This window comes from Panthera pardus, unplaced genomic scaffold (assembly GCF_024362965.1).
Source record: "Panthera pardus isolate Hobbes unplaced genomic scaffold, ASM2436296v1 HiC_scaffold_8, whole genome shotgun sequence".
Taxonomy (NCBI): domain Eukaryota; kingdom Metazoa; phylum Chordata; class Mammalia; order Carnivora; family Felidae; genus Panthera; species Panthera pardus.
Window position 1 is genome coordinate 40015158 of NW_026527013.1, and position 144179 is coordinate 40159336.

Below are 144179 nucleotides of genomic sequence, written 5' to 3' on the forward strand. Positions count from 1 at the left end.
AAAGAGTTCCCCCACAGCCCTCTACCTTTAACAAGTTCTATTCTTGGCTTGGTGTTTTTAGCCTTAGCTTGCCTCTCCATAGGATTTAGAGACACCTGAGAAGAGCCTTTAACAGGACATAAAACAAGGAACTTAACAACAGCAGACTAGTCTGAGAAAAGAAAGCTTTAAATCATCATTAATTTTCTCCAATGAGAAAATATATTGCAGGCATGAAATAAGAGGCTGAAATGACAAAACAGAAGTGTACAGAACAACAAAAGAATGGCCCGTGGAAATGGGAAACATGATATAAGAAATGAAGAACTTAATAGAAGAAATGGAAGGCAAAGATGAGGTGTATTCGTTTCCTAGGGCGACTCTAACCAAGTACCACAGACTGGGGTAGTTAAAGCAATAGAAATTTACCATCTTACAGTTCTGGAGGCCAGAAGTCAAAAATCAAGGTACTGACAGAGATTAGTTCTCTCCGAGGACTCTACAAGGAGAATCTGTTCCTTACCTCTCTGCTCCATTCTGGGGGTTTGCTGGCAATTTTTGGTGTCCCACAGCTTGTAGAAATGTTACTCCAATCTCTGTCTTCATTTTGACTGGCGTTCTCTCTGTGTCTGTGTCCAGATTGCCCCTGCAGTAATGATGCCAGTCATATTGGATTAAGACCTACCCTATTGATTTCACTTTAACTTGATTAGCTCTGCAAAGACCCTATTTCCAAATAAGGCCACACTCACAGACACTGGGGGTTAGGAGTTCAGCATATTTTGGGGGACACAATTCAGCCCATAGCATGAGGTTGTTTTTTTCTAAAAAAAAAAAACGAAAGCATGAAAAGAACACAAACAGAAATCACAAGAAAATCAGAGGAGGTACAATATCTGGATAACAGAAGTTCCAGAAAGAAAAAGTAGAGAAAATGAAGTCATCAGTGAAATAGTTTAAGGAAATTTCCCAACACTGAATGATTTGAATTTGGGGATTGAAAGCACCCAGTGGGCATTCAGCACAGTTGTGCAAATAGATCCACCCCAAAGAGCATAGTCATGAGGTATCAGTGTACTGGGGACACAAAAGAGCTTCTTACTTTATGTTATGTTATTTTATGCTATTTTATTATTTTATTTTATTTTAGATTTTATGTTGGCTGTTGCATCCAACATGGGGCTCAAACTCACAACCTTGGGATCAAGAGTCGTATGCTCTACCCACTGAGCCAGCCAGGAGCCCCCAGAAAAGCTTCTTTAAATGTCCAGAGAGAAAAAAATAGGTCCCATGTGCAGGATCAGAAACCAGAAGGCTTGAGGCTTCTCATCAGTGTCACCAGATGTGAGGAAGGAAAATGACTTCCAGGGGAGTGTACAAGGTGGGTATGAAGGAAGAATGCAGACATCGTTGGTCTTGAAAGGTCTCAAAGAATAGAGCCCCCCCCCACCCCCCCACATCCTTTCTCAGGAAGCTACTGGAGGATGAGCTCCACCAAAACGAGGAAGTAAAACAACAAAGAGGAAAACCGGGATGACAGGAAACAGGAGATACAACAGAGAAGAGAGGGACATACCAGGGTGGTAGTCAAGGGAGGTCCCACTGTGAGAGCCGTGCTGGGCCTGGATGGGGACAGGTCAGGAGACACTAGAAGAGAGGTCTTCAAGAAGCTGAAACGAGGGCACCTAAAGCCAATGAATCTGTTGGCAAGCATCGAGCCCACAGGCCAGCTAGCCTCGTCTTCCCCCTCTACCCTGCATTTCCTCCCTTTTCTGACTGGCAGTTTCAGGAGGCTATCCCCGTGGATTGCCAGTTTTGAGCTCCCTCGCCCTCGGCTTCCTGTCAGGCTGGCTATTGAGTAGCACTGGCAGGAGATGAGAGGGGATGAAGCAAGGGGGGGTCAAGTGTATTTCATGCTCCTCCCGGCCTGCTCTGATGCCACCTTTTTGGCAGTGGCTACTTTATCCCTCCCCAACCACAAATCCTGCAAAGCTGCCTCTCTTGCAGAGCTGTAAATGCTCTAGGCTCCGGTAAGCCTCTTTCCCCTCTTTGCCCTTCAGGCCTGGCACTGGTAATGGCTTCCCACTGTTGCTAACGTCTGTGGGTACCTCTCCACCCAAGTCCACACCTCTCTCAAAAGCCCTTTCATGTAGAGCCCTCGGGTGGAAACCTCTCAGTGATATGCTCTGTATGACCAGGGCCCTGACTAAGCCTATGCATGTTTGGTTTTGAACTGGTGATAAATGCAGAGAGAAATAAGCAGACAAAAAATACTAACTCCAGAAAAAAAAAAATTGTGCAGGGAAGACAAAGTAATCACAATTTTACCATAAAACTCCACTGTGATATACACTTACGTATATAGTCAAAATAATATAAATGCTGATGTTGATCTAATCAAATATGCTATACAGACAGTGGGTCCGGGGTCAGGGAGAAGTCTACGTTTGTAGATTGAAAATGGGCAGAAGGAAAGAGCTAAAATCTCATCTCCCATAGTAGAAATTAAGAGGTAACACGCAAGATGGAAAACAGGAAAGAACCCACTGGGCATGATTGTGACGTATGAAAAGAAATACCAAATAGTGATAAGGAATAAAAAAGAGTTTCCTCTGAGAAAAAGGAAATGGAAGAGAACGGAAGCAGGACTGGAAGTTTAGACTGCTGTTACTCTTAATGGACTAATCCTCTAGGGATGCATAACTAAATACCACCGATTGGGTGGCTTAAAAAACAGATATTTATTTGTTCACAGTTCCAGAGGCCAGAAGTCTAAGATCTAGACACCTGTAGCAGGGATGGTCTCTGCAGACAGCTGCCTTCTTGTGGCCTCGCATGGCCTTTGCTCTGTGCGCGGTGAGAGAGTGAGGTCTCCGGTGTCTCTACCTCTTCTTATAAGGACATTAGTCCCCTTAAGGGACCCACCCTTACCACCTCACTTAACCTTACATATGTCTTTAAATTTTTTTTTTAATGTTTATTTATTTTTGAGAGAGAGAGTGAGACAGAGTGTGAGCGGGGGAGGGCCAGAGAGAGGGAGACACAGAATCAGAAGCAGGCCCCAGGCTCCGAGCTGTCAGCACAGAGCCTGACGCAGGGCTCGAACTCACGGACCGCGAGATCATGACCTGAGCTGAAGTTGGAGGCCCAACCGACTGAGCCACCCATGGGGCGCCCCCCCCCCCTTATGTATGTCTTTAAAGACTCCATCTCCAAACAGTTCACTCTGGGAGTTGGAGCTTCAACATATGAATTTGGGAGGAACACAATTCAAACCATAACACCTAACATGACTTGATCCGGGAGATTCTTTAGACTATGACTATGTGCGTTATGGTGTATCTAGGGAGCATCCAACTGTGCGTTAAATTGTCCTGATGTAAAGGGCAGAATTAAGGGCATAAAGACACAGACTAATGGTGGACTTTGGTGACACACATGCTTCTTATGGATCCGGGCTTTGGATCACACAGGAGACTTGCCATCAAGGGCTCCAGATATGGACCAGACTCACACAAAGACCTTCCAGAGCAGATGCAATTAAATGTGTAACTGAAACCTCATCCCTTCCCCAACCCAAAACCTCAGACCACGGAATTCCCCAACTTGAGGACCATTTCCCAGGTTTCACTTTGGAGGAGGTGGACTGGAACAAGAGGTGACTGGGAACGTGAAGCGGGATTAATTGTCAGCCTGGCTCGCCCAAAGTTCCAGGTGCCTCCACCTGGGTTCAGTTTGCTCCCACTTTTAACAATACAGCCAGAATAGGAAACCAGGTTTTTCTGCTCGGAGTCTCTCCTTGGATACGGGAGGTGAAGGGACTGGAATGGAGGAAGTGAAGTTGGGAGTTAGTTCTTTCTAATTCCTGGTCAATCTCTGTTTATGTTCTTATAGTCTGGTAAAATGGTATGGTAGACTAGTTAATGCTCAAAATATCTGCTGCCCCTCCCTGTGGCACCCAGCCTAGAGGAGATGATACATCGCTATCCTGTGTTGGGGAAGGGATGCTTTTTTCTTCAGGGAGAAAGTCATTTATAGGAAGAGAAGTCAGAGTCATGCCCAAGTTGTTTGGATCCTTCTTGGCCTGCAGTGGAGATATATACACGTCTCCTTCTTTTTCTCTGGAGAGCCCTAACTAATACATAGTGGTTTAAATAAAAGAGAAGTTTATGTCTCACCAATAGGGTTCAGGGGCTAGGCAGGGCGCCTGGGGATGACAGCTCCAAGGTGTCTCAGGGACCCAGGCTCTATCTTTCAGCTCTTCCTGTCCTCAATAGGTAATTTCCATCCTTAAGATGACCTCATGGTCCATGATGACTGACAGTTCCAGCCATCACCTTAAAGTTCCAAGCCAGCAGCCTGAAGAATCAGGCAAAATTAAAGCATACTGGCCTCCCTCCCATCATTCAAGGACATTAAGAGTCTCTACTGCATAAGGGCACCTGGCTGGCTCAGTCGGTTAAGGGTCTGACTTCAGCTCAGGTCATGATCTCACGGTTCGTGGGTTCGAGCCCCGTGTCGGGCTCCGTGCTGACAGCTGGGACCCTGGAGTCTGCATCAGGTTCTGTGTCTCCTTCACTCTCTAGCCCTCCCCCACTCGCAGTCTGTCTCTCTCTCAAAAATGAATAAACATTAAAAAAAAAAAAAAGAGTGTCTACTGCATAACTGGAAGATACCCTTGTTCTTATATTCAAATACGGCCCTGGCCCTTCTAATCAGACTCATTTCAGGCCATGCACTTTGCAACACTGGGCAACGGTTGTCAAGGTGTAAGGACTGTCGTGTTTGTCTTCGGTCTGTGACGGTTGTTTAACGGGAGGTCAGGTCAGACTCCTTTTCAGGGTGGGCTCCTTGCAGGCAAAGTCAGGGTGGGCAGAGTGAAAGTAAATAAATATGCTGACATCTGACAAACAAGAGAAAACAGCCAAGCAGAGACATACAAAACTCAGGAAACAAGAGGTTAAGCCCTCAGACGCAGAGGGTGGAGAGAGGGCTGGCCCCCAACTGGGCTCCCCACAAAGGGCCTGCTGCCTCTTGGGATGCCCGCCCCAGCTGAAATGGGAGAGGCTGTTCTCTCCAAGCCTTAGAAGCCAGAATCTTCCCTGTGGGGAGGACTCCGGGAAGGGGGTGAGGCTTGCAGCTAGATTGCTGTCTTGGAACTAGGTCCTTTGGTCAGTGCTGGTGTCCACGGAGCAGTTCACACGGTTGGTTCCATGCTTTTAGGGGCGCTCAGGAGCGCGCGTGGGAGGGCCTCGGGCCCTATCTGCCAACTAACTGCTGGGCCCGGGCACCCGCGCTCTGCCCGCTGTGCCTCCACCCTTCCCCCTCCCCTCCCGAACGAGGCTGCAGGCCCGGGCGGCGACGGGAAGTGGCGGGCCCTCGGGGCAGAAAGAGGGATGCGCCGACCCGGCAGCGAGTCCGCCAGTTCTTGTGCTTCATTCTTAAACACGCGCCCGGAGGACTTCGCCGCTCCACGCTTCGGGCGAGGACACTGCGGTCCGGCCGCTCCTGCGAGCCCATTGGCCTCTCCGGCTCCACCCTTTCCCTGCCCCCTTCCCCTTCTCCGTCCCCAGTCCTGTCCCGGCCCCTTTCCCGTCCCCCCACCTTCCCCATCCCCGGATCAATCCCCACCCCGTTCTCCCGACCCCTTCCGCCACCCCGGCCCCCCTCCCTGGTCCCATTCTCGGCCTGTCCGCTTGCCCCCGGGGCCCCGGGCGCGGAAGCCTCCCGCAGGCCGGGAGCCCCGACAGCCCTCCTTCGCGGCAGCGGACTCTATTAAGCCGCATCTTCAGATGTCTGGGATGCGGGCGGAGGGGACTTTCTCAGACACCGAAGTGGACGGTCATGTCAAGAGGCCGCGGAAGCCTCACCTGCTGCCGGGAACAAAGGCTTCCGGCGTCTGGGGAGTCAAGAACAACTCACTCAAGCAGGAGTGTGACTGAGATGAGACTGGAATCCAGAGTCCAGCTGACAGCCAGGGCGCACCGTTAGATCTGCTCAGAACGGGTCGGAGGAGAAACCTCCGAGGCGGAGCGCACGGGCTGGCCGGAGCCTGGGCCACGCTGCTGGCTCGCACTGGCTGGAGCCCACTCTCCCGTCGGCTTCTCTCTCCTGCGGTGGGGGCTCCCTGTTATGGCCCTGAATGGTCCTATCCTTGTAACTCATGGGCACCGGGAGGTGACTCGAGCCATCCCTTTGCAAAGCTACTGTGGTCCGCACGTGGCCTCAAAGGTAGGAAATGGCGGGTGTGCAGGATACGGAGTCACCCTGTGGAGCAGGGAACTGAGATTTTGTAGGTATCTAGGAGGAGCCGGGAACTCCAGCTCACGAGACCTTTGTGTTACCGTTCTCCAGAGAAAGAAGCCAAGGTTCAGAGAGGCTCAATCATTTTCTAACGGCCACAGAGAGGCCCAGTAGGTCTTAACTACAGTCTTTTCACAAACGCTCCCCCCAGAGTTACGTTAGTTGGTGGAATACATTTTTAAAACACCATATTAAAGAAAGTGAAATGGGTTTCTTTCCAGCAGGACTTCTCAGAGCCTTTGATATACTAATGATCACTGTGAAACTCCAAGAGGGCTTCTGTATTAAACAGGATTTCAACCAAATGTATTTGGCCACAGCCAGGCATCTGGCCTAACTCGAGTTCAAGGAACATACTTTGGAGGAAGCTGCCCATTCAGCCTCTCGAAGACTAAACTCTGAATTAGACAGCCTTGATTCAAATCCCAATTCCTCCACTTACTAGCTGGGTGGCCTTGGGCAAGTTCCTTAAGATCTCCGTGCTCCAGTTGCCTCATTTGTAAAACAGGCAGGCAGCAATTTCTTCATTCCACAACCATTTATCCAGCACAGACTGCCAGTAACCCTTCTAGACACTGAGGGCTATGTCAGTGCTTACCTCATAGAATGTGACAGATGGCAGTGTATTCCAGGGAGCAGTACATTTTTTCTCTGAGGGGCCAGATAATAAATATTTTAGGCTCTGTGGCCCACACGGTCTCCACTGCAACAATTCCACTCTGCCTTTGTAGCAGGAAAGCAGCCACAGACAGCACGTGAACAAACGGGTGTGGCTGTGTGCCAATAAAACTTTATTTATAGACGCTGAAATCTGAATTTCAGATATTTTTCATCACAAATATTATTCTTTAAAAATTTCTTTCAACCACTTAAAAATGTAAAATCCATTCTGAACTCACGGGCTGTACAAACACAGGCAGTGGGAAAGGATTTGGCCCACGGGGTGTCGTGTGCCCGTCCTGACTATATTCCATAATGTTTCTGTGCGGATTAAGTGAGTTAATACTAGGCGCTAAACACAGTACCAAGAAAGCGTGTTCTTGCTACGTAAATGAATTTTGCTACGGTGATGTCGCTCCATGTTGCGCAGAAGGGATTTACAGAGTCAGGATGAAGTGAGGGTTTGTCACAGAGCTGGGAACATAAAAAAGGGTCCCACGCAACTGTGGTTCCCAGGACCCGCCACTCACACCCGCCGTTCCTGGTGTACACAGTGCTCTTCGAGGGTAAATCCCCACTAGGGATTCACGGGGCTTCTACGGAAGAGTAGCAAGCCCAGGCGTTGTCGGCCCTCGGCCTCTGCTCAGCAGCCACCAAAGTGGTCCCCACGTCTCGCCGGCCACACAGGCAAGCTGGCCCCTCCGTCCACCAGTGGCTGCTGATGGCTTCGGGATGAATGGAGGTGTTGGCAATTCTCCCTCTTATGAGTCTATTTGTTTGCATTGTCAGGATGATCTCTGCACATAGGAGTCAATTGGAACATTACAGTATCATTTATTAGAGGGTCTTGCCTCTTGGGAATGCCTCACCTTCACACATTTTCCACTCTGGCAGATTGTTATAATTCCAGCCAATGAGATAACTCTACTGTAGACTTCTCCAAACGGGTACAAATTTCTTTAAACGTGAAGAGGCAATGAATACAATTTATATATCTGCCTTGCTCCCCTGCACGGAGCTCTCCTCCTTCTGGGGCTGCTGTGATGGCTGAATTACTCAGGCTGAAAAAATGGTTCTCATCTACAATTCACTCTCCATGAGCGTATTTGGGGCCGATCTAATGGATTGTAGCTCAAACTTCTCTGTGCCAGGAGCTCGTGACATTTATGCACGAATGAAAAGTCCCACTCCCCATCAGTACACATGTGCGTATACACTTATGACACACACACGTATAGACACATATGCACGCAGGTACAATATATGTGTGTGTAATCCACAACCGATGCTTAGTAGTCTCCTACTGTGTGGTGATGCCAGGCACCCTGTGGCTCTCTAATTCTCCCACTGACTCTAAACTTCTTTTTTGGTAATAACAGGACAGTGAACATCATTTAAAAAAATCAAACTTTTAATGAAGAGAAGCCATATTCATTGTAACACTGTGTGTAGATACAGAAACACCAAGCAGCTGTCAAAAATACCACCGGACTTGATTTACATGTGGCCTTCGCCCAATTGCTCTGGGCCAGGGCCGGGGGGTGGGGGTGGGGGGGGTGGGGGGGCAGGTATATAACATAAAATATAAAAACAAGATAAAACAATCACAAACCAAGCCTTTCTCATTCCCAGTGTTGCCATCAGTGAAGCATTATAGCGAACGTCCAGGAAATAAAGTTGTCCCTCTTATTAAAACCACGACAAAATAGAAGCAACCCTGGGGGGGGGCGGGAGCGGAGACCTGGGCAGAGTAGGGTTTGTTTCTGAGATGAGGAAAATGAGCCTAGGGAGGCTGACTTGCCCACAGTCACCCACAAAGTCAGGTAGAGGTGGGAGCCTTCCACAGCTCTGACTCCCAGCATGAGCCTTGCTGTTTCCAGGAATCACATCCGTTTGGTGTTTTGCCCTGTTATTTGAGAGTCCCTGGGGTTGGCAGAACCGGTGCGACAGCCTGGGCAGGTCCTGGTCTGGCCTATATGGCTACACCCATCACTGCCAGCAGGCCTTTGGGTCTGGCATTTAAAGCTACAATGCTTGGCACTGGCCGCCTCCTCTGGTCCCATTTTAAACAGGAAAGCGGAGGTTTTCGAAAAGTTGGTGTTGGATATTTAGTTTCCTTCTTTCAGGACTCCTTCAAGTCTCTCAGCCAGCCTTCCACTGAGAATCCCTATGGCCCCAGGGAGGGCTCCACAACGGAAGAGTTGACTAAGTCAGCCTTGTAGGGTCCCCCAGTTGCTTTGGATGGGTTTGGTCCAGGGAAGGAATGGTAAATGAGTTTTACCACACAGGAACACGGGGTCACGAAGACTGTAGAGCTGTGTTGAGGCTTTGGAGTCTGAATTCAGCTGAGAAGAGAGTACTGTGACTGATTAGTGAGGTCTGGCACAGCTCCAGATGGGGGAACAGGTGGGGGTGTGGTCACTTGAATGCCAGGTCTAGGTCAAAAGCACCGGCAGGAGGGGGCCAATTTCAGTCTGCATCCACGCGCTTATCCCCCTTAGCTGTGTTCTGGCAAAGCACTGGATCTGTCATTGGGACTAGAAACACCCAGTCACCAGGTGCCCTACAGTGAGCCCCCCAGTCGCAGCCTTGTGATGAATGCCTGGAGAGAAGGCAGGTTTCCCAGGCAGAACATGACACCTGGATATCTACTTTCGCTTCAGGGTCTGCCCTGACCTGAGCGCCTTCCTCTATCTTTCCAGACATGTCCTATGACCTTTTCTAGAAAAATCAGAGCCTCCCCTGCAGTATTCAGTGGTCCGTGTCTATTGCACTTCACAGAACTCCGACTGCTAGGGAAAAGACTGCACCTTCCTGACAAACACTATTAGGAGCGGCCAGAACAGACCTTGGCTTCTTTGACAATTAACAAGCAGGACCTTGATCAAGAGGATGGTTCTGAACCTTTCCTTCCCGGGATGTTAAGGTTTCGGAGTAGCTCTTCAGAACCGCTCGGAGGTCAGGGACGAGACAGACCAAAGGCCTCCCTGACACCCCTCATCTCCTTGCTGCCCCAGGCAGAGGCTGGCCGGTTGCCACGTCACAGGATTATGAAAGCAGAGCATAAGCCTGGGTGCCTTCCGGCTTCAGGGATCATCCTATCCTTGACCAGGATGAATTCGGCCAGCGTCTATACCATGTCGGTGTCACGCCCCAGCCACGGTGTTCCTCAGTGGGGGTCTGGACGCGTCGACACGGCGTTTAGCCGAGGACAAGAGGGAAGGAGCCATTGTCTCCCTTCCCTCTTGTCCTTACGGCCAGAAAGGATCCAACTTCTTGCTGTACGCCTCTATCTATGCGAGGCAGCTGCCATCCTTCTCAAAGGGTGGAGCCAGGGCCACCAGCAGCGGGGACCCTCACGCAGGACTCCTCAGACACCAAAGAAAGCAGAGAGGTAGGGGGTACAACCAATCGCCTGTCTATAGCCACAAGAGCCGCTGGGAAACAGGAGACGCCATCTGATCCCTGCCCTTACACCCTTCCAGATCCTTTCCGAGACTTCTGAGGAGCCAGACTTGGGTGACGACTCCGTACCGGCAATTAAGGACCAAGGAGAACGCAGCTTTCTTAGTTTCCTTTCGTCAGGACGAACCCATTTTCCAGTTGGGGGTCCTGCACCATTTTACACCGTGTTCCTTTCAGTGCTAGTCCGAGTGCAAACTCAGGACAAAGAAGAGTAATCAGGGGTGCATCCTGAAGCGTTTCAAGTGGTTTTCGTATCCTGTGGAAGGGTACAGCAATCGCTGCGGCCACTCAGCAGTGGTCTCCCTAGCACGCGGCAAGCTTTGTGTGTGTGGCTTTCAGGTCTGACACTGCACTTCGTTTACATCGGAGTCACAATTTACCTAACTGCAGTTGGCCAGAAACGGATTGTCTTCTGAAAGTTTGCGGCGAGCCACCGAACTGACCGTCGTCAGCCGCCGTCTCTTTTTAAATCGCTATAACCGATCTCAAAGGATGAGCTTAGATACGTGAAGATGGTTTTCTTCCCAAATCTGGACGTTCTTTTTGTTCAGTTAGGTTTGCTGTTGCAGCTTTGAGATATGCACACCTAAACCAACTTGCGCTCTTGGCCTCCTGTTCCCAATGGAAATAACCCGCGAGCTAAAAATCCGAGTACAGAATGGAACCATTTTCCTAAGGCTAAAATCTATACACAAGGAAATAAAGATTTCAGTGTAAATTTTACTATTTTATTTGTGAAAAAACTACAAGCAGAATTCATAAATAGACATTTCTATTTAAAGCAGGAAAATGATAAAGTGGCTTCTAATAACATAGTCGTGCACATGCCAGTAACAGGAATATATTAACATCTTTTATTTGCTAGACAAAGAGCAGTGTCCAATATAAATTTCCCCAAAACATTTAAGACCTGTGAATTTCTGACCAGTTCACAAAACCACCAACTGACACTTTAGCATGAAGAAAAAAACAAACCTAACAGACTGTCAGCTCTAAAGACGTTACAGAGCAGAAACTTCCAAAAGCGTTATACAAGCTGTCTTTCTGGGCAAATGAAAAATATAGCTCGTATAATACATTAACAAAAATTCACAAGATAAGATTATGTTTTGACATACTTAACAAGCATTCTCTATTTGTCTCCAACAAACAAAGCTAAGGAAATAATGTAACCATCTTTACACAGTAAATTAAGGTTACAAGTCATACACAAGAACAGAACTGCTTGCGCATTAAAAACTGTTCAGCTCCATTGTCATACTCTAAATGTTGGCTCTTAAACCATTTTCGGTTACATACAAGCAAAGGTTATTATATATTCAGCAATTAATAAATTTTCAATAATTTAAGATACGGTAGCTTAAAAAAGTAGACTGAGAATGGTCTTGATAAGGCAGGTGAGACATCTTAGTGGAACTAAACTCACAGAAGCTTCTGCCAATGTTTTTAAAGATCCAGATTGAAACTGAAAGGTTTGATCAGAATATTTTGTGGGTGTCAAGATGTCTTTCCCTTTTTTTTTTTATAAACTGCATGACTCAAGCAGAGCACGCTGGGGAAGCTCTGTTGTGTGTGCGCACGCACGAGTGTGATAGAGCGTGTGGTATGAAAACAAATGGAAACTTGCAAGCGTAACACTGTGCTTTTGTTTGTTTTGTTTTTATAACCTGCTTACTGTGCCACTGAATACCAAGTATTTCTGGTCCTCTTTTAATATATATCTTTATAAACTACACTAGTGTTTTTATGCGCTGCCTACTAGTTGTAGGGCAAACTGCAAATGCAGAAGTTATAGGAATTCCATTTCCAGAATACATGCCTGAGGGATGTCTTCAATTTCGGAAATTAAAAGTGTAGAGTCCCCACCACTTCACTACCTCAACAGGATACACCACAGCAGCCGGAGGACTGGCCCAACGGCATGTGACTGTCGAGAAGTCCCAGTGTTAGCTGCAGTTTCTAGCAAAATGCCAATTTCACCTCACCTGTTTGAAAGCAACCCTCCCTGCCTTCACCCCTCCCAATCCTTTCCTCTATTCTTTATCACGGAGGCAAAACTGAAAAACCAAGACACTGGCGATGAATTAATTAGCAGCCTATGAGTAGCTGGTTCATCAGCTCTTTCCACTAATCTAGGGGTCCAATCACTTTACATGAAACGAATTTTGAGAAAGTACACAGTGTTTCTGAACAAAGTGCATACCAACACTTATTGGTTCAAAAAGCAGTGCAACCCACGAGTTTGGTGGCATTTAAATTTTCTTAAAAAGGTAATTAGAAAACGTAGCAATTCCTTACATCTCTGGAAAATAAATATGGCTGACTAATTTACCCTCCCTGAGACCCTTAATAAAAGGAATATTAAAACTTTAGAAGGAATGTCTTTGCAATATCCCACTAATATTAAAACGTGGATTTAAAATTCATAGTCAAATCACTATGGATTATATATTCTGATGCTTACAGAAAGCATCTGATTTCCTTTGGTTCATTAATAAATACTTTAAAAATGTATTTAAAAAGAGAGCATAGCTTGCATCCCAGATACAAGCATCATTTTAAAAAGAGGGGAACAATTGTCCATGCATTTGAGAATAGGAGCACAGCAACAAATAGCACTGCTTTACAGCCTACACCTTTGAGGACAGAATTTAAATTACGGCACACCAGTGACTACCGAATAGTTTTAATGTAAACGTGAAAGGAACCTTTCCTCTTGGCTACTCAAATCAAGCTGTTAATTGTTTCTTTTTACTCGTTGCCTCCATAGACAGGTACTTCCGTTCTTAAGCAAACCAGGTTTTTCACCCCACAATGTGGCACTTCATCACAAATCGCTGCCCTCCCGTGAGTCCTTCAGTATGATCAAAGAAAGGAAGGTGACACCAAGTTCCCATGTTTGAAATGACTCTGAAGCCTACAGACCGCGTGGATATGAACGTTAAGAGTCAAACGCAAGAGACCCGAAATCCAAACAAAGCAAAACAACACATTTGAAAAACAAGGAGGGGGTGGAATCATGTTAGTGGTCTTTTTGTTTTGTTTTTGCAAGACAGTGAAAAATGAGGGAACAGAAATGTTGAAAAAGACAAAGATCACACGCTCGCAGGAAGTCTGAACTTTCCCTGCAATTCTGGCTGCTAATGCTTAAACCATTCACCACGTTCCCACAGCAGGGAATCGAGAAATGTCTCTAAACACTGTAAATACTCCATGTCGGGACTGGATGTGCGTTTGATAACCTTGGTTCAGTCAAAAACAAACAAGAGTAGGTTTTAAGAAGGAAGAAGAAGTCTCATAAACTAAATTGGCAGGGTAAGGAAAAGGAGAGGACACAAGGCAAACCAACTTCAATTACAAAAACCACGACTGCAATGTCACGTGCAAAGTGGTAAGAGGGAGTTGCTTCTTGTATGGACCAAAAATATAGGTTAGACAGTTTCAGTCCTGAAACTTAAGAGATTTACCTCAGACATGAGTGGAGGTCTGGAAAATGGATGGAATTCGAGTTACAGAATACCATATTTTCATGAGTGCTTATGTAAGAACAGCAATGCTAACATGTAACCGGAACTTACACGAATACTTGGCATTCTGGAGCTAGTTTAGTTACTTTTGAATCGTCTTCAAAGCCCTCCCAACTAAACCATTTGTGATTTGTCAATTATTCCATTGCAAATGCAGGCTATCTGGAGCAGTCTTGAAATCTGAGATCACATTGTGTAAAAAATATATATTTTTATATCGTCCAGTACTCTTTAGACAGATGAGAGTCAAGTTCCCACGTGGGTTGGAACATACTTCATGTAGGACTGATTTTAATTTAATTTCAGCACTTTCCTAGAAGGGACTGTCCCAGATCTGTAACTGTTCAATGTTGTATTCACTTCACAGTGTATCAAGCACCAGCGTTGCCATGGATTGGTTTCAAATAACCCTTTATATATAATTTTATATTTATATATATATAGTTATATCAAAACTGATAGTACATAGTATAACTGGAAGAAAGAACTAAACTTAAAAGGATATGCTGAAAGGATGGAGTCTGTGAACACAATAAATAAAAGTTCCCTCCCCCACCCAGCCCCCCCCCCGCCCCCCCCCAACAAAACAAAAACAAAAAACCAGTTGTCATGTACATGGAAAATTGTGCACAGCAGATTTTTTTTTTTTTTTTATAAAAAGTAGATTCAGGAGCACATCCAATTATAAATGATTGTTAGGAAAATCATATAAAACAATGGAATACATAAAAGTGTCAAGAGTAATCGTCAGGGTGCGAAATTCCTTGGTGGCCAGATGCCCATGGCAAGCAGAAATCATCCTGGCAGCTTCACTAAGAGGCCGATGTCCACAGAAGATTCTCCAGGGGGTGCAAGCAGCATGGGCAGGTGGAGGATTTGAATTTCATACCCTGATTCATAGTTTTCACAATTCCATGTGCAATTTCAGAAAGATTCATCATTTACTGCTGACATGTCGCCCTTTGGCGTGGAGGAACGGGAGGAGCCCTTGTCTGTGCTCTCTGACCCCGAGCTGCTCTGGTTCTGCTGTTCTGACCCTGCACTGGAGGTCACTGTGGATGAGGAGGTCGAGGAGGAGCGAGTCTTTTCCTTAAAGTCTGTGATAATGACGGTGACGTTGCCCACAGTCACTGCCAACTGCTGTGCGGTGCTCCTGTCCACGTTTTTCAGCCGGGGCCTGAAAGCAACACCCCGGGGAACAGCCAATTAAATATAAGCTATGGATTCAAAGCAACTTCTCCATCAATATACACACAGACCTCACGCCACCGTGGGTGGGAAGGGGTCTAAATTGCCACCACACACACCAAGAGCTTCCAGCAAAGTCTGCTGATTAACTTTTAGCGACAGAAACCACCACCGGTTAAACAAAGCTTTTGGACCAATGCAAAATTATCATCGGTTGATCTTTCTCCTGTTGTGGGCACAGTGATACAGAAGAAACCCACATATTTACACGTGTGTTTTCCAAGCGAACAGGCCCACACCTAGCTCCTGCCCCCACCCCTTCTTAGCTTGCAAGCTCACAGGCACAAAACCTGCCCCGGGTTCGGGACTAGGACAAAGTAAATCAGAGCAGCAATGCTGTATTTCAATCTAGCTTCAAATACCTTGAGGTGTGATTCGTTTCACTGGTCTTTGTTGTAGCATTTGCAGACTGTATGCTGTTTGCTTCACTAGGAGGATCTTTCAGAATATCGGACTTTGGTCTGGGGGGGCGGGGCGGAAACAAAAAGAGGCATTTAAAACAGGGCTGGAGTTCACCGGCAAAATAACAGAACTGTGCAGAGTGGGCTGGGAACTTACTTTGTTTTCTTGTTGGTATTTTTCTTTGTAACACTAGGACTGATTTCCTTATCTTTCTCAGGTTTCTCTTTGTCTTGCTTCTCCACCTTCTCCTTCTTTTCCTTCTTCGGGGGCGGCGGGGTGGCGTACTGCTGTGCCACTTGCTGCGCCACCAGCTGAGAATTGATCCGAGGTTTTCTAAAACGTTTAAGGAAAGACACGTCACTATTTGCTTTATATTATTTCTCTCACTTTTTTTTTGCTTTGGTCTTACAATCTCTCGAAGTATTTTATGACTGGTGTCTGGCAAGTGCAAACTAAACTACTTGTTATTTCTCCGTTATTGCTCCTATGCAATAGGTAGAACCCTCTTCCTCTTTCAGATCCACCTCCTGCATGTCTGCCTTTAACGACACACACACATGTGCTCACACAGACACATCCCTTTGCAGAAAAAGTCTTTCAGCCCATAAAACATGACACTGTTTCTAAGAGTGCAGAGAGCACTTCTTCTTTTGAGCTGTCAAGATTATACTGACTGACAGCTTTCAAATACTCCTGCTGCAGAGGGTTAATCTCATTTTATTAAATGGACACTGGTAATCCCTTGAAAGGAGAATGAAATTAGAAGTGTGACATTCACTCCTCAATCTAATTATTCCAACTCGGTCTGCTCCCCTGCAGCTCTGTGATTGGCATGGACAACACATATAGAGCAATAAAAGGTAACTGTGGTTCATACTAGCTCCCAAGGGGAGTGAAAGACTGAAAGTCACTATAAAAAAACCTCAGACAAGTGATACATTCATTGTGCCATCAACCATTATGTCCGCGCCAATCTCCAACTGACACCGGCTCTTAACACTATTGTTTACAAAATCTAAGTGCTGCCAAACACTTTGCACAATGCAGGAGCATTCAGACCCAAATGGGAAAAGGAGACAGAAGAGCCTATGCGTTATTTCTATACAATATTAATTTTCAAACATTTCCCATCTAGATCTCCATTTATAATATAATAGATCGCCATTTGCAATATAGTAACTTCTCCAAGAACAAGGTAGGAAACAAACACCTCCAGGTGGGTGGGTCGTTAATAAGGTGAAATGACCGGCTGCCACAATGTAACCATCACCTTCAGCCCCTACATCTCCCTCTCGGTCCCCAGGATGGAGAAGAGGGCTGGGGAAAAATAACCAGCCACACTAGGTCTAGCTCATCATTGGGAAGCCTGGGGGCAGGGAGTGAAACAAATGTGGGGGCGGAGGGGAAGCTTCCTTCTTAAGTAATTCTGCCATTTTGGGGCAGGAAAACAGTTGCTAGATACCTGACATGCTGAACCCCTAATTCCTGGAGCTTCTGAGGGCTGGTGTGGCGTGGATGAGGAGGAGACAGTCAGCTCACTCCTGCGAGTTCCCCAAGGTGAGCCTGAGCGTGGAAGGCACTGGGTTTGCTCTGAGCATTTCAGTACTTGTTCGGTGGTAGGGTGGCTTTACCAGAAAACGTACCAACAAAGGTATAATCTCAAAGCAAACTTCTTATCAGTCTCTAGCAACATAGGCCTTGGTCATGGGTGGTCACCACAAAACCCAGTCACAGGTACACCTCAGCCTGGACCACAATATTGTCAGTGGTAAGAGATGCAAACGCAGACGTGAAGTACCTCTAGAGAAAGGGAGGAAGGTACTTAACTCTAAGCCCCCAGAGGATTCCGTATGAAAGTAACTTTCTTTTTCCACAGGTTCTGAGAAAGGCAGCAGCAGCCATGCTAACACATTCTACTCCTTCAAAGAGCAAGCACGAATGTGTTCATACTTACAAAGAAGATCATCACCACCACAAACATTTCCCAAGCACTCACTGGGGATCCAAACAGATCAGCTGTCTAAAGGGATTACCAGTTTAATTCAGGTGAAACAAAATGCCACACACTAAACAATACTCTGGTATCAAAATAAGTCAGCCAGAGTTAATACTGTGAATAAACCATAAAAACTATGAAAAAACTACACCTTGAGAGAGAATTTCAATTAAGCCAGCACATTCATTTTATTCCAGAGAAGTCTGACGTGCAAGAACATGAAAGGACACCCGGACATCAGTCTAAGAGAACCTTCCACAGGGAAGGAATAAAAGGTTAACTGCCAGCCAAATCACCAGGCCCACCCAATCCGAGTTAGAGGTGCCTGTCTCATTCTAGAACACTCTACAAAGTTCTGTCACTTACAACGCTGTACTGTGATTGCCAGTCAACTGGACACCCCTCAGTGGCAACCTCACATCTTAATCATTCTTGTCACCATGTCATTCAGCACAGTGACAGGTGCTCAATAAAGTTATCTACTGGATGAATAAAGAATAAACGAACATAGCAAAGACAAAGTAAAATGAGGATGAACAAGAGGGCCCAAGCTTCGATAACCAGAAGGAGGTCAATGCCGACCACCAGGAGAGCAAGCCACATGGGATCAAGGGCTGCGAAGACGGACGGACGGTCAGCGCACTAGTACAGAGATGGCCAACAGGAACCCTTCTGAGAACTGTGGTGCGAAAGTGAGCACGGCCCTGGCCATTGTGGAAAGGTTAGCAGGGTTTGAGACTGCTATAGGAAAAGAAGACTTAAATCATGCTGTATGCTGAAACAGACCGGAAGCAGGCAAGAGAGGTTAATTCATGGGGTAAAGGAGAGACCGTACAATCAAGACAAGTCCTGGGAAAGGAACGGGGACACGTTCTTCTAAAGCATGAAAGGGATGCTAAGTAAATGGGGGTTATGGGCAAAATTTGGGAATGAGAAGTCAGAGAAGAGATTCCGAAACCAGGGACCTTAGAAGCAGTGCCCGGTTCAGTGAGTAGCAGGCACTAACATTAGCAGAAACGAGAGCTAATGATGAGCGGAGAGAAAGGGAAATTGCTTCTTTTGAGTACAGCTGACAGACCAGGTTAGTTTCAGGTGATTCAACAACTCTATATGCTGTACTCACCCCAAGTGTAGCTACCATCAAAAAGAAAGCTACTTGTATCTCACGAATGGCCCTTAAGGGCATGAGTGGGGGGACCATAAGAAGCTGTGAGGCAGCCAGACATCACACGTGTCCAGGACGGAGTACCCCGAAACGAGGCCGGCTTGCCAAGGCTCCAGGCAGACTGTGGACAACAGGTGAGGTGCCTGCGGTGTGTTTCTGTGCCGGATAAGCATTCCCTCAGACTTCAGCAAAATGCATGGTCTAAATTCTTCAGCACATGCAAACCATGATTCACTACCTACAGGAAAAAATCTATATATACCGAAGGTAAAAATCAGCTGTGATTCCTAATACACAGCACACATGCACAGCCATGTGATGGCTTGTACCTGCTCCTAAGAAAATGAATGTCTGACTAGAAGAGTGAATGCCACTCTCTGCCAATGGTTAACCAAGCCACAAGCTCAGAAAACGACAAGGACCCAAGGCTATTTGTGATCTGATAATAAGCAAATAAGCAAGGAATAGGGGATGTCTGCTAAAGACATTTGTGTTGTTTCAAAGGTATTACTGTGTTTTATGTCATCCATTTCCAAAGTCACAACCTAACTCCTCAGTCGTTACCTGACCCCCTCCTCACAAAAAACCCTCCAAAACTGAGGAATATTATTGAAATTGCTATTGCCAAAAAAAAAAAAAAAAAAAATTACTATCGCAGCTTTTTCAAACTCTCTCCCTCCAACAAGTCCCATAGAATTTCTAAGAAAGATTAGGGTACAGAGGATGTAGGAAATAAACCTAGCCAATTTTTAAAAGATTTGATTTTTAAGTACTCTCTACACCCAACATGGGGCTCAAACTCACAACCCCAAGACCAAGAGTCACATGTTCTCCCGAGACAGCCAGGTGCCCCAAACCTATCCAATTTTTACCAGCTGCACAGTACTTTTCTCAATCAAGTGCATACCAATACTTACTGGTTCAAAAAGCAAAGCCAACTTTTTTGCAAGGGGAAGTTTAAGAAGACCAGAAGGCCCACCCGTGTGCACCTGCCAAATAAAAGTGCCACCCCGTCAGCACTACTCGGGCAGCTCCTGCCATCTGTCCCCTCTGGTTCCTAGGCTTATGCTCTGACTGCATGTGGGACAATGGGGACGCCCCATCTCCATGAGAGCTGCACCCACCTCACTCCAGTGAGGCCACCCCAGCCTCTCTAGACTAGACACGGCGAAGCGCCTGGAGTAGCAGAGGCAGATCCATTTCCCAGCCATCACAAGACAGGCACAACGTGAAGCTAGATTTAGCACAACTCTAAGAAGAACTGTCTCCAAATTACAAATTAAGAAGATTGAGGACCAGAAAGATAAACTTGTCTAAGGCTAACAATTAAGTGGCTGAGCTGGGATTTTTAACCCAAATCCATCTGGACTCTTCGTGGATTCCTATTTTGAAGGTAACCTCAAAAGAGTCTCTCTGCCTTAAATAGCCCAGACTTGTCTACTTGTGTGTGTGTGCGACTTGGGCCTGAGGTACTAGGGATGAAAACCTCAGGTCAATCCGCTGAGCTACACAACTCACTGACAATGCCAGGAGCCTCATTAGCCTCGTCATCCTCATTGTGGCAAGAGGACTACTTGGTTGTCCCTAAGGGAAGAGAAAAGGGCAGTGGAAGCTACCAAGAATGCTTTCCACTGCCTGCGGAACATTCCCAGTAACAAGGGAACACCTATCATGATTATGTGATACTGCTGATCAGTGAGAAATCATTACTTCCCGCAGATTTACATAGCTCACTGCATCTTCTAAGTGTCCTACAACGCACAGTGTAGACAGCACATTTAGTGGGCAGAACTTTCAACATGTTGCAGAAAGTCAATCCTTCAGTATGCAGCTGCAGAGTCTGGGTTCTTCAAAATTATGTTTTCCAACTATCAAACCTAAAATAAACTATTAATAGCCTTCAAAATACAGTGGGAAACATAGATCAAAACATATGGCTTAAGCTTTTGATGTCTAAGCCTTGAACTAAAGCCAATAAACTAACAACAACATAAAACAAAAACACTACTGGAGAAGTGTTATATAGTAAACAGGGGTTCTAGTTTCTTTAAAAAGAGTAAAGCTGACACTGAACAAGTTTTCTGTATCTTCCTCAAGACTTTTTTATAACCAAAAAAAAAAATTACTCTATGGGTTTATGGTTGCTGTCTCAGTAACATTTACAAATGAAAATCTGCTGTGAAATTTCAGTAAAAGACATCATCAGGAAAACGTGTCTATTTATTTGCTTTTAAAACAGCTTAATATTTCAGGGGTGTCTGGGTGGCTCAGTGAGTTAAGCATCTGACTCTTTATTTCATTATCTGGCTGAGTGTGGTGCCTGCTTAAGATTCTCTCTCCCTCTTTCTGGGGCTCGCACTCTCTTAAAAACAAAAAAACAAGAACCCAGCTAGTATTTCAGAAAAGTCCATTCCATGAAAAGTGAAGCAAATCTTCATCTAGGGACAGCCTTAACTTTAGACAAGGAAAATTTTCAGAGTTTGAACATACATGAGTGAATGAACACAGGAAGAGCACAAAACAATCTTTTGGAATTGTTTCTGGTATGTGTACTCATGTCACTGGGGTAAGCACAGACAGACCTTTTTTTCTTTCTTTTTTTTAAAGGCAAACCATATTTTTAAGAGGTGTTTCTACCATATACCCTTTTCCTTGTTTGCCTGTATACTCAGGGAAACCTGAGATTTTACCGCTCATTTCTCATAAACTTCTCTATATCTAAGCTACCTAACAAGCAACATCACAAACCACCGTCTTGTGGTTCAGGCAACAAAGAGCAAGAAGAAACTCTAACAAATTGTATCTTTCCCTTGATTATGTTCAGCTTTTCCTAAATTATCATTTGTGCATTTTGCCAACTTAGAGAATTCCATCTGGTGTTTCACTTTTCAATTAAAATACCCTAAAGGCTCTGGAATCAGACAATCAACTCATCCATTAAAAAAAAACAAAAAAACAAAACAAAAAACAAAACAAAAAAAAATGGTGCTTTACAAACTTGCCAAATCGTCTTCACTGAGCTTATACAGTCCTTGAGTTCTCTGGCCATTTACATCTCCCCAACCTTTTCCTTGCTTTGGTGATCTGCTAGGTGAAGAACTATTAACTTCTAGGATTTAACAGCTGTTAGAATGCTTTTCCATTTAGCTCACTTCTATCAGGACCCAAGATTCTTCATGAGAGACCACATGGCAATACAATTTTTTTTTTTTTTTTTAACGTTTATTATTGAGACAGAGAGAGAGAGAGCATGAGCAGGGGAGAGGCAGAGAGAGGAGGAGACACAGAATCTGAAGCAGGCTCCAGGCTCCAAGCTGTCAGCACAGAGCCCGACGCGGGGCTCGAACTCACAAACCGCAAGATCATGACCTGAGCCGAAGTTGGACACTCAACCAACTGAGCCACCCAGGCACCCCGACCACATGGCAATATAAAAGGAAACTTGACATGACCAATTTTCCTGTCCTTACATGCAAAAGGTCATCCTACACATATTGTTACACCAGCTAGGACAGATTCTACGCCACCCACAGTGATTGAATTTTTGTATTGATGATGCCCCCCCCCAAAAAAAAAAAAAAACACAGCAGCTGGGAACACAGCACAGTCTGTATTTATGGCAAAGGCAATACACATGTTGGGTCAACAACACTGGCCACTACACACTAATGGCCCCTGGCTTTGATGACTAGTACAGAAAAGAGGCCCTACAAAAACAACCTGTTTTCTATTCATTTTACCTACCAGCTCTTGAGCCATTGTATTTTTTTTTTTTTTTTTTTTTTTAATACCAAAGATAACCCAAAGTAGAAATGCTGCAAACAGAACACAAGTTAGAATTCCAGCTTTGACACCAAGGATCACAAGCCTAATGAGTCGAAATCATTTGTTTTAGTTTAAACTAATTATCATATTCAGTTCATTCTAGCCCTTTCTGGATTCATTCATAGGCTAGACTTGCGGCTCAGAAATGAATAGTAGTGTCACGGTGAGTATGGTTGATAAGTTGTCTCTTTGAGAGGCTCAGGGTAAGGGTAGCAGGAGTGCGATTTCTAGGTCAGTAGAAATGTAACAGCTACTAGGAAAAACTTTATGGAGAAGGGCAGGCCGGCAGACAGACCCTAGTGTGGGTCAAATCCGCATTCATATGGGCTTGCTTTTCCTGCGCAGATGTTTAGTTGGGGCAGGCAGAATGCAGTTAGTAGGAGTAGTGTAGATAATAACGTGTTGGTGAGTAAAGTTAATATTCCATTTATTATTCCTTTTTGGATTACACCGAATGTATAGAACAGATTTCAAGTTAACAGGCTACCTTTAGGGCTCTTCCCCCTCTGCGTGTACTTATATATATATATTTTTTAACAACTGTTGCCTCACTTTGTATCTTTAACAGTTCTAAAAGGTAACTTAGAGACTAAGATTCTCAGTTTTTAAAAATGAGAGGATTAACAACTAGACCAGAGAAATGGAATCTCCAGACTATTCATGTGGTGATCTTTCAGCTACACCATGTGAGGCTAAGACTTTTTTTAAATAAAGGGTTTTAATATCTTAAAAACCTCTGTACTTTTTCATATTTGTTCAAGTGTTATAGGACAGTATTACTAAGAATCACCAATGTGATCAATTGGCCCAATGAAGAATAACGGATGAAGAAACACAGCAGATAATCTGGTTTAAAAGTAAAACCCCAGGGAATTCCTAGGTACGTGCTTTGTTTGCCACTATTTTATTTTATTTTAATTTTTTTAATGTTTATTCATTTTTTGAAAGACAGAGACAGAGCACAGGCAGGGATGGGGCAGAGGCGGGGGGGAGGGGGGGGGGAAGGGGAGGGGCGTGGAGACAGAATGTGAAGCAGGCTCCAGGCTCTGAGCTGTCAGCACAGAGCCCGACACGGGGCTCAAACTCACGAACTGTGAGATCATGGCCTCAGCCGAAGTCGGATGTTCAACCGACTGAGCCACCCAGGTGCCCCAATGTTTGCCACTATTTTAAAGGGCGGGTTATCTTAATAGACCACTGTGCAAATATTCGTTATGTTCAGCCATGGGAAGATGAAACCAGCTCCAACCTAATTCGTCTCTGATGCAGGACATACAAGACTTTGTTGTACCAGGTGTTAGTCCCAATGACCAAGGTACCCTTTCCGCTGGCTTGTTCAGGCCCATGTGAACACTCCTTAGACCTAGCTGGCTCTCCTCTGAAAGATGAGTACCCCTAGCTGTCCCCTGAGCCGCTCCTGACGCAACCTCCAGCCATGCTGCACCAGGGTGAAAAGAAACCTATGTGACCTTGTGACCTACACTGAAGCCAACCATCATAATAAGGATAATTTTAAAGTATCTTTTTCTAAAAAAATGTTTATTTATTTTTGAGGGGCAGGGGGGCGGTGCCAGAGGATCCCAGGCAGGCTCTGTGTGACAGCAGAGAGCCCGATGCAGGGCTCCAACACACAAACCGTGTGATCATGACCTGAGCTGAAGTCAGACACTCATCCAACTGAGCCCCCAGGTAATCCCTAATATGGATACTTTTAAAAGTCAACTATCACTTTACTTTGCTAGGATCATATACATGGTATGGCATTATTAACTTCTCCCCGCCTTGCAAACAGTATCTCTTCTTGCTGTTCTTTTTCTCCCACACCATTCTTTCCTCTCTCATGTAAATATGTGACTTCATGAAATCTCTCAAATCCTCTGGCTCATCCTTTAGAATGAGCCACTAAGTGACCCAGGGGGTCTCAGTTACTACCATTTTAGGTTACTCCTTCCCAACAGTACACATCCTTGAAACAGGGTAACCACTCTACTCTGTACCAGAAAACTCAAACTTTCTCTCAATTCTGACTCCAACTATCAAATTTTTTTTTGAAAACAAACCATCCCCTTTGTCTGTCTTTCCTTCTGCCGTCTTCACAGCTGAGAAGGAGAGCATGGACTCTGGAGTTAGGATAACTTTATATAATAGGCTCTGCTACTGGAGAGCTCAGCAGTAGTAGTAACTCAAAAGGGAATGGGCCCTATCTCATTTAATAGAGCTGAAGCGAAGATTAAACGAGGTGAAGTTCACTTAGCTTGTCACAGGACATGTACACAGAATGTATAAATACTTAACAAAATAATTCCCCTTAGAAGTAATATATATACACTACTTTTCCAGCTGCAGATGTATCTACCACCCTTCCTCAGGTACTGGGAGGCAAATATAAAGGTTTACAAGTGAGACAAGTTGGTAAGCCCTGCCCTAGGAAAAGGCACATTCTAGAGACACATATCTTTCACAAAAGTTGGTGTCCCAAAGCTAATTATGCTGTCTAGCTTCAACACAGCAGCACTAAGCATCCTCATCAACATGGCTACCAATATTTCTACATACTTCAGAGAGCACTTTGGCTGTAGATATTCCTTTTAAAAGAGAACGCCTTCAGGGGAAGCTACCAGGCTTCGACTGTACAATATCTACGGTATTACCCAACTCTCACCAGACACAACTTGGTTAGGAACAGCTGACTCCAACAGAACGAACACAAGCATCATTCATAAGCAGCAGAATCGACAATGTTCTATTCCAGATTAAAAACTGCCATTTTGAAAATTCAAATGTCTCTTATGCCCTGAAACACATGACTTTACAAATAACCACCACTAAGTACAGGCACCAGAACTTTTTTCCTAGAACTCAGAAACATATTCAAGTAGGTAAAAGAGCAACAAATGGTTTAGAGTCTTGGAAGCAAGACCTGTATTTCATAAGCAAACCTGTGAGCAGTGAGTATCTTAGCCCCACAGTTCTCAAAGCATGGTCCAGAGATTCCTGGGGGTCCTCTAGAACTTTTTAAGGAGGGTCTACCTATGAAGGCCAAAACTATTCCCATAATAATTTTCCGTAACTTTTACTTCCACAATAATTCTAAGATATCACTTGCCTTTTCACTTTCCAAAGATTACATGACGTGTAACATCACTGCTCTGACACCTAATGAAATGTATGTCTGTACAACTGACCCTTGAACAATACAAGTTTAAACCACATGGGTCCACCTATACAGAGATCTCCTGATACAGTACTGTAAATGTATTTTCTCTTCCTTATGATTTTAATAATGTTTTTTCTCTAGCTTACTTTATTGTAGGAATACAGTATGTAATATAAAATGTGTTAACTGTTTATGTTACAGAAAGAGAAGGTAATAGCAGGCTATTAGTAGGTCATTGCTTTCTGGGGGGAGTCAAAAGTTATATGCAGATTTGACTTCAGGGGTAGGGGTGGGGGTGGGGGGGACTGGCGCCTCTGACCTGCGTGTTATTCAAGGATCAACTGTATAGTTTTGTGTTCTAAACATTTCTCAGTTTTCATTTCTGATATGGAAAACATCTATAGACACAACCAACATGATGCGAAAGCTCCTCGGGATCCATAATAATTTTATCAACAATGCAAGAGATTCTCTGGCCAAAAAGCTTGAGAACTGCTATCCTAGGACCATGCCAAATTATTTTTTTCTGTGCAAGCCTGCTTCATTATAGGCAAAGAAAGAAGAGACTTTCTTTAGATGGCAACTTCTAAAATAACTCAAGCTTAAAATCTTCCTTAGCAAAACTTCAAAAAAGAAACATGAAAAGCAACATTACCTCCAACTGCAGGTTAAAAAAACAGTTTGAAAATAAAGAAAAATTTTAAACTTACTAAATATCAGAACAACTTTCAAGAAGTGGGCTTAAAAGTATTTCAACCATAGACTATAAATCTGGCTTCCTTCCATTTCCTCTCCCCTGTGGTGCCTAAAATAACAATTTTATTGTGGTCATCCAAATATTTTAAGTAAATGTCCCATAATAAATATGCCCTTTAGATCTCCCACAGCTATCTTTCCAAAAGCAAGCCCACTGACAAAGAATGTACTAGTTGACTTTATATAAGGAAAAATGTTTCCTAAACTGTTTTTAAACTGGACCTTCTTTGAAGGTAGCTAATTGAATCTCTTTTTTTGATGTTTATTTATTTTGGGAGGGGGAGGGGGAGGGGGAGGGGGAGGGGGAGGGGGAGGGGGAGGGAGAGGGAGAGGGAGAGGGAGAGGGAGAGGGAGAGGGAGAGGGAGAGGGAGAATTGCAAGCAGGCTCTGCACTGTCAGCACAGATCCTGATGGGGCTCAATCTCAAGAACTGAGATTGTAACCTGAGCCAAAATCAAGAGTCAGATGCTCAAGTCACTAAGCCCAGCAAGGGTTCCTAAGTGAATTTCTTTTTGATACCTCCATTCATTATTTTCAACATGAATTTTATTCTACAGCAAAAGGCTTCAGTGTTCAGACTGAAAAGGTCTTTTGCTTGCTGAGGATTTGGTCTGAGTAAGTGTTTTAGGGAATACTACTCATACTGGAGGCAGCCTATCACCGGAGCCATTGGTCATGTGACTACAGGTGTGGTAGCAACACTCTTCTCTTCACCAGCCCCCTTTAGAGGAAAGCCCAAACAGGCATCTAATCCCTAATTTCTGGGCCAGCATCCCCTACCTCTCAAACTTCATTTGAATAAAGGGGCAGAGACATGGCATGCCTTGTGCTGTCTCCTTTCCCAGTTTCACGTCTGGCATTCTGGCTTTTGTTTTGAAATTCACTAAACATGTTTTTCCTGGTGCCTACCATATGCCGAGGCAGGGTGCTGTGCACTTGGGATATGCATGCATATATGCTCATTATCCAAGGAGTTGGTAAGACATGACATAACAGATACCAATGGCCGAGATCACTGGTGAGGGTCCTCTGTGTTTTATGGGGTGCTCCCTGACACACAAAGCGGATCCTAAGACTTAACAGGTGAGATGCCTAAGCTTTCCCCCTTCTTGCTTTCTGTACTTATTTTGGGACCTAACTCGGTGACTATGAGTACTACCTTCTTTAAACTTCAGTTTCCTCACTGGCAAAGGAGATTAGAGGTAAGTGATCTCTAAGGTTCCTTTAGCTGAGACACCTGTATTCAATATTTAATAAAGACAACTACATAGAGTATTTGTTCTCAAGGTAGAGGCAGGTTTTCAGTTTATGCTGTTAGTAACTCATTTAGCCTCTTATTTTAAAAAGGATTAAATATCATGGGGTACATTCTACAAACTATACTGTTGGTTTAGTGACTATGATATGACCTCTCTCTCCTCCTGCGAAAGACATACGAAATTACCTTATAAATCATGTCATTAATTTAGAAGGAATCACAGAAACTACAAATCTCTAAGCAAACCACATTTTCAGATGCAAATAAATCCAATGATGAACCAAGGTTTTCTCTCTCCAAGAAACACTTTACAACAGCAATCCAATCTACTCTGCAAATTACTTTATAGTTGTCAAAGATCCCACTTAAAATTCATTTAAACACTTCAAAATTACAGTTCATGTCACAAAACTGGGCACCTGCAAAGCACACAAAAGAATTAGTAAATCTTCAAAGGGGGAAAAAAAAAAAGGCAATTAGATAACTCAAAGGAATCTGAGGTCTAACAAGTCCATTGCCTTCTTCAGCTCTTGGGTTTCCTCACCCACAAAATTAAAGCATTGGGCTTCATTAAGGTCATCGTTTAAGATTCCTTCAAATCTAATCCTTGAAAAAACCAAACCAAAACGTACATACTAGACAGTAACCGTTCTAACAAACATGGCTAGAGCTAGTTCATGGTCAAATTATCATGTCATAATGGGTTTCCTACATCACTGGGAATCAAAACTTAAAGCCCGCCATCACTTGGCAAAGAGGTTCACTGCAGGGTTTTTCAGCCTCAGCACTGTTGATCTTTTGGACCTCCTAACTCTTTGCTATAGGGGCTGTACTTAAGCACGGAGGAATATTTAGCAGCATGCCGCCCCCCACCTACCAGATGCCAGGGGCACCCCGATCCCCAAGTCATGACATGCAGAAATTTCTCTAGACACTGCCAAATGTTCTCTAGGAGGCAAAATCACTCCCAGGTGAAAACCACTGTTATGTACAAGATTATCATACAGAGAAGCAAAATATCTACAAAGATGGGAAAGCGGCCCAGAATACAACAGTGCTTCTGTTAAAATGTTATCGAAAGATATCCACCAGAAACATCTGTAATGTGTTCATCATCCTAACTATTGGAGGTTACCAGAGAGTGAGATTTAGGAAGAACAATCTGAAGAACTTTGAATATATTAACAGTGGTTTTTCAAAGGAAGTCGTATGATCACTCTTCTCAAACATTTTGCGATACTTTTACTAAAATAAAGTTCTATACCTCACAGCAACACAAGGATTTACCTGTCAGATATATCATTTACACTGACATTAAACAGAAGTCTTTGGTAATTTCATATAGAGCCAAGCATCACACATTTGGTCGGGAACATACCAGTCGCTGAGATCTAAGTAACAGTGTTTTTTAATGTGTAGCACGTATTCTAAGGGGGAAAACCCAAGGTAAAATGTAAAGCAACTTCAGTATATTAATAACCACGAGACCGGTCTGACCAATCACCAAAGAGAAGGCAGAGGAAAGACTATTTGACGGTCTCTACACAATTTCAACTCTATTAAGATCATCTAGATTTCAGGCATTTCAGGTGAATCAGTTTTTATTTCCAGTAAGGGAAGGGAAATTTTAGGGTTATCTCATTTCAAATGGTTGACAAGCTCGATGCGAATGAAGGCGAGAACTCTGAAACCACCAGTAGCTCTCAGCAAGAGAAACTAGCACTGGAGTTTGAGAACTCCTTCAACTCCATGAACAGGATTTTGTTTTGCTGGGACAGTGTGGCACAGGCCGGAGATCGGGATTCAGAGAGCAACTTAAACAGTACGGTAAATCTTTGAGTTAAGTATTGGTCCTATTTGTTACACAGGGATGAAACATTTCTCAGAATCAGAAAATAATGAGAATTATTTGAATAAGAATAGAAGTTTCAATAAAGACGAGAATATTTTGAGATACACTGTCAGCAGTCACGTATCACACCCCCAACAGGTCCGAGCATGCACCTTATCTTAGTGCCTAAGAAATCAGTGATGCAAGTATCAAAATCTGTGTCAGATAAGGAAAACACATTTGTTGGAAAATGCTGATAGCCACGCCTCCTAGAATGAATACTTTTAATTCTGAGGGACCGAAGGAAGTGTTTAGGACACTACATTAACCAACATCTCTATGTAAAAAGTGAATTCTGTGCACAGCCTCTACCCACCCTTGAGTACTTTTCTTCCCTTGAGCAAAATTCTCAGAACAACTTTCCTAGCAATTAAGTGTGGTGAGCTGAATGGGCACTGCCTAATGCTTTCAGTGTCAAATAATGTGTTACTAGTATGGTCAGAACACCTTCCCAGGAAGATATACTCTCTCCCCTTCCTCATTCTTAACATGCTACTGTGACCTCAGAACAGGGGCTGCTTACCTCCACTACTTATCCCTACAACCCCACTTCTAGATCTTCACTGTCTTCCTCCATTCTAGCTCAGGGCCGAAACACCTTCCTCCTCAATGTCCTACCTGCAACGTCCAGTCTTGCCCCTAGTTAATCCCACATGACCCTACTGAGACCAAGGGTCTGAAAAAGAAAGTGTAATTGGCGATTTCTCTGTTTAACATCTACCCCCGACCATGGTTTACAGAAGTAAATCTGAACTCCCGAACTTGATGCAAGGGGCTCCTCACAACTCGGTTCTGACGATCCTCTCCAGCTCACCCCGCCTCCACCACAGCCTGCTCCTGAGCTCTAGCTTAAGCCACACGGACTTGAGCCCATCTTTTTCAGAAGATACCTTTTATCTCTTGCTGTATTTGCTCACCATACTGATCCCTTAGCTTCTGAAATGTCCTTGCCCATAACTGATGTGCAAAACCCATACGTACCTAAGACCCAGCTCAAATGCTGCTTTTCCAAATTCTACTGGCTAATACCGGTTTGTGGCCAGATTTTCAGGGTTCCCTAACACCCCTGGACCTACCTCTACCACTTAATACTCCGTATTATAATCACCCTGTCTCTTCTTACTAGATTATGAACATCTGAGGCCATACTGACACTTTACATTTTGTTTTACTTCCCAAACTTGCTTCAAAATAACTGACAAGAGCTCAGTTAATGCTGCCTGCAAGAACCCAGGTCCTCTGTACAATGTGGTGCAGACAGCAAGTGCTGTATCAGCATGTGACACAAGATTGTATTATTATCATACTGTACATAACAGTCTCTCTGGGACTCAGAACTGAGGGACTTGGTACAACTCCTCTTTCACACTGCCATTCCCCAGCAAAACACTAGGACACAGGAGGTTCTCAAAGAATATCAATACCTACTCCAGAGGCAGAACAGCTCCCAGTTTAAAAGAGGGGAAGAAAGGAGCAAGAAAATGAATGGGGAATGCACTGCACCCTCTGAAGAGGCACTGTGTCACGTGTCCTGCACGCATCACCTCACAATCCTCACAACTTTCCCAAGTCGCTGAAGGGACCAAAGCCTGAAGGTCCAATGGTAAACAGAAGGCTAGAGCCGGTAGAGTCTAATCCAAGTTTATGCTCTTTCCACTAACCCATACTGCCTGCCCAGTGAACCTCGAGAAGGAAGAAAAGAAGTGAACTGAAGCCAGTCAAAGTGAGGAAAACACAAGAGAAGACTATACGACAAGAGACACAGAGGCAGAGACAAAGAGACAGAGAGAGAGGGAGGGAGACGGAGATCGACTCCAAGAAAGAACAGCCAATATTGAAAGCTGCAGCAAATGAGGACACAAAAAACAAGATCTCTGAATCTGCTAATCAACGAAGTGCATTTGCAAAAGAAATGTTTTTCTATTCCTTCACTACATAACCTTTGTGCCCCTTCACCTTTCCTCTGACCTCAAATATCCCAACTATTTCAACATATCCAACCTACACTCCACAACTATATAGGTATGGAAAAAGCAGACTCTGACATTCTGTTGTACGATGCCTGTGTTTTTAAATATCTAGAGCCCAGGAATTGGTACAAAATTCTTAGGAAGTCAAGTCTAAGGAATGCTCTTCATCTTTTCCGTTTCTTTAGCAAAGTAAAAAGATCTATGGGTACTAACAAATGACTTCTCAAAGCATTGCACAATTAGTAAGTCCGCTTACTTAACCTTACAGGAACCACACTATTTTCAAGAGTAAGCACTGTGGCATCAAGTGGGATCCTCATACTACCAGCAAGCTCTCCAATTACACAGCTTTATCTAAATCCCTGGCTTGTAAGAAGGGACATGCGGATACACAGAGACGGTGGTGTGGTGCATACCTGCAAGTACCCGCACCACTCTGGAACAACTTCTCAAGCTGGCACTCCACTCCACATCAAGTATCTGCCTTTGGCATGAAAGTAAGCCAATCTGCATGCCTTGTAATAAGTTTCCAACAGGGTAAGGATCCTACAGGTTCCAAAAATGACTCTTACATGTCTTTGTTTGAAATGGGCTTTTTCTGTTCTTAAACCAAACTGCTACAACTGCACTTTGTTTGAAGGTTTGCTGAAAATTTGATTCGTTAACTGGCAAAGATAAAATAGAGATTTTTCAAATTCTTTGTTTTAGAAGTCTGAAAACACAAATGTTTTGTTTTTAACTAATTTTAGAGTTGCAAAAATGGTACTCAGTTAGCATATACCCCTCACGCGGCCTCTCCTGATGTTAACTTCTCATATAAACATAATTATCAAAACCTGAAAATTAACACTGGGGTACAATACTGTTAACTAAAATGGACACTTTCTTTTATTCTCACCACTCATCCCACCAATGTTCTTTTTCTCTTTCAGGATCCTGTCTAGGCTCGTGCATTGCCTTCTATTGTCAGTTCTCATTAGCTCCTCAGTCTCCAGGTCTCTGATGACCCTGAAACCTTTGAAGAGTACTGGTCATTATTGTGTAACAACATCCTTCAATTGGGGTTTGTCTGATGAGTTCTCGTGAAAAAAAGAAGTCACCCATTTTCACAACACCAGAGCCAAGATGTGTATCCTCCTGTGTGTCTGTTTTCACACCTTATTAGTAATGTTAACCATAACCACTTGGCTAAGGAGGTGTCTGTCAGGTTTCTCTAAAGTTACTGTCTTTTAAATAAACATCTTGAGAGGTATCTTGAGACTGTATATAAAAATATGTTGTTTCTCCTCAAACTTTCACCTATTAACGTCAGCATCCAAATGTGGACTGTGCAAAAATTACTATTTTGTTTTGGCTTTGCCCAATGGTGGCTTTCTGGGTGCCTCTTTCTTTCTGTATTTACTAACTGGGATTCTCCTGGAGGTAAGAACTGTCTTTTCTCTGCCAGTATGGATTCATGGATATTTACTTTATCCTACAGGTTAATATCCAATATTGCCATTATTTATTTTGTGTCTCCAATCACTTCAGCTTTGGCCACCAGGAGCTCTTTCTTCAGGTTCAGTTCTTGTGACAATCCCTCATCCTTTTCTGAGGCCTTAAAACTCTACAAAGTTTTAGGATCAGCTGTTCCTAGGACTATTTCACATTCCTAAGCACTGTACCCAAAACCAGTTACAGCCCAGCTAGCAAGGAATAAAACACCCTAACTTACCAGTCATGTAAAGTGATAGATAAATCACTACATCCTGTCCCAATCAGCATTATATTCCACACAGCACAACTATTAACAAAAACGGGTGATGCCTAAGCAAATGGGAGCTCTAGGTATCATTATGAGTACATTTCCTCCAAAGGTACTATTTTAATGCCTCTTCTAACAGAAAACTGCTGTGTTCTAAAGACATCCTTGATCACCAAACAATTTGCGGCCAGAGGTAAAAATGCCAGAAAGAACAATGATGGATTCCAGTTAGGTAGAAAGTGTTCTCTAAAACACATTCAGGGAGGGGGACTGTGGGGGGGGGGGCAGACTTCAAACTCTGAAAGAACCTGGAAATATTTTGACCAGGAAAAGAAAAGAGCGCAAAAGCCAAAGCTGAGTGCATGCTCCAAACAGCAAATAGCCTCTGGTGGGGGAAACAGAAGCCGCCCCTGCCCACTTTGTGAGGCTCTGTCCATGGCCTTGGAAGAAATAACTAGCGGCACCTCCAAAAGGACTTCCCTTTGCTTTATAGGTGCATGCTTATCTGCCATCCAAGGAAAACCAATGGAGGCAGGTAGTAAGAGTAATTGGTGCTGTGGCCTGCTAACTAGAACAACTTTTGCCTAGGATACATTTTAAGAAGGCACAATTTACATAAAATGCACACAGTTTTAGCATTACAGTTTAAGTTTTGACAAATGTATACAGCAGTAGTCATCACCCCCAACCGAGATTCCTTTGTGTCCACCTTCCCAGACAACCCCTACTGCCAGCTCCATGAGGCTACCAATTTGTTTTTTGTCACTATGGTTTAAATCTTTGAGTTTCACATAAATGAAATTATATAGCATCTTTGTTTGTATGTAGTTATTTTTGCTGAACATAGTATTTCTGAGATTCACCTATGGTGCTGTATTTTGCTTACCCAGTCTCCTAATGATGGACAGTTGGGCCACTGCCAATTTTTAGCTATCATGAATAAGGCTGCTATTAACATTCATGCACAAGTCTTTGTGTGAACATGTTTTCATTTCTCTTGGCTAAAATTCCTATGGCAAATATATACTTCACTTTATGGTAAGTGTATATTTAACTTTTTAAGAAATCGCCCAACTATTCTTCAACGGGATTGTGCCGTGTTACATTTCCTCCAGCAAAGTATGGGTATTCCAACTGTTTCACATGTTCAACAACCCTTGGTACTATCAGTCTTTTTAATTTGAGTAATTCTAGTGGCCGTACAGTAGTATCTCAATGTGGTTTTAACATGTAATTCCCCAAAGAATAATGATGTTCAGCCAATATGTTGCCTAGGATGTACTCTTATACAAGTGCAGTTGATGCCTTACCAGAAACAGTAAGATTTTACAGTATTTGTAAAGATCAAGAGGCTTTCCAATATGGTAACTGTTGAAGCTGGGTGACGGGTAGAGAGACTGTGGTCTCTACTTTTGTGTCTAAATTATGTTTATTAAGAATAAATAAACCAGAAGCCTGCTGGGTTGCATGCCCAGAGAATGTCTTAATGTTTTAACTGAGGTAAAGAACTCAGAAAAGAATGAGGTAAAGACAATTACTTGTCTGATTCTGGTACAGAGTAATGAAATAAAGCATTTCTGATTCTGACTTAAACAGCCTAAAGAAACTATGAACAAACTCCTAAAAAATCAGCCAACTGACCCAGATGATTAAGCATTTATGTACTATATAGAAAAGTTTGTGTAAATCAGTGAATTAGACGCAGACACACAGGAGACATGGGACCAGACCAGTAAGGATAGCTACCACTTTAGATGACAGAATGAAATTCTGAAGAGGTTCAGCAAACTGGAATAATGGACTTGAGATCAGACAATAAGATTTCACAGGACAGCGGTATTAACGGACATAATCTGCTTCTTGTACTTCTTAATCTGAATGTGACTGGTCCAGTCAAGAGTCACAGATGTTAAGAAAATGGAATTTTAGCTCTGGTTCTTTATCAATTTGCAGAATAATAACCAAGAAACACAGCCTTCAGCCTCAGTTTCCCCAGTTGTTAAAGAGAAAAGACCTGTCCTATGTTCCTCCCATAAGGTTAAGGAGAAAATGTTGGACAAGGAAAACAAACACTTGGGGAGACAAGTAGAGAAGACCTATTTTGGTTTTCATGTTCACATACACTTTTGCACACATGTTCAAATTTTAAAAACTTTGATTTTAGTAAAAATGGAAGACTATCTCCCCATATGTCATAACAACATATGCCTCAGAGGACTGATGCTACATAAATACCCCAGCAAGAAAAACAGACAAGCCTTCATTGCCACACCACATTTACTGAGTACCAGTGGGGGTAGGTACGCCCAGTGCCAACCAGGGTTAAAGAAAAAAAGCTTTTAAAAATTATACTCTATATTCCTATTATTAAATATTTCATGGAAAATAATTTAACCCTGATTATTTTAAGCTATTACAGCGAGAGTCCCTGGAAAAGTATGAAAGGTGGCCCCAGTCCCCCACAGTCCACACTACTGTTTTCATCAGTATGTCCATGACAGTGCCATCTCTGCTACCCCAGCAGCTGTCTAGTTCCCGCTGTTAATAAGGAGCCATCCACACACACACTCAGGAAGCCGAGAATGCACTTGTAAAAGAACATGCTAGAATTGAGAATACAATGTTTTCAGAAGCAGATTACAATGCTCTCAACTTCTGACCGCTAATCTGGCATCTTCCCCAAGTAACTTTTCAAGAAACTTGTTCTCTGTAAAAAAAAAAAATTTTTTTTTAATGTGTATTTATCTTTGAAGGAAAGAGAGACAGCGTGTGAGCAGGGGAGGGGCAGAGAGAGAGGGAGACACAGAATCCGAAACGGGATCCAGGCTCTGAGGTGTCAGCACAGCTCGAGGGCTCGAACTTACAAACCCCGAGATCATGACCTGAGCTGAAATCGGTCGCTTAACCGACTGAGCCACCCAGGTGCCCCGAAACTTGTTCTCGAGTTATTACTACGTTAAATCCATCAAACAAAAATACACTTAAAACTTTCTCTTATACTTAACTGTTCTTAGTAATAAGTCACAGCCAAGTTATCTCACTATGCACACACATCCAACCTATAATCTAGTAAGAAAAACTTGAAAAAACAAACCAACCAGTAGTCATCTTCATTCTACAAGTAGAAAGTACTATCTCACAAGAATGACATCTACAGTTAATATCAAAGCTGTTCCCTTCAAACAGCAACATACACACACACACACACACACACACACACACACACACACACACATATATATGTACATATATATTTTGACAGCAGGGTGGGGGTGGTATTCTGTTTTCCTAAAGAAAGTTGTGATTCGTTTCTTTTTTTTCTAGTAATAAAAGTTAATTCTAAAAAGGGCTAAGTGTCTGTGATAAAAGTATGAGTTAGAAGCCAAAGCGGTAATGAGTGTAAACATTTCACACATTACAGTTCCCAGGGTAATCTTATTGTAGTTACAGGATTATTAATGCCTTCCAAAAATGTTAATAGGTAAGAGAATACCTACAGAGGTTGCTGGAGTATGCTCAATACCCTCTCTTGTGCTTAGTTTCAAAGAATGGTATGACTTGATCGTGTGAAAGCAATGCACAATCAGAAGAGGCCATCCTTCAAATTTGGAGTGTGGATCTTTTCCCAGGCTGGTGCTAGATGGTATGAGCCTCTCCTGTGAGGCTGGGCATCTGCACGTGCAGCTCCCAGCCAGCCCAGCGATCACAAGGGTCAATAACTGATACACTGACAACTATTCTATTATTCACTTTCAGTACAGTATTCAACAGATTACATGAGATGTTATTATAAAATATGCACATCCCCACAAAAAAAGGCCTTGTATTACAAAATAGGCTCTTATTTTAAAACAGGCTTTGTGTTAGATGATTGTGCCCAACTAAAGGCTAACGTAAATGCTCTGAGCACGTTTAACATAGGCTAGGCCAAACTGTGATGTCCTGCAGGTTAGGTGGTATTACATGCACTGTAGACTTATATTTTCAACTCACAATGAGTTCATTAGGAACATAACTCCATCCTAAATCAAGGAAGACCTATTAATTACTTTTTCATAATAGTAATTTCCTTTATTTTTACAGATGAGTAAAGAGGCTTAGAGATAACTAGTAATTTTCTCAAGAATCCGAGTGTCATTTACCACACAGTAACAACCAACGACCTAACCAAGACTCCTAATCATTTTTCCCAGTTTATAATAGAAGGGTCATTGCCTAACTAAAACTCTTACTCATCTATTCCAAGCCCTAAACCCAAGCGATGTCATGTTTCTTAATCTAACCAGGTGTCAAAGGGAAATTTTTACACTCCCACTTTCTAACACCAACTGAGATGTCAACAATTTTAATGTGTGTTACTATTTCAAAAGATTAAAATGTGGAAGGTGATGTATCAGAACGGGCAAAACAGGGTATGATTTGATTTACTCCTATGAATCACTTAACTGGAAGTTACCACTGCAATAGGTATGGTGCTTAAAAATTAAACTGCATGAACTTAAAAATACTCTAATATTCTAGTTTTGAAGTCAGATTGGACCCCTCCCTTTCTATTCCAAAATAGTTAGCTCTCATTAATACATAACTTAAAGCTCCACTTCAAGGAAATGTCTGTTACCATGTGTCTATCAATTGCTATTTAAAAAAAAAAAAAAAACCTTAAAAAAATAAAAATTTTCACAATGATCCAGGACAAGTATTCTCCTTAAAACTGCATTTTATTCTGCTGTTCTGGGGCCCAAAGAAAAAAGCAAGAGCATGGGTTAGTGGAGGATATTATGGGTTATCTACAGTAATAAATTTTCCCAGAAAAATACCAGACTTCTGTCCCGGAGATAAATTTATTCACTGTCCTAAGTGCTAAGGAAACAAATTAAGAACACTACCTATATATCTCAAATTCTTCAGTACTTAACATGGGTCTTTGGGTGGGGTGTTCTATGGAAGCTTTTGTGAATATGATAAAAAGTATTAATCTACTCAGAAAAAAGTGCACAAACAAGTAAATATCTGTGTGCAATTTCAAATTTATAGATCCCCCAGTTATAGCTGGTCCAACAAATATAAAAACAAACAAGAATAATAGGGATGACTGGCCAAGATTCCATCTGGAAGCCACAAAATCTCCAAATGTTACTGTTCAAGCCGACTGACTCTTATCAACTAGGAGAACTGCAAATTCAGCATTTAAGGTAGATCATGCCTTTAACAGTATCCAAAAACTTAGCTAAATTAAAATGACTGAAAATGGCCACACAAATGCCATCCTACCTTTTTTTTTTTTTTTGCCATCCTATCTTTTTTTGGTAAGATAGAGTTACCTGTATTGTTTCTGTTAGCGTGCAATTTAATCCTTCCATCTTTCCCTCTCCCTTTTCCCAACCCTGTCACCGCCATTTATTACAGAGAAATTAACACAGAGTTTATATTTAAAAAAAAAAATTTTTTTAATGTTTATTTATTTTTGAGAGAGAGGAAGAGAGCGAGTGGGGGAGAACCAGACAGAGAGGGAGATACAGAATCCAAACCAGGCTCCAGGCTCTGAGCTGTCAGCACAGGGCCTCATGCAGGACTTGAACTCATGAACCACAAGATCATGACCTGAGTTGGATGCTTAACACAGAGTTTATATTTTTAAACTTGCTGGGGAGCCTGGGTGGCTCAGCCAGTTAAGTGTCTGACGTCGGCTCAGGTCATGATCTCATGGCTTGTGGGTTCAAGCCCTGCGTCAGGCTCTGTGCTGACAGCTCAGAGTCTGGAGCCTGCTTCAGATTCTGTCTCCCTCTCTCTCTGCCCCTCCCGCCTTGTGCTCTGTCTCTCTCTCTCAAAAATAAACACACATAAAAAAAAATTTTTTAACTTGCTTATTTTTCTCTTAAGTTGAGTTTTTGCTGTGTGTTTAACTTCCTTAACGAAGTATTTTGTAATCAACAGTTTGCTTATTCTTTTTTCAAATCTGAGCCTCTGTAAAATATGATCTTGAAGATGAAGACGATTACCAACATCTAGCATTACAGGACTAAGATCTGTTTCTTTTCTCCTATGACACCTTGAACATTAGCCCTGAATTCAAAAATCTGCACTTTAAAGTTCTCTCAGAATAGAGATTATTTTGAAATATGTTCCAACACGAGGGAATAAGTCTTTATATAAAGGTTTATTCAGTCTCCTTCACAGCTGAATCCACTGGGCCCACTGTGAAAATATGAATATGAAGAGAATTTGGCCTTAACTCAGTCAGATGGTTGAGTGATGTGATGAGGGCAGACTAAAATGGGGTGGGGTTGGGTAAGATGAGTTCCACAGGCCTATGTAGCAAAGCCATCCATATGGAGTGTGTGTGTGTGTGTGTGATGAGATAATCCCAGTTGAGGGCAAAGGCAACTTCCAAAAGCAGAAATGTGGCCTCTCTTGGAGGTCTCCAAATGAAATCTCAACCTGCCAGATAAGAACCTACTCTTTCCCACCAAACAGCCTTCCTTCCAGGTAAAACAGTACTCTACTGTTAACTGCCTCTTGTTCTTCACCATGGACTATAGCTAACAAACAGAATTAGACTTAACTGACTTCTGAGTTTAGAATATAAAAAAATCATGGCTTTCTCCCTTGCTCTCTCTTGGACCATTGTGAAAAGCCGGCAGTCATGGTCATGAAGAATCTTACAAAGACTCAGGGAGAGGTTCATATGGTGAGCAACCAAGACCTCCCCTGCCATGCCTGCCAACAGCCAGCAAGGAACTGAGGTCTTCCACAAAGTCATGTAAATAAGTCATTCTGAGAAGCAGGACCCGCACCCCCCCCCCCCCCCCATACAACCCCAGTCAAGCCTCCAGATGACTGCAGCCCCACCAAACATCTTGCTACATACATTCTTATTAGGGACCCTGCCTGAACCAGAACCATCCAGATAAGCCATTCCTACATCCCTAACTCTTAAGAAAAGATATGACAATTGATAAAGGTGGTCAAAAGCTACGAACTTCCACCTGTAAGATTAAATAAGTACTGGGGATGTAAGGTACAACATAAAGAATACAGTAGCACTGCTCTCTTGTATACCTAAAAGTTACTAAGAGAGTACATCCTACAAGTTCCCACCACAATGGAAAAACCTTCCTCCTCACTTTTTAAAAAAAATGTATGTGGTTAAAGATGTTAACTAAACTTTGGTAATCATTTCGCAATGTATGTAAGTCAAATCATTATGCTGTACATCTTAAACTTATGCAGTGCTGTATGTCAATTATATCTCAAAAAAAAACTTGAAAAAAGGTGTGAAATAATAGGTTTAAGTTGCTATTTGGGGAATCATTTGTTACACAGCCATAGATAATGCATACACACACACACACACTTCTCAAATATACAGTAATTTTTTTATAAAGTAAAAAAAAAATGCCTAGAAAAAAAAAAGATTCATGTTCCAGGTTATAAAACATCTACTACTTCCTACAAAACCTTTAAAGGTTATACATCCTAATGAGATCCACTCTAGGGAGAATAAAGGTTAATTTGAGAAGCCAGAAGTGAATCTTAATTAATATAAGTAACCCAGCTGACCTCACAGTCCAGTCGTCAGATATTCAATCAAATACTGTCGATAGTTACTGTATTCCTTTAGAACAGGGATCAGTGAACTTTTGCTGTAAAAGGCCAGATAGTGACTATTTTGGGTTTTGTAAGCTAAGAGGCAAAAACTAAAGAGTATGGACACACTTACGTAACAACCATTTAAAGCTGTAAAGAGCATTCTGAGCTCCCAGACCCTACAAATATAGGTGGTCAGCTTCCGAGTCTAGGCTACAGAAAGTATATGGTCTCTCATATTAAAGCAATCCAAAACTTTCAGGGTCTGTATTTCAAAGGACTTCCCCCAAAGGTTGCACATTATGCAAGTACTGGTAAAGCAACAAGAAACCTTATAACTAGTTCCTAAGATGATAAGGTCTGCCATTCCAAAGTTAACAAAATCTCAATACCAGAGTCAGAAGAACAAGGATACATTCCTGTCAAACTGGAAGATGCAAATGTGTTTCAGTAAGAATATTAAGGGCAAGAGAACGATAATGGTAATATTGCCAGCAAATAAATTTATCATTAAACAAGGGGTCTGAGTAGCAAAAATGGCATAGTGGCTAGCCAATACAACAAAGAAACACAACTCACCTTCAACAATTCCCATTCTCTGGCTTCCAACAATTCCCATTCTCTGGCTTTAAAACTCATCAAGTTACAGATATACACACGCACACACACACAGCTTTGTAAACTCAACTTATGTGGATCAATGGGTGCCTGAAATAAGGTTAATCACATTAAATTAGCCCTCATCACACTGTAAGAGTCAAGAGACCTCCAACATCTAGTCCTTATACTTTGTGACTAACTGCTCAATCTTTGCCCATTTATCTTCACTGGGATTCATATTCTACGTGATGGAACTAGAATTTATTATATCTCTGAATCTTGTGAATGGCAAAAATCCATGACCATAGGTGTATCTATTTATAATAAAAAGAAATCTAAAATAAGTTAATTCTGTCTCCTTAATGGATTTAAGGCAGTACACAGGTGTTCTTATACTAAAAAGAGGCAAGAAAACCAAGAGGCAAGAAAATACTCCATTTGCTCAAGTTCTCACATAGAATTCTCTAGCCAATGAAATGTTTTCTTAAGGGAAAATATCACTAAAGAACTTGAAATCAGTCTGGCAGGCCAATCAATGACCCTGAAAACCCCTACAGGAAAATAACAGGATCAAGCTACATCTGCCACAAAAGAATAGCCAGGTAGTTACTGGGAAATTAGAGAGAGGCTTGCACTCAACTTGTCTACATGGTATCCTACTTGATGGATGAAAGCATTGAGGGAAGACATTATCCTATCTTTGGCACATAGTGATAGCAAGGATCCAGTCTGAATCCAAGCAGAAACTGCTCAAAATCTTCAATATTTTAGATATATTTAGCATAAAATTGTGAATGTACTTTAGAGTCCATACTGAAGTAAAAAAATTTTTTAAATTTGAAAAATAACTTTGATCTTTAGGAAAACTGGATGTTTTAAGAAAACTTGTATTTCCTTAAATTTATTTCTTCATAAATTTGGTGCTGCACCATGGCTAATCATTTTCTGGCTAATAAAATCTATTTTATATATTACTTTAATGAGGGTCAAACAGAGGGAACAGAAAAGACCTAAATGTTTCAAAATAAAGAGTGCAAATGAAACGAGTATTTATTAAAAAATTTTTTTCTAATGTTTATTTTTGAGAGGGGGAAGGGAGGGACAGAAATAGAGACACAGAATCTGAAGCAGGCTCCAGGGCTGACAGGCTCTGAGCTGTCAGCACAGAGTGACGCGGGGCTCTAACTCACAGACTGCAAGATCAGGACCTGAGCCAAAGTCGGATGCTTACCTGACTGAGCCACGCAGGCACCCCAAAACTAGTATTTAAATGAGCAGATTTGGGACTTGAGAACAAAACAAAACTTAACCATTATTCTCCTTCTTCTGTGTTCTACAAAGGATGAGATGGCTTACAATATTTAAGTTGCAATATTTATATATACAAATCAATATATTTATTTATATATACAAAATCAATACTAAATGAAAAACAAAAGCAGAAAATGAGGACAAGGAAAAAGAATATAGAACACTGTTGGTATATAGTTAATCAAACTTCAAATTCTGGCTCTGTGTTTTCCAGGACTCTTAGGCACATGTGAAAACCACTGAGTAACAAGCCTGTGTGGCCACTTGATCCTCAAGGGAGAGTTTAGGAGCAAATGGACCAAGGAGTCTCTCTAACCTTCCTTTAGTATCAGTAATTTTTTGTTTTTGTCAATTTTTGAGAGAAGCTAAACAGAATCAACTGGAGGAGAAATTTTTTGGCAAGAGCCCAGATACTAACCAGCTAGAAGTTAAGTGCTGAGGCAGGACAACAATTAAAACACTTAGCACCAGGCCATCTACCCACTTGGGGAGTGAACAGCAGAGAAAGCTATAGGCAAAGTGTCATTTTTTTGTTATTTGGATACCCCATTTATGCACATGTACAAGTTCTTAAGCTGACCTCCCTGAAGTTCTGCATCATAGGCCATGTAAGGTGATCCTCACTTGGAAAATTTTCAGAAAAGGCGCCCCCACCAAGATCACAGAAAGGTCTTTCGGATCCTGCCATGGATATTCTGGCTTTGCTAATGCTTTCCCGTGTGTTTAACCACTAAATAAGCATAAACTTCTGGCAAGGCCAGTTATTAGCAAAGAACACTGATAAATCTGTGATTTTATTCCCTGGATAATTAAAAAAGGGGATAACTAAGGTGGGAGGGAAGCCAACTACAGTTATAATTTTTCCCTTAGCTTATGTATTAGAATGTCTTATTTTAAGCTGTGAGATAAATCCAGACAAAATATAGTAGGCAACTATGTTCTATTGGTTCTTCACAATTAAAAAATATTTACACCAAAGTCTTTTGTTTTATAGATAACAACAACAACAACAAAAGCAGATACTTGTGTTTTGCCAAATGTTTTACTGTTATTTTGTCTCTCCTACCTCCTGGGAGAGAGGAGAATCTTATAAAATTCACATATATATCCTGAGTATTTACAGATGGATGAAAATACATTATCAGAAATTTGCCCTAAAGAATCATCTGCTATCAAAAAGCATCAAAAATTAATGAACTGGTTTGCCTGTGAATTTTGGACAAAGGAATGGATCATCTCCATCTCTCTAAAAACAGTAACAACAACAAACCAAAAAAACCCCCAACCATCCACCGAAGTCACAAATACCTTATTTAAGTCAGTAAGTTTTGCTAACCATTTGACAGTGGTTCCACTACAAAATAACTGCTCTTTATTATTTCTCCTCTACAAGTGTTCTTACCATCCATCCCACAAAGTCCAAGAATGACAAACAGCCGGCACCAATTCTCGTCCTTCCAAACCCAGAGCAAACATGGCCAAGCCCAAATGAGGCTCCAGATTCCTCAAAACTACATTCCAGGAAGCTGTTAAGATCAAACCCATAACCTACTCTTTTCTCTCACCTAGTACTTCCAGTTCCTCCTTTCTCTTCCACTTTAGCCTCTATACTATTGCCAAAATCATCTTAAAATACAACTTTGATCCTGCCTCTAAGATCTTAACAGTCCTTCAACCACTTAGAAAGTAAGTCCTAAAGCCCACAATGTAACATGACATACATCTAAAGCCTGCCTTTCTCCAGCCCAACTGCTATGTCCTTAAAAATTGGTTTGGCCACTGACACTGTTCACCGGTCCAAACTGACAACTACTCCCTTTCCTACCTCCTCCTACCTCTGTTTAAACCTTTCCTGACTGCTCCTGTCCACGACAGGATCTCCAGCCTCAGTAGTCTTTGACCTCCTGTTCGCTCTTCTATTCTTTATTTGGTTCTACGGACACATGGCTAATGGAATTTCTGTCCAGTTACTCTGCACTTTCATTTATTCTTTCATTCAACATATGCTGTAACTCAAGCACTGTGCTAGAAACTAGAAATAAAATGGTGGATAAAAACAGGCTAATCCCTGCTCTTTAAGAGCTTCATCTAAACAGATAAGTCAAACCAGCATATAATCACACACAAACAGAAAATTACAGAGGAAAGAGTTCAAAAGAAACATCAAGGGCATATTAAAAAAACAGTAGTTTGGGGGTGAGGGAGTTAATGAGGGATATGGGGACGTAAGACTCAAGGACGGCAGGCTCAGGTAGGGGAAAGATGGAAAATAGCACTGTGGTAGGAAAGAAAGTCTTATGGTATTAAGTAATACTAAAAAAAGACCAAGGTGGCCAATTTGCAAAGACCAGGCAGTAAATGATGAGGCAGGAAGAGTAGGCAGGGAGCCAGACTGTCACTATTATTTAGGGATCATGTATTCTGTTTACTATAAATTCCCTGTACTGTCTACTATAGTATCATATAGTGAAAAACTTAACATTTACTTGCTGAATGGAGGTAAATGCATCAACAGAACTGTGCTGAAACAGTAAACAAAATATGCAACTTGCTAAAGAAATGAGCAGTCTGGTAGCCAATCCTATCAAATTCATATCATTGATTCCCACCCATGGTAACCCTTACAGAGCCTCAATTCTCAAATCTAACTGCACATTAGCATCAACTGGGGAGCCTTTAAAGAACCGTAATGCTCTGGCCACAACAACAGGGATACTGATTTAATCGGTCAGAGATCGGGCCCACCTAGGCAAATAAATTTTATTTTTTTTATTTATTACTGAAGTATAGCTGGCTTACAATACCATACTAATTTCAGGTGCACAACATATTGACTTGACAATTCTATACATAACTTAATGCTCACAATAAGTATAGTCACCGTACAATGTTACTACTATATTATTGACCATATTCCCCAAACTGTACTCCTCTCCTCCATGACTTATTATTTTATAACTACAAGTATGCACCTCTCAATCCCCTTCATCATTTTGCCCATGTTCCCACGTACCTCCCCTCTGGCAACCACCAATTTGTTCTATTTAAGTGTCTGTTTTTTGGGGGATTCCACATATAACCATATCTTCTTTATCTAGTCATCTATTAATGGACACCTGGCTTGCTTCCAGATCTTGGCTACTGCAATAATGCAATAAACACAAAGGTGCACATATCCTTTTAAATTAATGTTTTTATACGGAAACCCTCTTGTACTATTGGTAGGAATGCAAACTGGCGCAGGTGCTCTGGAAAACAGTACAGAAGTTCCTCAAAAAATTAAAAATAGAACTATCCTATGACCCAGCAATAGTGCTACTAGTAATTTATCCAAAGGATACAGAGTGTTGATTCATAGGGGCACATGTACCCCAATGTTTATAGCAGAGCTTTCAACAATAGCCAAATTACGGAAAGAGCCCAAGTGTCCACCAACTGATGAATGGATAAAGAAGATGTGGTTTATATATACAATGGAATACTACCTGGCAATGAGAAAAAATGAAATCTTGCTGTTTGCAGCAACATGGATGGAACTGGAGGGTATTATGCTAAGTAAAGTAAGTCAGTCAGAGAAAGACAGATATCCTATGTTTTCATGCATGTGGAATTTGAGAAACTTAACAGAGGACCATGGGGGAAGGGAAGGGGAAAAAAAGAGTTTTAAACACAGAGGGAGGTAAACCATAAGAGACTCTTAAATACAGAGAACAAACTGAAGGTTGATGGGGGAGAGGGGGAGGGTGCCACAGGGAAAATGGGTGATGGGCACCGAGTAGGACACCTGTTGGGACAAGCACTGGGTGCTATATATAAGTGATGAATCATGGGAATCTACTCTTGGACCCAAGAGCACACTGTATACACCTTATGTTAGCTAACTTGGCAATATACTGTATTAAAAAAAAAAAAAAAAGATACAAACCATAATCGAAAACAATGTAAAAAAAAAATATGAATTAGTGTTTTTGTTTCTTTGGGTAAATACCTAGTAGCAGAATTACTGGATCCTATGGTATTTGTAATTGTTGAGGAACCTCCATACCGTTTTCCACACTGGTTGCACCAATTTACATTCCCAACAACAATGCATGAGGGTTCGTTCCCTTTTCTCCACATCCAACACTTGTTATTTCTTATCTTTGATTTTAGTCAACCAAACAGGCATACAGTGGTATCTCATTGTGGTTATGATTTGCATTTCTCTGATTAGTGATGTTGAACATGTTTTCATGTGCTTGTTGGCCATCTGTATGTCTTCTGTGATCTTATTCAGGTTCTCTGTTCATTTTTAAAATCGGATTGTTCTTTGGTCATGAGTCTATGTATTTTGATTATTACCTCCTATCAGATACATCATTTGCAAATATTTTCTATTTACGAGGTTGCCTTTTTACTTTGTTGATCATTTCCTTTGTTGCACAAAAGCTTTTTATTTTGGTGTAGTCCCAATAGTTTATTTTTGCCTATATTGCCAATGTTTCCTTTTAGTTTTAAGAATTCAGGTCTCACATTTAGGTCTTTAATCCATTTTGAATTTACTTTGTGTAAGGTATAAGTCATCTAGTTTCATTCTAAGAAATTGTCTTTCCCCAACTGTATATTCTAGCCTCCTGTGTCATAGGTTAATTGACCAGAGAGGTGTGGGTTTATTTCTGAGTTCTCTATCCTATTCCATTGATCTGTATTTTTGTGACAGTACCACACTGTTCTGATTACTGTGTGGCCTTTTTTTTTTAAGTTTATTTATTTATTTTCGAAAGGTGGGGACAGGCAGAGAGAGAGGGAGAGAGAAAATCCCAAGAAGGGTTGCACTGTGAGCAGAGAGCCTGATGTGGGGCTCCAACTCATGAACTGTGAGATCATGACCTGAGCTGAAATCAATAGTTGGACACTATGATTATTAGTGTCCACTCTGATTATTGTACTATTTCTTCATATCTGGGATTGTGATACCTCCAGTTTTGTTCTTACTCAAGATTACTTTGGCTAGTCGAGGTCTTTTGTACTTCTACATCTATTTTGCAATTGTTTTAGGTCTAACACACTACTGCCATTTTGATAGGGATTGCACAGAATCTATAGACTGCTTTGGGTAGTATGGACATTTTAAGAATATTAATTCTTCTGGGGCGCCTGGGTGGCGCAGTCGGTTAAGCGTCCGACTTCAGCCAGGTCATGATCTCACGGTCCGTGAGTTCGAGCCCCGCGTCAGGCTCTGGGCTGATGGCTCAGAGCCTGGAGCCTGTTTCCGATTCTGTGTCTCCCTCTCTCTCTGTCCCTCCCCCGTTCATGCTCTGTCTCTCTCTGTCCCAAAAGTAAATAAACGTTGAAAAAAAAAAAAAAAATTAAAAAAAAAAAAAAAGAATATTAATTCTTCTAATCTGTGAGCATGGTATACCCTCCTCTGTCGGAATAGTCTTTAGTTTCTTTCATCAGTCTTAAACAGTTTTTGGGAGTATGAGGTTTTTTACCCCCCTGGTTAATTAAAATTTATTCCTATGTATTTTATTGGGCAAAAGTATTTTAAATAGCTTCCCAGGAAACTCTAATGTGATCTCTAGGTAGAGAACGATTTGCCTTAGGGACAAGTCCTCTTAACAAATTGTTCAGAAATAGCTTTATGTTTCTCCTAGCTTTTCCTTAAACACCAGACATAGGCCCGCCCCCATTCCTCCTAAGTTTAAGGCAACCGCTGGTGTTCCCTAACACCAAACGCATCTCTGTAGGTACATCCCAGGAACCACCTTTATTCATTTCACACACTTTCAAACAAGCAAGATGGCATAAAAAAATGAAGAGGGGCTGTAGGTGTTGATTTGGAATAAAAAAAAAAAAAATCCTGAAACTAACCGAGTTCAGTTTTGAATACCCTAGTCAAAACTCTAATTTGCGCAAGAGTAAAATCTCTAAGGTGGCAAACAAAATGAGAAGATGAGTGAATTCTGTCCTAAAGAGAACAATCTGCCTCCATCATCAGTAAAAAAGGAGAAAGAGCTGGGAAAGGGAAACCACTTAATTCATGTTTGCTTGTGTCCCAGGCAAAAGGCTTTGAGAGACTGAAAGAACATTACACAGCGGGATCCCAAGACACTGGGAGGAGAGGAGTGCATTCCAAATTGCTCCTGAAGTTGCAGGCCTGTAACAGTTATAAGAGCTCAAATACAAGTCAAATGTAGGTCGACTCTTAAGCTATTAAAATTGCTTGCCTTTAAGGAGAGAGATTTTGGCTATTGCTTTTGTTTTGTAGTATAAGAAAATTGCTAATTGAGGTCACCTGTAATACTAGGATTCTATCCTAATACTGGTTTTATATATATATATATATATATATATATATATATAAAATAATACATAACCTAATGCTGGTTATAAACAAAGGTAATATTTAAAATAATTCAGGGCGCCTGGGTGGCTCAGTCGGTTAAGCGTCTGACTTCGGCTCAGGTCCTGATCTCAGAGCTCGTCGGCTTGAGCCCCGTGTCGGGCTCTGTGCTAACAGCTCAGAGCCTGAAGCCTGCTTTGGATTCTCTGTCTCTGTCTCTCTCTGTCCCTTCCCAACTCATGCTCACTCTCTCAAAAATAAATAAACATAATTCAAAATTAAATGCATCTTATGAACAAGTTTAGATTTCACTGGCTACTTTGGATTACCTGTGCATGTCATATTCTTCATCATCAGGCTGATGTACAAGCACAAGGTAAGATTTTAATCCTTATGTATGTAGTTTTACACATGAAAAAAAAAACAGGATGTTTGCTGAAATTTATCTCAAAAGATGCAAGCCAATTTCACCTTCTCTATTTTAAAACTAAACCCATTCTAAGAACAATTACAAGTGACACAATGAGAAAAATTAGCTCTCTCCAAGAACTTTCCGTTCTAAGACGAACCTGGGCCAATTGTAAATCACACCGTCCTGGCACCATTATTTGAAGCCTTTTTCCATTTAAAGAGTCACATCAATGGCAGAAGTGCCTTTCATTACCCTTCCCATTTAATGGCCACAATCTCTCCCAGGTTCCACCAACTGGACTATATAGAGCTGATGTGAGAATGCATTATTGGGCTTCTTAATGCCTTTACTTCCCGTTAGCTAAAGGTTGAACACTTGGCAAAGCATCTCAACTATGTAATGTGTGGAAACGTCAGCCTAACACAGTGTTTTAAGCAGAGTCTTGAATGAATAAATGAAATAAACAATGTCGGCTCAGCAAATGCCTCCCACCTCCAAACTTCTAAATTTCAAACATACATAAAATGTTTTTTTCTTTAAATCCAGGAACAAGAACATTCTGCTTCACCTTTTGAGGACACAATTTAAAAGACATTTCCACCAGATTTTTATTTCCTTCCCCAAACGTAATTACACTTTGGAAAAAAGGATAACTGAAAAATGCCATCCAGTGTTAAGTCTTTCTTTTAAGAATGGCTGTATTCTTGGAAATGTGTTCTATTCTATCATCACCATTAAAGACAGTGGTATGTGTTTGTGTTTAAAATATTAACGTTACATAAATCTTAGAACTGGCAGAAACAATGCCAAATTACTTTATCATGCAGCAGGCAGCATTCTCAAATATATTCTCTTCATGTGGTACTTAAAAGTTTTGTCTATCATCTCAGCAATTTAATACTCCCCAAACCGTTTCCTCTACCTTTAGTATTTCATCCAATTGTAGATGAAACATATGAAACATTAAACTAAACTACCACTTCTTACTAAAACTATTTTTAAAGTAATAAGCCTGTTCACAGTGGACTAAGCTCAATACCAAACAAAGAAAAGATAGTGATTCCCTTTTGGAGATTATGATCTAAACCTATAGAACACAAAATATTCAGGGCACCCAAAAAATATTTGATGCAAGCTAAAAGGTTCATCCAGTGGACTGGTGAAAATATACATGGGCAAAGGAGTAAGTAACAGCAGTATGTTGCAATAAATCCTTAAGACTTCCTAGAGACTAGATGAACACTTCTTGATAGTACAGGAATCTACATGACTCAAATCTCTGGGGTTACTGAAGGGAGGAAGAAGACAAGCTGATAAAAGACAGATCCAAAATAAATGCAATTAGAAGGACTGAATAGAAAATAAATGAAGTGGACTGCTGTGCATAAATCTGTATGGTCTCTAGAAGGCAAAGAAGTGTGAAGATATGAAAGGAAAAAAATGTAATGCGTTCAAGAAAGGGTGCTTTGGAACATAAAACAACTGATACAGTGCGCTCAGCCAAGTAAGTTAACTGGTAAAAATCATATTTTCATTTTTTCTTTGGGTACTTAGCATAGATAGCTAAGTTACTCAAAGTGGGAAGTTAATTACTGGACAGAGATCTTAGTTTTACTTTCAAAGGTCTGTATTTATTTTTCTCCCCAAATTCTTAATTTGTAATAAACTACCCATCATATCAGATGATCTTTTAGAAATGGGTATTATGCATTTTCAAAGTGGTTAAAGATCCTCACAGTAAGACTGATGTCCAATGTTACAGTAAAAACTTAAAAGTCTTATTCAAAAAATAATTACTAAATCCCTTGAACAGAAACAAATTATGTTTCTCAAGAAATCAAAACCAACTTCACCTTAGTTCTCCACCAAATTTGGAAAGGTAAAGCCTGAAGAGGTGGGTCCACAAGTTAAAGGTGATCCTTCACAACAACACAACTACCACTCCACTACTCCTCACTTTCTTTCTCAATGTAACTCCTTCCTCTGCAACTCAAGTTAGTGTATTATACTGACTACATGTATCCTCTGGGTGGGTTATGGCTATCTTCACCTATAAGTTTATGTATTTATTTGTTTTAAGAGAGAGAGAGCATGAGTCAAGGAGGGACCCAGAGAGGGGGAGACAGAGAATCCCAAGCAGGCTCTGGGCTGCCAGTGCAGAGCCGGATACAGGGTTCGAACTCACAGAACTATGAGATCATGACCTGAGCCAAAACCAAGAGTCAGATGCTTAGCCGACCCAGCCACCCAGGTGCCCCAACTATCCTCATCTTTAAAATGAGTGAGGGGCACCTGGGTGGCTCAGGTGGTTGAGCGTCCAACTTCGGCTCAGGTCATGATCTCACGGCTCATGAGTTCGAGCCCTGTGTCGGGCTCTGTGCTGACAGCTCGGAGCCTGGAGCCTGCTTCGGATTCTGTGTCTCCCTCTCTCTCTGCCCCTCCCCTGTTCATGCTCTGTCTCTCCCTCTCTGTCAAAAATAAATAAAACATTCAAAAAAATTTTTTTAAATGAGTGATACTGAGGGCCTTAAAGGCTGCTGTAAAGAGTCACCTAAAAATGTACCAGACCTGGGAAACTTACTGGAGATTTACTGGTCACTTGGTAAATCGTTATCATCTCACCTCCTGCTGTAGATCAAAGTACAGCTCACCTGAGCTACTTGTACTAAGTACAAACCTCCTCGCCTCTAGTACTGCCCTTTCTTGTTTATCACAGAGTCTCAAAGTTCATTCTTCCACTGTCACAGATTATATACCACTCCTTTCCTCCAAAACATCAGCCTGAGTTCCCATATGCATTATGGGGCTAGACCCAAGTTGTTCACTTCATGACCCATTCCTCAGGAGCAATGGCGTTTCTAGACGTTCTCCAGAGGTACCTTCTCCCAGACTACTCTTTCTGCTGCATAGTTTAACCTATGGTGCCATTCTTGTTCATTATACCTCGAGATCACTTCTTTCACTGACTCAACAAATAAGTATTTACTGAATATCTACTATATACAAGGCCCAATGTATTAATCTCTGATCTACAGAATAGCCAATAGCTAGAAACCTCGCCACAATTCAAACCCAGAATTCTCAGTTTCGCTACACTTCACACTTGTACTTTGTTGCTTCCTCACTTGCAACACAGTTGTTCATACATTCATTTCTCACAAAACAACACTTTCACAAATAAGAAAACTATGAGAAATCAGTAATGGTGTTGACCTTTTAAGACCTAACTAGGGACAATGTAAGCAATCTCATTTAAGTCTTCTCGTACACCCCTCCTGTGAAGCTCTATTTATTTTTTTGTGTTTATTTTGACCCGGCGTGGGGGAGGGGGGGGGGGATGGGGGGGGAGCAAGCGAGCAGGGGAGGGACAGAGAGAGAAGAGACAAAGAATCCCAAACAGACTCCACACTGTCAGGGCAGAGCTCGACACAGGGCTCTAACTCATGACCTGAGCCAAAATCAAAGAGCTGGATGCTTAACCAACTGAGCCACCTGGGCACCCCTAGTTATTTCTTTAAAGACCCTGCTGGCTTATTCTCTGCCACGAATTACGTACCTGTGTTTGATGCACTGTAGTTTTTACATCACTCAGGACAGTGTTTTAATGTTCTCATGCTCCTGTCAGGCAGCAGCAAGTACTATGGGTTCAAAGGGTTTGAGTGTGGTGTTTACAGAAGCCAAGGCTGAATGTCTATCTCCGTGTAGACCAAGGTGTTCTGTCTGGTGCCCAGATACGCTGCTGCTGTTATTGCTGCAAAACCTTCCGATAAATGCCTACCATTATGCAGAGCCGGAGAGTATAATGTTTCCTTCAACAGTCAACCAACACACATTGGCTGTTGACAGGTCAAACGGTCCCTGACTTCCGGGGATGGGTAGGGAACAGAGGTGGGGAGACAATTCTGTGAAACATTACTGTTAAATGTGAAAGATGGTGAGGGTGCTAGGTATGGTGGCACAAAAAAGAGGGAAGACCAACTTTGCCTTGGGAGATGAATGAAGGAGTCTTCATTCACAGAACTAGGTGAACAAAGGGAGGACCCCCAGGAGGGACAAGGTCTAAGCGAGGGGAGAGAGCCAAAGAAGGATGGGAAACTCCCAAATCATTTGGGCAGCCAAGCATGGTATCACTGCTGATTAGAAACGACTTCAGGTGCTAAGTATTCGCGTACCCGGAAAACTAAAAGCATTTGTCTGGTGGTGATGTCTTAAGTACAAAGAACATCTCTGCTGCCAGTTTTGTTTTGCATTTGTAAATTCACATGAGAAATGATTCTATCACAGTATATTCTTCTAGCTCCACAGCCTTTCTCAGCCTCAACCGCACATCTCAAAAAATGACTTATTTTCTCGATTCTCCCAAGGATATACGTAACCAGTATGATTTCAAACACAGAGAGGGTAACTCACTATCCAGTGGAAGCCTTAGAGCAGTGGGGCCAATTCTCTCCAGAACCGAGTAAGAGAGGCTGTTGGGCTTCACAACGCTGCGCTTGCACTTGTCTTAGAACTGAACACTGAATGGATACATAACTCAACCTGAGGTTTGTGCTCTTATCTGAAAGCTAGTAAATGGCAAGGAATTTCCACTGCTGTTTTGTTGTTCTCAGAGGTGAGGGGGGAAAAAAGCAGTAGGAGACACTATTTTCCATAGTCCGTGAGATATCTGCAAATAATGCAACTGTTAAGCCTTTCAGATGAAGTATTTACTTAAAACAAAGCTTTGTAACACACACACACACACACACACACACACACACACACACACACACAAACCACAGCCTGCAAACTGGAGGATTTAGAACTGGAAAGCACTGCTGAAGTCTAATAAGCCTTTCATTTTAGAGATCAGAAAACAAAGGCCAGAGAAGGCGTGTGACTTGCCCAGAGTCGCACACAGTGCTCAGGCAGAGGCTGCACACTGAATTCCAGACTTTCCAGGCATGCCCCCCCTTCACTACTTACCCTCCTTTCAAGCAACATACCCCACTTCAAAACTTTATAATAGAGTAATAACGAGCAACAGCAATGATGGGGGGGAAAGGTTGACTTATATTGCTTCCCAAACTCAGTATTTATATTCACTTGAACATATACTATAATAACTAAGCTCATCTGGTTGTATTTCAGTGACAACCTCTTAAGTCTAAAAATACTTTTAAATGTGTTTATTACTGACACTGTTGTTCTACTCAGTGAGAAACTGATTACAATCAGAAGTATTTTCTAATGTGCTAAGAACATCTAACATAGATACCAATTTTGTAGTAATTTTTTAAAAGCTACTACATCGCTAAGGTTTCTATAAGGAGATATTTTACAAATTCAACTATAACAACATCTTGTGTCTCATTTAACTCTTGCTTTACCAGAATAAATAATCAAAGCATGAATTTATTTGACCCACACCAAAGTAATTTATTTTCAGTTTCATTTCATTGTGGTGATTACCTACTTTTTTTCTGTGATGTATTTAGAAACTTTAAAGTACAATGTAAACTACGTCGATACCTCAGAATACAAACCTAAGTACATCTTACATATAAAGAGAATGAGTCATCAACCAACTTTAGCCCAGATGACAAATTCCAGAACAAGTAGCAAAAATCAAGGATAATTCAGCAAATTTGTAAATACGTTGAGAAGCCCTCTGAATATTTATCACAGATAAATGTGATTAACTAATGTGAAAAGAGGATTCCCTCATGTGCCTTGACCGTTTCATATGTGGCCTGCATGACATATACAGCTTGGCAAATAAAATTTTTTTAATGTTTTTTTGGGGGGGGGGGCAGCGTGAATGGGGGAGAGGCAGAAAGAGAGGGCGACATAGAATAGGAAGCAGGTGCCAGGCTGCACAGAGCCTGATGGGGGGGGCTCAAACTCACAAACTGTGAGATAGATCATGACCTGAGCCAAAGTCGGATGCTTAACCAACTGAGTCACCCAGGTGCCCTCACAGCCTGGCAATTTTAAAGGCCAAGATCTGTAGGAAGGTAAAATGAGGTTGGTTTCACTCTTCTCCTTGTCAAAAGATTCAGGATTCCAATCAATCCTTATGCAGCTATACTAATGATGTAAGAAACAATACACAATTTTTTTCTATACTGCACCAAAAGGGGTTCCATTATTTGTTAGCAGATTTACCTTTATAACACATTCATCCTTAATTACTGGAGAGCTGTCTAGAGATCAGGGCAAGTGTATTGGTCAAAGCAAATTCCTTCCTCAAACACCCTCCTCTCCCTCCTCCTCAAGACACTGACAAACAAGTGTTATTAGAGAATATTCTTCAACAACAGAAAAATAAAATCCATCACCAGCTCTTAAGCAAATGCTGAGAAGAAAAACCTAATTAACTCATACAGTGAAAATGTAGCCAGGGAGCAAAACCATAATGCTTGGGAAGAGAATTAAAGCAAGGAGGTTAAGTCTAGTCACCTGCTTGTTAACTACCCATCTTTCTTCAATGGTCCGCACATATGCTTCCTGGTTTGTAACTGAGGGAAAGCATCCACATCAGCTGGGGGCGGGGTGCCGGGAGCAGGGCCTGCCCACTCAGTTTCCCAGACTATGTGTGGCAAGAGGGCAGGATCAGAATGCCTACCCAGCTAGGTGCAGCTTTGCTAACTGCAGCCTAACCAAAAGCTTGGGGTTAACAACATGACCCATCACCACAGAAGGCTTGAAACTGTGTTACCTGATATCAGTTTCTGGCAAATTCCAAGAAAGGAGAGGTTTAAAAGATTACAGCATGCTTAGTAAAATAACACTTTCCCCTATTTTCTGTGCATCAATTATGTGGAAAAAAAACTGTTACATGTCTGCAGAAGCAGACACTCCATATCTACAAGATGAACCTCCACACAACTGTGTTCCACCTAAAACAGAGGAGACACCCGCCAAAAAGGCACAGCTAAGTCTCTGGTGGGAACAATCTTGTACATGAGCTTCACATGTTATTTCACCAACACTCCAAATGCCATACTTTCTCCCTCGCAGAATTCCCTCGTTTAAGAAGCTTTCCAGTGAAGCAGCAATTAAATTCCTACTGACTTTCCCATCTTCTCATCAACTTTAGAGATGCTGTTTTACTCCTTTGCAACAAGAAAAATCCACACTTTTCCAAGCAAAAATCTGCCTGTGAACCAAGAAGCATACACTCCTCAGTTCGTACTATCCTGTCCTGAGACGCTGTCCCAGGCCCCTCTGGTTTCTCACTTTCATTGTCGGAGTCACTGATACAGCTTGAGCCCGCACGTGTTTATACAATGCCCAAAGCAGAACTGTTCTGTACAGAATAGATGCATACAAGACAGCTGATAGAAGGCAGTGCTAAGTATACGGAAAAAGTACTCAGAGAGCTCTTGAACTGGTCCCCATCTTGAAACGCACCTAAGCAGTTCACTTGTAATTATCAATATGCTGACTTCTGCGTATAAAGGTGCTGAGTGGGTAAGAAGTCCGACTCTAATGCCATAATTAGGGATATAGTTTGCATTCCTTCCCTTATCAGATTTTCCTTTTTAACAAAATTTACTCACAGTCTGCCTCTGCGTTTCGATAATTTTACTAGTAAGCTGATAATGGCAAACTAAGATGAAACTGAGACATATAGGTATGAATGGAGGAAAAAAGAGGACAAAAATTTAATATTTCTCAAGCCAGAATTACATTGCTGCAATTTACTTCTAGAGGGCAATTTTTAAAATGCTTGTTGTAACAATGAAGTTATATTAAAAAGTTGCAGAAGGAGAAACTGAAGACACTTTCTACTTCTGCTACGAGTTCGAAAACGGTGAGGGATAGATGATAGAGCTGGAATAGAGACTGGTTCCCCACTAGCCTGCACTTCTAATAATATTCGGATGGCATCTGGCATTCATTTTAACGTGTGTGTATGTATGTATGTATGTATGTATATATATCTATATCTATCTATAGATCTATCTATATAGATATAGATATATATAGTGCATCTCAATCAAGCTCAATTACTATTATTCAAGAAAATGTCCTGAACAGGTCTAGGGTGAAAAGTATTCATTGCTTTTTCACAGTAAACAAATAATGAAAACCAAACTGTTCACATAAGATTTGTAATATATTCAGAAGGTTCTGGGGCAAAAATACAGATACTATAAGCTGTTTTTTCATTATTGGGTAATAAAACTAAAAACAAGAAAAGAATCAAGGCAGTAACCCAACATCATTTTAGAAACAATAATAAAAGCTCATAATGTACATAATTCTTTCACTGGCTAAAACTGACTTCTCAAAATATGTACTTCTGTTAAGATAAAAAAAAATGTGCTAACTGGGCTTCCATCAAAATTAAAAACTTTTGCTCTTCAAAAGATATAGGTAAGAAAATTAAAAGGCATATTTACTTGATAAAAGACATATATCCAGGATGTAGAAAGAACTCTTACAAACTTTAAGCAGACAACCCAATTTAAAAAATGGGCAAAATATCTGAATAGACATTTGGCCAAAGAAGATATACAAATGGCTAATAAGCATAAGAAAAGATGCTCAATATCATTAGTCATTTGAAAAATGCAAATGAAAACCACAGTGAACTTGGCACAATACGTCTACTGAAAAGGTTATAATCCGAAGTGTTGGTGAGGACATGGAGAAACGAGAACCCTCATATGTTGTTGGCGTAATATAAAATATTGCAACCGCTTTGAAAAACAGTTCAACAGTTTCTTCAAAGATTTAAACATGAAATTACCATACAAGCCAGCAATCCACCTAGGTTATCTACTCAAGACAAACACTTGTGCATGCAAATGTTTATAGTAGCACAATTCATAACAGCCACAAATTGGAAACGATCCTAATCCATTAACTGGTAAATACAGAAAATGTGGTTTATCCATGCAGTGAAATACTACCCAGCGATGAGATGGACAAACCTCACAGAGATTATGAAAGAAGCCAGAAAGAAGCCAGATGTAAAAACGACTACAGACAGTTATTCCACTGACACAGTATTTCTATAGAGACTAAAAGCGTTATCAGTGGTTGCCTGGAGAGTAAGGACTAACTGCAAACAGGCACAACGCGACGTTGTGAGGTGATTAAGTGTCCCAAAACTGGGGTAGGGTGATGGCTGTACAACTAAATTCACTAAAATTCACTCAACTGTTTGATAACTCAACTGTATAGTCAATTACAATGCAATCAAAGTTGTAAAAGTAAAAAGTTTTAACAACCCAATCCCCCAAAAATTTTAATATAGAAGCTACTTTAATTTTCAAAATATTCTCACATTTATTTACCAAAGACAAGAGATTATGTTTTCAAACACAAAGTGTATTAGGCTTAAAAGGAACTCAAGACGATAGCAGTTTCTCATTTAAGGCGTATTGTTTAGAAATATCTAACATGGCAGACACTTCATTCTCCTCTATAGGGTCAAATAAAACAGTGCATTGCTCAGTAATTGTACTCTTGGACATTTACTCTAAGGACAGGAAAACTTACATTCACATAACAAACTGTACATAAATGTTCACAGTAGCTCTATGTGTTCATAGCCCCAAACTGAAAACAACCCAAATGTCCTTCAGTGGGTGAATGCTACAGCTGTGGTACATCCATACCACACAGAACCACTTAACAAAAAGGGATGAACTACTGATACACACTATCTTAATGGACATTAAAGGAATCAGAATAAGTGGGAAAAAAATCCAATCTTAAAGGGTAACATATGTAGGATTCCATTTACAAAACATTCCTGAAATGATGAAATTATGGAGATGGAGAAGAGATTAGTAGTTGCCAGAGAGGCTGGGAGCAGAGGAGAGGACAGTGGCTGCAAGAGAGTAGCATGTGGGACTCTTGTGATGGGCCTATTCTGTATCTATCTTTACTGTGACAGTGGCCAAATACACTACACATATGGTAACATTACCTTTAAGTCAATATGCGGGTACACACACACTCTCTAACAACATCACATATAGGTCCAAGTGAAACTAGAGGAATTTGAATAAAGTTTTGATTGTGTCAGTGTCAACTTTCCTGATGTGGTATCGTACTACAGTCATTCAAGATGTTATCACTGGGAAAAAGAGGATGAAGAGTATATGAGATTTCTCTAGTATTTCTTACAACTGCACATAAATCTACAATTATTTCAAGATAATTTTTTTTATCTTTTAACTATTTTTTAATAGTTAAAAAAATCAACACAGTGTATTTTCACTGCTACTTTCATGGAATACCAATATACCACATATTCTGAGGCTATACTACATTTAAGTCTTACAATATACTACTCTTTTTTATGGGGTACCCGCATTCTCATAAACAGAAGGTTTACCAAGAAAAATGATTAGAATCAATCATTAACTACTGAGTTTTAAACACTGGAGAACAAAAGGTAGGAAAGACATCTAGCACTTACAACTTCTACACCAAGGCTGCAAACAACAATCTCTAGAGGTGGATTTAAGTTTTTCTCTCTCTCTCCCTCACACACACACACACACACACACACACACACACACACACACACACAAAATAGGGAGTTTCTTCAATTAGAAAGGTATTTTCTAGGGGCGTCTGGGTAGCTCAACCAGCTCTTGATTTCAGCTCAGGTCGGCTGAGGTCATGATCTCACAGACTGTGGGATCGAGCCCCACAAGGGGCTCATGCTGATGGCAGAGAGCCTGCTTGGGATTCTCTCCCTCCTTCTCTCTCTCTCTCTCTCTCTGCCCCTCCCTCGTGTATGCACACAAGAGCTGGAGTGCATGCTCTTTCTCTCTCAAACTTTAAAAAGAAAGAAAGGGTATATTGTACAGAAGGACATATTGTACAGTGTGCTACAGATGAAACCATGCCTTCAAGAATACAAGACACACAAAAAGGACACATCTTTCATTGTGAATTCCAAGTTTACCAAGTAAGTTCAAATCACTAACCTGGGTTCTTAGCACATTTTGACACCTTAAACTGCATCTGACAGGATCCTTGGTTACTGGAAAGAAGGATCACAATCAACTGCCATTCTGCAAATACTTCAGTCTTTTGGGATCCCAATTTCATCTCCATCTCTCCACTCCACATAAAGCATGAAAAGCCAAACCCCTTCAACCTGGTGACCTCCTGATGGCACCCAGAAAATCTTCCAATGCTGGACAGCAGTCAGGAAAGGGAGAGCTGGGAGTGAAGAAGGTGGGGAAGCCTTCCTCTCCATTTCAAAGTAAAGAGAGACAGTAAAGGAGCCATTCGAAAACTGTAACATTACCTGATAGAACAATAGAAAGAAAAGCAAGATGGGCACATACTGTAGTCCTTTTTGCACCCTGAAATAAACAGTTAACTAAAGACAAAAGACAGATGACATGAGAAGAGACTATAAAGAAACCAAAAGAAAGGGAACACCAAAGTTCAAATTCAAAAATCAAAACTAAGGGACCTTAACATTCCAATACAGTTAACAAAAAGAGCAAGACTTCAAAGAGCTAACAAACATATGAAAAGAAGTTTACACTTCTGGATAAGGGAAATGTAAATTAAAACAATGAAACATCATTTTTAACCCTATGCTTTCCACTCTTTTCTGAATTTGAAATCTAATAATCCCAACTATTGGTATTATACAGGAAAACTGGAATTCTGCCCTTAGCAAAAACACTTTGAACACCCAATTTAAAAATTCTTAAACACTGAAGAAGCCCCATCCTATGATTCGGCAATTCCACTTAAAGATCTCCAACCTAAAGAAATCTATACTTGTCACAAGACGTGTACAAAGAGGCTCACAACAGTGTTATTTGTAATAAAGGCAAGGAGAAGCTATCTAAGAATAGATAACTGTATTTTACCCAATGAAATAGAACCTAACAGTTAAAATGTGCAAGCCAGATCCACCATCAACGTGGTAAGGTTGATCCAGCATCACCAGGGCATCTAAGACAATGCTAAGCTGTGTGTGTGTGTGTGTGGCGGGGCAGGGGGTGGTGGTGAGACAAGGTGCAAAAGGATATGTACAGTACACCATTTAGGTCGATTTGTAGAACGAAACACATCTTCAACAAAGTGTTTGGGGAAAGGCACCAAGGGAGAAAAAGTCAGAGAAAAGAGGTGCTCACTGTTTACATTCCTGCTAAATAAATGTTTACCGTTTGAACATTTCATCAAAACTATCCAAATCAAATGCAGAAAAACTGTTAACACTAATAAGCAGTAGGTGAGGAGTATGTAATACTTTTGTGTGTTCTATTAAAGGATTATGTGTTTTCTGAAGTTTTAAAAGGCGGTAGTATATTAAGTCAAAGTGAAAAAAGAAGATGCAAATTCTTTGTATCAGGAATCAAAGAAGAGACATCATTACAAGTCTTACAGACATTAAAAGGATAAAGGAACTTATAAACAATTTCTAAGTTTGACAGCTTAGATGAGATGTCTCAAAGAATTTTTCCAAATTAACAAAGCTTACATAAGAACAGGTAACATAAATAGACCTATACATATTTTTTTTTAATGTTTGATTTATTTTTGAAGGGGGGGCGGGAGGGAGAGGGAGAAGGGGAGGGAGGGAGAGAGATAGAGAGAGAGAGAGAGAGAAAGAGAGAGAGAGAGAGAGAGAGAGAGAGAGAGAGAGGCAGAGCACAAGCTGGGGAGGGGCAGAGAGGGAGACACTGCATCTGAAGCAGGATCCAGGCTCCGAGCCGTGAGCACAGAGCCTGACATGGGGCTGGAACCCATGAACTGGGAGACCATGACCTGAGCCGAACTCAGACGCTCAACCCACTGAGCCACCCACGCGCACCAGACCTCTACATATTAAATAAACTGGTCTGTACTTGACACAACAAACCCAAAAGAATCCTTCCCCAACCTCTAATCAAGAGGACTTCATTGGTGAATTTCTACCAAAAATGTAACAACGAACTCTACACACACTCTGGCAAAAGAAAAAGAACACTTTTCAATATTATAAAGCCAGCATTACTGAAACACCAAAATTAAAGACAACACAAGAAAACTATAGATCCATCTCTCAAGAATATGGAACCAAAACTCCTTAGCTAATTATTAGCATACTGAATCCAGCAATACCTAAAAAGGATAAATAACATGTGATGACCAAGTGAGTTTATACCATGAATGCAAAATTGTTTCAATATCTGAAAAATGAAGATAATTCACCATGTCAACATATTAAAGAAAAACTATATGATCATAATAATAAATGAGGTAAAAATGTATTGACAAAATTCAGCATCTATTCATAATAATTTTTAAAAAGCCAGCAAACGCAGTCTTCTGGTCAACATCTGGTGGGCCAGGAGTATGGAATAAGTGGGGAAAACAAATACAATTAGAAATTAAAAATAAAGAAAAGTACCACTTACAGTAGCATAAAAAATGAACTATTCAGGGATAAATCCAACAAAAGATGTACAAGATCTATATGCCACATTCTACAAAAAACAATGATGAGAGAATCAAAAATTTAACTGAACAGGAGAAATACTATGCTTGTGGATTAGAAAACTCATTATTGTTAAGTCAACTTTCCTGCAAATGATCTATAGTTATGATTTTCAATACAGTAGACACTTGTAACAGGACTATTTACATTTGAGTTAAATAAAATCCGGTAAAATTTAGAATCCATTTCCTCAGTCTAACTACTTTTCAAGTAGCTAAGTCACATGCTGTTAGTAACTACCACATACTGGACAGCAGACAGAAAACATTACCATCGTCACACAAAGTTCTGGTGTTATTGGACAGTGCTGAGCTACAAATTCAGTGCAATCCAGTAAAAATCTCAGCAAATTTCACAGAAATGAGGATGGAAAAAGAGGACCTATTATACTCAAAAAAATTTTTTTCTGAAAAAGAAGTACCAAGTTTAAGGATAGATTTCATGATTTATGTTGACTTACAGTATTCAACAGTGTTGCTGGATTTTATGATTTATGTTGGCCTTACAGTATTTAAAAACACAGTGTGGTATTGGCAAAAGGAGAGTCCAGAAATATATACACACATTGATGATCATCCGATTTTAAACAAAGACACCAACATAATTTGATAAAGAAAGGAGAGTCTTTCAACAAATGGTATAGAAAAAACTGGGATGTCCACAGGTAAAAATTAAGGACCTTAATCTATACTTTATCCATATATAAGAATTAAAAACGCAAACACATTACTGAAAAATCTCAAAGTTACTATAAAACTTTTGAGAAAACATAAAGGAAAATCTTTAAGACCCCGTCTATGCAAAGATTCCTTGGATAAAACATAAAAAAAAAGAAACTGCAAAAGAAAAAAAATATTGAATTACAAAAAGTTAAAAATAAAAATCCTCTGAAACATAGCATCTCTCCAGTTTTATTGAGAACAAAAAGTTTAAGGTATGTAGCATGTGGCTTGATTTACACTTATTATAAAATGATAACCCCAAGTTTAGCTTAACACCCATCATCTCACAGAGATACAATAAAAAGGAAAAAACTCAAAGGGCGCGTGCGGCTCAGTTGGTTAAGCGTCCAACTTCGGTTCAGGTCATGATATTGCAGTTTGTGAGTTCGATCTCTGCGCCCAGCTCTGTGCTGTCAGCTTGGAGCCTAGAGCCCGCTTCCAATTCTGTGTCTGTCTGCCCCTTCCCTGCTCGTTCTCTGTCTCTCGCTCTCAAAAATAAATAAACATTAAAAAATTAAAAAAAAGAAAAAGAAAAAACTTGCTCCTCGTGGTGAGAACTCTTAGAATCCACTCTTTTAACAACTTTGCTATATGCTATACAGCAGTATTCATTATGGTCATAATGCTGTACATACATCCTTAGTATTTATCTATAAGTGGGCATTTCTACCTTTTGACCACCTTCCTCTTATTCTCTGCCCCCACTCCACCCTGAAAGACACCATCAAGAAAATGAAAAGCCACAGACTAGGAGGAAAAAATATGCAAAATACGTATCTAATTTAAAAAAACTGTTATTTAGATTATACAAAAACCTCTAAAAGCTGAATAATAAACTACACACTTTAAAAATGGGCAAAAAAAAATCTGAAGTCATTTCCCCAGAGATATATGGGTGACTTACATAAACACATGACAAGAGATTTATCACTAGTCATTAAGGCAATGCAAACTAAAACTACGGTGAGATAACCACTAAGATGTATATTGGCTATTAAGGAAAAAAAAAAAAAAAACAAGTGGCAATGCTGAGTACTGAGGATGTACAGCGACAGGAATTTCTATAGTGTTGACGATGAAAAGCAAAATGGTATTTTTGGGGGGATGATGGGAATTTGTTCTTCTTAATCGTAATTACAAGTCTAAGTGCATAAAAATTCACAGACCTATACACCCAAAAGGGTTACGCTTAATATGAATTACCTCAGTAAACCTGACCTGAAAAAAATTCTCCCTTTTCCAGTATTTTCTTTGAAATATTTTAAACACTTCAGTTTTCCAAATTCAATTCAAACTTTTCTAACACCTCTCCTCAATTACTTCTAAATGGCCTTCTGAAAGCCTCCTATAACCAGTTTGATCAAACCTTAACTCCACAAGGCAAGCAAATGTTCCGTATGACTAGACAATCTGGTTCCAATGCATATGATGTACAATTAATCAGAGAAGCTTCAAGAAGGAAAGACACGTAAAGCATTCCACCTGCACCCAAGTCCTACAGGTGCTCCAGTTATCTAAAAGAAAATCGTCAAGAGGAATAATCAAAGGAAAGGATTCTAAAAACAAAAGAAATCTTACAAAGGGAAAGGAAGTGCTCTGGATGCGATGGTCACAACAACAAAAAATCACCAACCCACACTCAGACATACCCCCTCACTGGGAGAAATCAGGTGGGCAGAAGAACAGAAACTATCAAAAGAAACCTAATGCTCACCCTGAATCACGTCATATCAAATTTCCCTGTCGTGGAAACCAAATCATAGGACTTCCAAGACAATATACAAGCATTGGAAGTGTAAGATAGTTAGAACAGTTAATGGACTATGCTACACGGAGAACTTCACAGAAATGATTATGCAGAGGAAAGTAAGAGCTGGTAATTGAGAAAAAACAGTTGCTGAATTCATTATGAAATGCACATGTGCCTGCCATAGTTCCAAATCTTAAGTGTAAAGAAACCCTGAAATACAAAGCACTTAATACTGCATAGAATCCAGAGGAATACCTCTAATCATCTTCTTAACTCTTGCTTTGTCACAAAGACGGTACCATTTGTTGGGAAGAGGACAAATCTAGTCCAGAAGTCTAGGCCAGGTTCTATTATTACTAACCTGTTTCACAACTTAGGGTCAGTTCCTGAATCTCACTGGATTCTAGTTTTCCTGGATATAATGACTGGATAAAATTACCTCTATGAGGCCCATTCTAAAGACATTTTTCCATGGAGGAAGAACAGGAGCCTAGGGCAATCCAAAGAATTGTAGCTCTTCTTGGCCAGATATGGCTACAGCCATATGAATGTGGATTTAACACTATCTCATTTTGTAAAACTACATTATATATTTACCAGTAGCATATGGGCTTCAGCAAAAAGCAAAACGCTGCCCTACAAACTCTAAGCACAATAAACATCTTCTACGTAGAGAGCAACACCAAGGCTCATCACAATCAAACTGCCAAAAGCCAGTGATAAAGGGAATCTTAAAAGCAACTAAAAACGCATTTTGTAGAGAAAGAAAGAAAAAAGAATGGCAGATTATTCATCAGAAGTGATGCAACCCAGAAGACAACGGAACAACATATATTTAAGGTACTTAAGGTACTTTAAGGTATTAAGGTACTTAGATAAAGAGGTCTGGGCGGCTCAGATGGTGAGCTTAGGTTCTGATCTCTGGGCTTGTGAGTTGGAGCGCCACTTCCGGCTCACTGCTGTCAGCATGGAGCCCGCTTAAGATCCTCTGTTCCCTTCTCTCTCTGCCCCTGCTGCTGCTGCTGCTCTCTCTCTCAAAAATAAATTTAAAACAACATTAAAAAAGATAATAAACTGAACCTAGAATTCTATATCCACCAAAAACATCTTTCAAAACAAGCACAAGAAATTGGAAGGCTCGTAGACCATCAGTGGTAATATAAAATGGTGCAGCCACTTTGGAAAACAGTGTGGTAAACTTCAAAATATTAAAGACTTATCAACTGTCCCAGCAATTCTAGGTATATACCCAAGAGAAATTAAGACATATCTATTGGGGCACCTGGGTGGCTCAAGCGTTGAGCGTCTGACTTCGGCTCAGGTCATGGTCTCACAGTTTGTGGGTTCGAGCCCCGCATCAGGCTCTGTGCTGACAGCTCAGAGCCTGGAGCCTGCTTCGGATTCTGGGTCTCCCTCTCTCTCTGCCCCTCCCCACTCACACTCTGTCTCCATCTCTCAAAGATGAATAAACATTAAAAAAAAAAAAAAAAAAGATGTTATCTATTAAAAATTGTATATGCTAATGTTTATAGCAGCATTCATAATGGCCAAAAAGGGGAAAATTCAAAATAACCAACTGGATAAACACAATGTGGTATATTATACAATATTATTTGGCTATAAATAGGAACGGGTACTGAGACATGCTACAACATACATGCTGTTTCCAAGGTGAGCCTTGGAAACATGGCAGTGAAAGAACCCTGTCACAAAAGACCACATATATTATTTCATTTACACAAAATACCCCAAACCAGAAAGAGTGTATCAATGGTTCCCTAGAACTGGGGATGCCTGTGTGCAGTGGAGTGGGGATACCCTGGAGGGTGACAGCTTAAAAAGCACAGGATTCCTTTGGGGAGTAAGGAAATGAGGCCACAGTTCGTTATTCTGTGAATGTACTAAACACCAATGAACTGCACACTTTAAATAGATGAACTGTAGGATACAGGAGTTGTATCTTTAAAAAAGCTGTTATAAGAAAAGCAAAAATTAAAACTTCTGAGAAATAAAACACAAATCAATCAATCACCCGCAGACCTCAGCTACAAGGAATGTTACACTAAGTCTTTCAGGCAGAAGGAAAATATTACCGCATGGAAATCTGGACCTAAACAAAGGAATGAAGAGCACCAGAAATGGTAAATATGTGGGAAAATACAAAAGACTTCTTCTGTTATACTTTGCAACCTCTTTAAAATATAATCGACTACATAAAAATGTTAATATATAATGGGAGATTACAACAGCAGTAACAGCAGAAAGGCAAGGTATAAGAGTGGTAGCATACTACTCTAAGATTCTTACATTACAGATGAACTTGAACACCACCAGTCTGAACTGCATGGGTTCAGTTACAAGTGGGTTTTTTTTTTCTCGAAAAACACAGTATCGTAAATGTATTTTCTCTGTTCTCTGATTGTGTTAGTATTTTTTTCCTTAGCTTACTTTATTGTAAGAATACGCTATATAATACATATACAAAATGTGTTGAGTGTTCATGTTATTTGTATGGCTCCATATAAATAGTAAACCATCAGTAGTTAAGTTTTAGGGGAGTCAGAAGTTATATGTGGATTTCAATTCCATATGGAGTCAGCACCTCTAACCCCCGTGTTGTTCGAAGGTCAACAGTATAGGTAAAAAAACGTCTGTCAGGGGGCGCCTGGGTGGCGCAGTCGGTTAAGCGTCCGACTTCAGCCAGGTCACGATCTCGCGGTCCGTGAGTTCGAGCCCCGCGTCGGGCTCTGGGCTGATGGCTCGGAGCCTGGAGCCTGTTTCCGATTCTGTGTCTCCCTCTCTCTCTGCCCCTCCCCCGTTCATGCTCTGTCTCTCTCTGTCCCAAAAATAAATAAAAAAAAAACGTTGAAAAAAAAAAAAAAAAACCAAGAAAACATCTTTAAAAAAAAAAAAAAAAAAAAAAAAAAAAGTCTGTCAGGGACGCCGGGGTGACCTCAGTTAAGTGTCCTATCAGGATCTAGCCCCAGGTCATGATCTCAGGGTTCCTGAGTTCCGAATGCCACATCAGGCTCTGCGCTGACAGTGGAGAACCTGCTTGGGGTTCTTTCTCTCTCTGTCCCTCTTCCGCTTGGGCACAGGCATGCTTTCTCTCTCTTTCTCTAAATAAATAAGTAAGTAAGTAAGTATACTAAGGCAACAAATTAAACCAAAGACTTACAGGTAAGAATAAAGAATATAAACAGAAATTAAGAAAAAAACAAAAACAAAAAAACACTCAACCAAGCCAAAGATGGCAGAAGAAAAGGGGAAGAAGATAGGTGGGAAAAATAGAAAACAAAAAGTAAGACAGTAGATTTAAAACCAATCATATCAATAATCACATTAAATGTAAATGATCTTTATTTAACTACAAAAATTTAATTATATCTGCCTGTAAGAAATCCATTTCAAAGATAAAGACAAAAGGGCATTTGGGTGGCTCAGTCGGTTAACCATCTGAGCCTTGATTTTGGCTCAGGTGATTATCTCATGGTGTGCAAGTTTAGCCCCACACTGGGATTCATGCTGACAGTGAGGAGCCTGCTTGAGATTCTATCTTCCTCTTTCTCTACCCCTTCCCCACCTGCACACTTACACACACATGCACGTGCTCTCTCTCAAAATAAAGTAAAAAAAAAAAAAAAAAAGACACAATTATGGAAAAAGATAAGTCACGATAACCCTACTCATTTATTAAACCTCCTTGATATATGACAAAGGAGTATCAGAACAAAAAAACTTATCAGTGATAACGGTGATCCCATAATGACAAGGGCTCAATTCCTCAAGAAGACACAATTCTAATTATTTATGTATCTAATAAGAAAGTGGACATAATTAAATCAGAAGTCAAAAACAGAAGGGTAACTGGAAAAACCTCACGTTTGGAAACAAGGTGACAACTTGAAATCATGCATCAGCCAAAAGAGGGAGGGAAAATTATAAATCACTTTTAACGGAATGAAAACGAAATACAATAATATCAAATTGTATGGACTGTAACTAAAGAAACACTCAAAAGGGAAATTTATAGCATTAAAGGTCTATCTGAAAAACAAAGTTCTCAAATCAATCACATCAAACTGACACCTTAAGAAACTAGGAATAGAAGAGTAAATGAAACTCAAAATACACAAAATAAAGACCAGATCAGGAATCAATGGAAAACATAAGAAAAACAATGGAACCAAAATCTTGTTGAGCTCAATAAAATTCTGATAAGCCAGACTCATCAGAAAAAGAAGACACAGGTCAACAATAAGGAATAAGGTGACATCTCGATAGCTGCTACACATCTTAAAAGGATAATATGGGAATATTACCAACAGTTTTATTTCGGTAAAATGGACAAATTCCTACATTCCTTGAAAGGCACAAACTGCCAAAGCTCACTCAAGAAGAAACAAGTAATATCTCTATAAATTTTAAAGAAATTCAATTTGCATTTCAAACCTCCATAGACAAAACTCTAGGCTCAGACGGCTCCACTGGTGAATTCTACCAAACATTTAAAAAGACTTAATACTAATTCTACAGAAACCCCTCCCGAAAAATGAAAACGAAGAAGGAATTCCCAACTCATTCTATGAGACCCACATTAGTATGAATACAAAACCAACTACATGACAAGGTTAAGTAAACCACATACCAATGGCCTTCATGAGTAAGTGCAAATATTCTTAAAGAAAAAAAAAAATCTAGGGGCACCTGGGTGGCTCAGATGGTTGAGTATCTGACTTTGGCTCAGGTCATGATCTCATGATTTGTGGGTTCGAGCCCTGCGTAGGACTCTGTGCTGACAGCTCAGAGTCTGGAGCCTGCTTTAGATTCTGTGTCTCCTTCTCTCTGCCCCTCCCCTGGCTCATGCTCTGTTTCTGTCTCTCTCTCGCAAAAATAAACCAACATTTAAAAAACTTTTTTAAAAATCGAACACGGATTATTGCCAAGAACATAAATGTATCATGACAAAGTGGGCTTTTCCCCCAGGAATGCAAGGTTGGTTTAAAATTCCAAAAACCAACCAACGTAATTCGGCATTAAACATGAACAACTGTATGATCTTAACAAATGCAGGAGATGCAGAGCAGGGAAATGTACTTGACAAATCCAACGTTCATTCCTTAATTAAAAACTCTTGGCAAAGTAGAAAAGAACTTCCTCAATCTACAAAAAAGTACAGCTAATACCATACTTAACGATAAAAGACTGAATTAAAACTCAAGAACAATGTAAGGATGTCCACTCTTTACAGTTTCTATTCAACACTATTCTGAAGAGGTAGTGTAGTAGGCAAGTAAAGAAAAATAAAAGACATCAAAACTGGAAAAGTAAAACTGTCTTAATTCACTGATAGGGTCATCTATAGAAAAAACTGCAAAATCCACACAAAAGCTACAGAGGCAGTAAGTTTAGCAAAGATGCAGGAAACAAGACACACAAAAATAACTATTTGTATAAACCAGCTAAAAACAACCAGAAATTAAAATCTTTAAAGTAGAAACAGTTACATAGATAGCATCAAAAATGTGAAACACTTTGTGATGAATTTGACAAAAGATACCCAAGAATGAAACCCACAGAACGCCACTAAGAGAAGACCTAAATGGGAAACCCACACAGTTTTCAGAGATTGACTACTAAATCTAATGTGGTTAAGATGTCTGTTTTCTACAAATTCAATGCATCCCAATAAAAATCCCAGCAGGCTTGGGGCGCCTGGGTAGCTTTGTCAGTTAAGCGTCTGACTTCGGCTCAGGTCATGATCTCACAGTCCATGAGTTCGAGCCCCGCATCGGGCTCTGTGCTGACAGCCTGGAGCCTGCTTCAGATTCTGTGTCTCCCTCTCTCTCTGCCCCTCCCCCGCTCTCACTCTGTCTCTCTCAAAAATAAAAGTTAAAAAAAAATCTTTTAAAAATCCCAGCTTTTTTTGCAGAAACTGACAAGGTGATGCTAAAATTTATATGCAAATACAAAGGACCTAGAATAGCCAAAATAACTTTGAAATGAACAAAAGTGTATCTTAATACTCCCCAATTTCAAGAGCCTAACAAAAAAAATGTTAAGACAGCACAGTACCAGTGTAAAGACAGAGATTGAGGGAACAAAACAGAGTCCAGAAAGTGACATGTATACAGTCCATTGATTTTCACCAAGATACCAAGCCAATTCAAATGAAGATATAATCTTTTCAATACAAGATCCTAGAGTAACAGGATGGGCATATGTAAAAAACAAAACCAAAAGAAACCACCTAATTCACCCTTACAAATACGTATACAAGTATCAGCTCAAAACAGACTGAAGATCCAAATTTAAGAGTTAAAACTATAAAACTCCTAGAAGTAAAGACCTGAGAAAAGCTTGGTGACGTTGCGTTTGGCAGAGATTTCTTAGGTATGACACAAAAAGTAAAAGTTGTAAGAGAAAAAAATCACAAATTGGACTTCATCTAAAACCAGTGTTCTTCAGAAGACTTTTAAAACATACACCTGAATCTAGAATAAAGAACTATCACAATTCAGTAAATCACACAACCCAATTTAAACATGGGTAGAAGATCTGGGGGAAAAAACCCACAAAAAACCTTAAAATATACAGATGGCAAATAAGCACATGAAAACAACGATCAATGTTATTAGTTATCAGGAAAATACAAAACCACAATAAGAGACCTTCAAGCATCCTCTATCTGCCTAAACTTAAAAACACACACATCAAGGTTGACAGAAATGGGGAGCAACACAAACTCACACACCGCTTTGGGAATTTAAAATACAAAGCCACCATGAAAAAACAGTTTGGCAGTTTGTTAAAACATTAAAAATACCCAGTGACTCCAGCGCTTAACCCAAGAGAAATGAAAGCATATAGGTGTACACCAAGACTTGTTTGGAAATGTACAGAGCAGCTTTATTTGTACTGGCTAGAAACTGGAAACGCAAATGTCCATCAACAGGTGGATAAACAAGTAGAACAGGTGTACAATGGAATATTATTCAGCAATAAAAAGGAAAAAATATGGACAAATCTCAAAATAAGTACGCTGATTCAAAGAAACCAAAGGAAAACCAAAAAGTATATGTTGTAGGATCACATGTATACAAAATTCAAGAAAACGCATACTAATGTGTAGTTGCAGAAAGCAGATTAGTGGTTGACTGGGAACAGAAAAGGGTAGGAGGAATTACCAAAGGGCAAGAGGAAATTTTTAGAGATGACAGATAATTATTTCACTTGTGGTGGTTTCTCCAGGTTCTTCTTTAAACACGAAGTTTCTTACAGGCCAATTATATTTTAATAAAGTTAAAAAATTAAGCCCAGATGACAAGATGTTGTGCTTTTTCTCCTGATTACAATACTTTTTAGTTTTTCCTAAATAATAGACGATTTAGTAATACAGAGTAATAGAGAAATTATACATTAGTGTATAAATTAATGTTTTCTTGTTCATCACTTCTTTAAAATCAGGACATCAAATCTAGTTGTTCGGTACTATTTGATAATGTATTACAGAAATGCTACAAATACATCTGTTTTTTGTAAAGTAAAGTATTTCTCACTAGCTTGTAAGTATTTTCAAAATGCTCTATCTTCCTTCCCAGTAATTTTAATTGGCAAATAAGCCTAACATTTTAGCTGTAAATTTAGTATCAATACCATCATTACCATTACACAAACTCACCCCATAAATTATAACATGCATCTCTTCAGAAACAATCTGTACCACCACAGTTTTCACCAAGGCATAAAGTGGTTTTCCTGATGGCTGGAAGAGTTCATAAATCCAGCTTGTTTACAACTTCATGTAATTTTGGGGTCACTATGTTATTTCTTATATTGCCTATATAGTAGAGTAAAATCCTATTCTTCTTCCCGATCTCTACACCAGTATCTAGTCCGAAAGTTTTTAGGCCCAGCACAAGAAAAGATATGAAAGGCAAAAATCACAGCCAGGCTAAGTTTACTTAAAGGTCAATTACCTAGCTGGTTCTTTCTTGCTTATGGCATGTAAGTTTTCATGGGGCTAGACACAGGGAGAGATGGGACTTCTTTCACTACTTTTGAATCCCTGAGTCTTGAAAAGCCAGAGGTAAGGAAAGAAAGTAAGCCAACTCTCATTTACCAGAAGTCTTGCTTTTTTCAATTCCAGGGCTAGGGTTTGTTTGTTTGTTTGTTTGGGGGGGATGGGGTAGGGTGGTGGTAAAAAGGTTTAAACTACTAATTAAAATGAATTTTCAGGTTAGATGAGGAAAATCCAAATCACGTAAGACAAGTGGAAACTGGCACTAATTGCTCCGCATTCATCATTCTTAGGCTGTTTTTTGCTGCAAAGCAGATGCAAAGGAAGCCAACAAGATCACTTTCTTGAGTCTAAATACAGCCAGTCGCAAGAATTAAAAATATGTTCATTCATATACAATAAATGGTATTCCATAACTTACAACAAATACTTGCTTAACTGAAGATCCAATTAGAATCCTCAAGAACGGACCTGTAGAAAAAGTCTGATTTATCTGCAGACTACAAATATTCTAACTCAAAAGGGCAATCCATCAGTCCAAAAGTCTGTTCTTGAAAGAAAAAAATATATATATACATATATATATCACACAAGAAAACCACATTCTGTATCTTACTTTGTGCAACCCTGATGGATTTACTCAATTACATCAAGGTAAGAGTTTCACAATGAAAGATTAAGGAGCAGACACCACCAGGAAGTCAAAGTTACAAGTTTAGCTCACACCTCTTTCCTCAAAAATCTGACTCATTAGCACTAGACTTAGCAAAGTTAAAATGACACAGAAATATCCAAGATATGTTTGTCATTATGTAGAATTTGAAAGATTTTTACACTTCACCACACTGCCTATTATTAAGACTTTGGAAACACTACTATAAATTTAAGTTCCACTATATAAATAAGACACTTGAAAAAGTAAAGAGTTACCAAAATAAATAAATAAATAAGTAAACAAAAGTAAAGAGTTACAATAAAACTCTCATTTCTAAAGCCCTATTTCATATAAAACTAGACAGCCTGGATAAAGGAAAGAGGACTAGGAAAAGATAATTAGGACCTATTTACTTGACAAGATCAATGAACTGGAAACAAAACAAAATTCTGGTGATTACAAAACATAACTGAAAGAGTGAAGACTATACTGGTCACTGAGAAAAACAAGGAAATATCCTTATACAATTTTCTGTGCATGTTATGAATAAAATTACATCTGAAAATATACCTTTCAAAACAAAAGGATCACAAAGATTCATCGAGTTACCATTAGCTGGTTTAACTAATAGGATTAAGCCAAACACTAAATTTAGCAAAAGTTCCCGAGCTAGGGATCAACATGGTTGCTGTGTACTAAATTTATTCATGCTTATATAGAACATTTCCTGTTTGTAAATGCTTTTAAAACTAGGTATGGACTTTCTAAGTTTGCATGTAACCTCTTTTTAGAAGCCAACTCTGCAGTTCGGCATTAGTCTCTATTTTCACTGGGTATTTGTTTATTCCCAAAGTCGTGTTCCAGTAATTAAATGCATATTAATAGCTAACAGGTTAACTGAAAATGTAAAATTCTCTTTTTACAAAAACATTCCAATTCATCAGAAGTATCTTCTTTCATGAAATTCATTAGGTCAATGAGTTTTAAAAATACTGATAAACAATTAAGAGGCTTCATTTATAAAATAGAACCGACTGAAAGGGAAAGCTCATATAGGACTTCCACTCTGAAAATAATAGGTAAAATACCAATATCTGTATTATATTAACGAGTTCAAAAAATTCTCCAACCCATCTCTTGAAAACCCCTTGCTAAGAGAATTCCACCCATTCTGAGTCCTACTGAGCTTCAAAATTTCTAAGAAAAACAGACTTCATGACTTGGTCAATTTTAATCCTATCCTCCTTTAAACCATATTGCATCTAGACCAGGCTAGCCACTGTTTTACAAACCTTTCAAGATAGCTGTTGCTAAAACCTTAAGCCAGCAAGCAGAGAACAGAACGGAATTTAAGAGAAAGGTATTTTTTAGTTCTCCTGAGAAGGAGAACCTTTTTAAAAAAGACACTGGTTCACAAGAATTCTATTTTGGGGTGCCTGGGTGGCTCAGTCAGTTAAGCATCCAAATCTTGCTTTCAGTCCGGGTCATGATCTCCAGGTCCATGAGTTGGAGCCTCACATCCTGCTCTTTGCTGACAGTGCAGACAGAGCCTTCTCTCTTTCTTCCTCTGTCCCTCCCATGTCTCTCTCTTTCAAAATAAATAAATAAACTTTTAAAAAATTCTATTTTGCAATAAATTGTAGTCTCAGCTGTGAGCAGAAAAGCAAGTATGAGTTTGAAAGGGAGATAATGAAGGAACCTATCTTAAGAATAATACTATGCAAAGAGTAAAAATTCTATAAAAACTAGAGAGAAAGTAAACAAATGTGGGTAGTATTTCCAAGTCATTTACCGAGTGATTTTTTTTTTGAAAGGACATAACCTATGTGCACAAAGGGTTAACCAATATGACATTATTTTAAAAAGGAAACATTTTACACTAGAGATTGGAGAATGGATTACACTTGAAAAGGAACACCTAAGAGTACAAAGCTGCAGCAAAGTAAGATCCTGCCTCTGAAGACTGAATAACAGTCACTGTCCCTGCCCATGAGGGCTTCAAATTTATATTTGGGGCAACAAATGTTAACAAGAAATTCTGGTGCAAAATGACGATGTGCTGCTAGAGAAATACACACAGTTCTTCTATGATCACAGAAAAAAAGAATCAAGACAGGTTTCCCAAAAGAGTTGACATGAGCTGGGTCTTACCATGCAAAGGTGGTGTTTACTGTTTACTTTACCAAGTAACAGTAATAAGGTAAGAGTCTTCAGGCACTGTCACAAAGAACATGCTGAAGGAACACTTAAGTTTGACCAAAAGGTGCATGGTAAGAACAGGCAAACATGAGCGGGTGGGTAGGACAGTGCCAACCCAGGCTGGGCCTTGCACATGACGTTTAAGGAGACAAGGCAATACCTCCCTGGGCAATCAGGCAGCAACCAAGTATTCTAAGCAGACAAGCTACATGATCTAGGTGTTTTCTAGAGAGATCACTGACTACCTAGCCGACCAAGGCTACTGCAATAGTCCAGGTGCAAGTCTGGACTAGAGAGGCTTGCAATTAATGAAGTTCACAATGAAATAATGAGGACCTGAAGTGAGGTGGTAGCAACAGGAATACAGGAGAAATAGAGTAACAGAATTTGATACCTGGCTGCTACAGGTGGGTGTCTTAAAATGATGTCTACAGAGGCGCCTGGGGGGCTCGGTTGGGCGTCCGACTCTTGGTTTCGGCTCAGGTCATGATCTCACGGTCCATGAGTTCAAGCCCCACATTGGGCTCTGCGCTGACAGCGTGGAGCCTGCTTGGCATTCTATCTCTCCCTCTCTCTCTGCCCCTTCCCCCCCAAAAGTAAATAAACTTAAAAAAAAAATGATGTCTACAGATTGGTGGCTATATAGGTGGCAATGCCATCTTCAGAGGAAAACTAAATAGAAACAATATAAATGTGGAGTTGGAAAAGATCTGAGTCACGTGCAACTGTGCTATGTAAACTCAGGTTGGGAATGTAAACTCTAAGCCTCATTTCATTATCTGAAATGGAGATATATATCATAAATTTAAAGCGATGAAATGAGACAATGCATGAAATGGGCTTAATATAGTGCCTACTATACATTAAATGCCCATTAAATGTTGGCCTTTATCAGCATAATTATTAGGTAGGTTGGGGCCAGGTTACTGATGAAACCTTCGATGAGCTGTGTCCCACACGTCTTCCTGTTACCTAATGAAGCTCGTTCTAGGTCTTACAGTTACAGTACCTAACTCACTCAATTACGGTTTGTTCAATAAATGCTAAGCATAAAAAAGTGTAGGGGCACCTGGGTGGCTCGGTCGGTTAAGTGTCGGACTTTGGCTCAGGTCATGATCTTGTGATGGTTCGCGAATTCGGTTAAGCGTCCGACTTTGGCTCAGGTCATGATCTTGTGATGGTTCGCGATTTCGAGTCCCGCATTGGGCTCTGTGCTGACAACTCAGAGTCTGGAGCCTGCTTCCGATTCTGTGTCTCCCTCTCTCTGCTCCTCCCCCACTCATGCTCTCTCTCGCTCTCTCCCTCTCTCAAAAATAAATAAAGCTTAAAAAAAATCTTTTTAAAAAGTGCAAATTACTCCTGCTGTATTAGAACCAAGCTTTGCCTTGAGGCAGGACCCAGGATTAACTATTGCAGAAATACAAACTTTGTAAAAATAAGAAACAGAGAGAAGCATCAGAGTCATTCTTTTAATTAAAAGATATAACAAAGACTACCACTAGGACTGCAGCACACCTGTCTGTAGTTAAAACGCCTTCCACACCAATGTTTTGACAGAAAGCCTGTATCTTAAGGATCCTTAATAGGAGATTAACTGAATCTAGTTTTGGTCAGTCTGAAAGTTTAATTTTTTAGACCGGGAAAAACAGAACAAAGATTTTTAAGTCCACAAATGAAGGATTTCAAAATAAAAACACTAACTATATCTTAAATAAGGAAACTTCAGCTATACATACTCTTGCCAAAAAATTTTAACACATAAAGCCTTCCTATTCCTATTCAAATTCTGAAATATACAAATATCTACGGACATTATCTTGGAATAGAGGAGTGAGACATTACAAATAAATTATTTTCCATATACTTTTAAACAAGTAATTTGGCATCATGGTATTTAAGTCATTTCATTATTATAAACTGCCAAAACTGACACAAATCACAGAATTTTACAACTGGAGGAGACACAGAAATCATCTAGTTCTGCAAATTTCAGGGAACTTCAACTTAGTGCAACTCAGTTTAAAATCCCAATCTGTTATCTGTACATACATAATGTCTTACAATGTGATATTTTTAAAGCTTTCATTCACAACTGCAGTAAGCAGAAAACTGTGTATAGTGAAACTTTTAAGACATCCTAAGACTCTTTGAAACATAATTCCATCAAATTTCAGTCTGTCTGGACAGCCAAATTCCACAATCCTCATAACCTTCCAATAAAGAAAAAAACAAAACCAAACACTAATTGCAGAATTTCATGTTGCTAAGATTCACCTAGATCAGAAGTAAGTTCTCCGTATAGAATTCTGATGGGTTTTTTGTACATGATTTATAGGTTGGGTAGACCAGAGACGAGGCATTGTCAGGCACATCCTGCGGGGCCAAAAACAAAAACAAAGGGCAGAGAAAAAATCAGGGGGCAAAGAACACTACCTACCCACCTCCCCGTATTATTTATCACTCCGGTCCTGAGCACCAAAATGTAATTCCCCTTCTTATAAATTCACTTCAATGATGCACACCAAAAGTACATGTCAGGATAAGCTGACAGTTTACGGTCATACATTTTGTCCCAGAGTACACAACAAATTACATGTCCTGTGAGTGACTTCTTTAATTTTCTTAACTGGAGGAAAAAACCACAAATAAAGACAGCAGTACATACCAGGATAGCAGAATGTACATAACAGAACACAGATGCTGAACGTCTAATGATACGTGTGCTCCATCAGACCCTGCTCAGGAGACAGATACCTTCCACTGCACCACTGCCTTGGGAGAGTCAATAATTCACAAACTCACTGCTGCTTCTGACCACTGATTTTAATGGTGGCATGGCATGTTCTTTCAAAGAATTGTGTAATTTTCTGAATGAGTCAAGCGATGAACAGTACTTCAAAGGTGATTTTATGGCAGTCAGCACATACTGCATATTCTCGGCCCATTTTTATGGGCCTATTTGATCAAGAGACAGACTGAAAAACATCACAACAAGCAAAATAAATCACCCAATCTATACAGGCTTATGGTAACTTTTTACATCATAGGTGATATGATTAACCTAATAATCTCAGGATAATTCTAAGCAAAGTAGCTATTCAGCAAACATTATATTATGGCCCTTTTCTAATTTTAACGGCCCTGGAAAAGGGTGACATGTTCTCCCGTGAGATGGCAAAGGTGAAGGGAAAGAATTAAAAGAATGCAGTTAAAATACTTTGGTACTATATTAATTTGTCCATTTAATTATGTCACATTTCTATTTCTTCCATTCTACTAACTGGGTAGGAAATCAAGTAAGTTACTTCACTTGTCTGAGCCCCAACTTCCTTAACTGTGGAAGCTGGAATAACAACTTTATCTCAGGATTGCTTTGAGGATTACATTGGGAAAACGGACATAAAAAAGGTATGGAAAATGTAAAGTGCTATGCAAATATAAAGTATTTGAATATATCATCTTAAGATTTACAGTCTAAATGTTCAAGTGCCTGGTGCAATACACTCTACATGAGTGCTCAAATATTTGTCCATTTATTCAATCATCATTTAAAACTTAGGTCCCAAAAATTCAATTCTGGAACACAAAGACCACCTCATGTACTACTTATGTATTTTTCAGTAGTAACATTAAGAAATCAGTTTTGCCTAGGGGCACCTGGGTGGCTCAGGTGGTTAAACGTCCAACTTCAGCTCAGGTCATGATCTCACGGCTTCTGAGTTCAAGCCCCATGTTGGGGTCTGTGCTGACAGCTCAGAGCCTGGAACCTCTTTTGGATTCTGTGTCCCTCTATCGCGCTGCTTCTCCCCCACTCATACTCTGTCTCTCTCTCTCAAGAATAAATGAAACATTAAAAAAAAAATTTAAAAAAAAAGAAATCAGTTGTGCCTTTAGAATGAGTCATTCGATCCAATCCAATCCAATCCAATAGGTTTTTGGGTTTTTTTGTTTTGTTGTTGTTTTTCTTTTTTAACAATATGTATTCTGTGCTAGGTCCTGCGCCAAGTTGCTACATACAGTAACTCACTCATTTAGTACTTATAATACCCCTGTGGAGAAGTTACCATCCACAAATGAAAAACAAAAGCACAAGTTTAAGTAACATGGCCAAGGACATAAGGTTAGCAAATGACAGAGCTGGTGTTAGTTGAACTTAGGTAGGACACCAAAACCTTGGCTCTCAACTACTACTACTAACTCTCCAATATGGTAGCCACATGTGGCTACTGGGCACTTGAAAGCTGGCCAGTCTGAACTCAACTGTGCTGTAATTACAAAATGCACACCAGATTGCAAAGACCTAGTATGATAAAAAGAACACAGAAAGTCTTACTGCAATTTTATGTTGATTACATGCTGAAGCGGTAGTATTTTAGATAAAACAGATTAAACAAAATAAATTCTTAAAATTATTTTCACCTGCTTTTCACTCTCCCACTGTGGCTAGCAAAGTTTAAAATTTCATGTGGCTTGCAATGCATATACTTACATTGGACAGCACTGATTCAGAACATCATACAAAACATTTCTAATACAAAAAGCACAAAAGAGCTTTAAATTTACAAACACAACATGTTTTAGAGTACAAATATACTCTTCAATCTCAGCTAATAGCTGTTTTAATACTAAATCAGTGTAACCAATATAAAAAAAACCTTTATATAATCTCTTAATGTGAATTATTTAAATTTTATTCCAGAATTAGATTTTTTAAATTTCCCATTATGAAAATTGCTTTTTCCAACTGCAAAAGTGGTATCAACTCATCTATACTATAGAAATTATAGAAAAGCACACACACAAAAGAATCCATCATCTTACCAGTCAGAATATTTTAATCATTACTTCCAGGTATATATATCAAATGATATGAAATACTGAAGTGCGATCATATGGTTTTATCATTTTGAAACTCGCTTTTTTTCTAATATATTACGAACATTTCCTTTTAGTACATATTCTTTCTAAAACTTAACTTTTTATTTTGAAATAGTTAGATACACAGGATGTTGCAAAAATAGTATGAGGTCCCATATAACTTTCATCCAGTTTCCATACAGGGTCGCATCTTCTGGATTATATATAGTACAACATCAAAACCAAGAAACTGGGCACTGGCATGCGTGCGTGTGTGTGTGCATGCGCAGTTCCATGCCACCTTTTCACAAGTGTAGATTCATGTAACCACCAACACAGTCAAGATTAGATTTCATCAACACACAACTTTCTGTCTTGCTACCTCTTTACCCATCTTCCTCCTTTCCCACCAGCCCTAACCCTTGGCAACAACTAATCTAATTTTGTTATTACAAAAATGTTAATGGGCTCCTAGGGTATATGATCTTCAGAGATTGGCTTTTTTCACTCAGCATCAGATAACTGAAATTGGTGCCAGTTGTTCTATTTATCAAGAATTTGTTCCTCCTTAATTGCTAAATAGTATTCCACATGGTATGGATGTACCATTCGTCTACTGAAGGACATTTATATTATTTCCAGTTTTAGGCTATTACAAATAAAGCTGCCGTGAACATTTGTGAGCAGGTTTTGTATGAACTTAAGTTTACATTTCTCTGGGACAAATGCCCAGGAATGCAACTAGTAAGTCATACAAGTAAGTATATGGTTGATTTTGCAATAAACTGCCAAACTATTTTTCAGAGCGGTTTTACCATTTTACATTCCCACCACAAATGTATAAAAGACCTCCAAACATTTTTTGAGCTACAAAATATTTACTGATATTCCATAGTTTTTTTTTTTAATAATTCGCTGCTGATTCCCATGTAGGTAATTTTCTTCTTTTTTTTTTTTTTTAAACTTGTAGCAAGAATTACTACTATCAAACTCCACTTACTGGGCCAGAGACCCTTGTGGTATTAGGGAAAGACTTGCCCCTCAGGTAGCACACTACCTACATTTGTGAGTTTATCATCCAGTCATTTTGTTACAATACTGATGTAATTAATATGTTTACACAAATATTTTTACATGCAGATCACACAAATTCCTAGAAGGTGAATTGTTTGGTCTCAGGGTACAAATATTATTATTTTTAAAATGCAACACCCAGTGCTCGTCCCAACTAGTGCCTTCCTCAGTGCCCATCACCCACTTTCCCCTCTCCCCCACCCCCAATCCACCCTCAGTTTGTTCTCTGTATTTAAGAGTCTCTTATGGTTTGCCTCCCTCCGTCTCTGTAACTATTTTTTCCCTTTCTCTTCCCCCATGGTCTTCTTTTAAGTTTCTCAAGATCCATATATAAGTGAAAAGATAGGATATCTGTCTTTCTCTGACTTATTTCACTTAGCATGACACCCTCCAGTTCCATCCATGTTGCTACAAATGGCATGATTTCATTCTTTCTCATTGCCAAGTAGTATTCCATTATATATATAAACAACATCTTCTTTATCCATTCATCAGCGGATGGACATTTAGGCTCTTTCCGTAATTTGGCTATTGTTGAAAGCACTGCTACAAACACTGGGGTACATGTGCCCGTATGCATCAGCACTCCTGTTATCTCACGGTACAAATATTAAAGGCATGATACCAACTGCCATAATGGCCTTCAGAAAATTTAAATCAACTTACTCAGCCACCAAGTATCTGTGAGAACACCCAATTCTTCCTAGACTCACCAAAAAATTTTTAATCTTTAAAATGAGATTTCCCAAAAATGCTTTTTTGTATTTATTTAACTAATGGGAAGGTGATACATTTCTGTTTCCTGACTTAATTTGTGGTTCTTTTATAAACTACCTATTTGTGTTCTTTGCCAACATTTTACTGAAATGCGGGTTTACTATAAAACTTAGTTCTATCGTATGTTGCAAAGAAATAGCTTAAAATACGTGTATCTGAAATTCAACGCACGTGTTAATAGTGCAAGACAATATCTGATTTTACAATGAAAAAAATATGCAAGTTTAGTTGATATGACTCCCCAATTTATTTGTAAGTATTCCTATATTACATACAATGTACTGGTTAAAAAAAAAATCATCTCCAATGCCAATTCTAGATTAAAAACATGACTCGGCTGGTTAAGCGTCCAACTCTTGGTTTCAGCCCAGGTCATGACCTCAAGTTTGTCAGTTCAAGCCCTGCAAAGGGCTCTGCATGGACAGTGCAGAGCCTGCTTGGAATTCTCTCTCTCTCTCTGCCCCTCCCTTGCGTGTGCATTCTCTCTCTCCTGCTCTCTCTCTCAAAATAAGTAAATAAAACAGTATAGAGCTGTGGTCTTCTAATAAAAGTTAAAATAAATAAATAAAAACATGAATGTTGATCAATTCTCTTAAATTCACTCTGAAATGCCAAGACATAAATTTTCTACAGCAAACGTCAAGAACTATCTCCAGCTTCATTAAAAAACATGGCTGGCTTCTCTTTAGGAGAATTTAAGGTCATCCAACCAGTGCTTCTCAAAAGTGCTTCCCAGACCAGCACAGCAGTATCAACATCACCTAGGACCTTCTAAGAAATGCAAATTCACAGGCCCTACCCCAGACCTACTCAATATAAATCCAGGGCGTGAGGGAAGGAACAGGGAATCTAGCAATGTGTTTCAACAAGCTTTCAGGTGATTCTGATACATAGTGAAGTTTGAGAATCACCACTGTCAACAAATTTAATATAAAAACATGGAATCTCGATTGCCTTGTATCCATATTCTTTTAAATGGAGGACTTGGGCAAAGTTAATCAGGCCACAGATATTACAAATTCACTGAGAGATTTTCATTCTTCCCCAAATTAAAACAATCCAGAAAGAAAACTGTAAACTGAATGTTAGCTTTATTTCCTGCAAAAAGGAATCCTAAAAACCATGAAGTGTTCACAAAAAATTTCTCTTAGAAGAAACATCCAAAATGAACCATATAAACTAACAGGTCGCAATATGTGTCTTTCAAACCAGAAACTCAACTAGTTTTGTACCATACACTGCCTGACTTTCCCACTCCTACGTCAACTATTCCCTACCACACTTTGACAATTCAGTGAACTAGCATATTAGATCACACCTGGAAAACTAGTTACTCAAATATTTGTGGTCCAGTAAACAAATAAATTGGTCAATAAATAAAAATAATTCTGCAAGGCAGTATATAGGTGACCCTTGTTTTTCTGTTTTGTCCCCAAAGTTTCTGTAGTAACTATGTATTACCACCTTCACGACGAAAATAAAGGAAAATCGTGACTGTAACTAATGATACAGGAGATGAACCTATTAAACACCCATATTATTAATTTTACCAATGTACTGATAATCTTTCCTTCCTTTATCTGTATGATTAAAAAATTTACATGATGCTGGTAAACAGAATTCCAGCCTTCAAGTTCATTACAGTTCGCAATTAGAACTGAATATATATCCTAAGTATTAACCCAGTTACAAAGTTGTGTTACTATGGTAATTATTTTCTATCCACCTGGTTAAGTGTCCATCTCTCTTCAAGTAAGACTTCAGATGTGTTTGTTAGGCTTGGACAATCCAAGTATCCCAACCTCCAGGCAACAAAGAACGGTCCAAGAGCTGGGCAAGTGACAGGGGTCCTGATTCCTGCAGCTGACTCCGAGTTCAAATTATGTAAACCAGCAAAACTGTTTTGTTTTGACTTAAGGTTAGTTTGAGCTGAATTCTTCGTTCTTGAAACCTCGAATATTCCAGCAGCACTTAGGACATGAACAACTTTTAAAGGAATGTTTTGTAAAAGAATGAAGAGTGCATAAACCTTATAACCTACATATGAAATGATATCTTCTTAGAAAGCAGTAACCAAGTTTGTTTTCTCCTTAACTAACCAGCATGTACTAAGTTTTAAGATCCAATATGTGGTGATGAAACTGGCTACATCACCTTTCATTTCTTCTCCCTCCCAAAGGCTACTTCATCTTAAATTGTACTGCTAATGCTCTTAAATGATAAAGTTTTGAGCAAGGTTTTTCTTTTTACATATCCCTTCCACCAGTTTATTTCCTAACCAAAGGATAATTTAAATGGTTTTCAAAGTAGACAGGAGAGGGAAAGGAGAACAGTAATATCTAATCCTATTTAAAAATTAAAATTGCACCTGTTTACCTTGTGATTTCAACTATCCATGATTTCTGAGTAACACTGCAGTTTATTTGCATTGCATTCACTGAGAATTCATCTGTGGCACAACAGGCTGTGTCAATCACTGTTTCAGCATGCAACTGAAATTGAAGCTAAATAAATGAAGTGAATGAGTCAAGACTTCAACGGAAGTAATTAACCCAAATTACTCAACAGAACAGTAATACACACTATGTAGAAGGTACAACTACCAACTTATAGGTATGTTAACACAACAGAACTTATACAAGGGACAGTGTAACATCAACAACACCCAACATGTTTTGAGTCTATTTTTAGACTGCCTTTAGGTGCCAGCTCTCACGCACACCCATCTAGTTCCTTAAAATTGGTTTTGCACAACATGACTGATCCTCGGCCCCAGTGTCAGACTTTCATGACTCTGGGCTGCTTAAGTAACCAAATGGGCAACCAAAAAGAAGATTAAGAATCGCCACGGTTATTTTTTAGGTAAATGTGCTAATGCTCTGAAGCTCCAAACCACTCCAGGAAGTACTTTAAATGAACTGCCTACAGCCTCCAAGGCTGAAGTTCTGTGTTTAATTTCTAGTACACGTTTAGAAAAACAAACCCAGAAAAACAGGAATACTACTTTTAAGGACACACTTTATCAAGAAAACTTTCCGCTAAATCAATGAATTACCCACACAAGATGCAAGACTAATGTGAAAGCATATCTATTACTCAGAACCCTTAGCTGGGACAGTTTTAAAGGGAACTCCTCTTGAAACTCCTAGACTTCATTTATTCTATATACACTTACTGAACCCCTGGCAACTGCCAGGCACTGGACTAGATTTTCAAAGAAAATAAAGCTGTGAAAAGAAATGATCCTGCCCTCAAAAAAGGTGAAAACCTAACAGAGGTGATCAAATAAAAATTCTGTTCAAGTGTTACAATGAAGTATACATGATTTGAAGGGTGAGGCAATCAAATAAAAACACTTCAAGCGTTACAATGAGGGGTACCTGACCGGAGAGTGATGGAAAAGTTTCCTGAGACGTCTAGAAGGACAGACAGAAGACAGGCAGGACACAGAAGGAAGGAAAAGCATTTCAGAAGAAAATCCAGAGGAAAGGAATGTGTGAAGGTATGGAAATGAGAGATCACCGTCCGTGCGTAGAAAATAAGCAGTTTGGCATGAAACACACACATGCTGTATGTGGAGGGCAGACGGGTGTGAGGTAGCAGGCAGTCGGCTTCCAGAAATCCTAAAGGAACATGAAAAGATTAACCCAGAAGCCCCTCGTGATGATCAGCATTTAGACTTATCTTAAAGGCAATAAATACTAGGAGAGAATTGAAGTTGACCAGGTGGAACGGCCTCAAAACAACTTGGATTTGATCGTCATGGGTATGCACGCATGAGAGCAGGGATATGTATGGTTACTACATAGTATCTGCGAATTACCAGCCAGCCGGGAGAAGTTGAAAGGTATGGATGACATCTCGAGTGAGAGAAAAGCTTAAAAGGAGGTAGAGGGAACAAAGAACTTCTTTAAGCCTGTACAACAAACTCTGCATCAATCACAGAATCATACAGTCCTCATTCAAATCCCAGATTCAGTGAAGCCTTCCCCAATGTACCCACACAGACTACCTCTACCACGGACTCATTCATTCCACGCATACCGTCACTGGGTGCTTTACACCACTGAAGATGTTACCTAACCTTTTCAACATGGTTGTTGGGGGTCCCTCAAAGGACGAATTTTCTGTTTACTTAACCAATGACTTGAAATATTATAAATGACTTATGAACACAACTGGATGTGAGGCAGTTTACTCCCTTTACAATCTGCAGGAAGTTCCACACACCAGGTTTTATCCTCTCACCTAATGTGTCAATTTACACCAGCTGAAAGAAGACAGCTGGGTTCAAGTATGTAGGTAATAGAAATCAAGAAGAGACCCTATCGCCAGAACGTCTCTAAGGGTCTACATGTAAAAAGCGGAGTTCCAGGGGCGCCTGGGCGGCTCAGTAGATTAAGCGTCCGACTTCAGCTCAGGCCATGATCTCACCGGCTCTGAGTTCCAGCTTGGAGACTGCCTTGGATTCTGTGTGTCCCTCTCTTTCCACACCTCCCCCACTCACGCTCTTTCTCTCTCAAAAATAAAATTAATAAAAAAAAACCTGAGTTCCAATATACTCTTAGGATAAAACAGCACTGATAAAATAAACAAGAACCACACAATAATATGGATGAATCTCAAAAACCCAGACCCAAGGGCACCTGGGTGGCTCAGTCAGTTTAGCATCTGACTCTTCGTTTCGGCTCAGGCCATGATCTCATGGTTTCATGGGTTCGAGCCCCGCATCCGGCTCTGTGCTGGTAGTGCAGAAGTGCACACAACCATAGGACTCCACTCATAAAGATCAGAGACATGCAGAACTCCTCTGCAGCATTACAAATCAGGACAGTGGCTAAAGTGACTGTCAAGAGTGTAAGATGGGCTCTGGGGTCCTGGCAATCTTCTGTTTCTGGGTGCAAGTTACACGGATGTGTTCACCTTGGGAAAGCTCGTCAAGTCTTATTATTATGATTTGTGCACTTCTCTCTATATATACTATCGTTCAAAAAGCGTACTTAAAAATAAACAGGTAAATGGCTCCCAGCTGACTCAGTCAGTGGGGCATGCAACTTGATCTTGGGGTTGTGAGTTTGAGCCCCAAGATGGGTGTGACTACTTAATTTATTTTTAAGATTTCATTTTTTAACAGGTAAAAAAAAAAAAAAAGAGCAACACTCATGATGGGGAGGATAAAGAGGTCACAAAGGAAAAAAGCCCTAGTGATGGAGCCAAAGAGAAAATGAGAGCCAGAAAGACTAGAATGTTTTAGTTCAAGCCGTAAAGGAGACATTTAGAGATCCACTATTACCTAAAGTACTAATGAACTGAATTAGTGCCAGCAACTTCCTCAAGTAGCTGTAGTTTACCAAAATAGTTTTTATTAGTCTTGGAATTTCTTCGGTATTTACAGAAGCACAGGACAAATGTATGCCACATGAATAATACATAACTGAATCCATTCAAACCTCCTATCCCAGTAACTAACAGGATATACTAACAAGTTTGCTGGCCTGGCTTCAATACGTGACATGCAACTAAGGAAAAGTTGAGTAGCCTGTGCACAAAGGTTCCAACTCTAAACTGTCCCCAACCCAATGAGCTAAATGGCACAGACTACAGAAATAACTATCTCCTTACTCCAAAAGAAAGCAGCATGCATGCTGCCTAAAAAGACCAATGTGTTATCTCTACGTGGTCTAGAAAGTAGTCACCTGCCCCAGCTCTCATCACTCTATAGTTCCATACCCTGATCTAATTTCTCCCAAACACTTGCCACGGGTCGAAATTGTATTTTATTTTCCGGTTTACTTATTTTCTCTTCCTCTCCATAGTATCTTAAACTCCACGAAAACAAGGACCTTGTCTGTCTTTCCACCACTGTACGCCCAGAGCCCATGTGGCTGTGTGCTCAATAAAAACTTGTCAAATAACCACAACTACCCAGGTAATTTACTTTAAGGTCACCAAGTAGACATAAGATCAAGTCGATACCAATAAATCAGTAAGTCCAACGTAATAGCAAATAACAAAATAAATTATCACTGTTTCTGGGTAAGAGTGATCATTAAAACTCCACCAGCTTTGAGGCTGAAAGGTTTCCTAAGGTTTGATGGTTTGGAAGACAGGTAATTTTTCCATATATTTTATGGAGAAATTTTATGAAAGACAAATACTACGGCAAAACCAATGTGACCTAAGGAGCAAAACCACTGTGGTGGGTGAAAGCATAGGGAAGAGTTAGGTACACCCCACCCCTGCTTTCTGGGAGCTTTCCTATCTGAACATTACCTCAGGGTGATGTAGTTTTGAAGATCAGAACTTTCACTTATCGCTAATTATGTGTGTTTTCCTCTAAAACTTCACAATAGTGAAGTACTTCACAACTATTCAAGGGATGTTGAGTTGTTAGGCTATCTGAAGTTAAGGAGAGAAAATGTCCACATTTATAACTGCAAAGAATGAGGGAGCTCCTATACAAGGAGAACATTTTACAAATAACACAGCTGAGTACCAACCTCTAATTCAATATCCTGAGTACCGACTTTTTTTTTAAGTGACATAATCTTATTACACATCTAAAGTAAATTCCTCACTTCTACTTGCCTATAAAAGCTCTAAAAAGAGTACACTTTTCAGAGGGATGGTATTTAAATAAACAGGATTTGAACACAACATCATGATACAATCTGGCACTGAAGACTAGCAAAGTTCTAAATCTCTGCTAATTACCCAAAGCAAAAGTTTACCAGTTTTCGAGCGTGACTTAAGCAGTAGCTGGTCAAAATGCAGCACTATGATCAAAAGAAAAACCACTGATCAGCGAGAGTTGCAGCGGTGTCTCGGCGATCTGTATTTTCCAACCAAGACATCGCTGCATTTCCAGCAACAGCAGACCGAAGCAAAACACATTTCATTTATCACCAAGTCTAGGAAGTTACTCTGCTCAACACTCAAGAAATTCCACTTAAGAGAATAATCAGGTAAATGTGTTAATTTGCAGGGTTTTTTCCTTCTAAAAGCTGGTGGTATCAACTTTCATGAGACTGGCAAAGTAGGTTGGGAAATCCTACTTTATCTCCTATTTACCACCTACGACAGGGATAGTGTTTCCTCCCCACCCACGGCCACCTTACAGACACACTCTTTTATTTCCTATGTTGAAAGGCCTAAGCCCTTAGAGAGCTCAGCATGGTGAGGAGGCAACCTTCCAGTGCTCTTATGACATTATCACAGAACAGGCAGAGGAAAACCATGTGATGTGATGAAAATCTAAAACTAGTTTGTGGTGATGCGAAAATCTAAAATCTAGTTTGTGGTGATGGCGGCAGAAGTCTTTAAAATAACTAAAGTTCAATGAATCATACACTTACAATTAGTGAATTGCATAGTATGCAAATCATACCCAGTAAAGCTATAAAAAATGAAAACAGAGTGTGACGATATAGTTAGAAAAAGGAGCATATACGGAGACCCTCCATATAACTGAGATATCCAAAATATAGATCTCTACTGCCCGCTGAACTTCCAAGCAGCCTAGTAAGCATCTCCTCCTTCCCTTAACACGTTCCTTAGGAGCAATCTGGTCCTCCTTTCATTCTGCTCTATGCTGCTCCAATAGGAAGAAGACCTTATGAATTACTCTCATGAATCTACCTGCAGAATTCAAGATATCTAGTACACATGGCAATAACAATGAAGAGGTGGCAGGTGATTTTGTAGAAATCAATTCTCCTTGCCCAAAGAAATGGGGAGGAGGAATCCTTCTAATTGATTCCCCAAGTCAGATTGCTCCAATCTCCCATAGTATTATTTACACCACTCTTAGAGTCTTTATAACCTGGATTCTGATCATCCCTGTGCATGCCTAACCAACCCATGCTCCCTACCAATGTCTTGACCAGTATTTTTCACCTCCTAGGAATTTAATAAATGTTCTTTGGATGAGAGTCAATATTTTCCTCATCAAATTGAGTAACACCAATTCTATCTCGAAGGGTAAATGCACTTCTGTGTCCTATTGGACCTACTACTAATTAAAATCTGACTTCAATGGTTGACTAGATGATGGTGACAGCGACAAAAATGATGAACTCCAAAATGGCCAGTGGCTAGGCCACCAGATAGGCTGTTACTACAATACGAGTAAGAAACACCAGCCCAGAGCAGTAAAACCTAATTTCTATACCAGTCAACAGGTTTACAAAGCCCTTTTTGATTATTTAAGTTATTCTAAAATCAATTTCTGCCTATTACTCAGCATCCAAAACCCAACAATTTTCTACTGTCATCAATACCAGGTGTGATTAAAAGAATGCAAGGCAAAAAGTATTAAACCTTTGAGGTACCAAGAAAATTTCAAGAAAAAGGCACAGGAAAAATCACACAGCAATAAGGAGTACTATCACTGAGAAATTAACCAACAGCTACTAGACTGGAAAAACCTGGATGAAGAGTTCTGAAATTCACCTGTCTCCATGAAATCCATTCACAGCATGAGAAAGCCAAAATGTCATTCACCTTCCAATTAATGACGACTTCAAGAATAGATCTAAAACACCAAAATATTGACAGTAACCAAGAAAACACACTTTGGCTATGTAAGGGTATCATAAGTGACTTGTTAGGAGTTTAAGTCCTCACATCTCGGAAAGCTGTGTTCAAATCCTACTCAACAAGAGACCTCAAAAAAAATCACACAAAAACCCGTAAAGGTTAGAAGAGACTGTCCTATTCCTAAAATATTTCATCTTTAATTATTTAAAGTATTTCTTTAAAAAAACTGAATCTCGCTGTCATCATCTGTAACCCTGAAAAAACTAAACATTTCTATTACTTTTAAAATCAAACCTCCCACAGGCTTTCAGAAAGTTTGATAAGTCAGATTTTTTTTAATACACCAAGAAACTGAAACGCATTTCATTATAAGATAATTATTCCCAGCAATACATCAGATGTAAACTTGAATTTGGTTTTTGCTCTTCACCAGTAAAGTTCTCAAGTTCTTAGGAGTTTCCTAGTCACTTGAACATCATCTACGGTAACACTCAAAGCAAAACCACAATAAAGAGGTTTGGCCTCTGAGGGATTCTACGTGTAAAAAAACATTACTCATAAATAAAATACAATCACTATTGCTTTAAATAACAAATACATTTCTAAACTTTCATCCCATTTGATGGAATTCCCTGTTTCGTAGAACAAAGCAAAATCTATTAAGCTCCCAATAAGTGCTTTTTATTTTAACTAAATCTGTTCTATGGTATTTAGTTCTTGTTCTACAAAACTTGACATGAATTTGCTGTAAAAACTTCTGAAAAAATATTTCTGGTACTTGAATACTTTTATTCAAAGCACTCATTACTTCAAGAGTTAGTGGAAGTCACAGAACTGCTCTCCCAGTAATTGCACCAATTCATCCCAGAATTATATTCTTCAGATTACCCGATATCCTAGGTAATTCCCAAGTATAAATAAAGCAAGAAAACCCTAACGGGACACATTCATTCAGTCCAAGGACCTTATCCAGTTAGAACTATGCAGTACTACCACACAGTCATATTGGAACACTACCAACTCAAAAATAAGTACCTGATGAAATGAGACTTCTGGCAATCGACTTAAGTCTTCAAGGATTCACTAGGAACTCAACTCCTCTCTGGCCTTCACACACACATCCCCCAATGCCCTCCCATTAAACGACATCAAGAACAGTTTAGCTTCAAACTCTAACATCCCCTGAACCAAATTCCAGATACAATTTAAAAAATGACCAGAAAACTACAAAATCAACTTTGACATTTTATCCAAATATATCTGAACGTTAAAGTGAAATATTTCCACTCATTTTGATACCAGATGCGATTTACTACCTTCACAAAAAACGAAAAGGAATTCTTTCAACATTCTTTTCATTATAATAAAGCTTTACATGCAAACTTCAATATATTCCTTTCACCATTTTGCAAAATCGTCCTCCATCACCACTCTGCATAAGCTAATCAGAAAACACACAAATTGACAGCTCAGCTTTCCAAATACTACTTTATCAAACCCCAACATTTCTTTTCACAGGGCAAGAAAATAACAGACGTTTGCAGCTCAAGACAGGAAAAGCACAATAACCAGCCTAACTGTACATTCACCGTTAAATCTCTGGAAAAGGAAAAAAAAAAAAATTCAGGACAGGCAAATTAAAAACATTCTACACATGGCAAAAATAAAAGGTCTAAAGTCCTACAATGCATAGCAAAAGCACTGCTTCCTCTCTTTTTGAGCCAATACCAATAAGCCAATGGATACAAGTGTCAAATAAATCCAGTCTGTTTGAAATAAGACGAAAACCTGGAAAAATTCCCTCCCATAAATCATTCAGTGAATAGGAAGCTTTGCACCCAACACGAAATACACACAACCAAAGCCACACATTACCCACCCCCCAAATGCAAAAAAGCCGTAATCAACAAGTTGGAAAGAGGGCTGCAAGTACAGCTCTCTACCCTATCTCCCACCTTAAGAAAAAAAAAAAAGTCCTTCAACAAAAGCTCACACAGATCCTCAAGTACCTGGTGGAGGTGCCTTTCCTCACATCGCAGATGCTGCATTTAAAGGCTTCAGCGCTGTTTCTGAAGGTGCAGACGCTACAATCCCAAAAGCCTTCGTCTGCGGCAGGTTTCGCTTGTCTTTTTGGCCTTCGGAGGAGTGAGGAGTGGGGGAAAGGGGAGGGAAGAGACAGGGAGCAGGAAAAAGGGGGAGAAACAGCAAAACACAGGCGCTGGTGAGCCGTCGCAATTTCGCAGGAATCCAGTGCTGGAAACTTCGCTCAGGCGACCACCCACCCACCCTTTTCGGGGACTGAAAGAGGGACCGGGGGAGGGCACGGGGCGCCCCTACCGGCACCCCGCAACCCCCGGGCGCGGGCCGTACTGCCTCGCACAGCAGGCGGCGGCGGCGGCGCCCCGGGAAGGGCCGCGGCGGGCGCAGGAAGCGGGCGGACTTGTGGACTTGAGCGTGGGGCTGGGGGGGCCGGCAGGGGAGCCGCGGGCCGGATCTGGAGGGGGCGCGCAGGGGCAGCCCGAGGCCGGCGGCGGCGGGGAGTGGGCCGGCTCCTTCCCTCTCCCCTCCCATGCTCGCGCCCTCCCTCCCTCCCCACCTGGTTAAATCTCCCTTTGTCTGGGAGGAGTGGCGGCGGCGGCGGCGGAGGGCGGCTGAGGAGGAGCCGCCATGGCTGCGGCGCGCACGGCCGCCGGCCCCGAGCGGGAGCGACACCGCCTCCCGCCGCCGCCGCCGCCACCGCCCGCCGCCGCCGCCTCCCCCCGCCCCCGGATCTCCATCTTAGCAGCGCCTCCCCCCCGCCCCGGGTGGCTCCGGGGCCTAGTCGTCGCCGGCCCCCGCCCGCCCCCAACCCTCCCTCCCCTTCCGCCCCCTCAGCTCGGAGCAGGTACCTGGTCGGGCTCTTCTTGTCGCCCATGGTCATGGATGGGCTGTACCCCCGCCCCCCCCAAAGCCGAAATCGGCGCCGCTCGGAGGAGAAACGCCGTCCGGGGAGTCGTCGCGGACCGGCCCCCCTCCCTCCCCCGCGCCCGCCCGCCCGCCCTCAGCCGCTGGGGCTCGAGCTCCGGCCGCCGCCGCCGCCGCCGCTGCCAGTCTCCGGACGAGACTAGTCCCCGCCAGCGCCGCCTCCGCCGAGTGACTGACGAGGGGCGGGGCCGGGCGCCGCGCGTCACGCGCCGTGTGGCCAATGGGAGGACGGCAGCCTGCGCCGCGAGGGCGGGGGCGGGGCGCGGGGGAGGGCGGGGCGTGGCGGACGTGGGCTGGGCCGTCGGTGTGCGTGCCCGGGAGTGTGTGCGCGCTGGGGGCGCGCGTGCCTGCCGGTGGCCCGGCGGCCCGGCGCGGCGGAGCGTGCAAGCCTAGAGGGGCGCACGTGGCCGCGCCCGGGAAGCGGCGGTGGGCTCCGGATCCCTCGCTCCCGCTTTATCGGGCTGTCGCGTGGACCCCGGCCCCGAAGCCGCCCCGGGGGAAGTAGTTCCGCGCAGTTTGCGCGCGCCACTGGGGCTGGCAACTGCCGCGCCGCTTGCAACGCCTCGAGGCTTGTAGTGCCCGGGAGTCGGCAGGGCCTCTTTCTTTTGGCCCGGGCTTCCCCGCGCCCCTCTGCTCCTCTGCCACGCGGAGCTTTGTATCTGCCTCTCTTAAAGTCTTGGCTTCCTGCGGATACTCCGGCCCTAAGCCCCTTCTCTGGCCCCTGACGCAGGAGAGAACTGTGCATTTAAGGGTGTGGCACAACTAAAGGTTCCCCAAGGCCGACTCTGAGCTCCAATGCACCAACTCCCACTGGAGACCACCCCCCCCCCACCACCAGCCTAAATAGGGCGTTTCCCTAGGGAAGTTGCTGTTCAAATCCTGGCTGCCACATGCCAGCAGGCTAACCTTGTGCCTCAGCTTCTTCATCTCCAAGGTGAGGGTTAACAACTGTCCTCTTAGTGTTGTTGGGGAAATTCAGAGATGGAATGCACGAAAAGCACGCAAGTCAGTGCCTTGCACTAAGGAAGGACCAATACAAAGTATCGGGTTAAGAACTTCTGTAATTGGGTCTGGGTTGAGCACCATTTCCCCCACTTTGGAAGATTCTCGAAGGCGAAGAACAACTTTCCGCCCTGCTCCAAGAGTGCTTGCCAAATTGACTTGAACATGATTCGGGCCCCTTTGCCCTCAAGGAGTCAGGACCCTAAGATGGTTAGATAAAAGGCTTGGCGGGGCTGAAGCTCTGGCTGGGGGGTAGGGACTTGGTCAAAGAATGATGCTAGTAGTTGGGAGGTGCGGATAGGGGTGTGGAGGGAAGATAAGACAGGCGTGCAGCATCTACTGAGATACGTTTATATGCAAACACAAAGTGGATTATCAGGACTGCCCCATGGAAGGGAAACATACGGAAGCCTGAGAGACCAGGGAAGCTTTCCGAGACTGAATGCCCAAGGAGCAGGAAGTCCTAGGATCATTCCAGGGAACAGAAGGGAGAGAATAAAAGAGGGAGGGAACGTGTCAATGATAAGCTTGATCAGCACATGCTGTCCTTTGCAGGCAGGCACACCCTGGAGGGCCAGGAGGGACAGCAGTATTTAGCAAGGGTCAGCAACTCCCGCACCTCCCTGGCTTCCACCCCCCTGCCTTCTGAGGAAAGGAGGGAGAAAAGGAGGAAGAAGAGGCAGAGGGCCAAAGGGGCCAGAGAAAGCCAAGGGGCATGCACACAAGCCATGGCCCAGTGCCCACAGCCTTGGCCTCTGGTGTCTGCGTGGCTTCCTCCCAGGACTCCACCCCTGGTATGCAGGTACTGAAAAAAAAGGAGCATTAGGAAATCCCAGCTGGAGGAGTGGCCTCTGGGTAGGGAAACTGGGTAGCTGGGAGCCACAGCTTATGGAAAGGAGACTGACTTTATTATTATTTACATAGAATAAAATGCACAAATCATTCTACAGCTCCATGAATTTTTATAGATACCTGCTATACTTTGTATCCACCATCCAGATCAAGATATAGAATATTTTCATCCTCCCACTGAGTAACTACCTTCTCCAAAGGTAGCCACTGTTCCAGCTTGTGTCACCAAAGATCAGTTTTGCTTGTTTGTGAATGTCATATATATAGGTCATAAAGTATGTATTCGTGTGTCTGCTCAAAATTATTTTTGTGATATTCGTCTATATTGTTGCCTGTTATCAGTAGTTCCTTTTAATTTGCTTTCTTAAATGTGTGGCATTCCATTGCAAATACACAGTAATTTAGTTATCCATAGGAGAAGAACTTTTTAGTGGTTTTTGTTTTTAATCGTTGACCTGTTTTACCTTTTCAAAAAACAAAAAAGTTTTTAAAAGCTGTTTTGAAGGAAAAAGAAGTTCCAAAATAGAGAACTCATTTCTAGGAAAATATCAGACCCACACATCACCATGTGGTTATAACTGTAGAGACTAATTTGGTTTCCTTGTTGGGAGTAAATATCTTTTGAAACCCTCCTTATAGGTACAGAAGCCAGACAAGCATACTTCTGGAGCAGTGTACTATAGAACACTTGTCTCTAGGCAGAGCATCAGATTATCATTCTAGAGTGGTTTTTGTTGCACCTGAGCTATTTGGGGAACAAATCTTCCTCCATGGTGTTGCCTTGAACCATCGTTGGGTACAGGGATGAGTGGGATTTGACAGACAGCCCCTCCTCTGCTCCTCTGTTCCCTATTTTGAACTTCCATTTCAAGTTTCATCTGAAGGAAGGGTTCTTTTGATTTAGTTAGAAGCACTCCCCAAGAAGTGTCCGATGTAAATGATTACACAGAGATGTAGAATAGGTTAAAAAACCATATTCTTTCTCCCTTCCCATCATTCACTCTACTCAAGTCACATTGGCTTCTTTGCTTTTCCTGGAGCACTCGTGCTCCCACCTCAGGGCCTTTGCACCTGCTCTTCTGTCTGCCTGGAATGTTCTACCCCTAGATAATCACATTCTTAGCTGCCTGGCTTCCTTCAGGTCTTTGTTCAAAAGTGACATTCTCAGTGAGGTTTTTCCTGAGCACCCCATTGAAACATATCACACACCACCCCATAACCTGATGCCTTAACCACTTTACTTTTTTCTCCTTAGCATTTAACCATCATCTATGTACCATGTAGTTTACTTATCTTGTTTAGCAGCTCATTGCCCAGCAGACTATAAGTTCTGTAACCACAAGGATTTTCTCTGTTTGCATTTTTTCCTTCCCAATGTTATATATAAGTGCCCTGAGAAGTGCCCGATAAGCATGCACTGAAGAGAATTTTGTTTTCCTTTAACAGTAATTTATAGAGTAGCAACTAGGTGCCATACCCCATGCCAGGGACTGGAAGATCAGATGGCCGTCATAGACTTCATTCCTAATCTTTTAGAGTTTACATTCTAGTTGAGAAGGCAGACTTTATACAAGTAATTAAGTATGATTGTGGCAGTTGCTACAAAGACAAACCATAGGATGCATGGCAAGAGGGTACTAGGGGAGGAGGGAAGTTGATACAGCTGGGGGGAAGGGGGGGCATGGCCCTGAAAAAGTAAAGATCACCCAGAAGAAGAAAAGAGCAGTCAGGGATATGTTACTTTGCAGGTGATGAAGACAAGCAGCTGTGGGCAGAGCCCTGCAGGAGAGGAGAGATGAGGCTGGAGAGGGAGAGCCCGCCTAGATCCCCTATATGGCAGGGCAGGCTCACCTGGGATTGGTGTCTGTATCCTGAATGCCATGGAAGCCACTGATGAGTTTACCAAGACTATTTGTTGGGGCACCTGGGTGGCTCACATCGGTTGAGCGTCTGCCTCTTGATTTCAGCTCAAGTCTTGGTCGCAGGGTTAGGAGTTCAAGCTCTGCACCGGACTCCACGCTGGGTGTGAAGCCTACTTAACCAAAAACAAAAAAAAAAGGAAAAAGAAGAATATTTGCCTGTTTGTGGTCTGCCTTCACAAATGTGATGCGGGTGAAAGCAGACCCCTTGGAGGCAGGAGGTAGTGAAGGAACTTTAGATTGGCCTGATAGTTGGAGCAGGAGGGCAGCTCCAGCAGGCTTCCTTTCTTTTGCTCAAGAAACAAGCAAAAATTATTAGTGCCCACCAAAGAAGGGTCTGGAGTTTTATCAACTTTGCTTCCTCCTTCCTTTAAATTTGTAAGTATTTTTCCTAAACAGAAATCCTAAATACTCTGTGCTATTTCTAAAGATTTTTTTAATGTTTATTTATTTTTGAGACAGAGAGAGACAGAGCATGAACGGGGGAGGGTCAGAGAGAGAGGGAGACACAGAATCTGAAACAGGCTCCAGGCTCTGAGCTGTCAGCACAGAGCCTGATGCAGGGCTTGACTCACAGACCGCAAGATCATGACCTGAGCCAAAGTCAGATGCTTAACCGACTGAGCCACTCAGGCGCCCCACTCTGTGCTATTTCCAAACAGAAAACCTAAATACTCTTTGAACCTTAGAAATACCCAGGAAAGCTATTATACACAAATGAGAGAAAAAAAGTCTTTCTCCAGATACCTCATGGTTTATCCCACCCCACCCATGTTATACCTTCTTATGGTCTGAGCCCCAAACTGTGATTTGGGGTGAAGTTTTCACCAGTCTCCAGTGAGATGAAATGAGAAAACTAAGAGTACATACATTTGTAGGAACAGTCTCCTACAGCCAAGTAGATTACCAACAACTGATTCTTGGGAAAGAGTATTTTTTTTTCTGAGATTATGTCCTGCCGACTTTTTTCTTTTCTTGGAAGTTTGGATAATTTAATACCCCCCTCCCCCCTTTTTTTTTTTTTTTTTTTTTTTTCAGATTTCTAGGTTTTTTTAACTTTTTGGCCTTGAAGATATTAGGGCTTATGGTTGAGTAAGAGCATCAGATTCACACACTAGACCAGTGTAAAAAAGAATTTTATATTCATATCTCGAGTTAAAGACCTGATACTCTTACAGAAATAGTGCCAGACCCTTTTAGATACTCTTTTTCTGCCTCATCATTCTTGATGTAATAAATAAATGCCTTCTAAATAAAAGCAAGAGTAGACATTAGTTATCTTTCTTAAAATGTTCTCTACTAGCCACATCACAACATGACAATTCTATATTGACTTCTTTTTTTTGTTTTTTTAAGCAATCTCTACACCCAACGTGGGGCTCAAACTTCCAACACTGACATCAGGAACCCCATGCTCTCTACTCATAGAGCCAGCCAGGCAACCCCATGTTGACTTTCTAACTTTCTCTCCTCACTGATTTTATTCTTGACATTTTAAGCAGAGCAAAATCTAAATGATTTTAATGAAACTTTAATGAAACTTTTATTGAGGAGAAGAGGAAGGAGAAAACAGTATAATCTGGTGACTAGAAAAGCCACCCAAGCAGGACAGAAACTAGGAAGGTTAAGATTTCCACCCTAATTGCTAAGATTTAATGCCCTACTTTGCACTGAATGTTCCTTCAGTGGTTTAAGAGAGAACACTGCTTCTCGAAGCAAACTAACTACATGGAGTGTTTTAGGAACTGGGGAGAACCTAATTCATTTCAAAGACTCAGGCTTGTGCTGGTATCACTGGGGACATCGGCAGAGCAATACTCAGGATAGGATTAACATCTAAAGAAACAGCCCTGGAGGCAGAGAGAGGTGGAGCTTCCCTGACCACCTGTGTTTGAACCTTAACCAGATTTTGCAACCAGCCTGTGCACGTGCTTATCAGAGCTATGAAGTTTTATTGATCTGCTTCTGGCACAGTAGGAAATATCACCAGTCAAAATTGTCCCTGGTTATACCTCATGCCATTTACAAAAATTAATTCCAAATAGATCATAGGCCTGAGCATAAAACCTATAACTATAAAACTTACAGAAGAAAATACAGGAGAAAACCTCTGTGCCCCTGGAGAGAAAAAGATTTCTTAGGCATGATACAAAAAATATGACCCGTAGAAGAAAAAGCCAATAGTTTGGACTTAGTCAAAATTAAAAACTGCCCTTGGGGTGTCTGGGTGGTTCAGCCGGTTGAGCATCTTCCTCTGATTTCAGCTCCAGTCATGATCCCAGGGTTGTGGGATCAAGCCTCCCACTGGGCTCTGAGCCGAGCATGGAGCCTGCTCTCTTTCTCTCTCCCTCTGCCCCTCCCCCATGCGCATGCTCCCTCTCTCCCTCTCTCTCTGTCTCTCAAAAGAAAAAAAAAAACTGCTCTTAGAAAGACACTGCGAAGAAAATGAAAAGACAGGTCAAAGACTGGTAGAAAATATTTGCAAATCACCTATCTGACAAAGGCATCATATACAAAATATATGTAGAATTTTTACTATACACAAAAAGACAAGCAACCTAATGAAAACACAAGCAAAAGATTTGAATGGACGTTTTGCAGAAAAGGATACATGAATGGCTAATAAACACATGAAAAGACACTGAAAATCATTATTCATTTGGAAGATGCAAATGAAAACCACAATTAGGTACCACTGCACATTAGAATGGCTTAAAAAAAAAAAATCCTAACAATCCCAAGTGCTGGGGAGGAAGTGCAGGGACCCTCACACAATGCCAGTGGGAGTGCAATATGGTACAGTTCCTCCGGGAAAATGGTCTGGCAGTTTCTTATAAAGTTAAACATACATTTACCATATGAGCCAACAATCCCACTTCTAGAAAGTTACTAAAAGAAATAAAGACATATGTTCACACATAAACCTGTACTCAGATATTTATAGCAGCTTTATTCATCTCACCAAAATCTGGAAGCAGCCCAAATGCCCTTGAGCTGGCGAATGAGAAACGAAGAGTAGGTCCGTCCCTACCGTGGAGTACTACTCAGCAAGAAAAAAGGAACCAACTACTGACATATGCAACACAGACGAATCTCAAATACATTATCGCAAGTGACAGAAGCCGGTCTCACAAAGAGACAGACAGGCTCATGTTGTGTGATTCTTTTTTTTTTTTCATTTTTTTTTTTTTTTTTTTTTGAAACAGCACAAGGAGGCGAAAGGGGCACAGGGGGAAAGAGAGAATGTTAAACAGGCTCCACGTTCAGCATAGGGTTGGGGAACAGATCAGTGGTTGCCAGGTTTTGGGTTCGAGAGAGGGTTTGACCACAGAGAGGAGCAGCAAGCAAGAGGGGTTTTGTAGAGGAGATGGAAGTAATTTACATCTCGGTTGTGGAGGCAGTTACTGGACCAAATGCACTTGTCCAAACGCGGACCTATACACCAAAAAAGTTTTATTACCCATAAATTACACTTCAGTAAATCCGACTTTGGATGCTTCTGCCATGTTAGCATGGAAAATTCCTCATGCCTCTACCTCCCATCCTGCCTGCCCCATTATAGTATTAATTACATGAGCTAGCATTCTGTAGTTTAACTGTGTGCCTAGCACAGGGGGCAATCCTGCGCTTTCCTGAGTGCTCTTCTCTTCAGTAATTCACCCAGTTCCTCAGGCCATGATTTGTGGAATCATCCTGACTCCACTCTTTCCCTTATGCCTTACATCCAGCCCATCAGCAAATCTTTTGCACTTGGCCTTCACTGCACATCCTGCATCTGACCACTTCTCATTATGTTTATTGCTATCACTCCAGTCCAAGCTAGGATCACCTTTCGGCCACCTAAATGGCCTCTCTAACCTCTCCTCCTGCTCCTCGCACCTGTCTGTGTATACTAGTTCACGCTATGGTTTCGACTCCCCAGTCTTTGTGATTTATCTCTGAAAGGTTGATTTCTCCCAGAAGTGACATGTCCGCTGCAGGCCAGCTGTAGCTCTGCCCCGTGTCTCCTCCCTCTAGAACCCAGGCCGATGGAGCAGTGTCCAGCTTGAGCACTGCTGGTCACAGAGATGGTGGGTGGGGTGGGGCGGGGAGGATTTATAGACAGACTTGCAGTGACAACTAATTAACAACGTGGCCTGTAAATGATACTTCTGACTTTCACTCATTGGTCATAGCTCATGGCCCCACTCAGTGACAGGAAGTGCAGCCCACCATGTGTCTAGGAGGTGGAAAGCAGGAAGTATGCGTTCATCAGCTTTGTGATGACCAGGATTCTTTCAAGTCTCTTCTCCAAACAGTAGTCAGAGAGATGTGCATGACCAAGGCAGTCTCCTGCTCAGAATCCTCTAATAACTTCTCATGACACTTAAATGAAAAATCACAATCTTGGGGTGCCTGGGTGGCTTGGTCAGTTAAGCATCCAGGTTCGGCCCAGGTCATGATCCCTTGGTTTGTGGGTTCGAGCCCTGCGTCGGGCTCTGTCCTGACAGCTCAGGGCCTGGAGCCTGCTTCATATTCTGTGTCTCCCCCTCTCTCTGCCCCTCTCCTGCTTGTGCTCTCTGTCTCTCTCAAGAATAAATAAACAGTAAAAAATTATATATATGTGTGTGTGTGTGTGTGTGTGTGTATGTACACATATATATGTATACATATATATATATATACACACACACACATATACACACACACACACACACACACACACACATATATATATACACATATATATATCTCACAGTGTTGACCCTGGCCTTCAAGGCTTACTAACTTCATCTACTTCCAATTCAGCTCTAGGCACACTGGCCTCTTGTGGTTTCCTGCCAAGCCCCAAACTTAGGGCCTCTCTAACTGTTCTCCCCCAGATATTGCCATGGCTCCATCTTTCTCACTGTCCAGGTGTCTGCTAAATGCCCCGTCTTCAGAGAGGATCTCCTGGCTGAAATATCATACATGGCATAACCCCCAGTCAGTGCTTATCCTGCTTTTTCTTTCCATCCTTATTATGCCCTGGCATTATCTGATGTAGTATTTGTTTTTGCCTGACTCTTGCACTAGAATTCAATGTCTATCAGGGCAATGACTTTGCTTTGTCCCAATTCTGTATCCCCTGTGCCTAGAACAGTGTAGAAAATGTTCCTCCACATAGTAGAAACTTAAAAATTATTTGTGGAACAAATGAAGCGCTTTCATTTTTTATTATTTTTTAAAATATTTAGTTATTATGGGGAGAGTGCAAGCTGGGGAGCAGCAGAGAGAGGAGGACAGAGGATTTGAAGCGGGCTGCACACTGACAGCAGCGAGTTGTATGTGGGGCTCGAACTCACAAACCACAAGATCAAGACCGGAGCTAAAGTTGGACACTCAACCAACTGAGCCACCCAGGTGCCCTGAATGAAGCACTTTTTTTTTTTTATGTTTATTTGAGAGAGAGAGAGAGAGAGAGAGCACAAGTTGGGGAGGGGCAGAGAGCAAGGGAGACACAGAATCCGAAGCAGGCTCCAGGCTCCGAGCTGTCAGCACAGAGCCTGACGCGGGGCTCGAACCCACAAACCGCGAGATCCTGACCTGAGCTGACGTCAGACACTTAACCGACTGAGCGACCCAGGCGCCCCCTGAATGAAGCACTTTTATATTCGTTACCTTCAATGAAACCCCAAATGACCCAGTGAGGTAAGAACTTTTATAGCCCTATTTGACAGATGAAAAATCTGAGTCAGGGAAGTGATTTGCCTGGAGCCAGGGACAGAGTTCGAATTCAAAGTCAGCATCTGACTTTCCAACTCCACCTCTTACATTTCTCTTTCTGCCGTGCTGTTTATGAAGCGTTGCGTTCACTGAAAAAGAACGAGCCGGTTTTAGAGGGTGCCTGAGGAGGACGGGCTGACGTGGAAGCTCAAGTGGTCCTCTCTGACAGGAGATCCCAGGGTCCTCTTCACAAACAGAGAGGTTTTTGGCCCTGGCACACCTAGTTTATGGGCCCACGTTACTGTGAGTTCTTGCCACATCAGACAAGACACGCGTGCCAGAACCCAGGGCATGAATGATACGCTTTGGTATGGCTCCATTTGGGGCCTTAAGAAAATGCACAGTGAGGGTTCTCTATGATGGTGTGATTTCCGTCGTTGATTCAACATTATCTATTGGCGCTTTGGACGCAGAAACTGTTTCCCTAGAAGCTTCTGCTTGATACTTTCTACCTTTAGAATCCGAATCACAGAATTTTGAGGGTGGAAAGGAGAGAATCAATCCATCTGCTTGTGTCCTTTTACTTCAAGGGCAAGAACCCCGGGGGGCGTGGAGATTACAGAGGGCTTTCACACACATGGTCGCCCTTGATCCTCACTGAACCCCTCGTAAGAGCTACCATTGTCCTCCTCTTTAGAACAGAGATGTGCATGCTGAGGCTCAGGCAGGCTTTTTCTGATGGCAGGTTCTCTCTACTACACAGCAAACAGAATCCAGAGAACCTGGGATAAATATCCTGGGATTCATTAAGAATTGCATTAAGAAAGAGGCTCCCCCACAGGAACAACAAATGTTGTGGTCGGTTTATGCATCGTCATGGACTGGACTGTGTCCCCACCCCCCCCCCACCTCCCCCCGCCCCCCCCCCCCCCGCAGATTCATATAGAAAGCCCTACCCCCCAGCAGCTCAGGATATGACTGTATTTGGAGATAGGGCTTTTTAAAATTATGATAAAGTTACAGTGAAGCCCTTACAGTGGGACCTAATCCAATGTGACTGGTTTCCTTATAAGAGGGGAGGAGACACGAGGCAAGTGTGCACACAGAGGAAAGGCCATGTGAGGACACAGTGACAAGGAGGCCATCTGCAAGTCAAAGAGAGTCCCCCACTGACACCTTCATCGCTGACTTCCAGCCTCCACAATGAGAGACAACAAACGTCTGTTGTTTAAGTCACCCAGTGTGTTGTATTTTGTTACAGCAGCCCCAGAACACTGATAATACCCGGTTCATGAGTTTGTGGGTGGCTACAGAGTGGCCACCCGTGGCATAGTAATAGCCAGCCTACATGGAGTGTTTACTCAGGTGCTAAAAACTTTAGGTGTGTTAATGAAATGAATGCTAACAATAGCCCCATGAGGTAGATTCTATGATGGTGCCCCTTTTAAAATCAGGAAAGTCAGACAAAGAAAAGTCACCTGCTCTGAGCTGCCTGTTTGTAAAGTGGCAGGGCAAGGATTTGAATCCTGGCGGCCTGGGCTCCCAGGCCCTTGTTCTGAAGGATCTAGCTGAGTTCGTTATCATCACCCCTATCTTCCAGATGAGCAAACTGAGACTCACACAATTGTCCAACATCCCAGAGCCAGGGTGTGGTGGAACCAGAATTCCCAATTCTTTGATTTTGTCGCAAATGAATGGCTGGAACTCAAGGATCCTGAAAGTCATTCACTGGAGGAAGGGAAGGGACTCACCCGAAAGAGTAGGAGCAAAAATCTATGTATACACAAAATGAATTTGTGGGGGGAGAGGAATGTGACAGAGAAGTTTGGGCCCACTGAAGGGTGAGCGGCCATACAGCTAGGTAGACAGCTGGCAGGATTCATTCAGGTGTCCTTGACTCTCAAGTCCACTCTCCTCTATCATTTTTAGCTTTGACAGGTATTTACAAGGCATCTACTATGGGTCTGATATCAGAGGCTGACCACACGGGGATAAAGGATATGGCAGGCCTTGGCCTTTGGAACCCACAGTCTGGATGAAATGGGTACACACACAGATCATTTCCAGGGTGGCGAGGGCCATGGGGGCCAGGGGATCATAACTGTCCATGTTCTTTTGTGTCCTGGTATCTTCTTCCTTTCCCAAGCAGTTGATTGGGCCTGTGCTCTCTGTCTTAAGGAAAAAAATCTGACAGAGTAGAAAAAAAAAAGGCCTTAGTCTCTGCCTCTCGTGTCCATAATTCTAACCTCTCAAAGGTCCCCCCGGGGCAATCCAGGGCCGGTAAGGGATAAATGTTCCAAAGAAGGAAGGAGAGGAGAGTGCTTTTTCAAGACAAGAAAACTCTTCAAAGGTGCTGAGGGAGGGAGAAAAGACAATACATTAGAGAGAGCTGAGGGCCAGAGAGCAGGAGGGTGTGTCCATAAAGGGGACCCTGGGAAGGGGGCCTGGGAAGGGGGCCTGGGAAGGGTGGCAAGGCCTCAGAGTAGGTGTGGTAGTGGTGGTATATATGCAGACAAAGCCAAGGTCACCCTGCAGAGATTCTAGGGACCCAGCATGGAGTAGGCATTGCCTACGTGACTCCTGGACTTGAAGGGGCCACGAGGAGAAAACCAGGGGTATCTTTATGGGAACCTGTGATGAACAGATGTCCCGAAACTAGGCAGACACATCCCTCAGCACTGTGACACTAGAAAGTCTAGAACTTAGATACAACACTGGAGGGAGAGGATGTGCCAAACTGATGGCAATTGAGTTGGGATGGGGTTCAAAATACAAATCGAGAAGGGAGAAATGAAAATAAGGAAAGATATCCCTGGTGTGCCGGAAATTCACACCTAAGTTGTACAATAGGTGAACCAAGGTGCGAGAGAGCATGCTGGCCAGCCAGGATTGTCCAGGGAGATGCCAGGGAGGGCAGCCCAGGCCCAGAGGACCACCCATTCAGTGACACTACAGGGCAGTGACTTGTGGACCACAAGGAAATCAGTGTGCAGGAACCAGGAGGATGTGGAACAGTGGAGGTGACAGTCCAGAGAGGCACGCCCGGTCTTGACACAGCTTACAAACCCTGCACGATGGCTGGAGTTCATGTTGAAGATAAAGGTAGGCTATGGACACATCGTGATCAAGGAAGTTGTAGGATTAATACCAAGTTTTTCAAATCTCTTTGGGAGGGGGGCCGCCTGGGTGGCTCAGGGAGTTAAGTGTCCGACTTTGGCTCAGGTCATCATCTTGTGGTTCATGAGTTCAAGCCTCGTGTTGGGCTCTGTGCTGACAGCTCAGACCCTGGAGCCTGCTTTGGATTCTATGTCCCCCCTCCCTCTCTCTCTCTCTGCCCCTCCTCTGCTTGGCTCTGTCTCTCTCTCTCCCTCAAAAATAAATACACATTAAAAAAACAGTTTTTCTTAAAATAAAATCTCTTTGGGAGCAATATAGGTGGTGGTGGCTTGGGTCAAAATGAGAAAGGGCTCAGGAGAACAGTACAAGTGGCAAAGAGTTGAAAAGAACAAGGAGGGGATTAATGGAAAGAAAGAAAGAAAGAAAGAGATTTTCAGCAGTAGAATCTTCCGGACTTTTTTTTTTTTTAAAGAACAATAAAGATTTATTTTCCAATATGTTTTTATTTGGACCTCCCCACCCCCACCCCTGCCAACTGAATTCACTCCCCACCATTAGTCCAAAGGGAGGGTTCTCTCCACCAGGCATCACAGCACACCACAATACCAGCCTCCTCAGCTCAGAGGAGATAGTGTTTGCCCTGTGGCTCAACAATCTTTGTCCTAACCTGGCCCCAGTCTCAGGTGCACAAGCACATGCCTTTGATCACCTGAGACTTTTAAGTAGCACCAGCTGGTACTCTAGCTGATTTGGACCTTAGATGCCACTACCCACCAGAGAAGAGGCTCCGACTCGATTCCAAGCCTGTTCTTTAAATTATTTTTCAAACATTTTTTTTTTAAATTTATTTTTGAGACAGAGAGAGACAGAGCATGAGCAGGGGAGGGGCAGAGAGAGAGGGAGACACAGAATCGGAAGCAGGCTCCAGGCTCCGAGCCATCAGCTCAGAGCCCGACACGGGGCTTGAACTCACGGACCGTGAGATCGTGACCTGAGCTGAAGTCGGACGCTTAACCGACTGAGCCACCCAGGAGCCCCAAACATATTTTTTAAAAAGCAACTTAGTAGAAAACAAGGCCATCCTAGGAATGTTGTCAAAGTCTCTAGTCAGCTTTTGACTGATATATGAAGTTACAGATAATAAAGAAGACCTCCCCCACCAGGTGTAAGACTAAACCAGCAGCTTCTGGGCCCCGGTCTCCAATGTTCAGAAAGACACATTGGCTTAAAGACAGAGACTAGAGACATTGTAGCCCCCGGGGCCTCTGTAAACGATGCCTCCCAGTCACCAGTGGACAGACACATGGTGTCGGGCATTTGTCCTTGGGCCCTCCCTTATCCTGAGATTCACAAGCAAGATCTCTGTGAGGGGAACAGCCCATACTTCTGTGGGAGGATGGATGTAATACTTTCCAGGGCACAGCCTGGATGAATGATGCCAAACTTTCCAAGTACAGACAAGTCAACCACAGTTGACCCAAGCAGTACTCAGGGCTCTGGCCATCCCCAATTGGTCCCCCATCAATGACCAGCAACAATTGAGGCCAGAGGTACAGGAATTCCTTGACATTTGGAGAACTGGCCTAAGAGTCAAGGTTGGTACTGGTGAGAGCAAGTGTTGCTCAAACACCTAGGCCAAATCCTGCATGAAGCCATGATCAGGAGTCCAGGTGCCTACAAGAGGAGTAAAGGGGTTCAGGTCCTTACTGAGCTCTTGGGAGCTTTCCAACACCAGGGTCACTGGTTCTGATAATAAGTCTTTCAGGAGCACCTTGGACATGTTCAACATGGCAGTCCCTATAGACATCGGCCACATGGCCCAGATAGACAGGCAGCAGCTCGGCCTTGCTGCAGCCCTTGAGGGGGTACACAGCGCCCTGTGCCACTGAGCAACTTGCCGAGAAGGCCAGGCCCTATGGCGTGTGGGTGGGGACCACCACCATGGCGGGCGCCTGTGCGCAGCTCAGCCACGGAGGCCCAAAACACCTTGGTCCAGCGGGCAAGGCCACACTCCCGGGGAGCCACAACAGCCAGGCCCTTGGCACTGGCAGAGTGGGGCTCAGAATGCAGAGGAGCTGGCTGCTGTGGACAAAGCCCCCGCCCCCGCCCCCATCCCTCATTCAACCCGGTGCTGGCAGCCACCACGGCTCTCAGTGCCTGCAAATCTCCTGGACTTAACTCATGATTAGGTTTTAGGGGTGAGGCAGAGGGAGGAGTCAAGGATGATGGCCAGGTTTCTGATGTGGGTCAATGAGTCAGTCATGGTGATATTAACAGGGCTAGAGTTATAGGAGGAGAGGCTGGTTGGAAGAAGATACTGAGTTGAGTTGTAGATGTGGTGAATTTGACATATCATTTAGGATGCTCTTGGCTGCAAGTAACAACGAAACAAAACAAAACGAAACAAAATAAAAACCCATGCAAACAATAAGGGACTGTATTGTTTAACATAGTTGGAAGCCCCTTTCCCTGATAAGATTTAATCAGCTGGTCATTAAGGACCCAGGCTCTACTCCTGTTGGATTTCACCTATCCCTCATGGTTGCAGTTGGTTTTCCTGACTCTGACTGACTCCAAGTCACAGCAGTATCGAGAAGGAGAAAAGAAGCCATCATTCATGTGTCTGTTTGAGAGAAAACTTTTCCTAGACATTCCCAGCAATCTGCCCTGTCTGGGTCACATGCCCACTCCTTAAGCAATCACGGGCTTCAGCCAATCGTCCGGAAAGGATTGGCAGCTGAGGAGTCGTCCAACACCAGGACCAACAGCCCTACAAGGTGACCGTGGCATATGCAAATGGAGTTAGCTTAGAAACAGTCGGAAACAAGGAACAAAGGACAGATTTGGGGTGAAAGCACCATAGAGGTGCTATGAGGAAAGCTGTCCCCTGCGGAGACAGGGGCAGAGAGAAGAACAGGGGCCAAACACACAACTCCAGAGAACACCTCTATCTAAGGGGTATCCGAGGAAGAAAGACTGCATTGTAATGGTTGACAACTTGACTCTGGATTCAGACAGACCTAGGTGGGAATTCCATTCCTGCTGCTTATAAGCCATTGACCTACAAGGGGGTCAGTGAAGATCCCTGCATTACGCAGAGCCTTACCTTCCTTGTCTGAAAAAGGGAACCCATAAGTCCCACCTCCCAGGGCTGCTGTGAAGCGTCGATAAGAAAATGCACACAAAGCCTCCACACGACCTCAGCCCATGGCAGCCGCTCCTAGCCATTGGTGAAAAAGAACAGCCTAGAGAGTATCTGAAAAGTGAAGGGGGAAGCTGGTGAATAACCAGGATGAGATGGAGTCATTGAAGGCACGGGGCGAGAGGATTTCAAGGAGGAAAGAGTGGGCAATTATGTCATCTGCTGAAGAGAGGTCAGGTCAGAAGTGGACTGAAAACTGCCCTTTGGATTTAGCAATTAGAAGGTCACTGGTACCCTTGACAAGAGCACTCTCAGTGGAGTGCTGGGGTTGGGAGCCAGGAAGCAGGGGGTCAGCAGTGAAGACCAGAATTCAAGTCGCCTGGCTACCAACCGACAGCAGCGTGCTTTACACGATGCCAGGAGCTGCTTGGTGTTGAAAACTCCCGTTTTCAGTCATGCCTCAAAAATACTCATTCGGAGAGCAGTAAACAGTAGGATTCCACAATCTGTGAACGAAACGGCCCCTCTTCATCATTTTTAATTCTTTTTTGTGGATAAAGCGAAGGTGGTTGTTTCCTTTCATTAGAAATATGTTGCATCCTTTTCGAGGATTTGTGTTTACATTACCATTTTATTGCTATATGGTTCTTTTTTATATAACATATTTTGGAACCATAAAAACAAACAAACACAACAAACAAAACCCAAACAACATATGTGCTTTGCATTAAATTCAGAAAGTTCAAACCCCTCACTCTGTGCACGTTTTCGAGGCAAAGTGTGGGACTAGGAAAACCCTTCAAGAAACACGCAATGTGACAAATCCTCCTTTAAGAAATGATAGCAGTTGCTTTTGAGACCAATTTGGTCACACGGATCCTGTTTGTCAGGGCTGTCATTAAAAGCCTAATATTTTTCCCATTGCAGAATGTCTCCCAGTGACTCAAACGTGGGCAGAGGCTAAGCACGGTCAATTTCGTGACCTCCCTTGTGCTACCCACCCCCCCCTCACCCCGCCCTGGCTATCTCAACTCCCCAGTGGATGATCTCTTATCCCTAGCAACAACTGGAGCTGCTACTGTTTCTCGACTCTGGCGAGGAAAGTGGGCTTAGGGCCAAGTCTACTGGCCAGGGCTCCCCTTGGAAGATGCTAGAAGAGCACTCCACATTCTCTCACCATCAGTGACCCAAGTTCCTCACCTCTGCCGAACATCTGGATTGCAACACACAGAGTTCAAAGGGCCAGCATGTGTGTCTGCACCTGGCCTCGCTGTTGAAACAGAGCTGACCTCAAACCAAACACGCGGCCTCTCTGCTGTTATTTATGCGGAGGGTCGGATGCCAGATATAAATATTAACTTCGGCATCTTCTCCCCACAGGACTTTGTGATTAAAGGATGCACGTAAACAAACCATCTACCGGGCAGAAAAAGCAACTCTACTCTTCTCGGCGTATTGAACCCTTCTCAAAAGAAAGCTGATCCCCTTTCCTACCGTTGTGAATGTGTGTTGGTTTACTTTAATAATATCACGGCTCCTTCCCGCCATGGGGCTCCCCGTAGCCTCTTGCATTTGAAGCCATCAGGTGGTGGGCCTGCTGCAGACATGGTGCATCCCATCCCCAGGAGAGGCTTGCGAGCGAGCACCATATGTTATTAAGACCTCCCAGAACTGGTTGCCATCGTTGGGAGCACAGTCAAGGAAGAGAGAGGCAAGAAGTGGCCGTGTAGCAGACGTGGGTCCTCGGTGCCCGGCAGCTCTGAGCCATCCCCCCCTCTTTGAAGTCGGCTAAGGAAGATGGATGAGTATGTGGGGGGGCAGGTATGGCTGACAGCAGCCAGGGGTAGAACAGGTGTAGTAGTTTAAGGAAAATGTAGCTCATGAGATTCCCGGGCACAGGAATGGACCTAGTTTTTCTGTTTCTAGAAAGAGGCTGGAAGATACAGAGAGCATGATTTAATTTCCACCAACATGTATTAGCAAATTATGATACCCAGTGTAGTAATGCTGGGGGACAAGGGCACGCACAAAATACTACGGAGTTAAAAGGGGAAAACACCCTCTCCACTTGACAGGGAAACTAATAAAATTTTCACAGAGAAAGAAGCATTTGAATGAATGACTGAGTCATTCCTTCATTCAACAAATGCTTATTGAGCCCCATCATGTGCCAGCACCATCCTGGGGGCTATACAGGTGACAGGCAAGATCACTCCCATCCGCGAGCCCACTCTTTCGTGAAGCTAGACTGCATGCCTACTGAGTGCCCAGCCCTGGGAGATGCCCTCTGGGAGATTAACATTCTGTTGAAACAGATGAGTCACTTCAAAATTGTGCCATGGGTGTTATGCTCAGAGCAGGACAGAAAGCCACGGGATGACAAGAAGGGGACTGGGTTAATCCAATGGTTTGCAACCCGGGGCAGGGGCAATTCTGTCCCCCAGGGAAAATGTCACAGTGTCTGGACACATTTGTGGTTGTAAAAACTGGGGGAGGCAGGTGCCGCTGGCGTCTAGCAGGGAGAGGCCAGCCATGCTGCCAGACACCCTACGATGCCCAGGGCAACCTCTACAGCAGATGATGAACCAACCCGAAATGTCATCAGGGCCAAGGTTGAGGAACTCTGGCCTAGTACTAGACTCAGGGAATGCTTTGGGGAAGTGCAGTTTGGGTTGAGAACTAGTGGGTGCTAGAAGTTCAAAATGCTGGGCATAGGAGTCCAGCATGGAATCAGAGGACATCGTGAAGAGAAAGAGAAGTCCCCAGGAGCTCCAGCGGAGAATGCAGGGAAGGTGGAGGGGATACAAAACACAAAATCCAGTCTGTTTCCAGAGGGACTAGAAGGTCTTCTGTGCCATGTTATGAAGTGCAGACTTTATCTGGAGGGCATGATGGCTAATACAACCTGCCCCCCACCTCCTCCCCCACACATCTACTCCGTTGGAAAATTTTAAATCCCGTGACACGATTCTGTTGGTTTTTAGAAAATCCCTTCTAACAGCAATGCAGGTGATTGCGGGGGAGTGGGGGGTGGGGGGAGGCACGTGAGAGACTTTTGCAATACAGAAGTGATGGCTGGAGGCCATGGCAGGGAACATGGGGGGAAGCTGCAACAGACTCCTGAGAATAGAGGAATTTTTATGCTTGATGATTGATTGGGTGTTGCAAAAGAAGGAATTCCTTAGGATGACTGAGGTTTCTAGCTGAGGGCCAGTGTGAGCGGTGAGGTGTGTGACAGAGGAGAAGTCATTTGTAGGGGACAGAGTTCAGTTTACAGATACGGTGTTGATGGTCCCGTGGGGACATCCAAGCGGACACATCCTGTTCACAGAGAGAAAAGCAGATCTGTGTTGGGGAAAGACGTGCCCTGGAGACATGGACGTGGGGATCACAAAGGCCCACCGGTGGTAACCAAAGTCTTGAACGTGGAGAAGGCACCTCCTGGTGCTGGTGAGAGACGAGAAGCCACCAGGGCAGAATGCCGGGCTTCATACAGAGTCGAAGGGCAGAAAGAGAAGGAACCACAGAAGGCGGACCAGAGACATGGAAAGAGTAGTGACACACACCAAGAGAGGGACTCACTTTAAGAATAAGAAAGTGGTCAAGCTGTCTAATGCAGCAGAAGTTAAGCAGGATGTGAAATTAGATGGAGCTATTCAACATGTCAATCAAGAGGTCATTGGTGACCTTTTCAAGAGCAGTTTCACTACAATGGTGGGTGAGGAATTTATTTAAAAACACTTGATTACTCAAATCAAGAGGAAGAAAATGGGAACCGAATGTCTTTATATCTGGGCAGAATTTGAATAGCGGTCATTCTGCCGGCTTGGCAAACAGAAAAGGAGTAAAACAGTTAGGCAGAAAACCGGATTAACAATAGGCCCAATCATAAAAACAGTTATTGTATACCAAAAAGACGTTTAGAGGCGAACAGCCTCAGAGTCGACTTGGCAGCTTAGTGATGTCTTTCTGCCCTGTCATTCTCATGCTAGTTACCACATGGTCACAAAATGGCAGCTGCAGGCTCCAAGCATTACATCCCCACGTGACAGTACCTAAAGCAAGAAGGAAGATGCCAGGGACCAAACTGAGGCTCACCTCACACTCCCCTCTCCTTTTGTTGGGAGACTTTCCCTTATATCTTATCACATGCCTCCTCTTAGACCAATTAAGATAGAGGTAAATGGGACTGCCAGAAGTAGCTCGCACGAATCATCGTTCTTCCCCTGGGGCTAGGCACATGGCTGCTTGAACAGAATTGGTGTTCTGTTCACAAGGAAGAAGGGGGACTGGCAGTTGGGGTGACAACCTGTCGTGTCGGCCATAGGAAACTATCCTTTCACAGGGTGAGGGGAGCCCATCAGAGACCTTACAGCATCGGACAAGCCCTTGGGATGCTTCGAAAAGAATGACTAGCTGTTACAGTTAATATTCAGAGCTGAGATGTTATTATAATATCCACTACATATAGGGGCGCCTGCGTGACTCCGTTGATTAAGGGTCTGACTCTTGATTTTGGCTCAGGTCATGATCTCACGATTCGTGAGTTCGAGCCCCACATTGGGCTCTGAGCTGACAGTGTGGAACATGCTTGGGATTCTTTCTCTCCCTCTTTCTCTGTTCCTCCCCCACTTGTGCTCTCTCTCTCTCTCAAAATAAATAAACTTATCCACCACATATTCACTATCAACCCTAGGCAGAAGGCTGATTGTTCCACAGATCGTATACGCTCAGCAACATCAAGATGTAGGTAATAATTGGATGATGATGCTGGCAATGAAGTATGCTTATTGAGGGCTTACTATGTGCCAGGTACTTTATATTCATTACCTTAATCTTCAAAACACAAGTGAGATGGATAGATGCTATTCATATGTCCGTTTTCTTTTTAAATTATTTTTACATTTATTAATTTTTGAGAGACAGAGAGAGACAGAGCATGAGTAGGAGAGGGGCAGAAAGAAAGGTAGACACAGAACCCTCATCAGGCTCCAGGCTCTGAGCTGCCAGCAGTGAGCCCGATGTGAGGCTCGAACTCATGAACTGTGAGATCATGACCTGAGCCGAAGTCTGACGTTTAACCAACTGAGCCATTTTATAGAGGTGAAAACTGAGGCGTGTAGAGGTTCAATAACTTGCCTGGTGTCCCTCAGCTAGTAGCAGCCGACCCAGGACCACCCCATCCCAAAGTCAGTGCATGCGCTGATGACACTCTACTACCGCCTTTGATAAAAAGAAGCCACTGGGAAGTTATGTTACACCCGGGAGTGGAAGCAATTGTATGTGAGGATGGAAAAATGTGCTGCGATGAGCTTTCTCTCCTTTACCAGTGTCCTGAGTTTCCAGCCTTTCATTTTCCCACACAACTTTGCAACAAAAGCACATCCAGCAGACAGCCCATTCCCTTCCAGCTTTGCCCCCTCGTTAACAAGCTCACTGATCTTACGCTGCTCCTCTGGAAACTGAAGACTGAGGTGGGTAGGCATGCTCAAGGGCTAAGACTAGGTACACATCATGGTAACCAGAACTTCTTCCTGGTGGGCACAGTGTCGTGGATGAGATTTGGGGAGGAGGATTAAAATCTGAGGTCATTCTGGGGCGCCTGGGTGGCTCAGTCGGTTGAGCGGCCGACTTCGGCTCAGGTCACGATCTCGCGGTCCGTGAGTTCAAGCCCCGCGTCAGGCTCTGGGCTGATGGCTCAGAGCCTGGAGCCTGCTTCCGATTCTGTGTCTCCCTCTCTCTCTGCCCCTCCCCCATTCATGCTCTGTCTCTCTCTGTCTCAAAAAAAAAATAAATAAATGTTAAAAAAAAATTAAATAAATAAATAAATAAATAAATAAAATCTGAGGTCATTCATATGGAATAAAAGGGGACCTCCAATCAAGAAAGGACAGAAACTCTTGTGTGTTCAACAGGGTTTCAGGCAGAATTTGGGTTCACGTCTTGAGATGAGCAACGAACGGGAGCTGATGTTGCTGACTATGTTCTCTGCTCCGTGCCCAGCCTTCCACGTGTATTATCTCAGGGAACCTCACCATGAGGTTAGAGAAGAAACTTTTATTGTCTCTATTTTATAGATGAGGGAAAGGAGGTTCGGAGCATTAAGCAATTTGCTTAGGGTTCTACAATGAGTGAGCGGCAAAGATGAGATTGAACCCACCCAGAGCTGTCCCTGCAGACTGATCACGTGTAACCACTACGCGTTACTCCCTGCGGACCCCCTAGGTACTGCTGTGAATACACAGCTCCACGGAGGAAGGGGTTCTTGGGACTCACCAGCTTTCTGTTTCCTTAAAATCCTATCTCTGTTCCAAATACATTCCAAAGGGCATAAATTTCAGGATGAGTTCCCATACAGAATTTAAATCATGGAAGCATGTTGGGAAGGCATTTTAACAGAACTACAAATAAAAGTAAAGAGGCCCTAAATACTATACAACCCCTTAGCTAGGCCTATAGTGCCCTAAGGGTGGGGTGAAGGGGCTTTGCGTTTTCTCACCCAGTCCTAAGACAAGCCGGCCTTTCTCAGGGTTAACATAGGCACCTGCTCTTGACTGGGATTTTACGGGGTTGTTTTGCTAACCAGGTTCCAGTTTCTTCCCCCACCGCTCCCAAGACCACTAAGATCGCTCCTTGGGATTTGGATCAGGGCTGTGTGTAGAGAGACCAGCTGGGAACAGGCAAGAAGACCCTACCCACCCACTGACAGGTGGAAACGCAGTTCCAGGCACCAATGTCAACCCCTCTCTCCTTCGAAAATGATGAACAGAATTTGGATTCCTCTTGCCAGTACATACACCAGAGGTATGATCCAGAAATGGCATTAACACAAGTCATAGTCAAAACTTAAAACTTAAAGCAGGGGAAATCTGAAACAATGTTATGCCCATCCAGTGCTCCCATAGGTGCCCTAAGATGTGCATTAGAACATGGCACGTCTTCTTCTGGGCAGTACAAGCTGGTGCCAGTGTACAAGATGTAGTGGGTCGAGGGTGGCCTGAATTTGAGCCCTCACTATGCAAAGCACAATAAAAAATGGCAGCACTGACCCAGGTCCTGTCTCAGCTTCCCAGAATGTTTTCCAGTGTTCAAAAGCAGAAAGCTCGTGGACACATTCTCACCCAGCTTAAAGGGAGAGAAGGAACCTGAGAACTCTTTTCTTGTTGAAATACTTAAATCCTGCAGCTCAGCCTGGAAAGACTCAATTAAGAGGAGTTGTTGGAAAACCTCAGAACCATGAAAGGCCCAAGGCCATGTTCAAAAAGCTTTCAGAAACTCTTAGCATGGAACAATTTTGTTTAGTTCACAAAATTGGCATTGACCCAACACCTCTCCTCTTAGCTTCATCTCTCAGCCTCCTTCCCAACTCCTCATGGCAGGGGAGGAAGGAAAATAGAAAGCTTCGGAGGGTAGCCTCTAGATTTAGGTTTAGAATTGGCCATAGCACTTTAGAGCTGTGTGACCCTGAGCAAGTTACTAAACTTCTCTGAACAATTTTCTCACAGGGTTATCATAGCAGATAAGTAGGTTAGCGATGCATACAGTACTTTGTATTATGCTTGCCCCTTGGAAACTGAAGAATACATAATAGTTATTATTAACCCAAGCAATGCTGGAAGAAAGAACTCAGGAGGGTTCAGCCCATCTGACACCTCTTTTTGTTTTCATGCCTCATCCCCACATGGGTTGGGGCCAGCATGGTAAAAGAAGTTCCAGTAGGTACAACTGGAAGTAGGCATGACCAACTTTATCTTTTTTTTTTTTTTTTTTTTTTACGTATCGAGCATCTATAGATGAGGCACTGGCCTAAGAATGGTGGTGAAGATAAGGATTAAAAAAAAATCCTCTGCCCTTAAAGAATGTGCAGATTGGCAGGAAAAGAAGTGATAAAGGGGTATCTGCCATTTTCAGTTCAGGAAAAACTTTTGGAGGTGTCTGCCACTTATTTCCTCCCTGCTCCATTCATCACCTGGGGGGGCCAGCCCTTCCTTCATATCTTGTGACACCTGACCCATCCTGGGTACAGCTCATTGCACCAGAGCTAGTCACGTGACCACACCCCGGTGAATCAAATTGTTTTCCTAGGAATTTAAAATGGAGTGGATTCAAATTCAGACTCAGGATGAAATTAATCACGGTGATGGGTACAAATAGCAAAAGTGACATAAACTCAGGGCTGCTGGAATTCTCAGCCTTGGGCACACCAGTGGATAAGCAGAGAATTATCCACACCAGTGGATAAGCAGTGAATAAGCAGGAAAACTGACGTGAGGCCAGGTAGCTGTAGCCAGACATGAGAGAGAGAAAGAGATGGAAGGGGTAGCCTTTTATGTTCCTAATGGCTTTTCACTTCTGACGAGGCGCAGCTATACTTTCTTCAATGGGGCTTCGTGAGTCTTCTCTTCTGGTACACCCCTTTTTACTCGAGCAGTTGATGCCCCCCGGTTCCACAGAAAAGCTCAGTGTGTGGGACCCACTGCCTGGAGATAAGAAGCTGCCAAAGCCCGCTCAGATACGATTCTTTTAATCAAAATAACTGCCTCTTGAAAGCCTGATTAAATTAACCATTTGGTTTTAATCCAAACAACTGTTTGGCAATTGATCCCATTTGAACAGATCCAGGGAAACAGGAGTAGCATCTCCTTTTACTCAGAGCACCATGATGTTATGTGACGGTACACCACTATGAAGAGTTCCCTGAAAAATGCATACTTCTGGGGAAACAACATTCCAAATTTGTAGATGAAAAAGAAGTGCAATTAACGTTATTTTAGGCTCTTGTAGGCTTATCTTGTGATTTCTAAGGGGAGGCAACCACTTATTTTCAAGTCTTGGCCTTTTAGACGTGTACTTATTTCCACGGCAGACTTAAGGGACAACTTATGCCCACACCACCCGTTGTATAGAAGGCAGGGTCAGCTGGTCAACGATCCAAACACAGTGCCCATGCAAAAGTTTTTTTTTTTTTAATGTTTATTTATTTTTGAGAGAAACAGAGACAGAATGCAAGTGGGTTAGGGGCAGAGAAAGAGGGAGACACAGAATCCAAAGCAGGCTCCGGTCTCTGAGCTGTCAGCACAAAGCCCGACGCAGGGCTTGAACTCACAAGCTGTGAGATCGTGACCTGAGCTGAAGTCGTATGCTCAACTGACTGAGCCACCCAGGTGCCCACAAAAGCACAAAGGCAATTCCTTGTATCCAAGCATCCTTTCTGAATATCCTGGGCTTGCCGGTACATTAGCAACATTATTTTGCCATCACTGAAGCCTCTAAGATTTAATTCAGGGAAGTCTATGAAAGGGGTACTGCATTTGAGGAATATGTATATTGCCTGTACATCAATTGGCATCTTGGGACCGCTCTGGGGCACCGAGGTCAAAGTTTAGTGATGCATGGAGTTGTCCTCCTAATGGTAAGTATTGATCAGTAGCCTCAGAAAAAAAAACAGCACGCACTCAGTCTTTCCCCAGCCAGACGCCAGGCTCCCGAAAAAGGAGTGTCTTTCCCAGAGAGCCTTGGAAAATGATGCACTGAACACTCGAGCCTGCAATACATTCACTAAGAGTGAATGACTGCTTCAGCAGGATAAGTGGAAAATGATAAATAACACTGTGCACCATCTGCATAGCTATGATACCTGGTAGGAAGGGGCTCAAAAGCAATACATGCCATATATGCATAAATATGTTCGTTTTCCATGGCTGCCATAACAAATTACCCCAAATTTTGTAACCAAAAATAATACAGATTTATTATCGCACACCTCTGTAGACCCGAAATTCCAGTTGGCTGGATTGGTTTCTCTGCTCTGGGTTTCACAAGGCCAACATCAAGCTGTCAGCAAGGCTGCATTCCTTGCTGGAGACTTCAGGATAAATCACTTCCAAGCTCATTCAAGTTGGGGTTGAATTCAGTTCCTTACAGATGTAAAGTTGAGGTCCCTGTTGCCTTGCCAGCTGTCAGCTGGGTGCTAGTCTTTGCCCCTAGAGGCTGCCCACATTGACTCTTGGGCTTTACACATTGCCCCTTCACCAGTGGTGGGATCCCTCTCTTACTTGGAATCTCTCCAGCTTCTGCCTCTGCCAAATTTCTCCCACCTCTGGCCAGAGAAATTTCTCTGCCTTTAAGGGTTCGTGCGATTCGATTGGGCTCACTTGGATCACCCAGGATAATCTATATTAAAGTTTGTAATCTTAGGGTGCCTGGCTGGCTCAGCCGGTTAAGCGTGCAACTCTTGATTTCGGCCCATGTTGTGGGATTGAGTCCTCCTGGGATCAAGCCCTGCTGGGATCGAACCCTGTGTCAGGCTCTGTGCTAGGCACGGGATCTGCTTAAGATTCTCTCTTTCCCTCCCTTCTGCCCCTCCCCTGTTTTCACTCCCACATTCACTCTTGAAAGAAAGGAAGATAGGAAGGAAGGAAGGATGGAAGGAAGACAGAAAGTTACATGGGCAAAGTCCCTCTTGCCATGGGACATAATGTATTCACACATTCCAGAGATTAGGATGTGACCATTTTGGAGGGCCCATTATTTGATCTACCAAAAAATATACATATAATTTTATACCTTGAAAAGCAGGATTGCAGCCAGTGCCCTGGTGTGGTCTGCACTGTGGCACCGCAATCTGACTAACTGAGCAAAATGTAACTGATGGTGTATTAGTTACCTACTGTCGCATAGCAAATTACCCCAGAAGTTCGCAGTTTAAAACAAATCATCTTTATGCCACAACTTCAGTGTGTCAAAAATCAGGTGCGGCTCAGCTGAGTGCTTCTACCCCAAAGTCTCTCGTGAGGCTGCAGTCAAGCTGCTTGTGACGGCTACGGTTTTATCTGAAGGCTCAACTGGGGAAGGGTCAAGGATCCACTTCCAAGTATATTCACATGTTGGCAGGAATCAGAAGACTCAAGTCCGAATTCACCCAGGTATTACCGGCAGAACGCTGCTCCTCACCTCATGGGTCTCTCCATAGGCTGCCTGAGTGTCCCCCCAACATGACAGTTGGGGATCTGAAAGATAGCCTGGGCTGGAGGGCAACGGAGAGGGGCATACCAAGAGAGAGCCTGCAATGGAAGCCAAATTTTTTTTTTTTTACCATCTTAACCATTTCTACGTGTGTAATTTGATAGTGTTGAATATATTCACATTGTGCATCAGATCTCCAGAACTTTTCCATCTTGCAAAACCAGCACTCTCTCTTCACTGAACGACTCCCCATTCCCCTCTACTCCTGCCAACCACTATTCTACTTTCTGTCTCTATGAATTTGACTTCTCTAGGTGCCTCACCTTGGTGGAACCATATGGTATTTGTCCTTTGGTGACTGGGTCATTTCACTAAGTATACTGCCTTCCAGTTCATCCATGTTGTAGTATGTAATAGGATGTCCTTCTTTTTTAAGACCGAATAATATCCCATCATACGCATTATACCACATTTTCTTTATCCATTCATTTGTCAGTAGGCATTTGAGTTGTTTTCACCCCTTTGCTATTGTGAAGAGTGCTGTTGTGAACATGGGTATGCAAATATCTCTTCAAGATGCTGCTTTCAGTTTTTTGGGTATAGACTCAACAGTTGGATTGCTGGATCAGATGGTACTTCTATTTTTTTTCTTAATTTTTTAAAATGTATATTTATTTTTGAGAGAGAGAGACAGAGTGAGGTGGGGAGGGGCAGTGAGAGAAGGAGACACAGAATCCGAAGCAGGCTCCAGGCTCTGAGCTGTCAACACAGAGCCTGACGTGGGGCTCAAACTCACGAACTTCGAGATCATGACTTGAGCCGCAGTTGGACGCTTAATCGACTGAGCCATCCAGGTGCCCTGGTAATTCTATTTTTAATTTGTGAGGACCCTCCATACCGTGTTCGGCTGCACGTGTTCAATTTCTCCACATCCTCACCATCACATGTTATTTTCCATTGTTTCGTTTTGTTTTGTTTCATGGTGGCCATCCTAATAGGTGTGAGGTGATATCTCACTGTGGTTTGGATTTGCATTTCCCTACTGATGAGTGACACTGAGTATCTTTCACACACTAGTGGCCATTTGTATACATTCTTTGGATGGAAGCCACAATCTTTTAAAAACCTAATATTGAAAGTATTATGCATCACTTCCATTGTATTCTGTTCATTAGAAGGGAGTCAATGAGCCCCGTCCACACTCAAGAGGAGCAGACTACTAGGAGGCAGGGATCACAAGGATAATCCTAGGGCCTGCCAACCTCAGATGGAGTGTCAAGAGTCTGTGCAGAAGGACGACTCAGGCCTTCAGTGTACCAAGGAGCTTTTCCTAAACTTCCCTTGTGTTAAGAATCACTTGAAGCATTTATTAAAATCAGATTCTTAGGATCTTCCCTAGAGGTGCTAACTCAGTGGATCTGAGGAAGGATCTTAGATCTTGGGAATCTGCTTTTTTAAACACTGCCCAGGTTTTTGTCTTTGTTTCTTTTTTCCCTTTTCCTTTCTTTTTTTTTTTTTAAGACTATTTTTTTAAGTAATCTCTACACCCAACGTGGGGCTTGAACTCACAGCCCCGAGATCAAGAGCTGTGTGCTCTATTGACTGAGCCAGCCAGGCACCCTCGTTTCTCTTTTTAAAGATAGAATTCACATGCCATAAAATCCACCCTTTTAAAGTATACAATTCACGATTTTTAATATATTCGCACAGTTGTGCAACCATCACCACTTTCTGAGAACATTTCATCACCCCTTAAAGAAACTCCCATCCATCAGCACTCACTCTGCATTCCTCTCTCCCTCTGAACCCCTGACAACCACTGATCAACTTTCTGTCTCCATGGATTGGCCTATTCTGGACATTTCACATTAATGGAATTGTATACTACGTGGCCTCTTGTATCTGACTTCTTTCACTTAGGATAATGTTTTCAAGGCTCATCCACTGTGGCAGCAAATATCAGTATTTCACTTCTTTTTATGGCTGAGTATTATTGCATTGCATGGCTACATCTCATTTTATCCATTCATTTGTTGATGGACTGAGGAGATGCTTATCATAAAGGAAGCCTGAGAAAGGCTGCAAACTAAGTTTTACAGGGAGATCGAAAGTAGTTCAGATGCCTTAGGAGCTTGTAAAAATGCAGGTTTCTGGGCCCAACCCAAATCTCCTTATTACAATTAGGGACAGGCCCAGGAATCTGTATTTTTTCTTAAGTAAGCTTTAGGGCCAACATGGGGCTTGAACTCACAACCCCAAGATCAGGAGTCACACGCTCCACCGTCTGAGCCAGCCGGGCACCCCAGTACCTGTATTTAAATAAGCATCCCAGAAAGATTCTTTTGCACAATGAAACTCAGACTTAGAGGAGAAGTGAGGTGAGGTAGGTAGCAGGAAAAGAAGACAATTATTCTAAGAACTTTATTCCCAAGCAGCACCTTTTTAACCATTAAAAAAAAAATTTTTTTAACGTTTATTTATTTTTGAGACAGAGAGAGACAGAACATGAACAGGGGAGGAGCAGAGAGAGAGGGAGACACAGAATCTGAAACGGGCTCCAGGCTCTGAGCTGTCAGCACAGAGCCCGACACGGGGCTCGAACTCACGGACCGTGAGATCATGACCTGAGCCGAAGTCGGACGCTTAACCGACCAAGCCACCCAGGTGCCCCTAACCATTTTTTTAAAGGTAATGTGATAGGATGGCAATTCGACACTTAGCAATATGACTCTAACAAAAAGACCTGGGCAGAAGCCATATGAACACAGGATCTTGAGACATTTGTGGGAGGTAGTCAAAGATGACACTTCTTATTGTGGGTTTCCTATGTTTATCCCTCTGCAGACCCAGCCCTCTGGCCAGGCCCTGTGCCCAGACCAGCTTCTTCTGATAGTGGAATTTAACCAACTAGGTCTAATGTCATAGATTCATAAAGCGGAGAAGAACTAAAGAGCTTATCTTGTCCAATGGCTCACAAACACAGCTGATTTTCCAGTTTTAGGATTCTTTCAAAAATCCTGTTTTCCGAAAAACAAAAAAACAAAAAATCCTGTTTTCCAACACTGCCCACTGCCCCCCCACCCCATATACACACACTCCAGAAGCTTCAACTGGTAGCTCTGGGGCCTTGAAATCTGTGGTTTTGCAAAGCTCTCCAGGTGAATCTGATGGTCAGCCAGATTCCATAACCACTGGTCCAACACCCTCGTTTTTGACAGCAGGAAACTGACCCAACATCAGACAACTTCAGGAAAGAACATTACCTAGAACTGAGGTCTCCTAGATCCTCATCAGTATTCTTTGAAACCCATGCCGTCGAAATGTCTAATTACTGGAGCAAAAACCATGGAATTTGGTTTTTGACACTGGGGTACAAGCCTGTACACAAATATACTGTCAGGACTGAGGTCAGTCCTGGGTGCTGTGTTGGCTGGCCCGTGTTAAATGGTAAGAGAATAAAGGATGAACCAAATTGTCATTACCAAGTTAATACTGCTTGGAATCAGCCATTAGTATTTCAATTTGGGGGGTAGCTCCCGGTGGTTTGACCATCATTAAGATTTAGGAATTACAAAATTTGGACTTTAGCCGTATCATAAATATGGATAAAATGCTCGCTCACATTTATTTCCCGTAAACCTGGAAATAACAACTTTCCAGCTCAGTGGTTCTCCAATCTCACTGTGTATGAGAATCACCTGGGAGTGTTTAAAAATGTCCTATTGCCCAGCCCTGACTGTCCAGAGCTCAAGAAATAGAATCAAGGGCCAAGCCCGGTCATTCATTCATTTGTTCATTTACTTATTTATATCTTTTCAGGCTTATGTATTTCTGAAATGAAGCTCCTAACTAAAGCTCCCCCAAGTTATTCTGATGCATAGCCAGGGCTCACACCCACTCTTCTTGTAGCCACGTAAGTGTCTAATAAAATGAGAATAATTAGAAAACTTTTAAGTTTCCCGTTATATTCTGAGAAACATTTTCACCCTGAACGGGCTCGTGAAGGATCACGTTCCGGGATCCCTGGGAATTCTAATCAGTAACATTTGTGCCCTGCTTTATAATTTACTAAGCGCTTTCACACACATGTCGCCACCCGGTTATGATTATTTATTAAGTGTCTATCATGCCTTTTCTGCTAGAAGTTCAAGGTGGTGGATTCTCCTGCCCATTCTTAAAAGAATTCCATTGATGAGGCTTTTCTTTTTAGAATTTTAAATAAGGCAGAGGAAAAAAATGTCAGAAAACGGGGCAGAAATCTCCCTGGAAAATTGTGCTTTATGTAATGACACCAGGACTCCTTGCACATTATATTCGGGGATTGGGCTAAATTCAGCCTCAGAGGTTCACAGACCCTCGGGGTTGAAGTACTGATGAGAAAGGAAATGGGGAAAATGTGAGCTCTAAACCAGAGCTTTTCAGATTCTAAACTGCATGTGAATCACCTGGGATCTTGTTAAAATGCAGATTCTGTTTCACCCGGTCTCCTATGGATTTGAGATTGCGCATTTTTAACAAGCTTCCAGGTGACACCCGTGCTGCTGGTCTGCAGATTACATGTTGAATGTAAAGAGTCTAGAATTAGGGACAGGCAGAGGGAAAGAGGTCGGGAGATTTGTCCCCCAGCCCTATTCCCCCAGGTTCTGCGACAAATTTAGATTTCTCATTCATAAAATGGGGCCGGGGGATTGGTCTAGATCAGAGATAAATAAATACTTATCCCTTATGACCAGTCTCCCAGATGTCGTGGAAAGACAGAAGATCCTGGAGACAGAATGGGCATGATTTCTAGTCCTACAGCCCAGAAAATGCAGGTGGTATCTTCAAGAAGCACGTAGTTAATTTAAGTTGTCACATATTGCAAACCATGACCCCCATAACTCTTTCACACGGATGTGATTGTCAAAGCAATTGGGTTCAGAGTTCGTCCAGGTATGGTTAAGTTTTGATGGGGAAAGAAGTGGCCGTAGTGAGAAAGCCTGATGTACCAAAAGCCCCTTTGAAGAGAAAGACGCAAAAAGGGAGGGAAGGAGTCCAGCAGGAGATCGGCAGGGGAGCCACAGGGAACACACTTAACCCTCTCCCTAGTGTCCTGGCCCTTGTATTATCATCTGGAGCCTTGATCTTCCTAGGATTTCTACTTCAGCTCCTAAACCTGGACTCCTACCATGGACGGGACCTCTCTGGCCCATCCCAAGCAGAAGAACAAAGACCCCTACGGGAGAGCCTGCCCACATTCTCCATTAGAACCCTGGAGGTTCAGTTGGTTAAATGACTTTGGCCCAGGTCATGATCTCACGGTTCTTGAGTTCAAGCCCCGCGTTGGGCTCTGTGCTGACACCTTGGAGCCTGGAGCCTGTTTCAGATTCTGTGTCTCCCTCTCCTTCTGCCCTTGCCCTGCTCAGCTCTGTCTCTCTCTCTCTCTCTCTCTCTCTCTCAAAAATAAAATTAAACATTAAAAAAAATTAAAAGAGAACCCAGTATCCTTTCCAACCTTGATTAGTCCTGTCTAGTGCTGGGAGTGTGCTCCTGGGACTCCTGGATGCACCTCTCTGCCTCACTGCCTGGAGTTAGGCTATAGCATCTCCTAATCTCACAGGGAGATGATTTTTATACCAATTGAATAGAGACACTACTCAGTGGGCAGCCGTCCATGGGCAGAATTTATCAATGCTCTCCTCATGCAAATACCTTGGGGATTACATGGCTGGCACTGCTTTTAGACTTTCAAGGTTAAGGAAGATATTCCCAGCGGGAAGAATATATATGCTTCAGAGACAGACAATGTGCCAAAGCACTGCCCTAGCCACTTTAACTTTTATCTCATTTAAGCACTGCAACACTGCAAATTTAATGTTGTTGTTCCCACTTCACAGATGAGGAAACTGAGGTTCACAGAGGTCAACAAAACTCCCGCAGCTCACAGAGCTGAAAAGTAGATGACCTGCCATCTGATTCCTGGTTCATCAGACTGCAAGCCTGGGGCTCATAACCCCTCACCTCACTGCCTCCTAGACACTGGACTTGAAGGGAAAAATCTTTGGAAGCTGAGAATGAGTGAGAATGATGAGGTAGAGTCAATTTCCTTCTGTCTTCCTAATTTGGAACAAAACAGGTGCCCAGGGCATTGGAACACTTCTTACAGTTCATGGAAGAAAGGATGTGGCTCTTCTGTTTCCAGGTGCTGGCAACCTCATTTTAGAGGTCCTGAGTTACAAACAGATGACATAGAGAGGGTGCCTGGGACTTTGACTACCCCCTTGAGTCGGGTCTAGGTCCTTGTACATAAAAGGAGGGATGCCCTTAGCAACTATCTTGTGCATACCCCCAAACTCTGCGATCAGTTCAAACATGTTTTGAGTACTACAACCTGCCAGACAGTGAGACGGGCGCTGAGAGGTAGATGCGGGTGAGCAAGGCCAATGAGCCCCCCTCTGTGGGACTGGCCTTCTGGCTGGAGGAGGGGCGGGGCAGACGGTCACAAATAAGACACTTCATGTGCAAGGAAAATGACGAAAGGGGACGTCGCCCTGTCCTGGGGCCTGAGGGACCCCATCTCTCAGCAGCAGCCCCATTGGACTGAATTAAACTTAATCAACCCTCCCTTGCCTACGGGGAGCTTGAACCAAACTAGAAGGCAAGCCACTTTTGTCACTTGCAGAACCACTGTCTACGAAGTTGTAATAAATTCCCTACCAACTTGGCTAGCCACTGATGTGCCAAGCGCTCTCTTGGGCCCGGCAGAGAAGGGCCAGGCACGCACACACGTGTGCACACAAGCACACACCCACGCTCATGCACACGCACACCGCCTGCTGCACTCATTACTTTCCCATTCCACATCCTTCCTCCTCTCGGGTGAAGCCCGAGGATGGGATTTCTTTCACAGCTTGCCCTGGAGATGCCGTTAATGCAATGTATTTTAAAACCATTTCCTTTGTTCTTAGGGGAACACACTAAGATATTAACGGTGGTAGATTTGGGTGGGTGGAATTATGGGGGGGGATGCCTTTTCTTCTTCCTTTTTTTAAAGTTATTTTTATTTTGTAGTTTTTTCACAATGGGCATGAATCACCTGTGTAATAAGTTTTCTTAAAGAAAGAAAGAGGACATCTCTTACACTACAATTGCTTTCTAATTCGCCTAGAATTTGCCCTGGAAGATAATGAGGCACGTGGCATGTTTAAGGCTTGTTGGCACTGTGTGGTGTGATAGCAAGGACCCTGGACTAGGCACTACAACACGCAAGTTCAATTCCCAGCCTTCCAGAACTTTCTCACTTTGAGACACTGGGCAAGTCATTTAACTTCTCTGAGCCTTCATTTCCTCAGTTGTGCCATGGAGCAGTAATAGCTCCCAGAAGATGAAATTGATCCAGTAATGTCAAGTGGGATCATTATTATTATTATTCATGTAACTGAAAATCAGCCAATTTCACACTCACGTAGGAAAGAAGAGAAAAGCCATGATTCTGGGAAGTGTAGCCTGGTCAGTCTCAGCTGGTATCAGGGTGGGGGGAGTGGGAGGACAGGAGGATGGGAGCCAGCACCGAATGGTCTCCTGTGAGTCTCACGGACCCGTATTCATGCCTTTGGATGGTCCTCTCCCCCAGGGAGTACAGCTGACCCGTGCAACCAGTAGGACATTGCAGAAGCGACAGCATGTGACTCTGAGGCTGGCTCATAAAAGGTATTATGATTCTGCCTTACTCCCTCTTGGACCACTCATTCGGAGGGAAACGGGAAACTAGCTATCGTGGCATGATGACACTCAAGTGGGGTCATTGGGGCGAGGAACTGAGACCTCCTATAAATTGCCATGCGCCATCTTGCCAGCCACGTGAGCGGGCCATCTTGGAAACAGAGGCTCTCAGCCCCGCCGACATCTTGACTGTAACTTCTTGAGCAACCCCGGACCACAACCACCCAGCTAAGCCACTCCCTATTTCCTGACCCACTGAAACTGTGTGAGAGAATAAAAGTTGACTGTTACTTAATACTATCAAATTGTGGGGAGATCTGTGACGCAGCCACAGACGATCAAGCCTTCAGCGGGCAGCTACCTAGGAAGGCTAGGGACCTGCACGCATGGCTTCAGGAGGAGTAATTCATTCCGAGCCCATTTAACTTCCTTCCATGATGAAGTGACCCCGTGTGTGGATAGAGGGGGTGTGGGCAGTAAGTGTATCTCTCTGGTCTCAGGAGGGCTTTTAATTTGATACCACATGCCACTCTCATCAACACGCAGGGAGGCAGGGTCTTAGTGGTGGTTCATTGATTTGGCCTCAGGAGAATGGATGCAAGAACTAATTCAAGACTTGAGCGAGGGAAAGGAATATACTAATAGCAATACAAATATCAGTAATAATAGTAATACTCTTGACTACTACTCATTTTAACACTGCTGATACTTGTCATCAAAACACCTCCCCATTGGAGAGCCCAGGTTCTTCAGAATTCAGTAATTATACTTTCCTTTGATAAACAAAATCGTTTCAGCCCCCACTGCAGTGCTTTGACAAGTCTCCTTCAGAAACTCCACAGATTTCCAGAACGGTCTGCCTTGTCTGATCAGTGGGGGCTGCGGCCTTGGTCTGTACTGCTCCCCAGTCCTTCTCCATCACCCTCTGCTCTTGAGGCTCCATCCCTGGTCTCCCGCTCTGTACCTGCTGGACCAGCTCACTTCCTCCATGCCTCAAAGCCTTATGAACACAAGGTGGGGTCCTAAAAGTTTGTGGATAATGAGAGGGATATTACAGCCCGGCACAGGGGATTGATTAAAATGGAATCTACAGCAGCTTGGTCCATGAGCTTCTTGGTGATGGCCGCGACAGGGGTTCCCGTCACTCTGTGCACACTCTTGCTGACTGCTGCTTTCCTGAGCCACGTCCATTTTTCTCTGGACCCCCTCAATCTCCCTTCCTCCCATTCCCAGCCACCCCTCGCTTCCTTCTCACAGGCTTGCTGCCCCCACCTCCAAAAAAACCTGTCACCTGTTCTGCAGACAAGCTTCCTCTGTGTGATGTTTTCCCACCAGGGTGGTATAGACATGGTTAAACACCCGGGTTGTGACGCAGGACAAGATGGCCCCTGCTGGACTCCCAGTTCTGCATTTTCCCTTCAAATCCTTCCTATCCCTGTTTTACGGGTGACAAAACTGACTTCCAGGGGGATTAGGTTTTGTGCAAGGACCAGGGTGAATAAAAAAGATCTGGGACAATTCCCAGGCCTCTTCCAGGCAGAGGGAGAACTAGGTTGGAGATCGTTAGTTGAGGGCACCTGCAAAAGCTAAATTGAGGCTGCCTGAAGCTTAGGAGGAAGGAAATGTATGTAGAGTTAGTTCCTAGAGGGCTTATAAATAGGACCATTGCTCATGAGTCCTGAAAAGTCCCAGGGCCAGCCTTCCCGAGGAGAGGGAAGGGGGCGGGGTCACATGCCCTCCTGAGGTCATTTCTAGCTTAATGATTCAGGCGGCAAAATCCCAGTGTGGGTTTGGCTCTCCTGAATGTACTTTCATTTTGCATTATGATTTGCCACTCGAGCTGATGAGAACCAAATTGATGTCATTTCCCTCCCAATAAGCTCTTGACCAGAAAACATCTATTTCTCCATCTAACAGGGATTTTTTTTCCCCACCCAGTTTCTACAAAATCATGTTGCCTTAATATTTGCCTTCTTTTTTAAAGATAGCATTTGTCAGGGCTTCTCATCTGGTTATAAAAGTCATGTGTGTTCACTGCAAAAGAATCTGTAAGGCATAGCACGCTAAACGAAAAAAATAAAAATTATACATACTGTCACACCCATAGACAAACATTAAAAACTGTGGTGTGTTTTATGTTTTCTTCCAGTCTTTTCCTCATGGGTAGGATAATTTTTTTCACCCTAATTGGATCAAATGCCTTTAAAAAAATTTTTTTAAGTTTTTATTTATTTATTTTGAGAGAGACGGAGACAGCGCAAGCAGGGAAGGGGCACAGAGAAAGGGAGAGAGAGAATCCCAAGCAGGCTCCACACTGTCAGTGCACAGGCTGGCACGGGGCTCAAGCTCACAAAACCAGGAGATCATAACCTGAGCAGAAACAAGAGTCGGATGCTTACCTGACTGAGCCACACAGGCACCCTTGGATCAACTGCCTTTTTTCAAGACTTCTATTAAAAGTGGGGAAGGGGGGCACCTGGGTGGTTCAGTTGGGTAAGCGTGTGACTTCGGCTCAGGTCATGATCTCACGGTTTATGGGTTCAAGCCCCGCGTCGGGCTCTGTGCTGACAGCTCAGAGCCTGGAGCCTGCTTCAGATTCTGCGTCTCCCTCTCTCTCTGCCCCTCCCCTGCTCGCACTCTGTGTCTCTCTCACTCAAAAATAAAAATAAAACATTAAACAAATTAAAAATAAAAATAAATAAGCTTTAAAAAAAAGTAGGGGAGGGAAGGATTATACCTTCTGGCTTTAGGGGAAAATGAGTGTTAATAAATAGCTTACATTTATTAAGTACTGACAACGATCCAGGCACTTTATATGCATTGCCTTAATGCATGTAAGTACTTTATATGAATTGCCTAACTGAATCCTCACAACAATCCACTGAGGAAGATGCTAATACCGTGCCCACGTTACAGATGAGGAAACTAAGGCTCCAAGAACCTTAAGTAACGTGCCCAAGAATAGCTAGTTCATGGCGCGGCTGGGATGGTAGATTTTTTTGCCTCTACAGCCTGGGAATATTAACCTTTATAGTACATAGAGAGTTTAATCTCTTTTTTAGCAATAACCGCCGCAACCGGAAAGGCCATAATGGAAATACTGGCGTGCTTCTTGTTTAACTGGGAATATTTTAATGGAACCACAATACATTGATGGAACAAAGAGCATGCTCCCTGCTGACCTTTCATCACACTTTGCTCTTAAACCGTAGAGGGAGAAAGGAGATCCAAGGGAAAGGTCAGAAGTTTATTAGCTAGTGCTGCTACAAGCTTACACAGGCTTTCCTATAAGCTGTTGCTATTTTAGTATTTGATGGCTGTCTAACATGTCCCTGGGCACGGGGGCAGCTGACACATGCCAGGGCTCAGTGCACATGCTGTGAAGTGACTGCTCATTCTTGCTAATGGCCATCCATTGAGCACCGACTGGGTTTCTCTCAGGCACAGTGCTAGGCATGGACTCCAAATGGCGATCTGTAAAACCAGCCACCGTAGGTGCAGCCAAAGTGGTGAAGCGGTATTATAATTATCACCACCCTGCCACCTATCCCCCCGCCCCCCCCCCCCCGTCAGGAAATGAAACACTGTTTCAAAATAATAGCTCAAAATGTTATATTGGTTAAATAGCATATCTGTTAGGGTGCTTTGATTGCAAGCAACAGAAACTGACTCTGGCTGGTCTAGGCAAAAAAGAGGATATCTTGGAAGCATAGCGGAGAGTGCACTAGAGCAAAAGGAAGGCTAAAGACTCAGGCGTGGAGCCATCAGGCACCCAGCATCTCCAGAAGGTTCTTGGCAGCAGAAAGTGCTCAAAAATCTCACCCAGCTGCCTTGGCTGGAAAGAGAACACTCCAACTGTTCTCTGTTTTGGGCCTGAATCCATGATTCAGATTTCAGAGCCGGAGCCCTCATTGGGCTCACTGGCAGTCACGTGCCGGGAAGGGACGGGCACCTGGCTAACCATTCCGTCAGACAAAAATGGAGAGCTATTAGCAGAAGACAGGCTAGAGGCTGGGCAGCTGACAAACAATGAATATCCTTGAATTTCTTGAGAATGAGGAGGGTCAGCTACAGAGGCTATGGTAACACCTATTTAAAAAACAAAAAAACAAAAGCCTTTTCTATCCATTTCTCTCACATGCTGAAGCTGCTCTAATCTCTCCAGTTAGCGCAGACCTCCCAGATACCCAGCCCCGTGTACCCTTGCTGGGCGAAATGCGATCTGAACACCAGCAGCAACTTCGTCACCCGGGAGCATGTTAGAAATGCAGAGTCTCAGATCTACTGAATCAGAATTTGCAAGATTTTAGATCAGAATTTTAGATCAGAATTTAGCAAGATCCCCAGGTGGTTCTGATGCAGGCTAAGATTGGGACGCACTGGTACATGCATTTTCCTCTCCCTCTCCCCCCCTTCTTTCTTTATTATAGATCAACCTAGTTTCTCACCAACCTAAAACAATACCACCTCTTCGGCAAGAGGGACGACATGGGCTGTCAACTACAAGCTTGCCTCTGATAGAGTGACAGAGACGAAATGAGAACATATGCATGCTAATAATTTTTGTCCTGTCAACAAAAGGACCAAACAGACACAGTCTGTGACCTTGGAGTGCACGTGTTCTAAGAGGGAGGAGCCGGCCAGGCAGTCCAAACAGATACTGAGGGCTTCCAAAGGCCATGGCACGGTTCTCAGGGCTGAGCTGGCTTCGGCACAGCCTGATCTAGTGAGGATCCCGGGGACAAAGGGACAGAATGGGAACTTAAGTTTCACTGGGCTGGACAGATACATTGGAGGTCCGGCGGTACTTTGCGTGCCCTCCCAAATGCCACGCTGAGATACAGAACTGTGGCTGGCTTGTCTTCTACTCAAAGAGAGCGAACGGGGAGTGGGTCCCAAAGAATCACAGGGTGGGGCGTGCACGGGCCTCTAAAACGTTGTTCTGAATGTTGAGTTTTAAAAGCTCTGGAGTTCAGGTACTGCTTTGTGGCCTCTCATCATGCTGGTCTTCACACCATGCAAATAAAACAGGCACGAGATTTCCCCCAAAGTTAGCAATCTTCTGTGAGTCATTTCGCAGGAACTTGGTGGCAGCCACTTGGCTGAAAGCAGCTGTGAGAAGGAATGTCCAGGCGGAGTGGCCGCAGCCACGGGTGTGGTTGTGAGTGTGGCTGGGGCCTGGAGACGGGCTGTGGGTGTGGTCACAAACAGGGGCGTGGCAGTGGGCGTGTCCGGGCCGGGGCATGCTGTGGGCGTGGCTATCGGGCTCAAGAGGTTAACCCCGGGAGACCCTGCTGGCTGGCCTCATCTCAGGAACCGCAGGGACTTGAAAAACTGTGCTCTTGGTCCCCCAGAGCAGGTAGAACTCTAGGCAGAATCAAAGTAGAACTGAGCTAAGGATGGACACAGGCCCTGAGTGGGGGGGGGGGGGGGGGGGGGGGGGGGCGGGCAGCAAAAATCAGAGAAGAGGTCCCAGTCACATACCTTGGTGCTTTCTGGGTCCTCTGGTGAGAGTGGGGTTTGGCATGCAAATGACCTGAAACCACCCGGACTCCTTTCTACAGGATATGTGCATTCAGGAAGCCCAAGCTGACAGTGTCTGTGGCAGAGAGCCTGATGTTAGGGTTGCCCCTCCCGTGCATGGGGCAGCAGTATTCTGCACCAGGATCCTAAGCCCCCTCTCATCATCCAGATCCCTCAGGATGCATGAAGGGACCTACACTATCCCACCCTCTTTTTCATCTTCTGTCTTCTTCAGGTCTCCCAGCCCACGGGGTAATCTTGTCCCTTTCACCAGGAAGAAATAGCACCCGTTTCCCCTCTCCCCCTATTGCCACTCCCTCCCCGCCATCCCCCCATCCTCCCCCCACCACTGTGGCGCACCGACCCTGTGAGCTGTCACCAGACCAGGGTTTCCCCTCCACCCCGCAAACAACAAAGCTAGTAATTCCGTTTAGGCTCAGCTAGAACACGCTATGGTGGCATCAGGTGAGTTAATGGTTGCAAAAGCTTTAGAAAAAGACACTCTCCTGCTCCTAGAGAGTATGATTTACATTTCTTTGACATTCTCCACTTTCAAAAGCCACTTGCAAATGCCAGTACTTCCAAGTTTTATCTCTGATACTTGTACCTATAAGGAAAGGCACCTCTCATAAGAAAAAAAAATCCCTTTAAACCATGGCACTTTACGAAGGAAGAACGGAAAATGCAAAAAGTAATAGTGATGAAATAAACAAGCAAATTGGTTTGTGAAGTAGCCCCAGCCACAAGTTCACATCTTTCTAAGAGCTCCTCAGACACCGATGGTTAAGGTTTACTGAATACTTACTTGCCGCCAGAAACTCTTCTAAGCACTTTACCTATGTTATCTCAGGTGATACTTGTAGTAAATCTAAGCCAGTGCTCCTCAAAGGGGAGTTATATTGCTTTCCCCCTCAACCCTTAGACATATTTGGCAATGTCTAGATACACTTTTGCCTGTCACAACTTTAGGGGAGGGTGTTGTTACTGGCATCTAGTGGGTCACACATCCCATGATGCTCAGGACAGCCCCACCACAAAGAATTAACTGGCCCAAAATGTCAATAGTGCTGAGGCTGAAAACCCCTGCTGTAAGAGATAGGGGAATCATCAGTCAACCCATTTTACAGATGAGGAAACAAGTACAGAGAGGTACTTCCAGATACTTAGGTTTATGATCAAACATAATTGGCAAAATGAATGCAAACAAGGGATTGAGAAAAAGTTTGCCAATATTTGAGATGAACTAAGAGAGGGAGGAAATGGGAAATCGTTCGCTTTGCACCTGTCCTGTGATTTTCTTTGTCAGGGTGATGTGAATCCATGGATCCCACTGAACTGATATGCTGAAATCATTCACACGCAGGTTGAGCTGCCCAAGAAGACACTTTGGGTGAGGGAAGGGACTGCTTTCCAAACTCACTGCTCGCTTCCCTCATTACTATCAGACTGTTTTCCAGGTTCACAGCTGCACTTCTCATTCTCTTCTCAATCTGCAGCCTCTACTCTCACCTTGTTAGGTCCATTTGTGATTGCTCAGGGCAGAGGTGATGGAGAGAGGCATCTGCCCTCCTGACCTGGCACATTCTCACACTAGACAGCCTGCATCTACCTGGGGATTGTGGTGGACAGGGTAGGTGGCCAGCTGTCTCCAGGTCTCTCCTGGGTAAAACCTCAGAATCATCGCAAATGTTAGCTGATGGCCTATCAAGGAACAAGGCCAAATGGAACTAAAAAGAGGGTAAGAGCCTTCCATACGGAGTATGATGAAAAAATGCTCATGATATTTGCAGTGCAAAAGTCAGGTCGGGGGCACCTGGCTGGCTCAGTCAGTAGAGCACACTGCTCTTAATCTTGGGGTCATGAGTTTGAGCCTTACACTGGGCACAGAACCTACTTAAAAAAATTTAAAAAAAAAGCCAAGTACAAAATTGAATGTACATTGATGACGACTTGTTAAAACACTTTGTATTTTTGGATGTTCCATTTTCTAAATGAATATGTATAACATTTATCAGAAATAAATAATACTTTGACAAGAATTTTTTCAAAAATGTCCACAGAAAGGCATGAATAAAAATGTTCATGGCAGATTTTGTGTGTGATAACTAAAATGGAAACGAACCAAATGAAGTGTAGAAAGGCAAGATAAATTGAGGGTATTTTGCTACAACAGAATACGACATAGCAACGAAAAAGAACATCCACGGCTCCATGGATGAGTATCGGAGACGGGATGTTAAACAAAGGAAATCAGAACACATGAACACACGCTGTAGAATCTGATTTATAGGAAATTCAAAAATAGGCAAAATTCATCTGTGGTGATGACTATTGACAGGGAAGGGGCACAGGACAGTCTTGCAGGGACAGGTAGCTGGAAAGGAAGGTCTGTGTGCTCTCCCCTTTCTCACCCAGAACCACTGGGCTGGCTCTATATTTGCATAAGCCACTCAGCAAAACAAAAGCCCTGGAGGTGACAAGAATCTGCTCCCTTACAAGGCAGCGTAGCCACAATTTATTCAAGCCTGCTGATAAATTCAGTGTATTCAAACTCAAGCCTAATGTTGCCTTGAGGTCTTACCCAACAACCCTAAACCCATATTACCCCCCTCCCCGCCCCCCACCACACACGCTGCCAGAGGAGTTCCTATCATTACAACTGTATTGGGGATCCTATTTCACCAACACTTTGCCTGTGTATTTTAGTTTCCCACTTGAAACTATATTTTCTTGCCGCTTCCCAGCTCCAGGGCTGAGCCAGGAGCTTTAGTGCCCTAGGGAAAAAGAAAGATCAAAGAATAAAGAGACCATTGATCAGCATTAGTCTCCAAACTGAGGTTCTTGACCTCTGCAGAGAGACAATGGCCGTGAAAGCAGGCTTTTGGTGGGGAAAAGGGATTTCTCAACCACACAGTTCGGCTCTAATAAAGCCAGGCTGAAGGTTCTAGAGAGGACTGCCTAGCCAGAGTGCTTCCACACAACCCAGGGGCCTTGATCCCCACTGCTCTTGGAGCAGCCTGGTTAGGATCTTGGTGGTTGGGATTCCTGCCGCACCCCCCCCCCCCCAACCGGCTTAATCCTGCAAAACAGCCCGCTAGGGTACCAGGTCTCCTCCAGGTCACCCGGTGCGCCATATACATATTCTTTTCTAGAGGTGATACCAGAGGAAAAAGGTAGACAGGTACCACCCCAGATCATAGAGTTTTATCATTCCCAGATATGCCCCAGACCTATTCATGCCACTCTGGGAAGATGGCAGGCAGGAAAGGAAAAGCTGAAGGCCACCGATAAGGTAAGATGCCTCTAGAGAGAGGAGATTTAGAAACACCAAGAAAATAAGGGGGGGGGGGGGGTGGTGTGAGAACATCAGGCTAAGTGCTTCACATCCCAGGGCAGGGTAGAAGGAAGTCTGCCACCCCTGGGGGACCTGCCTCTGGCTTAACGCCCTGTGTCCCTCAGCCCAGGAGCAATGGTGTGCAGGTGGTAGCAGGAGGGTGTAGAGGAGTCTGAGGAAGATACCCTGGGCCCCTGGAGCCTGTTCGGGGCATGCAGGGGGCCCAGAATTTCCATGGTAATGGCAAAGCTGGCCTGTAATCGGGAGCAGCAAGCTGCCACAGGCAAAGAATGCGAAGCCAGGAGCACATAACCTGGACGCTGGGTGCTGGCCAGGGTCTGTCCTGGCCCACAGAACGCCTTTGTGCTAACTAGCAAAAGCCTCCTTCTTCTGACAGACACAGCCTTACGGGCTCATAGCTTGGTTAGCAAAGCAGTGGCTACATTTCAAACCCTTGGTGGGTGCGCTTGTGTAGGAGGGAAAGCCACACCCATGAGAGATGGCTCTAGTTTCAGAACACTGCCACAAAAAGCTAGGCAGATAGCCCTTCAACCATCCCCCAGTCCAGGTATTCGCTCAGACCAATCATTCTAAAGGAAACCTTGTGAGGCTCTTGGTTCCCAGTCCACTTCCTACCTATCCCCCATATGCCCAGGTTCCGTCTTAAATGGCGAGGAGGAGGGTTTCCAATCATGGGGATGGAAAGACAAGGCTCAGAACCCTGGCCGCATTCTCCCCCCTGCTCACCCAGGTGCTGACGGAACAATCTCACAAACTGTTTAAATTATCTGGCATAGGGGCGCCTGGGTGGCTCAGTAGGTTAAGTGTCCGACTTCAGCTCAGGTCACGATCTCCAGGTTCATGAGTTTGAGCCCTGCGTCAGGCTCTGTGCTGATGGCTCAGAGCCTGGAGCCTCTTTCAGATTCTGTGTCTCCCTCTCTCTCTCTCTGCCCTCCCCCACTCATGCTCTGTCTCTCAAAAATAAATAAACGTTAAAAAAAATTTTTTTAATTAAAAAAATCATATTTCGTCCCCTCACTATCTAGCTGGGTGGAGATAGGCAAGGAAAAAGACCTATTACAGAAAGATAAAGAAGTTACATTTTCTTTGTACCTCCAAGCATCCGACAAGCAAAACTGTAACCATGCTAAGCAATATTCTCGCCTTTGTTATCTTTCTGGGAGAGGCATTGGCGCCTCTCACAGATAGGGTGAATGGATGTTATAGTCTGCCCTAGAGCTATCTTGGATTTTGCTGATTCCCATGATCATTATTAATAGCACCCCCTTCACTCTCAGAAGTGTCTCAGTATGGACTATAAATTACATGGTCACTTACTAATAAAGGCACAACACATGTCAGGCCTGGCTGATCTATCCTTCCTTCACAAGAATGCCACATAAGAAGGACAGGCATGGTGACTGGGCTTGGAGAAAGGGAGATCCCTCCAGGCTGGAGAATCCAGGCAGGATGAATTTGACCTGAGCCTTGAGAGAGTGAATTTAGAGGGCAAAGGAGTAAGCCTTATACATAGACGGGTGAATGTATAAATTACCTACTGCTGCATCACGGATTACTATAAAACCTAGCAGCTTAAAACAAACAATGAATCTTAGCTTGCACAGTTCTGTGGATCAGGAATTTGAAAGTGACTTAGCTGGGTGGTTGTGGCTCAGGCTGTAGCCAAGATACAGGCTGGGGCTGTAGTCATGTGAAGGTTTGACTGGGGCTAGAAGATCAGCTTCCACGATGGTTCACTCATATGTCTGTGGGCTGGAGTTCCCCACCATGTGGCCCTCCCCCAGAGCAAGAGTTCCAAGAGAGAGCAAAGCAGAAACTGCAATGACTTCCGTGACTTTGCTTCTAAGCCACCCTTCATCCTTTCTGCAGTATCTCATTGATTACCTAAGCCAGCCCTGTACAAACGTGTGACCACCAAGAGGTGAGGATCACTGAGGGTTAGCTCAGACTATGGCTGCGATACAGACTATGCGCTAAGTCACAGAGGCAGAAATAGGGAGCATCTGCTCAGAACATTAGTGATGGGGCAGTTGTCCGGAAGTTACTGACTTCCCACTATATTCAACACCAAACAGCGCTCTCCAGCCAAAGTCCAGCAATCCAACCTTGGAGAGTATTGATCTACCAACATGTGTGAGGAAATGGGAATTTGGATTCCCCTTATCCATAGCTGAAATCTAGAGCAAAGCACTAAGAAACGTTTTAGTTTTGTTAGAACGAGAACGCACTCTACGTAAAGCACATTGTGGTCCTATACAGGAGTTGAAGATGACTGCTTTTTAAAAGTACACTCCTGGGGGGGTGGGGGGTGGGAGGGGAAGCCACATTGGAAAACAATCTTTGAAAATTCATTTTTCTTTTTACTTATGGACATTTTTCCCATTAAAAAAATGATGTAGTGCTTGTGTAATTTTTAAAAGATTAAAAAGCATGAAAAATATGCTCTGCACAGAGCTACAATCATTCTCCTCCGAAATATGTTACTCTCCTGAAATAAAGGAGAATGAGTTTCCAGGAGTCTGCACTGAGCAATGAAATGCAGCAAAGGGGGAATCCACCGTGGTTACTGGCTGCTGGCTCTGGCTAGGTCAGCATTTTAAGCAGGTTAAGGTAAGGCCTGGGCATTTGCGTTTTGGAGTTGCAATTGATTTTTGTTTTACTCTGTGATCCTAGAAATACTAGCCCTTTTCTAGATTTTTCTCCATTCTTAGCTAATGTGTGACATGTCTTATATCCTTGTTTTAAAATGCTTTACTACTTGAAATTGGCTTGGATGTCCTTTTACAGAATAGTTTCTCCATGCTCAATGTTTATTTAACAATTATTTTTTGGTAATTCCCTAGGGATATCATGATGCCATGGCAGACACAGCCCAGCAGCCCACATGGACCTTCCAACCTGGGGGGCAAGTAAGTGAAGGGAATACTGCCTTGTGATTTCATTTACAGAAGATGGGCCTGAAGGGAAAACCAGCTATCTGTAAATCTTACAGGGTGGGGGTGGGGGGTGTTAGAATTAACTGGAAGGAAGCCAGGATGGAGATATTAGATTAGCATATAAACACCATATAAGTCTAGCAAATAGCTACATAATCCCTGGCATCATTTACATCTTATGTGTCTCTATGGTTTCCCTCTGTTTTTCTTTCCTCAATTTCTACTGCAAACACATAATGAAACAATTTGAGTTATTAGAAATACATCATTCTGGAGGCTCCTGGGTGGCTCAGTTGGGTGAGCATCCGACTTCGGCTCAGGTCATGATCTTGAGGTTCATCAGTTCCAGCCCTGCCTTGGGCTCTGTGATGACAGCTCGGAGCCTGGAGCCTGCATCTGATTCTGTCTCTCCCTCTCTCTGTCCCTCCCCCACTCCCACTCTGTCTCTCTTTCTCTCTCTCTCTCAAAAATAAAGAAAAACTAAGAAAAAAATTTTGAGGGTCGCCTGGGTGGCTCAGTTGTTTGAGCGTCTGACTCAGTTTTGGCTCAGGTCATGACCTCATGGTTTCATGAGTTCAAGCCACGTATCTGGCTCTGTGCTGACAGTGGGGAGCCTGCTTGGGATTCTCTCTCTCTCTCTGCCCCTCCCCTACTCATGCTATCTCTGTCTCTCTCAAAAAAATACATAAACGTGGGGCGCCTGGGTGGCTCAGTCGATTAAGCGTCTGACTTCGGCTCAGGTCACGATCTCGCGGTCTGTGAGTTCGAGCCCCGCGTCGGGCTCTGGGCTGGTGGCTCAGAGCCTGGAGCCTGCTTCCGATTCTGTGTCTCCCTCTCTCTCTGCCCCTCCCCCGTTCATGCTCTGTCTCTCTCTGTCTCAAAAATAAATAAAATGTTAAAAAAAATACATAAACTTAAGAAAATGTTTTGAAAACAATTTTTTTAAATAATAAAAGAGTACATCATTCTGCATGTTGAAAAACAACCCACACATGTCCTGGGTGCTTACTGTGTGCCAGGCACAGAGCTGGTGGCCTCACTTACATTATCTCAAGTAAGTCACACAACAACCCTAGCTGTGGGGTAAGTTCTGTTTTTATTCCCATTTCACAGATGAGGAAACTGCCAGCTCTGCAAGGTCAGCACACACTTTCAAAGTCACCTTGTTACTAAATGGCAGAATAGGGATTCAAACCCTCGTGGGCCAGAAATTCTTATCCCCCACAGTGATGGTGCCAGTTCTAACTTTTGGCTTCAGTTGCTTCAGGAGTCTGTCTTGACATCACCCAGAAAAGAACTTTAGTCGTAGCTCCTATGAACTGAAACGGCAAACTGAAAAAGAGGAAAGAAAACAGCTTGAAACCTGTTTCAGACCCTGCATGAGGCAAGGAACAGAGTCAGCGGAAATGAGAAGCCAGCTGGATTCAGCGACTCCTCAAGTAAGGGGGGCCATGTGAACTAACTTAATTGGATGATTATTTCAATTATCTAATTAAGAAAGATTACAGCTGAACAAAGACAGAGAGGGCCTCCAAGGTGATAAAAAAAAAAAAAAAGTTGATTAGCTGGGTTGGCCCTTGGCAACCCTGGGAGGTGGAAGGGACTCCCCGTTGGACGCCATGGCCCTTGGGACAATTAGCCACAGAGAACCCCTCCTTTCTTCCCCCATTCCTCCCCAGCTGAGAGCTGTCTTCCACTTTACTGCCTGAGACTCAAGTGGTCAAGTAGCCGGCATTCTCCTCCCTTCCTTCTTTCTTCTTCCTTTTCCCTGCCTATTTGTTTTGTACTGGTTTAGTAAACAAAAACAGTATAGATTATCCTGTATAGTTTAGGACAGAGGTTATAGTCTGGTTACTACTATCCATCCCCCAGTTCCGCTTCCCCATGTATGGCCCACGCACTTAAAACAAATTAGGGGTGATTGGGTGGCTCAGTAGGTTGAGTGTCGAACTCTTGCTTTCAGCTTAGGTCGTGATCTTACGATTTGTGGGTTTGGGCCCTGTGTAGGGCTCTGCACTGGGAGCACGGAGCCTGCTTGGGATTCTGTCTCTCCCTCTCTCTCTGCCCCTCCCCCACTCACATGCATGCGTGCACATGCACTCTCTCTCAAAATAAATAAATAAATTTAAAAAAAATTAAATTATTCATCAATATTTAAAAGTCGAGGATTTCACATAAAAGTCCAGATCTCTGGCTTTATTTGAACAAATCAGATCTGACAACACTGGGTCCACCTTCTCGGAGGCCAGGTTCAAAATATTTAACACCGTGTGTATGTGTTGGTGCTGTCTTATCAGAACAGATGCCAGGCATAAGCCACCCAGATGCCATAACCACGAACACTGGCGGGAAGGTGGGGGGTCTGCCCTCTCAGACCAGCCATGTTCTCCAGCTCCCAGGGCCTCTTTTGGTCCTATTGTCTCCTTGACATTGAGGTGAAGGTCACCTGCCATTTATCATACCTGCTTGACCCACTTATAGTAAAGAGGGAAGAGACTCTTCCCTTAGCTTGACCTTTGTCTCTCAGTTATATCATCAGCCTGGCCCAAGTTGGCTTGTTTTAGGGAGCCTGTGGCTTTTATTCTTTAATTTAACAAATATTGGTTGAAAGACTTCATTATGCAACACGATAGAGCAGAGAGAGCTATTAAGAACTAGGCCAGAGAGCCAACAGTTCTGGACTCAAATCCTGCCTCAATCATTTGCTAATTATGTAACCCTGCTTCATTTCCTGATTTTGAAAGGAAGAATTTAGAACTTGTCTAAATACCTGAATTTTCAAAACACCTGTTTCACTGCTACAGCTGTGAGCTTTACTGTGAGGACTCAATGGGAAGAAATAACAAAGGACCTAGCACGGTGCTAGGTAAGCACAAAATGGCAGCCAGTTTAGGGGGAGAGCACTAGCTGTCATGATGGTGCATCTATGATATAATAGGCACTGTGCTATGCACCCACGTGTGTTATTTGTTTCAGTCTTCATGAGCTCCCTTCTAAGGTGAATAACATTATCTCCATCTTATGGAAGAGGACTCTGTCCATCAGACATTGGATTCTCTCCTTCAGGACCCAAGCATGGTGGGGAAAGAGAAGATGTGCACACAAAATACATAAGGTGGTTAAAAGATAAAAGTATCCTACCAAACAGGGGGCAGGGGAGTATAAATTCACCTAGCAGATGAGAAGAAAGATTACTTATTGCTGGGAAATAAATTATACTAGAATAGTGCTTCTCAAATTTTAATGTGTATACAAATTACCTGGAGATCTTGTGAAGAGGGAATACAGATTCTGAGTCACAGTCTAGAGAAGGGCCAAGATTTGGGGTTTCAAACAAGGCCCAAGATGATGCTTTCCTGTCGGTCCATGGACTACACTTTGAAAAA

General features: G+C 42.7%; 1 protein-coding gene, 1 long non-coding RNA gene and 2 pseudogenes across 2 annotated transcripts; 1 reads left to right on the plus strand and 3 right to left on the minus strand.

Moving 5' to 3' along the window:
- Positions 1 to 14538: 14538 nt before the first annotated feature.
- On the minus strand, positions 14539 to 94653 carry RYBP (RING1 and YY1 binding protein). The gene is made up of 5 exons (XM_053898531.1): positions 94521 to 94653; positions 93642 to 93767; positions 15741 to 15917; positions 15545 to 15643; positions 14539 to 15111 (listed from the first exon to the last, which is right to left on the minus strand). Exons 1-5 carry the CDS (start codon positions 94550 to 94552, stop codon positions 14859 to 14861), a joined length of 687 nt encoding a protein of 228 aa, XP_053754506.1. The 5' UTR covers positions 94553 to 94653; the 3' UTR covers positions 14539 to 14858.
- LOC109254494 (uncharacterized) lies at positions 27289 to 32854 on the plus strand. Its single transcript, XR_008420682.1, has 3 exons — positions 27289 to 27685; positions 31871 to 32099; positions 32535 to 32854. It is a non-coding gene; the product is annotated as an uncharacterized LOC109254494 (long non-coding RNA).
- On the minus strand, positions 82206 to 82362 carry LOC128775780 (small nucleolar RNA SNORA62/SNORA6 family; annotated as a pseudogene).
- Positions 94654 to 108518: 13865 nt separating the features above from the next.
- LOC109254517 (threonylcarbamoyl-AMP synthase-like) lies at positions 108519 to 113054 on the minus strand (annotated as a pseudogene).
- Positions 113055 to 144179: the final 31125 nt, after the last annotated feature.

What these genes read in the sequence shown, in the direction of transcription:
- RYBP (XM_053898531.1), bottom strand. Translation starts at nt 94,552, where the DNA reads ATGACCATGGGCGACAAGAAGAGCCCGACCAG. An exon ending in GACAAGAAGAGCCCGACCAG is followed by an intron (nt 93,768 to 94,520) that starts GTACCTGCTCCG and finishes ACTCCTCCGAAG; the next exon opens with GCCAAAAAGACAAGCGAAAC. An exon ending in AGGAAAGGCACCTCCACCAG is followed by an intron (nt 15,918 to 93,641) that starts GTACTTGAGGAT and finishes TAAACGTTTTAG; the next exon opens with AAAACCTCGGATCAATTCTC.